At 53.8% G+C, this 141,157-nt stretch overlaps 3 protein-coding genes and 2 long non-coding RNA genes across 10 annotated transcripts; 3 read left to right on the top strand and 2 right to left on the bottom strand.

The window, feature by feature from the left end:
- The first annotated feature begins 26,019 nt into the window (after positions 1-26,019).
- Positions 26,020-38,415, top strand: MED9 (mediator complex subunit 9). The gene is made up of 2 exons (XM_032841236.1): positions 26,020-26,321; positions 37,861-38,415. Exons 1-2 carry the CDS (start codon positions 26,095-26,097, stop codon positions 38,075-38,077), a joined length of 444 nt encoding a protein of 147 aa, XP_032697127.1. The 5' UTR covers positions 26,020-26,094; the 3' UTR covers positions 38,078-38,415.
- A 669-nt stretch (positions 38,416-39,084) lies between these two features.
- On the top strand, positions 39,085-39,854 carry LOC116857282. Its single transcript, XR_004380730.1, has 2 exons — positions 39,085-39,213; positions 39,657-39,854. It is a non-coding gene; the product is annotated as an uncharacterized LOC116857282 (long non-coding RNA).
- A 688-nt stretch (positions 39,855-40,542) lies between these two features.
- On the top strand, positions 40,543-50,232 carry LOC116857281. The gene is made up of 3 exons (XR_004380729.1): positions 40,543-40,872; positions 46,607-46,610; positions 50,221-50,232. It is a non-coding gene; the product is annotated as an uncharacterized LOC116857281 (long non-coding RNA).
- On the bottom strand, positions 41,617-42,903 carry RASD1 (ras related dexamethasone induced 1). The gene is made up of 3 exons (XM_032841235.1): positions 42,881-42,903; positions 42,480-42,846; positions 41,617-42,224 (listed from the first exon to the last, which is right to left on the bottom strand). The coding sequence occupies exons 2-3, from the start codon at positions 42,763-42,765 to the stop codon at positions 41,671-41,673; spliced, it is 840 nt and encodes a 279-aa protein (XP_032697126.1). The 5' UTR covers positions 42,766-42,846; positions 42,881-42,903; the 3' UTR covers positions 41,617-41,670.
- Positions 48,363-133,584, bottom strand: PEMT (phosphatidylethanolamine N-methyltransferase). 6 transcript variants are annotated; one of them, XM_032841230.1, is made up of 8 exons: positions 133,522-133,578; positions 124,742-124,815; positions 111,675-111,782; positions 66,290-66,405; positions 53,986-54,131; positions 51,619-51,730; positions 48,918-48,992; positions 48,363-48,667 (listed from the first exon to the last, which is right to left on the bottom strand). In XM_032841230.1, exons 1-8 carry the CDS (start codon positions 133,574-133,576, stop codon positions 48,610-48,612), a joined length of 744 nt encoding a protein of 247 aa, XP_032697121.1. In that variant the 5' UTR covers positions 133,577-133,578; the 3' UTR covers positions 48,363-48,609. The 6 variants fall into 6 exon arrangements, with proteins under 6 accessions (XP_032697121.1, XP_032697122.1, XP_032697124.1 ...); XM_032841231.1 differs by lacking the exon at positions 124,742-124,815 and having other exon boundaries at positions 133,522-133,584; XM_032841233.1 differs by lacking the exons at positions 124,742-124,815; positions 133,522-133,578 and adding an exon at positions 124,445-124,509.
- Positions 133,585-141,157: the final 7,573 nt, after the last annotated feature.

Raw genomic sequence — 141,157 nt, 5'->3', positions numbered from 1 at the left:
TTCTTCCACTCGCCATCGTGTTGGTGAGAGTCCTTCATGCTGTTGTACGTCGCTGGGGTTTCTTCCTCCTCCTCGCTCTGTGGCATGAGCGGACAGCAACGGGTTTGCCCATCCTACTGGGCGCGGGCGCTTGGTGTCTCTAGTTTGGGACTGTGACGGACAAACGATGCTGCTATATTCCCGTGCCTGTCCTTTGGCACCGAGGCAGACATCACTCTCCTCTTAGGGATTACCATTCCTGCCTGTATTAGCAGAGCTGGTATATGTTGCTTACGGCAAGCGCCTTGGCTGATGCAGTGTGCAGATGCTGTTATTATTACCTCCTTTTTCAGAAGAGGACGCTGAGGCTCAGCGAGGTCACATGACTAACAAGCGGCAGAGTTGGGGTTTGGACCAGAGCCTGACCTCCAAGCCACAGGTACCGGGATGCGTGTGCATCTCCAGTCCTCCTGGTATGTTTTCCTGCCAAGCAGCAATTTAATAGTTAATACCCACTCCTTTGATGAAGCTGGCGGAGCATGGAGGGAGTGGGCAGACAGCTGCTGAGTCCCACTGTCCCAGGCATGGTTGTGATGTCAGCTGGCGCCCCAGCTTCCCAAGGAGAGGATCAGTCTTCTCCTGGACAGATGTGTGGGGGAGGACGGGGCTTGCCCTCAGATGAGAGGTAGGGCACCTCCGCTGAGCAGAGCAGGGCTATGTGGCCTGGGGAGAAAGGGCATCCCAGCCTCGAGACTCACCCTCTACCTCTCACGCGACTCCTCAGTATGGGAAAGACATTTCCGTGCCAGGTGCACATGTCTGGAGCCTGTCCCAGTCCTGCTCACCATCTGGCAGCTCTGGGCCAGGGAGCTGTCCCCACCTACTTGCCACTGCAAATAGCAGGACAACAAATGGTGGCAGAAGAGAGGGCCCAGAAGGTAGTGCTTGCTGCCCAGTGGCCCAAGGGATGAGCCACCCTGTGACTCACTGGAGCGGGGGGTCACTTCCTTACAGGTGGAGGAGTGTGCCAGAGGCCAGGCCCTCTCAGAGCTCCTCCTGGGGACAGGGCATAGGCCCTCCAGGGCAGCCCTCTGTAAACAGCATTTGAATCAGGTTCACCCCTCCAGGAATCGGGGGTCAGAGACCCAGAGACTCAAAAACAGGCACAGAGGTGAGAAGTCACCAGTGGCATGTCTGACAAAATGCTAAGACCTTAGGATGTACAGTCTAGACCTCCCTTATATCCCTTCCTGGGGGGGTGCACAGAATGGGGTGGGGGTGCACATAGCGGGTTGCAATTACAAAGTCTGGTGCCTGGCCAGCAGCAACAGCATCTGAACATATGCTAGAAATGCAAAATTTTGAGTTCCTACTGAATCACAAGCTTTGAAAGTAAGGCACAGCACTGTTTCAATAACCTCCAGGTAATTCTGATGCACGCTCTAATTTGAAGGCCAGTGACATGCAACCATATGAAATAGGGAGACTCAGAAGGTTTGAGCCAACTGTCCCAAGTTACACAGTTAGCAAGAGGGACTATGTTCATTAAGATTCGATCCAGCTCTGAATAACAGAAATAAAACCCCTAAAGTACCAAGGCTAAGCAAAATAGTTTAATTTTCCTTCATGGTCCAAGATAGCTGCTGGAGCTCCAGCCATTGTATCCACCTTCCAGGCAGCATAAAGGAGGGAAGGGAGGAAGGTCATGTCCTGTGCCTTTCAGGATACTTCCTAAAATTTTATACAGGACTTCCACTACTGGCCCCAACTTAGTCAATTGCTTCACCTAGCAGAAAGAAGGCCTGGGATAATAAAATCACTGTCCTGAGTGACCACACAGGCAGGTGAAACGTGGGGCTCTACCGCTATGGAAAAACGTAGACACTGGGGTAAACTAGGTAGTGTCTACCCCAAAGGACAACTGGGAATCAAACCTAGAGCTGATAGTTTCACCACCTGAAGTTATATTACATTTTCGTTTCTGTGTTGTTTTTGTCTCCCCTTTTTAGAAGTCCCACAAAGACCAAGATTTCTTGAAAGTCTTCCTGCTCCCCGCTGCTCCCCACCCCCTAGCGCCTAGAACAGTGCGTGGCATATAGTGGAGGAGATCTATATTGTCATCAAATGTAAATTTTAAATAGATTAAATTAGAAGCCATATGGAAATAAACCCATTAGAGATCTGGCACACAGTGTCCTCAGAATGTGGCTGCTGCCACTTCGGACCGGGCTCAGCTGGCTGGCATCAGGGTTCCTCTCTCAGACTTTAATTCCCCCTGCCATCCCCTGTCTGCTTGAAGCAAGTGCCACTTCCTGACCCGGGCCCATCCTTGGGCTTTCAAGGTCAGCGGGCTTTCAAGGTCATCAGCGCTGTTTGATAGGGTCTGGAGAGTTCTTCCGCCAGCCACAGCCTGGGTGAGCAGCTGGATGGGTAAAGAAAGAAAATTCACATCACCATTCCGTGTCCAACCCTGAAACCCTGAGAACCAAGCCAGTTCCAAGCCCCAGTTGGTGGGATGTGTGTCCCCACCTGGGTCTCCAGCATGCTTCAGCCTCTCCTCTTTCTCCTTCAAGCTTTCTCTTTGTCGGTGCGGGTCCCAGGAACTCTGGCGACCCTGCTTTCCGCACACTGGGCGCCTGTCCTCTGGTCCTATGTTCAGTTTTGCGATACCCTGATTTTGCCTAAGTGGGTCAGACCGGATGCAGAGCGGGAGGGCTGTGTGCTCAGGCTGCTTTCCCCTGCTAAGTGGCGCACACAAACCACTAACGCAGCCTCAAAAATCCAATTTAACATACATCTCGACCTCTGCACCAAAGCAAATGGGCCTTATTCAGATGCGAACAACCTGGTGCTGAGTTTTGCAGCAGACAATAGCCCCTGTTGTGTTGTTTGGATGTAACTGTCCTAATTACCAAAACCCCTAATTTCATGGAATATTTCAGAGTGAAGCAAATCTTTACAAAGAACTGGCCTCATTTTTTTTCTTGCAAAGATAGGGAAGGCGAGGAGGGCTCATTTAATATATTGATAATGCGAACCTTAATTCTTGAATCTCATTTGCCCGACCTACTTGCCTCCCGGAGCTATCGTGAGAAGCCAGTGGAGACGAGGTGTTTGTGGGAACCCTTTGTGAAAGGAAGAGCAACCCGCCAGCACATCGAGTTCCTGGGCATTCCATACTGTGCATCTTGCAGCTGCGCCCATGGGGGGCACCCTGAGAACCCACAGAGCTCCCCCTCCACTCCCCCCCAACCACTACCCCACAGCTCCCCGGCCCCTGTCGACTTCTCAACATTGAGGTGGAAACTCCAACATCACCTCCTTGGGGAAGAGGATCCAATGAATGGGTCCCAGTGCTGACCTCACCATTTTTCTTGGCTCCCACGCCTCGCTGAAAGCGTCCCATGCATTTGTTTGTTTGTTGTTTCTCTTCCCCACAAGGAGAGTCAGCTCCGGGAGAGGATGGGACCTGTCTGTCCTGTTCCCAGGGCGTCCTTTGCATCTAGAACAGTGGCAGAGACAAATGTACGCTAGTTGAGTGACTGCTGGGGAGTTTGGTTCTGGAGCGAGGGGGAAGAAATTGATTGGGTAACAAGCTGGTTAGTGTCTCTGCACCTGGGGCAGGTGTTACGGAAGGACCCAGAGCATCCTAGTACCCGGAGGAGAGTTGTGTGAGTCTTTGGTGCTTACGGACCTTACAGGTTAGTGTGAGGAAGACTAACTTGGCAGCATCAAATTACTGCCTCCGAGAGGTGGGGGGTGGAGACAGCAGTCCTTCTCCTTGCAGGCGAGGCACGGGGTGGACCGTCCCTGTTCAGCAGCCTCCTCGGTCACCTCCGGGTGCCTACAGCCCTGCTCCATCATTCCAGGTGCAACAAGTCCACTCCCAGACCTCTCGGGCGCCTGCATGCCTAGCAACAGCTGTCAGTCACAGCCTGGCGCCTGGCTCCTGAGCTCCTTGGCCCTGGCCTCCAGCCTCCATCCCCAGCCAGCCGCTGCAAGGCCAAGTGCCCGGCCAAGTGCTCGGCCAAGTGCTCGGCAAGGTCTGGCTGGGATGGGAACGCTCAGGGCACTCGCTCTGGAGGTGGCACTTGGCCTGTGCCTTCCTGTTAGGAGTTTTAAAGCCCTCTTGATACATTTTTCTTTGTGTTTTCTCATCTCATTGTCATCAATAGAATCCTCATTGCAGCCCTCCAGGGGACTGGCTCCGGGGATGACAGTCTGGCTAATAAAACCTTGAGCATTCCGCCTTCAAGGGATGCCTTGACCCACACATTCAAAGAAAGCTCCGAACAACACATGGGGAGGATCTGCGAGGTCATGCCCAATGAGGAGCTCATTAAAGTGTATTTAGGGTTGAGACATATTTTTTTTTCAAAGCTCCATTATTAGGGGAAAAAATGGATTTGAAGGATGAGGAAGACTTCTTGCACAGAGAAGGTGTCAAGTGCATTTAGTTTTATAATCATTCTGCCTGGAAAGGCTGCTTATACCCAGCAGGACAGGATTGTACTCAGTCTGAGGAGGGGCTAAACACGAATCAGGATGCTTTGGGGTAGTTCTTTCCTTTTTTTCTTTTAAACTCCATCCAAAAGCAGACACTATGCTCTTCTCATGGAATCAACTTGGCTTAATCCCTGGGCACATCCATCTCTGAGATTCCTGTGTGAGGAACAGACAAGAAAGGAAAAGAACTTTCTAAAAGACGGCAAATAGTAATCACCCCTTAATGAGATGAGGATGTCAGAGCGTAAGGAAGGAACCTCCTGAGAATCGGGGGTCAGAGACTCATGGGTTTGCCTCAGATTTTCACCCCAGAGATGCTCTCCTGATCTCAGCCCTTGGCTGCTCCATCGGCTGAACCCATACCCCTTTCCACAGGGCTGCGCTGGTGGGAACCAGGCCAAGGCATCTGAAGCTAGAAGAACAGCTTCCGGGGGCCTTCCCTTCGCAGCGCCACCGTGATGTACGTGGCCATGAGTGTGGGTGGCTCAGCCCTGCTGTGCCTCTCTTCCGCCTTCAGGGACATGCAGTCATCAACATGGCCAGAAATAAAAAGTGAAGACAGAGCAGTGCTATTCCCATCCCGCTCCCACAACTGGGCTGGCCGAGTGCGGTGCTCCGCAAACGTTAGCCATCATGGGGCTACAGCGGGTCATTGCCGCGCAGGTAATAAAACCATCCCCAGATTTGCAGCATCACCATGACAATCACGGGGATAAAGTTAGAGACTAGTACCAGTGTCAGTATGCGAGTGATTCCAGGGTTTGTTGGTGAGGAGCGAAGAATGAGAAGTTCTGCCATGTGATGGCAAACTTGTAAAATCCACTCACTCCAAGACAGACAGGGTTCAGGCCTTCTGGGACTCAACCTACTAATTCAGCAAGTGCACGTAGGGAGGCAGAGTTTCCTCCACGAAGGTACAGGGAATATCTATTCTTTCTTCTAGAGAGACAGAAGGGTTCATGGGTCACTGTGTCCTAGATCCCTAGCCCAGGAGTGTACGTGGATATGCCAGATTATACAAAGCAACGCAGTTCAGCCACTGCAAGGCTGCACATCATTGTAGAAGTCAGGCCTGGGTTGCTTGTTCTATGGTCTAAGTGAGCCACAAAAGCTAAACTTGGGCTGAAGAGGGGACCCCAGTGCCCTGCTGACATGGGGTCTGGCTGCTAATACCTCTGAGTTGGTTCTATGGAGAATAGAATGTTCCGTAGAAGACCACTAGGAATGGGCCTTAGAGAGTGATTAGTCAACCCCCTCCCTCCAGCCAACAGGCCGACAGGTGTTACTAGTAATCATCACCATGACTGTGGCATGAGTGCCTGAGAAGACCCTGTTTGGATTATAATGTAAATGCCTGACACCAAGCTTTTGATGGCTGAGGCCTCTCTTCCACACACATCCACATCAGAGCAACACATTGCCAGCTGCGTGACGTGGTCACCGGCTACACAATGAGATAAAGAGCCAGGCTGTCCTACCCAGGAAGTTCCTCTTTTAGAAAGCCCTGGGTGACCTAGATCACCGACCACTTGAGTCATTCTGTTTTTCCCTTCTGGCAGCCTAATCCCTGCTCCCTTATTTTAAATCTGTCAATAAACAGTAATCTGAAAACCCCTAGGTTCCCCACCCTCGACCCCCCCCCCCAAAAAAAGCAGAGCTCTAGGTCTGCTCTCAGTCCTCTCTCTCTCTCTCTGACCTTGCTGGGCCTGGGTGTGGGGCGTACCTTCCAGGACGTGTGAGTAATAAACTTTGTGTTTCCAAGTTCCCAGATGATTATTGCTGAGGTGTGTCTTGCAATCATAAGAACCACAAGGGCTGCAATCATAAGAACCACCCACAATGTTGGCTATGGTCAGGAAAATATCTCACCACAAGTAATACAGGCCCAGGTGAATACCCCAGACCATCCTAACTGATAGCACCACTATTGATAGGCTGAGACCAACACAGAACAACCACTATTACCATCACCATTATCAATCACCATCACCCTCATCATCACTAACACCATCATCACCATCATTAAAAAGAGCATCATCACCACCATCACCACTAACGCCATTATCGCCATCACCACCATCATCACGGCCATCATCACCATCATCACTACCATCACCATCACCACTAACTCCATCATCACCATCATCATCACCATCATGATCATTATCACCACCATCATTACCATCAACGTCACCATCACCACTACCATCACCATCACTAACTCCATCATCACTAACTCCATCATTACTTAACACCAATCCCATCACCACCATCATCATCACTATTATCACTATTATCACTAACACCATCACCACCATCGTGATCATTATCACCACCACCATCACCATCAACGTCACCATCACCATCATCACTAACTCCATCATCACCAACCCCATCATCACATCATCACCGTTTATCATTAATACCACCACCACCATCATCATTACCATCACCACTAACACCATTATCACCGTCATGATCATCAACATCATCACCATCAACGTCATTATCATCATCTCCACAATCATCACCAACATCCCCATCCCCAAACGCCATCACTACCCTCATCATCCTCTTCATGACCATCACCACTGCTAACACTTACTGAGCACTCGCTATGCACCAGACACACGGCTAAGCCCTTTCCATGGCTTAATCCAGCTAATCTTCACAAGCCTAGACATGTTTATTATTATTCCAGATTGACTCATGAGGAAATGGAGGTTACATACATTCCAAGGGCACATAGCTAGCAAGTGGTACAGCTGGAATTTGAACACAGTTTGTCCAGCTTCAGGAACTGTGACCACTTGGCCAAGACCTTGCAATAGAGGCAGCTGAAGGATTGAAGGAAATATGTCTTGACTGAGTTTTCAGAATGAGTTTCTGCTGCCCTGCACTTGGTCTCACGTAGCATGGCTTCAAGAAGTCAGGGCAGGGAGGGAGGGAGGCTGCCATCTGGCAGCTGCTGGGTCGGGATGAAAGACTTTGGTAAATCAGACAGGAGCAGACTTTATCATTCAGTTTGGTCCAGTTCTGCAACGGCTCCATGCACACGGCTTCTGTTCTGTCAAAGAGCAGCTTGCTTACGCCCCAGAAACATGATGGAAAAACAACCTGAGCTGGGCCATGGAAGGTCAGCCATGGATGCTTACCCCTCAGTAATCCTCAGACTCAGACTGTTAAATCCAGTTTTCTCAATTCTTCTTTCTGCAGCCAAAACCCAGGATGCTGTATTGTACCTTTTGTCCTGCAAACACAGCCCCCCACACCCTTCTTCATGAAAAAGACCATATGACAACACTAAAGAGCTTTGGAGAATAAAGACTACCTTTAATCCCACACTGAATGATTACTTTGGGGTTTAAATATTTATTACCTTTCAGCTTACTGTCCCTTCTGAAGCCTCAGAGACTCCCAACCATAGGATCTTAGGGCCAGAAATTTAACCTAGCTCTCTCAATTTACTGAGGAAGGGAGTGATGTTCCTGGAGTTTTGTGATAGGATTTTACACGAGGGAATAGGCGTGATTCCCTGATGGGCCGTCTAGCCACTGCTCACATTCTCTAGGCATTCCCCAGTCTCAGGGACAATGTGTTGCCTGGGCAAACCATTCTTTCTTTACCCACTCACCAACAGATAGAGTTTTGGTCATTTTAGTCTTAAAGTCTGTCTGTTGGACTGAAGTCAAACTTAACAAATGAAATTTATTAGGAAAATCATGAACAAGGAAATCACTAGAATTTGAAATGTCTTTCACTGAGCGTTGTTACCTAAAACCTACAGCAAGTATCATATTTAACAGCAAAACACTTGCTATGTTCCCAATGAGTCAAGAACAGGGCAAGAGCTAAGGAATCACCCACCATTGTGCAGGGGGTCCCAGCCAACCCCACAACAAGAAAAGGAAGCAAGCATTAAAAAAATTAGAAAACAAGGGGTGCCTGGGTGGCTCAGTGGGTTAAAGCCTCTGCCTTCTGCTCAGGTCATGATCTCAGGGTCCTAGGATCGAGTCCCACATCGGGCTCTCTGCTCAGCGGGGAGCCTGCTTCCCTCTCTCTCTCTCTGCCTGCCTCTCTGCCTACTTGTGACCTCTGTCTACCAAATAAATAAATAAAGTCTTTAAAAAAAAAAAAGATTAGAAAACAAGAGGCCAAACCATCATCAATTGTTGGTAATAGGGTTGACTATCTAGAAAATTCAAATGAATCAACTAAAGATTCATAGAAAATCAGACTTAAAAGGAAACATTTACAAAGACTACTGGCAATAACCAATTTTAAAAGGGGAAGGGGAAAGATCAGTGATTAAGGGGACGGCATAGACGTCTGAGTACTTGGTTCTTATTGGTGGGTGTGACTGTCCGAGCCTAAGCCTTGCAGGGCTGCAGAAGTGGTGAACATTTGAGCATTTGCTGAATGAATGAGCCTCCTTCCCTCCCAATCCCTACGATGTTTGAGATCTGGCTATCACCTGTGTTACCTCCTTTAGCAGCTACCCCTGGCCTCTCTCCCTCCTGTTCCTGTTCCCTCCAGACAAGGAAATCCAGAAAGCCTCCTCCGTCCTTAGAAGGGCTGAAAGGGAATGCTAAGATCCACCAGACGCACTCAGGGTCACCATAGCACGAACAGGTTATTGTGCTGGTGAGCGCCTCCTGACCTGGAGAACTCTAAATACCTTGGGACAATATCAATGTTGCCAGCGGGAAAAACCTCAGACGGCTGTCTGGACTGGGAGGAACAAAGCTGAGGAACTTGACCCAGGACTTGTCCTCAGAAAGTGACTATAAAGAACCAGAAGGGAATGAGGCTTTAAGGTCTTCCATAACCTACGCGTGCTCCCCTTCAAATTCACTTTCAGAAAACCCTGCAAAGAATTAGGGAAGAACCTCCTAGGAAAAAGGGATTTCTAAGACACCTGTTTCAGCTACTGTTGCTGGAAACAAACCACCACCAAGTTTCATGGCACGGAATAATCCTTTTGTTGTGCTCGTGGATTCTGTGGGTCAGATGCTGAATTAGGGTATGTACAGAGGATTGGCTCATTTCTGCTCCATCATGTTGGGGCCTCAGCTGGGGAGCCCCGATGTCAGGACTGACTTCCTGTTGCCTTGACTCACAGTCTGGTGGTTGACACTGGTCAGTGGCTGGGACCTCAGCAGGAGCCCACATCTGGAGGCCAGCACTAGTCTGGGCTTCTTCACAACAGGACTGCAGGATTTTGAGAGTTAGGGTCCCGAGAGAATGAGGCAGAAGCTGTATCACTTTTTTAAATCGTGGGGCAGGGGAAGCCCCACATAACATAAAATTGCCTATTAACAATTTTTAAGTGTACCATTCACTGGAGTTCAGGATCTTTACATCCATGTGGAACATATCTCCAGAAGTTCTATAACTCACAAATCTGAAACTCTCTGCCCATTGAATAACAGTTTCCCTGTCCCCACCTCCTTGCAGCCCCTAGTGACTGCCATTCTATTTTCTGTTCCTACGAATTTGACTTCTCTGGATACTACTGCATATAAGCGGAACCATATAGTATTGCCTTCAAGTTTATATGTGTTGTAGCATGTGACAGAGTTTTTGGGTTTTTTGGGGGTTTTTGTTTTTGTTTTTGTTTTTTTTTGCACAGAGAGATAGATCACAAGTAGGCAGAGAGGCAGAAAGAGAGAGAGAAGCAGGCTCCCCACTGAGCAGAGAGCCCAATTCAGGGCTCGAGCCCAGGACCCCAAGATCATGACCTGAGCTGAAGGCAGAGGCTTTAACCCACTGAGCCAACCAGGCGCCCCTATTTCTTTTTTTTAATTAAGATTTGGGGGGAGTGATTTTAGGCTCGCAGCAATGTTAAGTGGAAGGTACAGAGATTTCCCAAATACCCCCTACTCTCTCACACATGCACAGCCCCCCCAACAATTAACATCCTCCAGGAGAGTGCTACATTTGTTACAGCTGACCCTCTGCACTGACACACCATGATCTCCCCAAATACAGAGTTGATATTACAACTCACTCTTGGTGTTGTATATTTTTTGTGTTTGGACAAATGTATAGTGACATGCAACTATCATTACGGTATCATACGGAGTATTTTTCCTGCCCTGAAGATCTTCCATAATCCACCGACACATCCCTCACCCTCTCCCCTCCCACCCTCCGCAACCACTGGTCTTAGTACTGTCTCCATAGTGAATGTCCCATAGCTGGAATCATACAGTAGGTAGTGTGTTTTCAGATTGGTTTCTTTCACTTGGTAACATTCATTTGAAGTTCCTCCACGTGATTTCTTTCCTCTTTAAGGCTGAATAATATTCCATTGTTTGTATAGTTTTGTTTAAGTACTCATCCATGAATGGATGGACCTTTGGGCTGCTTCTGCCTCTTGACTATTTTGAATAATGCAGCTATAATAATAATGATAATAATAATAAAGAGAGGTGGGCAAATATTTCTTCAAGACTCTGTTTTCAATTATTTTGGATATATACCCGTAAGTGGAATTGCTACATCATATGGTAGTTCAATTTCTAATTTTTTTTTCAAGTAGCCTTGCATGGTACTGTTTTCCATAGTGGCTGCCCAATTTTACAGTCCCACCCACAGCACACAGGGGTTCCAATTTCTCTACATCCTTGCCAACTCTTACTTTCAAGTTTTTTTTTAAAGACTTTATTTATTCATTTTTAAAAGATTTTATTTATCTATTTGACAGAGAAAGAGAGATCACAAGTAGGCAGAGCAGCAGGCAGAGAGAGAGAGAGGGGAAAGCAGGCTCCCCACTGAGCAGAGAGCCTGATGCAGGGCTCCATCCCAGGACCCCGAGATCATGACCTGAGCCAAAGGCAGAGGCTTAACCCACTGAGCCACCCAGGTGTCACTAAAGACTTTATTTATTCATTTGAGAGAGAGAGACCACAAGTGGCACGGGGTGGGGGTGGACAGAGGCAGAGCGAGAATCAGGCTCCCCACTGAGCAGGGAAACCAACATGGGGCTTGATCCCAGGACCCCAAGATAATCACCTGAGCCAAAGGCAGACGCTTAACTAACTGAGCCGCCCAAATGCCCTCCAAGTTTTTAAAAAAGCAATACTCGTCCTAGTGGGTGTTGTATTTTGCATTCCTCTGATGACTGGCGATGCTGAACATTATTTCATATGCTTGTTGGCCGTTTGCATATCATCTTTGGAGAAATGTGTATTTGAGCCCTTTGTCTATTTGTTAATCGACTTATTTGTTGTTGATTTATACAAGCTTTTTATGTATTCTAGATATTAAACCCAAATCTGATATAAGATATGCAACCATTTTTCCTTTTTTACGGATGTTTCATTCTGTTGATTGGGTCCTTTGCACAAATGCGCAAAAATCAATGCACAAAAATATAAGTTTTGCATAGTCCTATTTGTGTGTTTTTGTGTTTGCTACGTGTGCATCTGGTGTCCTATTCAAGAATTTATGCCAAATCCAAGGTCAGGAGGTTTTCCTATATGTTTTCTTCGAAATTCCTTCCATAGTCATAGGTCTTATGTGTAGGTCTTTACTCCTTTTGGAGGTATTTTTTGTAGATGATGTAAGAAGAGGGTTCAACTTCATTCTTTGCATGTAAATATACCGTTTTCCTAATACCATGTGCTGAAGAAACCCTCTTTTTCCATTTGAATGGTCTTGTCACCCTATCCAAGACCACGTGACAATATACATGAGGGCTGTCTCACATTTACAACAGTCTGAGGGGCTATACAGTGTCATGTAAGCCAGAATCCTGAGCCCACCCAGGCTTATGGGAGGGAGCATAGATCTCATCTCTTGATGGGAGGTGAGTCAAAGTCACAATAACAACTCTGGGACAAAAGAGATTGTGGCAACCGTGTTCGGAAATCACCAACTATCATAACACCCCTCTCTTCTTACCCAATTTGTCTTGTAAAAGGTTGTGGAAGGCTACACAAAATACATACCTCCAAAACGGCTAGCATGAGAAACACAGGCCAACTCTCATACACGGCTGATGTGTTAAGTTGGAATAACCAAACTGGGAAGTTGTTCAGCCATATCTACAAATACTGAGCACGCGCAAACTTGGGGCCCCAGGGACCACATTCCCAGGCCTACAAATGGGCACCCAAAGCCATCTGTAAGAAGGTTCACAGTAGCACTCTCTAGCCCCAAACCTTAAAACTTCCTAAACGTCCATCCTAGTAGAATGACTTTACATCAATGAAAATTATAACCCCTTGTCCCAATAGGGGGTACTTCTCACAAACAAAATGTAGCCAAAGAAGCTAGAAAAAAGTGCCTGCTGTAGGATCCCATTTATTTAAAGTTCAGAAGCAGACAAAACTGATCTAGGATGGTTCCAGAGGTCAGGAGGACGGGGACAAGAGTGACTGGACGGAGACGTGAAAGGCTTCTCAGATGCTCACCAAGTTCTGTTTCTTGATCGAGGTGTCAGGTACCTGGGTGTGTTCGCCAAATGAAAACTGATCGAGCTGTACACCTCAGGTCTTATCACCTTTCCGGGTATATGTGATACTTGAAGACAGAAAAATTAAAAATTTTTGTGGGAGAGCGCGGCTGTCTACGAAGAGACAGTATCATGTGTGAAGATGAAAGGACATCATTTGTTCAGTGAAAGTTACTCAGGCGCCCGGCCCACCCTGTGTGCAAACCTGCACTCGGTACCACGGGACAGAAGAGAGTGTATAGGCTGGACAGAAATCATTGTCAGAGAGAGAAAGGGAGGAATTATGAGACAAGTACACATGGGCCAATACGGGTTAATAGGAAGCTTGCCGCGAACTCTAAAATAATATAAATATATTATTGAGATGATTTCCAAGCGAGTCTTTCCAACTTACACTCACAAAGTTCAAAGATTTACTCTAAACATTCTATGTTCTCTTACTGCATGGAACAACCAAAGAGAAATTTACATAAATTGCTTTGGAATTAGAAATAACTTTTCCTTCTGTGCGGTCTCCTGGCATAAATTAGCTCAAGGAATCTCCTGTCCTCGCATTTAAATCGCATCTGTTTGGGGTTCTATTAAGTTATTTTATCTCAATTTGAGTTAGCATGAACATTTACTAACGAAATCCTTTCCACATATGAACTCACTGCTTTAATGTTTTTGATAATTGAAAAAAAAAAACACTTGCCGCTTTAAAGTTGCCCCCCCACCCCTCACAGCCATTATCCTTCCTTTTTAAGAAATCTTTAAAGATTTTATTTATTTGAGAGAGAGTTAAAGAGAGCTAGAGCACAAGCGGGGGATGGGGGGACAGGGGAGAGGGAGAAGCAGGTTCCCCGACTTGGGGCTCCACCCAAGGCTCCCAGGATCAGGACCTGAGCCGAAGGCAGAGACTTAACCAGCTGAGCCCCCCAGGCGCTCCTCTTTCTTCTTGTTTTAATTATTCATTTATTTTTTTAATTATACAAGTCAAATAACACCTGTGCGGCTTCCCTCAACCTTGTCCTTGGAGAACCCCACTCAAGAGGCCTCCATCACATATCCCGCCATCACCATTCCAGCCTTGTCACTGACTGTAGAATGACATCCTCCTTGCCTGAAAGGGAAGGGCTGCCTCCTGGTCTCTACCCCATGATCCTCATGGATACCCAGAAGCCCAAGTTCACAGCAGCAACTCACCACATCAGTTCAAGCTTAGAGAAGACAGCTGCCATGAGCTTCTCAAAAATGCAGGTGCAAGGGCACCTGGGGGCCTCAGTCGGTTAAGCGTCTGTCTGCCTTTGGCTCAGGTCATGATCCCTGGTTTCTGGGACCCACATCCGGCTTCCTGCTCAGCAGGGAGTCTGCTTCTCCCTCTCCCTCTGCCTACCGATCTGCCTGCCTGTGCTCGAGTGCTCTCTCTCTCTCTCTGTGTGTGTCAAATAAATAAACAAATAAAATCTTTGAAAATTAAAAAAAAATAAACAAGGTGTGGGCACCCCCTCACCCTTTTGCATTAGGGAAGGTGGTATCCCCTGGGTCCTCCTGAGGACCATATTCAGGGGATGGGAGCTCTGTTCTCACCGAATATATCCATGTTCATATACCCATGACCTTGACCTTCAAAGGCCCTTCCTCAATCCTGTGCCAAGGCGGTTCTGGAATCTGGGCTTTATTTCCTGTCGGCTATGACTAGGGACATCCCCACAGGGTAGGAGAACGGGCTCCAAAGGACTTTCTCATAACAGGGATCCCCAGTCACAGATGTGTATCTCTGTGTCGCTCAACCTTTCCTCTCCAGCTGACCCAACCCCACCTCTGTTCCCCAAGTCCCTGCTGGTCACGCTGCTCAGTCCCCGATCCCATCAGTGTGGGGGCTCTTCCCTCCCGGAGCGGGGTCTGCGTCCCCTCACACCGCACTGGCACCTAGCCTCAGTTGTGAGCAGGGACCCAATAAAGGGTGGCAGGACTGAGCGTCGAGGAGGACGTGTCTGTCTTGTGAGACACCTGCCTCAGGCAGAGTCTGCGCAGGGAGTCCAGACTGTGGGAGGCTGGCTGCTCCCTTCCAAAAAGACAGAGGGGGGGCTGCCATGGGGGGGTTCAGAGAGATACGGGAGATTTCCAAGATTCCCAGGCTTGCCCGAGACATCTCCCTCCCAGGATTCAGAGGTGCACCTGTTCCCACCAGAACCCTGCTCCCCACCCCCGCTCCGGGAGGCCACTCTGAGGTTGACATTCTGTCTCCTCTGCAGCTTCTGTCACTCTGCCATCAAGTCCTGGTCCAGACTGTGGGAAACCAGGCCTCCTCACGCCCTGCCCTGGACGCTCAAGGCTTCCAGATGGCACAGCTTCCTTGACGAGTGGCTGACCTGGGCCTGCCATGCTTCTTGAGGGTCTCCAAAGCAGGTAACAGCATCCATCCAAGGTTATAATCATGGCCATTATCACTGCCTCCAGATCATTCCAGCACCACGGTTGCGGCTTCAAGTCTTTTCCTGAACTCTGCTCCTGCCAGCCACAGGTGGGGTCTTCATGACTGTTCTGTCACTGCCCGTGTCACAGCTGTCACCTCTCCGTGGACAGTCAGTCGTGGGGGCCCATCCTGAGGACTCACTTCCCACGGCCATGCTTGGGGTCCTCACTCTTAGCCTGGGTTCCCTAAAAAGGAGAGCCTGAGGACTCATTTGGGCAGGTGAGCCCCTGGAGGAGGGGTGAGGGATGGGGAGGGGGAGGACCAGGAAAGAGAGAGGGGAGGGAGGCACAGCAGGATCCAAGGACATGTGATGAAGTTGGCCATCCTACCGGGGACTAGTGGCTCTTATGGCCTGCACCTCAAGACTCTTTCTCAAGACAAGTGGGTGGCCAGACGCATCCTCACTGATGTTAACTGCGTTGCACCTTGGGCTGCACGCATGAGTGCGTGATGGACGCCGGCACGCCGTGCACTGGCGAGACCTCAGCAGCTGGCACCACGCTGTGCAGGCCCAAGGGGAGGACGAGCCAGTGGACAGGGCGAGCTGGTGACAGCTGGGCACTGCAGTGGGGTGGGGCTGAGAGGAGAGGGGGCATGCCCATGTGGAGCCTGACACAGACACGTAGACGTAGTCATTGCCCTTCCTCCGAAGCTGCTTCCCATCTGGTGGCCAGGATGAGATGTGCGCCTTCAGAGGGCTCTGATGGGCTGGTGCAGGGGGCATCAGCTCCCATGTGCTTGGGTCCCGGAAGGGAGAAGCAGGCCAAGTGAACAACACAGTGCGTGCACTGGGGGCCCGAGATGCGGGCAGCCCTCGCCCCTCTAGACAAGGCACCACTTCCCCTCCCAGTCTGCTGTGGCCACGTGCAATGTGGGGCTTGCGGTGACACCTTGGGATTTTTCAAGAGAAGCTGCAAATATGGAATTTTTTCTGTAAAACCTATTGGTTTTTAAATGGTGACTTTTTTTTTTTAAATTGTGGGAGCCAAATAGAATGGGCCTTCGGCCGAGCACAAACGCTGCATGAGAGCGTGAGAGCGTGGGCTTTGCCCTATTTACTGCTGCGTCCTTGCATGTAGGGGCACTCAGGAGCTGTCTGTCAAACTCACGGAATGGATACACCAGTGAGCATCCTTTGTCTGGGCTAAGTCTCCCAGCCCTCCCCCTCGCCCCCTCCCTCTCCTTCCTTCTCTGCTCCTCTCCCTCCTCTCTTCTTCTCTCCCTCCCTTTCTCCCTCTCTTGCTCTCTCCCTCCCTCTCTCTCTCCCTCCTCTTCCTCTCTCTTCCTCCCACTCTCGCCCTCTCTGTCCCTCTCCCTCCCTCTCCTTCCCTCTCTTCTTCTCTCTTTCTCTCTCCCTCCCTCTCTCTCCCCCCACCTTTTCTTCCCTTCCTCCCTCCTTCCCTCTCTCTCTCTCCTTCCTCCTCCCTTCTTCCCTCCCTCTTGCTCTGCTGGACCTCATTTTCACATTTCAAAACGTGGAGTTTTATCTGGTAACCCTGTACCTGACCTCTTAGAAGCCTATTTGGGAATTCTAATAGCTTGTTTTTTAATTCCAGGAAAACAAAACAAAACATAAATCCTGTCCTTGACTGTAATTTCTAATCTCCCCCTTGTCATCTGTGGGTGTGTGTTTAGATTACAAACTCACCAGGTAGGAGCTGTGTTTACAGTTCTGTCTTGTGAGGTGGATGGAGGTGTGACAAAGACGCCCTTCAAAGTCCCCCTCCCCCCAAGAAAGGCTTGTGTTTTGCTGCTTGCGTGGGGGCACTTGCTGGTGGCAGTGAAGCAAACATATGGGTATTGTAACCAGACAGAGGGAGGAGCCACATCCCTTTCCAACGTCTTTTCAAGGTAAGACTCCGCTGCCCACTGGTTGAACTTGGATGAAGCCACGGTAGAGGAAGGGGTGAAAGCAAGGTCTGGCCAGGTCCATACTCGATGGAAACACCAGTGTCAGAAGGAGGCCATGAGGCCAGGCTGCCAAAGCGTGGTACGCGCTCAGGGCCTGCTCAAGGTCTGTAAGGCAGCCGCGTCTCTGAGAGAGAACTGCGTGCAACACATCGGTTTGCGTGCAGGCACGTGTATATACACATACTTAATTTTGAAGATCTAATACGTTTGCCCTTTGGCAGAAAGAGACAGTAAGGAACCAATAATAAACAATTTCCCTTCTTAAAACTTTTAAGAGACTAAAATGAGATTTCAGGACAACTCAAAAAATAGGACTCTCAGGGGAACTAGAAATGGATTCATTTCAAAAAAAATGGTCCCTAAGGTCACTGGCATCTCTATGATTCCCAAAAACCCTGCAAGTCTGCTCCGGGTACCTGGCCCCATAAACAATTCTGAGTAGTGTTGGCTTTTTGTAGGAATTTGCTGGTTTTTTCTCTTTGGTTTAGTTTTTTGTTTTTTTTTTTCATGAATCCTTTTATTGAAAACCATGTTGTAAATAAATATTAGCTGACAGGGGAAACCATTCATGGCAAATTATTAAGAGGAAAAAAACAGATTATAAAACAATATGATCCCAAATTTATATCAAAAGCACACATACACATTTATGTTGTAGGAAAAGAGAGACAACAAGATATTCATTGTCAGTATCTTCAGGTGTTTGAAGAAATTTTTGCTTTCTTTTGTGTGCATTTTTTGCACTTTTCAAAAGTTCCTCCATTGAATATACTTTTTGTTAATAGATTTTAAAATAATAGATATTTTTATAAGTTAAAAAACTACCTAAGGAAATTATCAGTAAGGATGAATTTAGAGGCTAGTAACAGAATGGCCTCTTTTCACACCTAAGAAGCCTGGACATTGGCCATTGCAACTCCACAATGATGCTGTCAGAGACTCAGACTCTCTCTTTCTATGCTTTCTGCCACTCTCGCATGTTGTGGCCTCATGTTCTCAAAACGGCTACACATCGCCAGGCATTGCATCCACATTCCATCCAGAAAGAAGGGAGAAACTAGCAGCCTCGGTCACATTTCTTTTTCCCTTTTTCACACAAGAATGCAAGTTTTTCTGGAAACCCCACTCAACAGATTTCTGTTGATATACTTATGATCAGAACAATGTCACATGGCTACCTCCAGACCAGTCACTGTCCAAGGGGAATGAGATGACCATTTCCTTAGATTAGTTCAGTTCCGTCACGCTTTATCTCCCAGAGCTGGAGTAGAGGCCCAGTAGAGCATGTGTAGGCAATGGATAATATTTGGCCAAAAAGAGAAAAAAATGTTTTTTGCAAGACATGTTCACCTTGCACTGTAGATTATTTTCAAATCTTTCTTCTCCACCTGCTCATGTCCCCATCCTTACCCTGGGTCCCCTGCCCACTGCCAGATCTCCAGGAGCTGCAAGCCTGTCTCATTCATGAACACTGCACGCAGCAGATTCTTTGGGAATCATAGTGGGGTGCATGAAGGACGGGCGGATGTGTTACCAGCTGGTTGAAAGACAAATACAGTTGCAGACAAATGGCGAGTTTTGAAAAGGGAGAGAGCCCTCGTGTGCCGAGCATCCAGCAAGGATTTGGGGGAGGAAAGGAGTGCCATCCTGAAGGATGTGCTTTTCTCTCTGGTTTTACTAATTTTTCTGAGATTTCTCCACCACTATGATATAACTTCCTTCATTTATAGCCTTTCTCCTTCGATTTGATTTGCTTTTTAGAAGTTTAGCTGTGAGGTGGGAGGAGGGCGGGCTGAACTCACTGGGATTTCAACTTCAGCTTTTGGAAGACTTCCTTTTGTCATCAGTGTGCTTTTAGCGTCTCAAAACGAGCTGTGCCAATCCCCAGATTTGCTTCAGCTGTATCCTGCCATCTGGTGTGGCCTCCCATTTCCTTAGCAAACAATCTGCAGTTGTCTTCCTGTCTATCTTCCCACAAAGGCCATTTTAAGAGTGCTTTCTGGGCGCATTTGTCTTCCCGGGCCCCGGAGCAGGAGGCCGAGCTCCTCGGCAGGGCCTACACCATTCAGACCAGGCTGGGCGGCACCCGCCTGGCAGAGGAGCTGACAGGATGTAAGCAAGCATCTCTTTCCAGAAATGCATTCTTGGCTAAGGCCAGAGGGCCTTGACCCTTGTGCAATATTGCTTCTCCCACGTGATTCAAAGCTTCCCAAGGCCCACTCCGCTTCTTACAGCCCTCACCTCCTCGGAGCTCCTGGCCTTGTTCCGGGCAGGCATCAGTCAATATCGGCAAACACCTAACCTTCCTCATCAGAGCAGAGTTAGACCCATGGCGATGCCGTGAGCCTGCGGGTCATCAAAACAATGGCTGAAATACAAGGTGCGGAGGGAAGAAAGACGTGCAACATGATTTCCATCGGCTCTGATTTCCAATTTTCTTTTCCTGTACTCCTGGCTGATTCGGAGCCGCGTGTGGACAATTCTAGAGATGCGGAAACTCAGACATAAGAGGCAAGAACAGGGAGCTGCCTGAAGAAATGGGGAGGAATCATACTTTGACTCAGTTTCCTGGAGCCCTCTGAGCTCCAGGCACAGTGCCTGGCACCAGCCAAGGGTGTTTTCTCAACCCTGGATGCCCGGGTGGGGAGAGGTTACCATGGAGATGCCCAAGTACAAGGTGAGTGAATTATTCGCCCGCAGTCACGGAGCTAGAACTTGGCAGAGGTGGGTTTTGGCCTCTTCTCCAGATCTGTCCTTGCGAGCAGCCTGACCCTACGAGATGAGGGGCTGCCCGGTTACTAAGGATGGCTTCTTGGCTCCTGGCCTCCTCTCACTGCTCCATAAATTCATTTTGTACCTTTATGCCTTCTGCACTGAATCACACTACAAGAAAACCGAGCTTTGAGCCAGGAAACGAGCGTGGCTCCAGCACACAGTCCTGGGACTGACCTGGAGAATGCTGCTGTCTCCTGGGAGCACTCAGACCGCCCCTGGCTTTTTCACAGGCTTGGCGGCCAAGCTTTCCGAAGCCAGCAGTGAGCTTCACCTACAGAAGGCTCCTTGGCTCCCCAGCTGGGGCTTCCCACACTTGCCTCTTTCCCTTCGGTTGCTGCAATCCCTAGTCAGGCAGTTACATAAGCAGTCCCCCTTGCCAACTGTCACCAAGTCCACCTGGAAAATCAAGACTTACGCAAACCAACAATGGCTTGCCAGAGGCATGACACCCTTGTACGCCTGTTCCCAGCAACTTGGGAGCTATGTTCAAGCTGTCTCCTTACTACCAGCCCTGGATTTTTCCAAAGCTCGAACAACAACAACGTGTATTTTCTGCAGACTTAAAGCCTGTTAAGGTGCTGGGGAGTTTCTAGCATAAATAGGCTGGAAATTCCAACGTTACATCTGTCCTCGGCTTTCTGGTTTCTTCCTAATGTCAGCATAACATACTTATTCCCGTGTCTGTGTCCTGGTTCCTCTACCAATGGGCCTCATGGCCTGAAGTGAGCCATCCTGTCTCCCCAGGGCCCTGCTTCCTCATCTGCAAAACGGGGGGATCACAGGAGACAAACACCAGGACCCTTCTAACTCTGAACCGACAAGTCCATTCTCCTGAGGTTTAGCCTGGAGCCTTCTCTTTCCTCCTGCCTGTCTCATGCATCCTGGCACAGTCCTCAGCACAAGCTGGTGCCCAAAACATAATACATGAACAGGCCACGGCTGTTTCCTAACGGCTACTAGGATCGCACGGTTTGTTCGAGCCAAAGACCTGGCAGGAATGTTCACAGCTCATAGAGCCACATTTCAAAGGCATGTTGTAAGGAGAGGATGAAGGACAGGGGACAAATGCTGCTCCCTCTCCATGCTTCTTCCATTTTCCAGCTTGGAACTTGTTAGACTCTTTAGTTTGAGGATGTTCCAAATGTCTGTAGTTACAGACTATCTCCACCCATGCCAGGAGGTCTGGAAGCCCAGCCAGGAGCAAACTATGAACACCAGCCACACATGCTATCCAGTTACAGAATAATTTCTTTTAAGATTTTATTTATTTATTTGAGAGAGAGAGAGAGTGAGAGAGAGCATGAGAGGGGAGAAGGTCAGAGAGAAGCAGACTCCCCATGGAGCTGGGAGCCCGATGCGGGACTCGATCCCAGGACTCTGGGATCATGACCTGAGACGAAGGCAGCGGCTCAACCAACTGAGCCACCCAGGCGCCCCACAGAGTAATTTTTAACTATACTTTTGTAACTGGGGTTAGTAACCAAGGGGCAAAAGACTTACAGAAAATCCAATGAAATAAACAAAGTAACTTCCGGGGTGGGGGGGAAAGAAGAGTGAGAAAAACTGGAAAGGCCATCATGAGAAAAAGGACATTTTTTTTAAAAAAGGATTAACAGAAGGTGTTAAAGTTGAGGCTATGCGGAAGCAGCTGGCAGGGAAAAAACAAACAAACAAACAAGCAAAAACCTTGGCTAACAAATAATTAGAGAATGACTTAGTAAAGACATTGGAAAGAATATGGAATCAGAATGGTAGTGACCATTTTAAACAAAAACAGTTTCTGGGAATGGATTGCCTCTCATTTTTATTCTATCGAAAGCTGGCAGGGGCACCTGGGTGGCTCAGTGGGTTAAAGCCTCTGCCTTTGGCTCAGGTCATGATCCCAGGCTCCTGGGATCGAGCCCCGCATCGGGCTCTCTGCTCAGCGGAGAGGCTGCCTCCTCCTCTCTCTCTCTCTGCCTGTCTCTCTGCCTGCTTGTGATCTCTGTCAAATAAATAAATAAAATCTTAAAAAAAAAAAAGAAAAAAGAAAGAAAGCTGGCGGAAGTCTGACGAAAAACAAGAAGAAGGAATAAGGACTAAAAGAAAAGTCTTACAGAGAAAATTCGGAGTCTGAATGAAACACAGTCAGGTTTGCGTGCTGAAATGTCCCCAAATGAGTGCTTCCGAGAAATGAAACCTAATATAAGTGATTTGAGAAACCAGGCATCACAGAGTGTCTCTGAGTAAGGAGAGGATGGGTTTAAAGGAATACAAAGAAGAGAATCAAATCCCGTTCAGAGAGAGGAAAGACCATCTGCAGGACGGATGCACGCGAGGAAAAGGCTTTTGTCCTTCCAGTGAAGCAGGGAACTGTGGCTAAAGGGACCCTCTTCCCGCTAGAGGCTGAACTACATTTGGCCTGAGCAATGATCGCTGCCCGGTTTTTGTTGTGTTTTTGTTTTGTTTTGTTTTGTTTTTTTAGCTTACAAAACCAAAGTATCATGTAGCTTTTCCAACCTGCCCGAGGCTCCAAGCAATGAGAGAAAAGGATGAATCATATGTAAGAATATAGCTTTGATGAAAAAGCCCCCAATCATTCAATGGCATGATGGGTTTAACAATCCCCATTTTGTCTGTCTGACAGAGGAATGACTATTTTTGGACTTCACGTAGAAGGAATGTATCACAAGCATATTCACAGGTATTTGTGGCGTAGATCCACTTAGAGCAGCTCAAAGTGCCCTTCTTGGATGCAGCCTGGTTTTATTTCTTCTTGTAGTAACAGTTTGTGGAGATTATTATAAGAAATAATGATAAGGCTTTTTTGGGAAAAATTTACAAAGCAGCAGTTCTAGCTAAAACTTCATAGTTCTTACTAGGGGCCACTTCAAATAGCTCTTTCCACACATTCATTCCTGTAACCCTTACATTAGCCCCATTAAGTAGGTGCTGTTGTGATTCCATTTTGCAGATAAGGAAACTGAGGCACAGGAGGTGAAATGACTTGTCCAAATTCCCACAACCGGAAAGAAACAGAAGCTGGGATTCTAATGTACCAAACTCCCATGTTTGCCTGCTCCTACATTTGGCAATTGTTCATACTTCTATTTGCTTTAAGTCCTCTTATAAAAGAAATCTAACACTACACAGAAAGTTGCTGTTGGGGCGCCTGGGTGGCTCAGTGGGTTAAAGCCTCTGCCTTCAGCTCAGGTCATGGTCTCGGGATCCCGGGATTGTGCCCCGCATCGGGCTCTCTGCTCAGCAGTGAGCCTGCTTCCTCCTCTCTCTCTGCCTGCCTCTCTGCCTACTTGTGATCTCTGTCAAATAAATAACTAAAATTTAAAAAAAAAAAAAAAAAGAAAAAGAAAAGAAAGTTGCTGTTACATGCTAATCCCCTGTCCCGTGCATGTGAGGTATAGCCTTTAGCTCCTTTTAAAACACTTATAAGGGTGCCTGGGTGGCTCAGTAGGTTAAGCAACTGCCTTCAGCTCAGATCATGATTCCAGGGCCCTGGGATGGAGCCCCAGGTCAAGCAAGGAGCCTGCTTCTCCCTCTGCTTCTGCATCTCCCCCTACTTGTGCTCTCTCTCTCTCAAGTAAATAAATAAAATCTTTTTTAAAAAATAAAAAGAAACACTTTTATATAAGCTTCTTGAATCTATGAACAATACATAGTGTTCATTTTCACATTTCAGACATTTATAAAGAATAATGCTCTCTGTTTCCTTTGGGAAACTTGCTGTTTTCCTTTCACCGTTATGGTTACGAGCCTTCTGTTTTGATACACATTGATCTGTTGGTCTGTATCATTCAGCTATGCCGCCGCTAGCCACACATGGCGATGAGCTCTTGAACGGTGGCCATTCTCAGAGTAAAATGCACAGTGGATTTCACAGACAGGATGAAAACCAGTCAACTACCTCTTTAATAGTTGCTAAAATTGATCACACGTTGAAATGATCATATTCAGGAGATACCAAAAGAAATAAAATATATTACTGAAATTCATTTCCCCTGCTTCTTTTTTTTTTTTTTTTTTAATGTGGCTCGTAGAAAATTGAAAATAGCATAACCATTCAGTCCTTCTAGGAAGTTGCATGGCTGCACAAGGTGAGGTCAAGCTGGGCCTGGAGGCAGGCCGGCTGGCTGAACTTGTAAACTACCAACTTGACTAGAAAGATTCTTCGAGAAACAGGATAAATCTGCCCAAGAAACAATGACTTGGTGGCTTAGCTTGGTGAGGTCTACCACTTCAGCTTTCATGAAGCCAGCACGGGCAGATTCCTCTGATATCTGCCTGCAATGTTATGAAGTCAGCTTTACTCTGTGCCACTAAGCGTATTAACTATTTTTGGGGCCAACTGTCAATGCACCTCCTTGTTCACACTTCCTCTGCTTTCGATTTGTTTTCTTAAGCCACAGCTATTTATACCTGGAGTGCTTTTTCATTTTCCAAAAAGAGATGTCCTCTTTATTCTGCCAGTGATAAAGCTGAGACTTGTAATTAGGTTATAAAACACACCGGAGGGGGGTGGGGGGAACGATGGGCAATTGCCATGGGGGATATTATTGATGAGTATCAGATTGCTTTTCGAATTCTGAATAAAAACCTCACTTTAAGATTTTTTTTTTTTTTAATTTGACAGACAGAGATCACAAGTAGGCAGAGAGGCAGGCAGAAAGAGAGAGGGGGAAGCAGGCTCCCTGCTGAGCAGAGAGCCTGATGCGGGACTCGATCCCAGGATGCGGGGATCATGACCTGAGCCGAAGGCAGAGGCTTTAACCCACTGAGCCACCCAGGTGCCCCATCACTTTAAGATTTTGAATCATAAAGTTACAGAACCAGCAGAGACCTGAGGTGTTGGTCAAGACCGTAGATCTGGTGTCAGGCAAGCTGTGTGGCCCTGGGCCAATACCTCAACCATCATAAGCCTCAGTTTCCTCGACCAAGAAATAAGATGCTAGCATCTGCCTTCTAGAGCTCTTTTGTGGATTAAGTGTGATAATGATTGTGACTCTTCCTTGTATCTACTTTTATTCCACGGCAGTTGTGGTAATTACTATTAATTCTTGCACCATCAGTATTTCCCCAGACGGCTGCAAGGGGATAGCCTCTTCAAGCACACCTGGTCTGAAGTTAGAAAGCAGTTTAGGATCTACTGTGAATCTGAACGAAAGATTTTATGGTTAAGGAAACTGAGATCTAGGGGTTGAAGAAACTGGCCCGCAGCTTTGGAGAGTACCTACCTGACAGTTGCCTTTTCTGTAGGATACATTTATTCTTCCCACCAGTCAATCCCCTTTTGCCTCCTACTGAAGTCTGGAGAGCCCTCCCACCCCCTACCCCCACATTTAACTCTGCATCTGCCATCCAGATGATGCATATTACAGGTCGAATTATTAGTTCCTCCCCATCTAGCCATGCGGGGCTTCTAATTTCTTTGTCTCTGCACCGTTTGGGCTAGCAGAGTGTCACACTAAGGCTGGGTCGGGGTTTGCCTCCTGTCCTCCTGGAGGCCTCTGCACGGTGGGGGAGCTGTGGGTCCTCCCTCTCTGGGTTCTTGATGCCCGTGGAGCCCGGTGCTTTGCATGTAACAGGCACTGGGTGGGGGTTGTTTACTCTGCCTGTGGGTCAAGGTGGTTCTTTGGGAAGCCTTCTCCGAAGGCAAGGGTGGACTATGCGGAGGCTTATGTATCTCAGCATTCCTGTGTTAGTTACTTTTGGACCCTCTTCGTCGTGTTAATAAGAATAAAATGGTTCTGAAATAAATCTATTGCTGACTAATAAACTAGCTGCCTCGATTTACAATCAAATACGTCAATAGCCCGTTGCCTAGTAACAGAAACCACGCCCCCGACCGTTGCCCCGCCCCATTTCCCCGCCCATATCCTAGTACGCACGCGCACAACCTTTCTCCAGAGCCCGCCCCCGCGGGCGCACGGTGGTGACGTCTGGGGTCCGCGACGCTTTTGAGAAGCTGATCGCTGGGGTCCTGGTGACTGACCGGCGGGTCCCGGGCGCCATGGCGTCCGCCGGGGTGGCCGCCGGGCGACAGGCCGAGGATGCATTACCGCCGCCGGCCGAGCCGCCGCTGCCCGAGACGAAGCCGCTGCCGCCTTCGCAGCCGCCGCCTCCGGTCGCCGCGCCTCAGCCGCAGCAGTCGCCGGCGCCGAGGCCTCAGTCACCCGCCGGCGTGAAGGAAGAGGAGAATTACTCCTTTTTACCTTTGGTTCACAACATCATCAAATGGTAAGAGCCCAAGAGAGGACCAGCCACGACACGCCCTCCCGCTTCTCGTCTCCTGTTTCCGAGCTGCAAAGGCCTAGGTGCTGTCGGCTACACCCCCATTTTACCGTTGGGGAAACAGACCCCGGGGGAGGAGGCATTTCCAAGACCACACCTAGTCTCACATGAGTTCAGCAGACGTTTGAGCCCTGAGAGAGTTGCCAGACCTCATAAGGGCCAGGCGGTATTCTTGAAAATGAAGGCAGATTAGAGACCGAACGCACAGGCTCTGCAGTCAGAACTGCTCAAGTTTGCACCTTAGTGATCTGGAGCAAGTCAAGCATCTCTGATCCCCAGTTTTCTCACCTGTAATAGAGGAGTAACCCTTGGATTCTGTGTATTCAACATATCCCACATATATGGAGCATCTTCCCTGTGTGGCACACTGCTAAGTGCTGTGGGACATACACAGTGAAAAGGGCCAACTTCTCACCCCCACATTGCACACCAGTTTGAAGGGGAAAAGGCAGGTTTGGGAATTACCCATAATTCAAAGAGTTTGGAGGGTTGATGATAGAAAACATTAAAAGAAACAAAGATACAAGTTGCCCTGTGGTAGCATGTTCTTGGACAGTGCCAAATAGGGTGATTTGTCATTCTTTTTAAAAGATTTATTTATTCATTTGAGAGAGCACCTGGAAGCAGAAGAGGGGCAGAGGGAGAGAGAATCTCAGGCAGACTCCCTGCTGAGCACATAGCCCATGGCCGCTGGATCCCACGACTCTGAGATCGACTGAGGTCGACTGGAAGTCAAGAGTCCCACGCACGCAACACACTGAGCCACCCAGGCTCCCGGGTTTGTCATTATTTTGGGCAATCTTCTGATTAGCCTGAGTTTTCAGCTGACCCTATTAAAAAAAAAAACAAAAAAACACAGTACTACCTAAAGTCTCTTTGATCCCCATGTTTGCTTCAATTATTTTTATTGTTATTTATATCCACATTAACGGGGTAGACTAGGCTCATAACTATTAAACCATTAAAAACCAAAACAAAGTAAATTAAACTCACTCTTACAGTAACATTCAAGTGGGCATTAATGCACTCTTGGGTGTTTTGCTGGAATGAACTTGCTACCCACAACGTGAAAGTCTTGTTGGTTAATGGCCTGGCTTCTTTTGAGTTCAGCCAGGCTGGATTAACTTGCTGTGGGATGACCTCATGCTTCCACCACTTTTTAAACAACTGTGAAGCCTTTGTTCTCACATTAGACCCTCCATCATTTGGCTTCACTTGGTGTGAACATACTGTTTATAGGGTAAGGCAGACTCTGTTCTATTCTCATTAGCCTGTGAAGTTTAAGTAGAACTAGAAGTAGAAGTAGAAGTTCAAGTAGAACTTCTAGGCGGCAGTGAGATAGCAAACAAACACAAGTGCAGACCCCTAAATTCCAGGGCAGTGCTGGATTATAAATGGATTATCCAAATTAACCCAAATACACTGGTTTTAAGAAAAATACAGAAAAATGAAAACATAAAATGTTCAGTCTCAGGGACAGTGCCTGAACCCCTGAGAGTATATTGCACCCCAGTAGAGCATTTGGGTTGGACTGGCCTTAAACATGGAGCGGTAAGTTACGCTAGAAAGAAAATGGGCTTTGAAGTCAGGTAGTCCTGGATTCAAATCCACATACTGATAGTCGCTTGCCTTGTAATCTTAGTAAATTATGTAGTCTTTCTAGGCCTTAATTTCTTATCTCTAATACGTGAATAATAACAGTGGACTTCAAAGAGTGGGTTCAAATTACAGCTTTCTAGTATATGGGCTAAGAGATCTTGGTCAAATGACTTAGCTTCTCTGAGTCTCCTTTCTCTTGTGAAATGGAATAACAGTACTTTAAATCCTAAGATTGCTGTAAAGTGTACTCAAGAGCAGCCTTCTGTGAAAGTTGGAGGGTTGATCACATGTGTTTATTTCTGTACCCTCTGAGAGGACAGTGAAGAGTTTTTTTTTAAGCATAAAACCAGAAAGAACAGGAGAGGAGGTAATTGTCACAAAGCAGATGGCCAAAGGCTAATCCACCTCTCAGCGGCAAGAAGCATCCAGAAGCAGCTGCCTTAGACCATGGCTTCTCCCTACATCTTGGGAATTGACAGTGCCAGGGACTTCTGGATATAGAGGTGAAGTGGGACTAAAAGTCTGTTTAAGAATCAGAGCTCATAGTCGGCTTCCTCACTCCAAGCAGATGGGCGACTATCCTTCTTCCATCTTGGCAGAAAATTAAAGGATTACTCTCTCCCAAGATTTATTTTTAAAGATAAGCCAGAGAGTCTCTGGACTGGGGAACACCAGGCACATGGCAGGAGTTGGAGAAAGGGAGCCATACTGAAAAGAAGGATTAAGAGAAACTTCACAAACTGAAGTGCTTCACAACCCTAGCCTTCTTTCCCAATCTGGCTTCTAGACGGGCAGCCAGAGAGACAGAGATCCTTCTCTGGGGTGTCTGGTGAGCCCAAAAGGAAGACATTGGGGGCTTCCCAAGAAAGAACTTAGTTCATTCTAAGAAAATAAAGAAGCATCATTAAGAGTTTCCACTAAGTGGGGCGGGGGCACCTGGGTAACTCAGTCAGTGAAGCATGCAACTCTTGGTTTCAGCTCAGGTCATGATCTCAGGGTCATGAGGTCGAGCTCTGCGCTGAGAGCAGGGTCTGCTTGGGGTTCTCTCCCTCTGCCCCTCCTCCTGCGCTCTCTCTCTCAAATAATAAAATCTTCCCCCAAAAAGAGAGTTTCCACTAAGCCTTTTAGTGTTTTACACTTTTTTCCCCAATATCCTCCATTATTTACTAATACCCTGCTTTTTAGTAACAGAATATAGAGTATTTACATTTTCTATTGGAATTCGGCTTCTTCCTCCACATCTGATGGAAGTCAAAATAACATCCTCTTTATCATAGGATCACATCTTTTTCTTCCTTCATCTAGAATGCCGGACGCAGTAAATTATGCACATCAATCGAATAGTATTTTACCCTTAACTGAATGACTGGCAGCCAGGGTCACTAAGCATGTGAAGAAAAACCGTAGCAAAAGATAGAACAAAACTGAAGAGCAAAACTCCACTTGGAGGAAACTCAGTGAGAGAAAGATCCTGTCACCATGGAAAGGTGATAGGATGCGATTTTCAAATATGTGTGTAGGTATGTATTTGCGTTAATAGGCTAATGAGGGAAGGAGACAGACTGTGGTAGGAATGGCGACAAGAGAGGGGCCCTGGGGCAGTCTGGAGGAGTCAGAAGGTTTGTTAAGGGCTGGTTCCAGTGTGGAGTCTTAAATTATGGCAGGTAGGAGGAGTGGTGTAGGAAGAACACGGATAAGGACGTGATGCCCAGAAACAGCATCGAACTCATGCAGCCAGCTCGCAGTGTGATGGGGCTGGGGCGTAAATGTAAGGTAGTACGGGAGAACTGGCAAGAGGGAGAGAGTCAGCATACAGAGGACAGCACATCCCCCACAGGGAGGGAGATTTTGTCCTCTGAGGAGTGGGGAGCCGGTGAGAACTTCCAACCACTGGGCCTCAGTCAGATTCGTGCTCGAGATAGAGGTGGCATCCCTGCCCCCAGGCGGGGAAGCCAGTGAGGACGCTGTCCCGGCAGGCCGGCCTGGCCAGATGGAATGAGGGCCAAGACCTGCTGGCTCCTGCAGGCCCTTGATCTCTCCCTCTCCTATAGCTTCTGCACGCACCCCTTTATTATCTGTTTACTCCTTCCCCAGGGGATGAGTGAGAAAGAAGCTGAAGTGAGTTTAGCCTTTCTTGTTCTCATAAAGAATGCGGATTCCTGCATCATTAGGTTTCTAGAAAATTTTTATTTAAAAATAAGTAACAGTTGCAAATTCAGAATCCTGTAAAGTGAAGTTCCCTCACCAATCCTAATTGCTGTTAATATTTTAAGTATCCTTCCTTCCAAGACCTATATATGCATGTCTTTTAAAAAAATGTATAGAATTTGAGATCATATTGTACTTTGTTGTTGTTGTTGTTTTTCCCCTTATGAGTCTGTTTTGGACCCCTTTTCATTCTCACCCACGAAGGCCTTCCTCAGTAAGGTGGCAGCACCATCACTTACGTAACCAGTCTTGTTTGTGGACGTTTACGTGTTCTAATTTTTGCTGTTGCCAGCGGTGCTGGGGGGAACATCCTTGTAGGAGAGTACGTTTATGATGAGGTAAATCCCCAGCAGTGGAATTGCTGGAGGGGAGGGTACAGGCATTTCTCATCTTCATAGCTGTTGCTGAATGTAGAGTGCTACATCGTTTTAGCTTTCTCCGGAACACAGTCCTTGGCCTGGGCTGCTTTGATTAACCCATCGTGGGCCAGAAATCTGCCATCCTGAAAGTATTTTTTTTTAATTGTAGGGGCACCTGGGTGGCTCGGTTAGGCATCTGCCTTCGGCTCAGATCATCATCCCAGGGTCCTAGGATCGAGCCCCACGTCTTGGGGCACCCTGCTCAGCGGGGAGCCTGCTTCTCCCCCTCTGTCTGCCCCTCCCCCTGGTTGTACTTTCTCAGATAAATAAAAATCTTAAAAATAAAAGTTGCAGTTGTAAAAAAAAAAAAATGAAATGAAAAATTTCAATTGTAGATGTATTCAGAGAACCCCCAAAGGTACAAAATGGCAAGTGAGCCTCTCCCTCCACTCCTCCCAGCTCCCTCCCTTGTCCCCAAATTGCGTCATACTCCCTTTCATGATTATGCCACCATTTCTTTCAACACTTCCCAGCTCAAGGACACTTCCAGTGTTTCTGGTGTTTTGCCACCGCAGTCAGTGCTGCAGCCAGTGCTGCAGCGACCCTGTTTGTAAATGGCCTGTTTGTAAACTCTGAGTAAATTTCTAGCAAACGGATATGTGAATTTAACATTTCGATCACTGTTAGCAAATAAGTAAGAATGCACCAGTGTATGCTTTACCAGCAGTGTATTTGTGTCTTTTTTTTTTTTTTAAGATTTTACTTATTTGTTTGACAGAGATCACAAGTAGGCAGAGACGCAGGTGGAGAGAGAGGAAGGGAAGCAGGCTCCCTGCTGAGCAGAGAGCCCGATGCGGGGCTCGATCCCAGGACCCTGAGATCATGACCTGAGCAGAAGACAGAGGCTTAACCCACTGAGCCACCCAGGTGCCCCGTGTATTTGTGTCTTTTTCCCCATACCCCTGCCATCACCTTTAAACTTTTTAACTCAGGCTAATCTGATAGGTCAGAAATGATGTGTTGTATTGGTCTGTGTCTCATTTGATCAGATAAAGCATCTTTTCATATGCATCTTCTTATGTCATTTATATTTTTCCCCTGTAAACTGCCCATTTTCTATAAGGTCATTCCTCTTTTAATGAACTCCTTGTATGTAGGGAAAATATGCCTTTGCCGGGCTAGCGTATTATAAATATTTCCCCCGAGCTGTGACTTCTTTTGACTTTGTTCTTGGGTTCTTTTGTTTGTTTTTGTCATCTGGAAGCATATCGTTTTATGCAGGCAGATTTGTTACGCTTTTCCTTAATGGCTTCTGGATTTTGGTCCTAGTTAGCAAGGCCTTCCCACTCTAATGAAGTGACAAATATCAATCTTTTTCCTCTAGGACTTTTATGGTTTCATTTTTCACTTCCAATTTTTTTTTTTTTTTTTTAGATTTATGTATTTATTTGAGAGCAAGTGAAGGGGGAGGGACAGAGGGAGAGACAGAATCCTAAGCAGGCTCCACGCTGAGTGTGGAGCCTGACTCAGGGTTAGATCGCAGGCCCCTGAGATATAACCTGAGCCCAAATCAGGAGACCGATGCTTAACTGACTGAGCCACCTAGGTGCTCCTTTCACTTTCAGTTCTGTGGTGCTTCTGGAATGTATTTTAATGGAAGAAGGAAGGGGACACCCCCACTTTCCCTCCATGAGCTGTATCATCCCACTGCTCTTACCAAATATTCATTGTTTTCTCTGCTGGAGCCATCGCCTTCACCATATACATAGAGTCGCCATATGTTTGCTCATCTGCTTCTGGACATTCTGTTCTTCTCCAGCACTGTGAAATCTTCCTGGCACAATTCATGATGTGTCCAGGATGGCCTTCCCTCTCCCCTCTCTGTTGGCAGCATTTACCCTTAGTACCTTGACCTCTCCCAGCCTGGTTTCTGTAGCCTGGCTGAGATGCTAGGAGGTACGGAGATGCTGAGATTAGGTTAGTGGAACATTCAGGCTTTAATCTTTTACTTCCAAGCCTGTTGGTAACACTCATGGTCCAGGTCTTCTAACCTCCTTTTGGGATCTTACAGTCATTTCTTAAATAGTTTCTTTGCCTTTATCCTCTCGTCTCTCCAATTCATCCTGTGCATTTTAGCAGTTGAATTTTTCTCTGCTGAAAAATCTCGAGGGCTCCCTATTCTTCCCATTCCGTCCTTCCCCACTGGTAGCCCTCCATTCAGGAGTCCGTGCAGACCATCTTCAAAGGCCTGCCTGGACCACAGAAAACCCAGAGCGAGTCATTCTGATGCCAGTGCCCTTTGGGTGCATGGAGTCCTCCAGGGCGCATGCGTCATCTTTGCCCAGGGAAATGCCACCTACGCTTGTAGACCTGCTCAGAGGCCACCTCCCACACCAGGAGAGTGCCCAGTTCTTGTCGTCGTGGCTGGGATGCACCCTGCCTGGCGCTGGAGAGAAGCTCCACCGCTCTTCCCTCCTGCTGTCCGTCCCTTAGTTGAAGGAATGATCCAAACGACGTATTTGTGTTAACTTAGAGAATGAGGAAAAAGAGAAAGGAAAATGTCATTTTCATGTGTGTAAGAAATGTTAGGGTTCCCAGCTCTTTGAGGCCTCTCTCATGTGTAGAAATCACATTAGAGACGTATGTGTAGAACAAAGGAGGAAAGAAATGAGGACCAAAAAGAATTCAGTGTTTTCCCTCCTCAAAGTTGCCAAATCTACACAGTCTGGAACTAAGTGTCCCAGCCTAGGAATTCTGAGCTGCGGTTGTCAGTGCCTTGCCTGCTGGTTGTGGCTTGCTCAGTAAAAGTATTCTTTCAACATGGGTACTTAAATTTTTTTTGGTTTGGTTTGGTAATTTTTTTAGTTCCTTAAAAGGTTCTATGTTGCTGGGTAGGAAAAGGGGAGCCATCTGGGACACTGCAGAGCTAGTTTAAGTGAGGAGTACACGGTGGCGTCCTTCACCTCTCAGGTCGGGGCCATGTCACTGACAGCAAGTCTCTTTATTGTCCAGGCAGGTCAGCAAGACCTGAGAGCCCAGGCAACAGCACTTTCGTGGAAACGGTATTACTGACCTGCTTCTTCCTACACAAGATCTATTTTAATCTGACCAGCCCTCCATGCCAGCTGAGGCCTGTCCTCAGACGGAGAAGGCCGCGGCCCCCACATCAGTGGAGAAGTCTGAGAGAGAAGCCCCCTGGCTCCGTGGGGCTTGTCTGCCCTCATCTGACTGTAGTCCTCTCTGCCCTTGGCTTCTCCTTCAACCGAATCCCAGTGAAAAGGATGAGCGCCCAGATAGGGAATATTTATAGCCTGTTCGGAAGCATTATTTCTGGGCCAGCTTACAAGCCTGTTCCCTCCTCTGCCACTTCATCTCTGTGCATTTGGCCTAACTTACCAAGCATCCACTGGAACCCAGACTCCACGAAACAGGCACACGGGGCCACAGTCACTTAGTGCAGCGGGAGAAGTGCCACGGAGCCGCGTTTAGGCGGAGTCCAGGGCAAAGTGGGAAAGTGCGCCTGGAAGGGGCACAGGCTGCTGGTGGCTGGCCCTAAGGGGCTCCCTGCAAGTGCGAACTGGCTTGGCAGGTGTCTGGGAGCTTGGGAGCTCAGACTTGGGTTTTGTAAAGGTAGGTAGGGCAGAGGGGGTCAGAAGGAGGAGAGGACCCGGCTCTGGAAATTGGGCCGGTGGGAGGAGGAGGCAGGGGCAGGGAGGGGGAGCGGGCAGGACCGGCAACTGGGTGCACATCAGGCACCAGGAAGCGCGGCACAGGGACGCATCTGTAGGGGCGCAGCATTCCAGCTCCACTCAGTCCTGTAGATGGGAGCGCCCTGCCTCTGAGCTGTGGCATGCTACAGGGGCAGTCAGTGCACTTGGGATGTCAGCAGGATTCCCCAGAATCCAGGGAACTGGGAACAGTGGCAACTGTTGGCACAAGGGTCCTGAAATTCAGGAAGGAGGACAGGCTAGGGGTTGTTGGCCTCTGAAGAGAGAGAAGTGGATAAACCCATTCTGGGCTCTCCTGTAGAGCAGTATTTTTTTTTTTTTTCGAACTTCTTTTAGCAGAACCTTTTGTGGCCCCTCCGTAAAAGGAATCTTTTTCACTTGTAACCCTGTGAGCAGATGAAAGCAAGGGTCTGAGGCCCAAAGCCCCTCTCAGAGGACATCTCAGGTGCTGGCAGAAGTGGAACAGAGAAATGTACACAGCCACTGGCTCTCTAACAGCCGGCGGGCTGGCTAGTGCTGTCGAGGCCGTAAGGGACAAGCGCGTCTGCGGCCCCTATACAGGTTTCTTGAAGGGCATTTTGTCAGCCCGTCAAAAATTTGAATGTACCTAACCTTTAACCTAGAAACTCACTTCTGAGAAATCATCTTACCAAGATAACTTGCACAGGTACTTGGGGATGTAGGTACAAAACCTTCATTGCCATTGCAATTACAAATGGTAAGTTGCGAACATCCAAATGGCCAACAGTAGCCAAAGAATTTTAGCTGATTCACCATATGTGGGTTCACATGGAAAGACATCCGAGGTGCAACTTCAGTGAAAAAAGCAAGAATGGTCACATTGTTGTCAAAGCGAATAACAAAGAAGTACATGTGTGTTTGTAACTGTGTATTTCGAAGCGGTCTGAAATGTATATACCACATGTTAACGGGTTTCTCTGGGATGTGTCTTAGAGGGATCTTCCTTTTCTAAGCCTCGGTGTCTGCTGCTTTTAAGTTTTTCCCTCAAGCACCTATTACGGTCACAGGAAAAGCAACAACCCCCTCCCCCCCCCACTGTTTTAGAAAGATGCCGGTCACTGAAGTTAGCGTGGAAAGAGGGAGGGAAGGAGGGAGGGCAGGACTGGTCCCAGCGTGGGTCAGCCAGGACAGTGGGGACGCAGGACTGAGGGTCACAGAAACTCTGAGAAGGAAGAAATGGGGAACAGAGGCCTGCATGGTCTCAAGTTTGGGAGGAGGTTGGCTTCAGGAACCTGGTGGGTTCCTTTTGCTTCTAAGTTCCTGGTGGACACTTGCCCAGTTGAGGCGAGCTGGCATCTTCAAGTCCCAAGGCGCCCGTAGTAAAAATTGGAGCTGCGGCCGTATTTAGCACCCGAACAAGGCATCGTCTTAAACCTGCCCACCTAATAACCCTGTGAAGTTTGCCCTGGTCTGGTGCCAGGAGCACTGAATGTGTGTGCCCACGGGATGCTTAGTGTCACCTAGTATGTGCACAGGAGTCGGAGAAGAAGTGGCCGGTCAAGCAAGCCAGAACAGCAGTATTTTTGTCCATCTTTCAGAAACTCTTATAAGCAGGACCAAAGTGCCCTAACCTGGCCCTTGTTTGTATGATTTTCGTGCCTGTCGACCTTGGCCTAGTCTCATGTTTTTTTTTTCTTCTAAAGTTGGCTGATGACTAACATTGAACACAAAGCAGGCCCGTTTGGAGCTTTCTGCTTTTATTCACACACTATTTGGGCCTGGCTCATTTCTTTTGGCTTGAGCATTTCACAGTCATCCCGGTCTAGCAGGTTCCCGCTTGGTTCGAGCCGGTTCCTGAATAGAGAGTTCTCCTCGCTCCAGGAGTTCCACGTTATTTACCTTCACCAACTAGGGCAGGCGGAGAAGCTTGCCGAGAGGGCCTTGCTGGGGGCCACATGGCCCCCTTTCCCTGTAGCTTCCCTCCAGGCAAGCCTTTATGTGGCTCCTTTGCTGAGAGTTCATGGAGCGAAGAATGGACAACCTTGAGATGCGGGGGATTTTCAAAAGCGAACACCCTAAGCATGGCCCACTTTTTCCTTCAGAACTCAGTCTTCTTCGGGGCCGGGTCATGCTTGCTCCCATAACTGGATGTTCGTAACTTCCTTCCAATTTCTTATTTTATGTATTTTCGTTTGCTTGCTTTTACTGTGTCCTTTCAGGTTGGTGTGAATCAGTGTTCTTAAAACTATAGTTCAATTTCAGAGCTCCCTTGGGACTTGTGTTCGTATGATGTGTTAACGCATATGCCATGCAAGTATAACGATTTCAGAAACCCAGATGGTTTCCCTCCAAAGTTGTAGATTCGAGCCGACATCTCAAATCGTTAAAATAAAAGATGCCCCCTGTCTGCTCCCTTCTAAAGAATTCGCAGTTCTCATAAATACCAATTACTCCTCTCTAGAAACCGGGGCAAGGGATTGCATTCATTGGATATTTAAAGTGAGGGCATCAAATGACAACAAGAAATGTTTGGCTGGTTAACATTCCCTAGAATGAGTGATTCTCCAGCTCTTGCCTCTGAGTTAGCGCAGGGAGCAGGGCCCGTCTCATTTGCCAAGTGATTGCCGGGGAAGATGGATGTTCTGTCTGCGTAAGCAGAGAAATGATGAAGAAAGAACATGAATTAGCACCATCTGGGTTGATACTCCCCATCAGGAATGGACGTTTATTTCAAAAAATAAGTGATCGTTGACAGTTCTCCCCTCCCCACCCCACGCCTCAATGGATGACTTTTAGAAAAGCCTACTGAATTGGCTCTTCGTTTTAGTCCCAGCTGTTTGTTTGCAAAAGCTCCCCCACTTGCTAACTTGTAAAAAATGTATAGGAGCAACTGACAAGCTGTTTCTTTGATCTTCGGTGAAGGTTTTGTTCTTGTTTTTATTTTAGCAGTGCCTGGGAGTACGAATCTCTGGGCAGCTAGTGATAGCGAGCCATGGGATGGAGGGAATGATCCTGCCTGACCTGAAGGCAAGGAATTTACAGGACTGGTAGGGGAGACTTCGTGCCTGCTGGAAAAATTTCCAATAGCTTGTAACTAATGTAAAATTTATGACCAGCCCTGTGGAAATTAGTGCTTACGTTAACAGGCTCAGGCAGCAAAACATCAGCTAAACTTAGCTCTGGCTAGCTGATAAAGTTTCTTGATTGGCCTGGAAATGTCTCCAGTTTGAAGAAATGTAGGATTTCGGCCCGTTTTGCCGGCCATTCGTCACCTCACAATGGTAGTGGTATGTTCATTCATTCAACAAACATTACGAACTTACTTGCCAAGCATTCATTCTGGCAACAAAGGTGAATTTGGGCCCAGGGGTACGTGCCCAACAAGGCAGACAGTCCCTGTCCTCTGAGCTAATGGGGTTTTGGCCTCGAATGGTGCCAGTAGGCTGAGGGGGGCTGCAGTGGCAGTGCTGGGCGCGGGTGCTTCTACTGGGCAGCTGTCCCCTGGGGGTGCACGGCCTCGGAAAAGGGCATGCAAACAAGGCAGGCTGAAAGGTAAGGTCGGAAGAGAGCAGGTTCTGTGGGGATGAGTCTGAGCCGTGAACACTAACGACTGCCCTCTGCCCCCTGTAGCATGGACAAGGACAGCCCGGACATCCACCAGGACCTGAACGCCCTCAAAACCAAGTTCCAGGAGATGCGGAAAGTCATCAGCGCCATGCCTGGCATCCACCTGAGCCCTGAGCAGCAGCAGCAGCAGCTGCACAGCCTCCGGGAGCAGGTCAGGACCAAGAATGAGCTTCTGCAGAAGTATAAGAGCCTCTGCATGTTTGAGATCCCCAAGGAGTAGACGAGGCCGGCTTCCAGGAAGGCCCGGGACAGAAGCGGGAGAGCACACGGCCTCCCTGACTCCCCCGACCAGCGCCTCGGAGTCCAGCTGCGAACTCTGTGACCCGGGGCTGCTGTAGGTGCTTCCGGAGCCGAACTTGGCATCGACTGTGTGGGGAGCCAGCGCTTGGGCTTGGCATTGTTGGGGCCTCCTTGTAGAGGGTGCGTCCATATGTCTAGATGCATAATAACCGGAGTGCCTGCTGGTGGAAGACTGTTCCTGGAGGCTGGGGAGGGGGCCGGGGATGCCGCCCCTCTTCTGGGGAGGGGGCCATCTGCTGTGCATTCAGGCTCCGCGGGCAGAGCTCTGAGCGCAGGAGGAAAGGAGGCGGCTCCTCTTTGCTTCCTGCCCTCCCCCCACCCTCTGCTCCCACCCCTGAGTATGCTGCACCCCGGGTGCTCACTGTTCTGCGACAGCAGTGTCATGAGACATAGGCATGGGAGTCCCTGGACCAGCTGGGTCTGCACCCCCATCGCACGCATTTCAAATGCTGAAAGAAACCCGGCAGAGGAAGAATATTGTTTTGCAAGCTGGCAGGGTGGCTTCCTTCCTCCTCAACCCCCCTGCCCCCCCAAATACTTTGTCTCTTTTTTATGTTTGAGCCAGTGAATGAATGGAACTGTGCCGTGGGGGGTGTCAACCCAGGGGAGTGTCAACCCAGAGCCGGGCAGGCGGCCCCTGTCTCCAGCTTCTTTGCCGCCTACATGTTCTTGCTACTTTTAGCTCCTCCTCCCATTGTCTCCTGCCCCCTTCCATCCGCTCATCCAGCCACTTCATGCTGGAGGCTGACCAGACCCCTTTGGACCCACGCTGCGTCCCATGGGCGGGAGGGCTCCATCGTGTCTACACAGGCTTACTCCTGTTCCCAGGGGACCGGACCTTGCCTCTTAGCGGTTCAGATTCCTGTTGTCCTGGTTTAAATAACGAGTCTCCCCTCTGGCCTTCTCACTTAAGAGCCAGCCGCGCACCCTCGGGCTGCACCCCAGATAGAGGTGATCCTGACGTGCCCTCGGTGACGGCTCCGCTCACCCATCACCCGGGTGCGACAGTGCCGTTTGGGGTCCGTTCTGACACCGTGTGACAAACCACGCCTGCAGGTTCAACGGCCCAGTTCTGCTTCATGACGCCCCTCTCTTGTCCTCCCGATTTGTGGGCCCCTCCCTGGCCTGTCAGACCGAGCCCTTCCCCTCGCCCGTTCCTGTCGAGGCGAGAAGTAACTGCGTATTGTTTAGGTCTCGAGACGGGCACGTAACCTGCCCAGACCAAGTCAGGGGCTTAACAGATGCCCGCCGATTGACCTCATTGGCAGCAAGACCGGGTCGGAGGTGTTGTTCGCAGGGGTTCCATGTGTGCTGACCCGCAGCCACCTGTCAGAGCGGGGCTGGCGCAGGGGGAGCGCGGGACGTGTGGGGGGGGGGACCTGGCTTCAGTGGCTTCGGACAGAAGAGCGCGCTCTGAACTGAAGCGGGCGGCCGCGCGGTAGGCCAGCCCACCCTGGGACTGTTACTTAACTGAATCAGCTATGTCCTTGACATTTCAGAGTCGCGTGGGGGCCGGTTTTAAGGCTCTGACCAAACGGGAACCACGAAGTACATAGAGATACAAGACCACCGGCCCTTCTGCAAGGCTGAAGACCTCTTCCCGGGGCCGAGGGAGACAGAGCCTTCCCTGTACTCCACGCTTTGGACTGGTGACATTCTTTGAGAGTATAATTAAAAGAACTTGTGCTCTGCTCTCAGGACATCTTGGGTTTTGTATGGAGAAATCCATCATAAGATGTCCCTCTTGCACAGTTGAAAGGAAGATGTTCGTTTTGCTCAGGGGAGAAAGAACAAATTGTGGGAAGCCCCGCTGTGCACCTCCTTCCCTCAGCCCACACAGCAAAGCCAGCATGGGAAACAGGGTAACTGTCCTCGGGAGTGACCTCTGTCCCCAAGGACCCAGTGGGCCTGGTGGGTCATCCTGCCCGCCTGTGACTGGCCCCCCAGGCCCAGGGGTGAGTTCAGCACCCAGGGAGCAGCCCTCATAGCACAGGATGGAAATCCCTCCCTGAGACAACACGAAACTCCTCCCGGGGCCGAGCACCCTTCGAAGCCACCTGTTAGGGGGTTACTGGGTGGAAAGCACTCGTGCTAAGTGCTTTGCAAACACCTCGCTTACTCCTCACAGCACCCCCACGCAGAGGGCTATTCCGTGGGTGAAGGATTGGAGGCTTGGCAGGTGTCACTTGGCCCCAGCTTGCACTTACAAGTGGCAGAGAGCTGGTTCCCGAGTCAGGAATGGGTGCCCTCGACTGCCGAAGAGAAGGAGACACTGAGGCAGAGAAGGTGCTGGACCTACTTCCAGGGCGGCAAGTGCTTCCTGTGGCTGGGGGGGCGGGGGTTGAGCTGTCTGCTGACAGCCACGTGGCAGACCCTGCGCAGGAGTCAGGCGACGAGGGTCCTGCACGGGCCTGACCGGATTCTTCTCAAGGCTCTGTTTCCCTTGTGAGAGCAGGACCCTAGTGACCCCTCAAGCGGACTGCGAGTCGCAGGTTTGGGGCCTCGTGTCACCCGCCTGGAGTGAGTCTGGGCACAGCCTGGAAGCCCTTGGTGGCTGGAGAGATGCAGCTCTAGGAAAAAATCTGGATCCCTTTCTTGTCCTGGCTTTCTGAGGAGCCGTTCCAAATTGGAGAGGGCTTTAGTCCAATCATCTGCAGGTTTTTTGGAGCATTTTCTCCCAGGCCATGGGGGGCTGAGGCCATTTTCAGAATGCCAGTCTGGGGAGGGTGAGTCGAATGCCCCAGAAGTAAACCCCCGCCCCTCCCTCCTCACCCTTTGGCCTTCCAGCCATTTCTAAAAGCAAAGCAAGCGTATGGCTTTCTGTTTTAAATTATTTTATTTGGTATTATAAAAAAAAACAATAGCAATAACTTTAAAGACTGTCACACACACAGTACAAACAGCTGAGTAAGAGTTTGTTCATGTCCATGATGACCTCAGAACTATTAAAGTGCAAGTTGTGTTTTGTTTTCCTTTGTGCAATTTCACACACACATGTAAACAAGTCACTTGGCTATGATCTGACCCACACCCTCTTACTATTCTCAGGAGGGCAGAAGCTTTCCTAAGCTGTCATGGTAACCCAGAATTACAGACAAGTTAATGCCCCATTTGTCCCGCCTAGACCGTCCAGGGGTCAGGACAGGTTTCCCAAAGCCTAACAGAGGCTGATTAGCTTACACCCCCTCTTCCCCCCATTCTTGTCTTTGTCACAAACAAGACAACGTCCCCCTCTGCCGGGCCTGTGCCCCCAACCCGTGGGGGTGGCCGGCGCCCATGGGGGACGGGGGGGGGGGGGGGGGCAGTCCCGGTCTGAGCCAGTTCTCTTCCCTTCCAGAGCAAAGGACCATCCCTTAATCGCTTGCGCCCCCCTAGTGGGCGCGGGGATGGAAGATGTCGGTCCACGCGCGCGAAGCCCAGGGCTGGCCCGGACGTCAGACGTGACTTTTCCAACAACAACGTCCTCTTTAGGTTCTGCCGCCGGCGCGGGGGGCTGGGGGTGGGGGTAGGCTCCTAGCTGATGACGCAGCGCTCCTTGTCCTTGGCCTGGCTGCCGCCGCTGGCCTTCTCGCGGATGTACATGAGGTCGCTGTGCACGCTGGGCCGGCGTGCGAAGGGCGCCACGATGCCGAAGGCGTCGCCGGGGTCCCCGCCGCCGCTGCCGGCTCGCAGCAGCTTCTTGTTCCGCAGCGCCTTCTTGTGCAGCACGTCGCAGTACTGCACGGACACCTTGCGGTGCAGGTCCGGGCTCATCTCGCTGGGCAGCTTGGCCATGGCGAAGAGCGCCCGGAACATCTGGTCCAGGCTGCTGTTCTTCTTGGCCGAGATCTCGAAGTAGGCGCAGCGCTGGGGGTCGTCGCCCACCAGCTGCTCGATCTCGCGCTGCTCCACCTCGCGGTAGAAGTCCCGGTCCCCCTTGTTGCCACAGATGACCAACGGCACGTCCACGTTCTCCTTGGTTTTGTTCTTGAGGCAAGACTTGGTGTCGAGGATCTGCTGCTTGAGCCTCTGCACCTCCTCGAAGGAGTCCCGGTTGTCCAGGCTGAACACCAGGATGAAAACGTCTCCTACGAAGGAAAAGAAGGGGCGTTAAAGGAGCCGGGGAGGACGGCGGCCAAGGGGACAGCTGAAGTGGGACCGACCGGGGAGCGCACGCCCCGCCGCCAGGCGTCGGGGCTCCAGCCGCCGCGCGCGGGGCGCCCCAACTTCTCTCCGCGCGCCGTGGCGCACGGGGGCGGGACGTGGGGTCGCCGGGCGCCCTCGGACCGGGGGTCCCCATCCCCCGCCCCAGTGGCGCAGCTCGGGCCCGGCCTCCCGCTCACCAGTGAGGATGGAGAGGCGCCGCATGGCGGGGAACGGGTGGTTGCCGGACGTGTCGAGGATGTCGAGCTGGTAGACCTCGCCGCGGATGGAGTAGAACTTGCGGTGGAAGTCCTCGATGGTGGGCGTGTAGGCGTCCTCGAAGCGGCCCGTGAGGAAGCGCGACACGATGGCCGTCTTGCCCACCTTGGACGAACCGAGGATGACCATGCGGTAGCAGTTCTTGGCCGGGATACTCAGCTCCGAGTCGCTCGGGCACATCTTCTTGATCATCGCGGCCAGTTTCATTTGGCGGAGGGCCGCAGGGGCGGGAGCGGGGCCGAGAGAAGCGCGGAGAGCGGCCGGGGGCGCGGAGCTGGCGCGGGGCTGCGCGGCTTGGGGGCGCGGAGCGGGCGCGGGGCTGCGCGGCTCGGCGGCTGTGCTCGAGGCTGGGGCTGCGGCTGAGTTCCGGGTCGAGCTCCTCTCCGCTCCGGTACTCTCGGACCAAGTCGCTCGCTCTGGTTCTGTGCGCCCGGAGGCCGCCCTTATAAGCAGCCAGAACGGCCGCCCCGCCCCGCGCCCTCCCAGCCTCCGTGCGTCACGCCCCGCGGGCCCCCGCGCCTCCTCCCGCGACCTCCGCTGGCCGCCGCTGCTTCTGCCCGCCGCGCGCGAGTAGCAACTGAGTTGGGGTCCCGCTGGGGCAGAGGGCGCGCGGACCCCGTTCTCCACGGCACGCGGCTCGGCGGCCGCAGGGGCGTCAGGGTTGTAGTTCCTCCAGTGGCTCTGACTCTCCGCGCCTTGGCAAGGACCTCACCCGCAACACTCACACACTCATACACGCACTTTCACGCTCACGCTCCTTTTCTTGGGGCCTAGGTTTACCCAGAGAGTAACAACTGTAATCTCGGCACAGCAGGAGCGTAATCGCGGGTGTTTACCAGGGCTCGGCACCGTGCACGGGGCCTTGCATACCTCCCTTCTCTCCTCGGTCCCGAGAGCGAGCCCGCGCGGCAGCGCCCTACCGGTCCGCAGGCGCGTGCCTGCTCCCCGGCGACGGTGTTAGCGCCGAGGTCGGCGCCGCGCGCTCCGGCCACCAGAGGGCAGCAGAGGCCCCGCCGGCGGCGCCAGGAGGCCGCAGGCACCGCTCTCCGGGGCTGGAGTGCGGGAAGAGCCTCCAGATTGGGGTCTGGTGAGGTCCGGCCTTGGGCTCAAGGCCGAGACCCAGCAGGAGCCGTCCCCCGCCCCGCGCTCTACGGCAGGCCTCGGCATCTCCCTTCGCCCAGCCAGAGATGCTCTGAAGCTTGCCAAGGCTTTCAGTCAGGGGCTGGCCCCATCCTTTTCCTGGGCGGCACCCCAAGGACCAGAGACTTGCCCTTGCTTGCTTGCTCAAGGCTGGACCAACGTGCCGTCCTCCCTGCCCCATAGCATTTTGTCCCTCAGGAGTCTCTTGGGCCAACAGTCCCATTTTGCAACTGGCGGGGGCTGGGTCTCAAAGCCGGTGTGAGTGAGGAAGCCTGTGGCTTGGGGTGCCTGGGTGGCTCAGTCCTTAAGCCTTCATGATCTCGGGATCCTAGGATCAATCCCCGAGTTGAGTCCCCGCTCAGCGGGAAGCCTGCTTCTCCCTCTCCCCCTCTCTGTTAAATAAATAAATAAAATTTTAAGAAGGAAAGAAAAGAAAACAAACCAAACCACGGACTCAACGACCCATGGGCTTGCAGCACCGTGGGTGGGGGTGCAGGGCGTCAGGAGCCAAGACCCGAGGCAGCAGGTTGATCAGTAGTCTGGCTGGGGTTGGTGGGCTCAAAGGCCTGGAGCACAGTGAGAAGCCACAGATCCTCACAGCAAAAAGCGAGGCTGTGCTCGATTTGGGAGAAAGCCGGGGAGCCATGAGCTGGTACCAGCCACCCATCCGCACAGGCCTTGGTGTTCCAGCCAGTGTCAGGGCCCCCAGCCTGCCGCCCCCGCTTTGGCACAGGACCTGTGGCTCCCAGACTCCATCTTAGCCAGACCCTCTAGGACAGGCCCTCCCGCAGAATGTCACACCCGCTGAAAGTGATGCTGGGGGAGGGTTTATTTGGGCCACGCACTGTCCTAAGTCCTTCTTTCCAGCAACCTTGAGGAGTTGGAATTATTACTGTCTGTATTTTACAGGTGGAGAAACTGAGGCAGGGGGCATGACTGGCCAGGGCCCACAGGAGGTAGCAGCAGGGCTGGGGCCTGAACCCAGGGGGCTTGTGGTCCTGGCTCTTACCCACCCATAGTGCCCCTCGTATAGCTCTGTTCCGCACTGTGGGATATCCATGCCCCCTTTCTCAGAGCACACCCCTCAGATCTCCCTGCCCCTCCATACCTGTCCCCAAGCATCATGTCTACTGTTGATGAGGTGTTTCAGAGGCACACCTCACATGATGAGCCCCCAAGAGCTTACCATTAGGCTCTAATTCTTGGTGTCACTTATGCAGGAGTTGTGTGACAGGCCAGCTGGGCTGGGTCTTCCCCACCCCTCTTGACCCTGCTGTGGCTGCTCTCCCTGCATTCCCCATCTGAGATGAGAAGGAACTGAGCCGATGCCAGCACCCAGGGCCGCTGTGGACGGTGGTGCAGGGCGTTCACTGCAAAAAGGAACCAGACAAGGACGCAAGCAGGGTCTGATCATGGCCTGAGCCTGCCTCACCCCCAGACGAGGGGCCCTCCTTCTGCCTCTTGTGAAGGCACAGTATGGGCAGCTGGGCTCTCTGAAATACAATGGCTTCTGGCTCCTTCCTGATGGCCTATGCCAGAGGGCCAGAGTGAATGTGGCCTCCAGTCCTGAGAGGATTTGAACCAGCTCTCCCTGGGGAGACCCAGTGGGCTGGGCCCCAGCCTGGATTCAGAGCCTCCCTCAAGGTCAGGGTCAGCACTGACATCATGGCCCCCGGCCCAAAGCGCCCGTGGCAGGAACTGAGCCCAGCTTGGGTTCTCAACCGCAATTACCAGTCCCTTCTGGGAGTGTCACCCCACCTCACAGATGCCAGGTTGTAAGATGTGTCCTCCCAGGTCCGCCGAGTTAATCCCTGAGTGCGTGTGTCATTCATTCCCCAAACAGATGTCCCCACAAAACAGCCTGTACACCTGCCCAGCCCTGTGGGCGGCCTGGGGGGCCTCACTGCCAGGGGAAGCCAGCTCCGGTGATGTGTGCTAGCTTGGGATGTCCCGTCTGGCTTTCTCTGAAGGCATCATTCCATTACAAACGAAACCCACGGTCATGCTTGTGTAGCATCCAAACTTAAGAAAGGAACAGAGCGGAAGAAACCAGGTGCAGGACCCCCCCCCTTTCTGCCCACTCCCCAGGACAGTGAGGCCCACTCTGAGGGAGGCATCCACACACACACCCCCCCGCCACACACAGGCACACACACAGGCACACACTCCTTCCCTGCATTCCCACCACCCACGCCCCAGCAGCCGGGAGCATTGTTTTCATGTTGTCCAGGTTAACAATAGTTACAAACGATTCTGTTTTCTGGGTGTTTGGGCACAAAGCAACAAACAGCATCTGTGGGGCTGAGCCTCCTCCTACATGTTATTTACTTGCAGCGCTTAGAGGGGAAAGGGAACTTTAAAAATATTTACCAAGTGTTGAGGGCCCCTTAGAGGGTGGACAGCTGGCCCCCAAGGCAGGATCTGGCTGCAGCAGCCGGATCTGGATCTGGTGGTGAAAAGCAGTTTAGGCGTTTCCTGAAAGCCCCCTGGGGAGAGCACCGGGCGGTGGAGGTGAGTGGACACTTCCCGCAAGAATGCACATGTCCAGGTGCCGTGGCACCAGCCAGAGCCCCGTCCCCACCACAGCCAACACCTGAACGGGAACACGGTGACGAAGAGCTCGTATTCCCGACAGGCTCCCCTCATCACGCCCAGGTCACAGCCATCTTTCAGTTTCCTCTTCAGTGCTGAGCTCTGCTCCCATCATAACAGATCCTCACAGGGGAGCCCACTCAGCCCACGGCTCCGGCCCCGCCCTGGGCCCCTCCTCCCACCGCCATGTGGACCCATGGGGCAAGCTGCTTGGAGCTCCTCGGTTCTGCCCTGACAAAGCCTTCAGGAGGCCAGCGTATCCTCAAAGGCAATGTGCGCAGAGGTCCTTGTGGAGGAGTGAGCTCCCTGTTCCAAGGGGTGTGCAAGTAGACACAGAGAGTGAAGCACTGGGTAAGATCAGACTAGATGCCTCTTGGGGCCTATCAAGGCCTGAGATAGACTCTGCATTCCAGAAATCAAAGAAAAGAGCTCAAGGAGTTCCATGGGTAATGAAGGAGCCATCCAGCCTGCAAAGCCTAGACACCTGCTGCATACACAGACAGGCATGAATATCACGGCCCTGTTATAGGGTCGGGGGGTGGGCACTCTGAGAGCTGCATGGACAGGTGGGGAGTCTTCGTGGTGAGGGGAAGGCCTGGCCTGTGTCCTCAGAGGGCTAGGGGCCTGCAGATAAGGCGGGGGCCCGGAGGAGGGGCAGGCCCCTGCAGTCAGGCTTGACCCACAGGCCCCAGATGATCACATGGCCTGTTCCTCGTGGCGATGAGGCTCACAAGGAATTAGGAGAGAAATGTCAGCGTTAACCAGAGATGCTGAGTTCAGCCCAGGAGTGTGGGGGGAGACTTGGGTGCTGGGCCCAGGTCCTCCGGTCCCACCCAGGAAGCCCCATCCCAGGGCCCGGGGAGCCCGCAGCTCTCTTCAACTCCTCCCCTCTTAGCGACAGAGAGAGGGACCGTGAGCTTGGGGTAGCACAGACCTATGCCTCCTGGACAAGTCACCTAGCCTCAACCACCAAACGGAGGTGATACCCGCCTGGGTGGTCGTCTGGAGACACCAGCGCAGGGCAGGGACCCAGAGCAGCTGCTTGCCAAATGTCTGTGGTCCAGCCCAGCCCGGCCCTTCCCCTCCCTCCACAGGCTCGGGCACTGCTAGCAAGTCCAGGGCAGCACGTGAGGCCTCACTCCTTCCTCAACCACAGCGCCTTCCCACAGCCCGCCCCCACCGCATGGCCACCTTCAGGGGCATGCAAGGTCCCATCCAGACACAGACCCCCTCATAGGCCCAGGGGTTTTGCAATGTGACTGCATCTGGACTTTTCCGATAACCCTCAGATCACTCCACAGAGATGGTCTGTCTCCAAGGCCAGCTCATCTAGCGTGGACCTGGTGGCCTGGGGTTCAGAGAGCATGAGGTCACAGCCCAGCTTTCTGTGAATGTGGTCATGCCCCAAGGGGCACCAACTGGGCAGACGCACTGGTCTGACCCCCAGGGGCCAGACACCTCATGGCTGCTGCTCCTCCCTCACTCCATCCTTCAGAGCCTGCTGCTTTGGACCCCCATGCTTGTTCTGACCACAGGGCCTTTGCATTTCCATTCCAACTGCCTGGAATCCTCCAGTTTGCTCCCTCTGCTCATTTGGGTCTCAGCTCAAATGTTACCTTGTCAAGAGGGCCCTCCACCACCATGGCTAACAGGGGCTCCCACTCCCACCACGTACTTCTACATTGGTTTTAAATTTTTGCCATATTTTTTGCTCTCTGATCATTTACCTGGATGGCAGCTTTCAGAGGCTGGGAGCTCCATGGCACGTGCAGGTGTTGGGCTGCTGTGTGTATGATGCTACCCCTACCCTGAGGCTGGGCTGGCTCCCCAAAGAAAAGGGACAGAAGACGGGATACTGGGGCAGGGGTGAGGTGGGCCATACAGGAAGCCCAAACATCTAGGCAAGTCCCTTCCCTGCCTAGTGTGGATGGTGGCGCCCACCTCGGAGCTGAGAGGCTTCAGTGAGGAGAGCCGGATCAGCCTGGCCTGGAGCCCTCAGGGAATGCCCCACTCCCCACAGCCCTAAACTCCCTCCGCGCGCCCCCTCCCCCACCAAACAGAGAGCTGGAGGGGACGCTGGCATCAGGTGCCTTTATTGGTGAGTTAGGACGTACTGGGAGCAGCAGGGCGGGGGCGGGGACTCAGTGGCCAGACAACAGCATGTCCAGGGCCCCCAAGGCAGAGGTTTCCAAGGCACTGGAGTGGCCCTCGCCAGGCGAGAACACCGAGCAGCAGCCGGGGCCCCTCTCCCCACTGCAGGGCTTGGCACTCGGGGCAGGCCGGAGGCAGCAGATGCTCAGCGACGTGGCGCAGGCCCGGTCAGCTCCTCTTGTGGGACGGGGAGGCTTTCTGCTGGTAGATCTGAGCAGTGAAAGGCCTGTGGGCAGGGAAAGAAGCTCCGGTCAGGTCTCGGGGGTGATGCCACCAACCCAGGTCATGCACCCCGCTGGAGCGTGGATGGAGGGGGGTGTCTGCGTGGGGCAGGAGGCTTAGGCTCCCTCGGCACCTCCCGTCCAATACCCCCAGGCTCCACTGAGCCGGCTTGAAGCTTGCTGCTTCAAGCAGTGACGGGGAGCCCGGCCCAGCTTGGGGGTCGTGCTCCTCGTGTGTGACAGGTGTCTACTCACTCCTCGTACAGGATGGCAACCATGTAGACGAGGGCCACAACTGCGGTCAGCAGCAGGCCGGTGGGGCTTGCGTGTCTGCGGAGAAGACAGTGTCAGATGCCGAGGCCAGCCTTCTCTCTCAGAGTCCTGACCCACTGGCTGCTCGCTGACCATGTCTGGGCTGGCTCCATCCTCAAACGGGGGCCCACACCCCTCTTCTCACGCCCCTGGTCCCCCAGCTCAGGACACAGCAGGGATGAATCAGGAAGGAAAGAATGGCCTCTCAGAGTCGCCCGGTGGCCAAGCGGGTCCTTTTCTGCATAGGGGGCTGTCCCAGGGGACCTGCCCTTCACTGACAGCGTCTTCGGGCTGTCTTCTAGAAATGGGTCTGGTGTCCCCAAGGGCATGTGGAGTGTCCAGTGGTCCCTCTGTGGGCTCCCTGCTGGAAAGGCCTGGGGGCACCTGCTGTCCAGCTGTGGGCCCACCTTCTAGCTCCCTCAGATCCCTGAGGCTCCACAGGGGCTGGGCTGCAGCATCTGGATGGCCGGGAGGAGAGAGGGAAACGGGTTCATGGGCCCCTCCCAATTCTGTGGACTCTGTTCGAATCATCCCCCAGGGCCGCGTGGGCTGTCTGCCCCTCGCCACAGCCAGGGGAGATGACAACACCTAACAGAGACCCCTCTGGGGCTGAAATGAAATCTGCTCTCCCGGAGCTTTACTCACTAGCCCTGGTTTGGTTTTCTAAAGCGAGCAGAGCCTCAGCACTCAGAAGTCAGGCACCCCAGGAGCTGGGGAGGAGGTGGGGAGGAGGTGGGCAGCAGGCAGGCTCCCACCTGGGTGGACCTGCCAGCAGCCAGCTCAGGAAGACAGGGCCGGGGATCTATAGCCAGTGTCGCTCAGACCAACCCCTGCACCCCCACACCTGGCCCTGGCCCATGCACCGAGCGGGCACCCCCTCTCCATCCCACGCATGTGAAACTCCACCCCTTTCCAAGTGCTGCCCCGCTCTTGACCTTGACACGCTAACAACCCGGTGTGGAGAGGATCATCTCCTTCTGCAGATGGGGAGACTGAGGTCCAGATGGAGCCACATGCCTGACCCTGAGCCCGAGGCGGTGGCAGGTCTGGTCCTACGGAACCGGCGGCACACCCTGGGGACGGGGTGTCCCACTCAGGCGAGGGAGCTGAGAAGGTGAGACCTGGACGGAGCAGGAGGCCCCGGTGCCTCGTGGCCCCGGGAATCCTGATGCCCAGGCCCACTGGGGGCCCAGCACACCAAGCAGCTCCGGGAAGCCCCATCCATGGGGCCCCTGGTGGAGGACAGCATCTGGCAGCCCAGGTAATGGCCCTTCTCTAACGTCTCTCAGATGCCGGGCCACGTCCTGAGCCACAGAGGAGGCCCTCTCTCATCACCGTGTGGTTGATGTCCTCCTGAGGGGGCCTCTGGGAGCCCAGGCCTCTCTAGGGCCTCATGTTCCTGAGAGCCATGGCCCAACAGCCCTGAGGTGGAGGTGACATCGCACTCAGGCATCAGGCACCCCACTGGGGCACAGAGGGGACCCACATGTGAGCTCGGCCTTTGGAGGGCCCATCTGAGCACAGAGGAGGCAGCTGGGGGTGGGGGGCTGGGCGGGAGCAAAGGGTTAGGGAGGGCTTCCTGGAGGAGGGGACACACAAGTTGGGTTTGGAAAGACTAAATGAGGGTGGAAATAGGAGAGAACAGCCAGTATGCTGGCAGTGGGTAGAGAAAGGAGGTCAGCGGGAAGAATCAAGAAGCTGTAGGGTAGGCTTCGGGGAGATGCTCAGTGGGGGCGGGGGCAGTGAATCTAGGGGTACGGACCCTTCTCCCTGGGATCCCGCTGCCCGAGTCCAGGCAAGGGGACTGTCTGGCCTGCAAGTGGGACTAGGGCAGGGGAAGACGTCCCGGCCAGACCCATAGATCCTCCTCCAGCTCTTGGCACTCAAAGCCCAGTGCTCCGATCTGGGCTGCCTTGAAAGGTGGGGGTTTCGAGGAAGGATCACGCTCCTGACATCCCACCATTTGAGATTCATTCCTTTGTGTCCTGTAACTTCCTGGTGTCTGGGAGCGCCTGTAACACTCCAGGCACGCAGTTTCACAAGTATTCAGTAAAAGCAGAACACTGTCTACAGGAAAACATCCCACGGAAGGAGCCCTAACATCCAAAATGGGCAAACAGAAAGCGTGCTGGAGGGGCGCACAGTTGGAACCCCAGAGCCCGCGGCACTCCCACTGCCAGCTTCTCACCCGAGGTCTCTGCACAGCCTGAGCCCTAGAGGCGCTGAGGGCCCACCAGCCCTCACATTCTAGTGCACAGCTGGCAGCTTCTGGTCTGTAGGCCAGAAATGGTTTTTACATTTTTTAAGTGGTTAAAAAAAAAAAAAAAAAAAAGGAACGGAGTATGACATGACCCACGGAAAGTACATGAAATTGAAATTTCCATGTCCATAAATGAAGGGGTGCTGGCTCCGGCCATAGTCCCTCCTTTACCCACTGTCTCCCGGCTGCTTGGGAGCTGCAGATGTGGGCCTGGGGGCCTCGCCTCTCCAGCCCTTCTGGAGGAAGTTCGCTAATCCCCCTGTTCTAGGATGTAGCTTGTTTCTGCGGAGAAGAAAGTCCCGGGGATCACCTCAGCCCCGCAAATGACAGAAGGCCGTCCCCGCCTCCCCAGGCGGCAGCCCACGGGGCAGGCCCGGTACTCACATGACGGCCCAGCCCAGGTAATTGGCCGTGCTGCCCCAGTACATGGGGTTGTCCAGGACGTTGAATGGGAATGTGGTCACTCTTGCCTCCTTGAGGATCCCGAAGTAATCGCCTGTGGACGAGGCAGGGCAGGACCGGAGGCTCACAGGCTGGCCACACCATTCCTGAGGGAGACCCCAGGGTGGGCACCTTGGGATCTGCCCTCCAGGAGGGTCCAGGCCAGCTGGGGGGCAGGTTTAACCCCGTCCAGGGACACCCTGGGTGCTGGGCCCACTCAGGCCACAGGCATGCAGACGCCTTCAAGGACCTTCCCACCCACCATCTGCTCCTCTCCCCTGCCTTTGCACATGCTGTTCCCTCTGCTGGGGATGCCCTTCCCTGCTCTCTGTCCAGCCAGTGGCTTTCTTCCTTCGGCATTTCTCCCTTAGCTCACGTCACCTCCTGAAAGAGACCCTTCCACTCTCAAAAGCAGGCCTGCCTGCTGCCCACAATTTCTGCCTGGGTGAGCGCCTCCCATGCGGGGGGAAATGAGGGGGTCCATTCCACTCCCCCACCCTGGACCACCCACCACCCAGGAGGTCAGCTCTGGAATTGTGGCCGCCAAGGAGCCCAGAGCAGCTGGTCACAGCGGAGAGTCAGACGGCCGACCCCAGCCTGGCCCAGCATCCGGCAACTCCAAAACGTGGCCACATGGCCTCCCCCCAAGTCCGCTCTAAGGGGCACAGAGGCACAGACGCCATGTCCGGCGCAGGCCCATGGGCAGCCTGCACGGCCGCGGGCACCGTGCTGCTCACGAAAGGGCACCGGCGCATCCTCCCCGCCTCCGCGCCCCAGAAATGCCTCTGAGCTTCATTGGAGACAGAAGTAGGGCAGCCGCAGGCGGGAGGAGTCCGCTATCTGGAGACAAAGGGCTCCAGGGGCACAGGAGGCACCCGGGAGGCTGCGGAAGGCTTTCTTCCCAGGAGGCAGGAAAGGGGCTGTGGGCCCAGAGGTGGATGGCACAGAAACCCGCTTTGGGGCTGACTCATGGGAGGGACCCAGCCACCGTGCCCTACATCCTGGGCTGCTAGGCTAGTCACCGGCTGCTCATCCTGACTGGCTCCCCCAGGCGATTCTCCCCCCAACAACCCTAACCTCCCACAGTGGCCCCTTCCCAGTTCTCTGCCCACATCTGCGCCACGCCTGTGTGCTGCTGGGCTACTCACCCTGGTCTTCAGAGGACCCGAGGCAGACAGGACAGGACCCCTCTTTTCTCCGTGGCCCTTCCTCCCCCACGACCCCAGCAGTGCAACCTCCTTGTCGCTGGGAGAGCTTTCCAGGTCCTCCTACCCAGCAGTGAAGCCTCAGGCCCCTGCCTGGCCTTCAGCGACACCTGTGACGTGGCCCCCACCTGACCTCCACCCCTGATCAGACCAGACCTCCACACACAGGCCCACCTGCCCGCCATCCTGGCCTGGAGCTTGTGGTTTGCTCCTGGGCCTCCCTACTGCCCGCCCCAGTGCATTGGTCCCTCCAGGCAGACCCAGGAGCTCCCAACGCCTCTTCCCACCTTCCCGCCTACTGCCCCTCTCTGGGACCTAGGTACCTAAAGCTCCAGCCAGACATGAGGCGTAACCTGCCTAGGGTCCCGCTGCTGCAGGTGGGCGACCGGCGCAGCTCCCACCCCCTGCACGTGCTGCTCCCTTGAGTCTCCTCTGCCTGCGAGCACAGCACCCTCAGAGCTCCCAGCTCTCCCCTGCAGCCTGAGTACCCCAGGCCCCAAGTGACTGTGGACGGAGAGGCCCCAGGCGGACCAGGAGGGCGCTGGGGACTGCCCCTGGCGCTGGAGGAAATTGAGGCCAGTTCGGTGAAGTTGGCCAGGGGCTGAGAGCAGGGAGGACCCAGGAAACCCTGACCTAGCCCATCGGAGGGGTGGGCACCTCCCACGTGCCCCCTCTCTGGGCTCCCTCCTCCTTTCTGTCCCTGTCCCCAAGATGGCCTTGCTCTGGAAGCCTCCCCCAGCTGTACTCCTTCTTGGGCAAGTTGCTGATGTCATAAGGACTAGAGCCCAAAAGCCCCTGAGCCATAGGCAGTGGGGAACGCAGAGCAGGGACAGTGGCGTGCCCCCAACCCCTACCCGTTCCAGACCTGCACCAGCCCTGGTTTGTGGCCTAAGGGCAGCAAATGGCAATGCCACCTGGCCTGGCAGCCAACCGGCCGGACGAGACAGGCCAGCCTCCCCAGCTAACCATGGACAGGCAGGGGCCTGCAGAAGCAAAGTGCCCAGAGCCTCAGACTTAGGGGCAAAGCAACACACCAGCCGGGCACCACCCCACCCCGGGACCCAGAGGGCATCTGCTCATGGCCCCCCAGCCCTCGGGGTCTTACCTAGGAAGGTCCCAGTGAAGCCCAGGGCGAAGAAACTGGAGAGCACAAAAGTGCTCCCCACTCCCAGGAGCGCGAGGCCCACACAGTAGGCTGTGGGGTTATCCAGACTTTCCATCTTGGGCTGGCTCAGCATGGCCTGTGTGAAGCTGTGCAGCAGGGGGAGTCAGGAGGTCACTGCCATGGACAGGGGTTGCCCTGCCCTTCCCCTCCCCCACCGCATCCCCCGGGTGACCCCCAGAACAGCCGATCCAGCGATCTTAGACTCAGAGTCCACTGAGGCTGGGCAGGTGACACCAAGCGAAGTCGGCTGCGGGTGGGGTGCAGAGGACGTGGACGGCACAGCCCTGCCCGATAGGGGCTCCCTCCAGCCCCAGCCCCCTGCTGCCAGCAGGGTAGTGACCACAATGAGGAACCTGGGACCCGCTAACATTTTTGGTTTTCAAGAAGCCAGAAGTCGTGACTTGTATTTAAAATCCCCTAATTATTAGAAACAGGTGAGAATGACAACCATGTTAGACTCTGCAAGGCCGTGGGCCAGGTCCAGCCCACCAGTTTGCAAACTCTGGTTCCTGTCTAGTTAGCAACCGGGACTTCAAAGGTCAGTGTGGCTCCAAAAGGAACGGCTGCGTGCCCCTGGCCGCACCTGTGTCCCCCTGCACTTGGCATATGCTGCACGGGCGGGTGGCATCCCAGGCCCCTGGTGGACCCAGTGCCCCTGGGAAGCCTGGGGCACGCTCACCCCTTCTGTGGCCCCCATGTTTCCTGTGCCGGGCTGGCCACATCACAGGTGGCCCCTCAGAGGCTCCCTATGTCTACCCCCCACGTCCAAACGGCCCTAGCAAGCTCCTGTCGGGGCCAAGCCATCGAAGGCCTTGTTGACCAGCAAGTGACAAAGGCAGGTGACCACGCTCGTGGGTTTGGAGGTTCAGGTTCCCTGCGTGGCTGCTGCAGGCGGGACTCATGCTGACGCACAGGAGCGCGCTGGGCCTCTGCCTCGCTAGCGGAGAACTGGTGCTCGCGGGAGGGCACACTCAAAGGAAAGGGTATTTGTGGGAGCAAGGGCACACGTGTACTGCTAACATTCACTTCCCATTCCCCCATGATCGTAACCCTCAGAGCACGGAGGTCTCCTGCCTCTCGCAGGACAACTGCTTGTACCCACTGTGTACCAGGGACCTCTTAGCAGGGCCACTCACTGTCTGCTACCCACCCGCACAGCCAACCACCTGGCTAGCCTCTACCCATCCACTCTCCCATCCGTCCACATGCCCATCCACGAGTCTATCCTCTACCATCTGTCACCCATCCATCAGTCTATCCTCTATCCATCCATCCATCCACCGATCCCTCTACCATCTCCCCATCCATGAGTCTATCCTCTGTCCATCCATCCATCCGCCCCTCCTTCCAACCATCCACCCCCCATCCACCCAACCATCCATGCACCTACCCATTAATCTATCCCCTATGTATCCATCCTTCCACCTGTCAGCCATCCATGAACCTATCCATCTGTCTGTGCATCCATCCACCCGTGCGTGCATCTGTCCATCAGCTATCCTGTATCTATCCATCCATCCGTCACAAAGCAACTCTATTCACAAGGCTCTTTCAAGCAGAACAAGTTCACCATCTTCACTCATTCATTCCATTGGCAAATTCCAATTGTTGTAAAACTATCCCGATACTGAGCTAAAAACCCCCTCTCCAGAACATTCTCCTCCAACTACTTCCAGCTCTGGGAGAACAGAGGCTGCTTCTCCTTCCCTCAAGTATCACCCCGGCATCTGGCACATACCAGGCAGGATGGCTTATGATACATTTTCACCAACTGGAGGAAAAGCGGCCCCCAAGTCCACGGTCTTACTCTCCGCCTACGGCAGAGGCCAGCAGGGCAACCCGTCCAGCAGCAGCATGTACATCAAGGAGCACCCGGCCACCGGTCACGCTGCCCACACCCCCAGCTCTCCGCCCACCACTGCCCTCCCTCCGCCTCCCTGCTGCCCCGGCTCAGGGCCACTGTGCAGATCCGGGCAGAGCTGCTGGGATGACTCAGGGTCACGCACACTCCCATGCCCCACCCCTGAAGGCCCTCACCTGACTTTCTGGTAAACCACTGGTCCTCACACACCGGGCAGCCCTGTGACCCAGGCGCCCCTTCAACCCCGCAGACCCAGCAGCTCCTTCAACCCCGCAGACCCAGCAGATCCGGTCCCGGAGCAGGCAGCTTCAGCACTCGGCCTCGGCACCCTCCCATCCCTGCTGTCTGTAGGAGGGTGCGGGCCCTGCCAGGGGCTCACCTGCAGGCCCCTGGCTCCTTGGCAACCAGGGCACGAAGGACCCCCCCCGGCCCCTCCCCGCAGAGAGTGAATGTGTATATATGCGCGTGGGGGTGGTGGGTGGTGGGGGCTGGACTGGGGTACCCGCCCCCTGCCTGGCTCTTGGGCTCCACCTCCCTCAACATAGCTCAGGCACCTGCTCCTCCCTGCCTGGGCTGACCGTGGCCCCCAAATCTAGGGACATGAGGCACGGCGGGCACCCTCTGACCAGCCCAGCACACCCATCTACCTCAAGTGCTCTGGGGGGCCCCCCATGGCAGCCCACCGAAAGAGCTCCTGGCAGAAGAACAGCATTCATGCTCAGACAGACTTGGGTACCCGGAGCTTTGGCGTCTGCCTCTGTGTGACAGCGACAGTAACGCCCTGTCGCCCCGTTTGGAGCCGCGGCCAGTGGCTGTGCCCACTCTGGTAAGCACGAAACCTGTCAGGCTCTGCCTGTGGGGCTTGTGCACAGCGGGAGGGACAGGTGTGCAGGCAGGGTGACACCATGTGATGAAACACCACGTGCCACACGATGGCCACAGGGGACAAGGGGCCCAGAAGGCCACAGCTAGGCTAAAGCTGGGATCAGATGAAGACATTCCCCAGGAGAAGGGGATGATGGGTGGGGAGAGCATTCCAGAAAGAGGAACAGCCCCAGCAGAGGCTGGGAACAGAGCCTGGCCCAGGAGCTTGGGGCGCACGCAGCCTCCTGCAGAGACCTCAGCCTGGGGTCGTCCAGCCCGGGCGGTGCCCTCGAGTGGGCAGTACGGCTGCGGGCGCACAGAGTGGAGAGCAGCCGCCATGGCCGCGGGGGCGGGGGCAGTCCCGGGGCTGGGCCACCAAGCCCAGTCACAGCCCGGATGGGACCAGATACGGGGTTCCAGAGAAGCCGGCCTCGGTGTCATGCTCCTCTGCCAGAATCCCTCGCATCCTCCAAGAAGCACGCAAGTCCCCTGACCCTGAGTGCGCCTAGCACGGCGGCAGATGAAAGTGGAAAGTTCTCACTCTGACCTCTGGCTTGCGGGGCAGGAGCAGCTTCCCAGGGGGACGGCCTTGCTGTTAAAGCCATCTGGTTGGAAGCAGATGGAGATTCCTAAGAAAAGGCAGATCTCGGGCCGGTGATGGGAAGGAGAAGGCCCTGAAGTGTGGGTGACGGCCCCGGATTCGCCCCAGGGGCCCACCCGTGGCCCCTCTCGTAGTCCTTCACCAGTGGGAAGGGAGGAAGAGAGGGGCCCACAGAGAAGCACTTTCCCACTCCCTGCAAAGCACGAGGGGGCTGCTGTCTGGGGTTAGCACAGACGGCAGGCGATGCCCTTCCCAGGAGCTCTGTTCAGACGCCCCGTGCGCCGCCGGGCCCCACAGGCGTCAGGGTTCCTGGAATGGCAGGGCCCGGCCCCGATCAGGTGACCTGTGGTGTTCCAGCTCCTCCATTAAGCCAGAAGGCACAGTCCATTCCCCACGGAAAATTAATGGAGGGATGAGTGGCTCTGTGAGCCACGCTCTCCGTAATAGAGTGAAGTAGTAGGAGGCAATTTCCTTCGGAAAGATTCCGCACTGGGGGTGGGAGTGGAGAGACTCATCCATTTGTCTCGGGTTCTATTTTTATAAAACTGGATTGAGCTTTCGGTCACCCGTGTGACTTGAGGATGTCTGCGCTCTGCTCCCCTGAAAGCCGGGAATCCAGGGTGGAGGCAAACAGAGGGTGTGTCAGCCCGTTGTGTCCCCGCCGCACACGCGGCGCCCACAGCCCCGCGACAGGCCTGTCCCCGTGTCTGCCTGCAACGGACCGCCACTGACAGACTCCGGTCCTTCAAGGGCGTCCCCACCGGGTCGTCCAGGCAAACCTGAGCGGCAGCGGCCTTCAGACTCTACCTCCCAGGCTTAGGGTAGCTGGCGTCTGGCTGTTCAGCCAAGTTACGCAAAACTATCCATGAACATGGGCCTCTGGTGGGCGGACTTATTTTTCCCTAATCCACATTAAAATGGACCTATACGTACTAAAACAGAACAAAACAAAAACGCTCACCCACGTCACCCACTACGAAATCGTCACACAGCGAGAATTTAAGGCCAGGATGCTGTACCTTGAATGAACACAGCACCTTTTCAAAGCATTTCCCAAACCCATCACGGCCAAGAGAGGGTCTGTCTTATCTTACCAATAAGGAAACAGATGGAGTGGAGGTGGGGCACTGGGGAGGTGAGTGGGCAGGGGCAGGGTCCTGTATTTGCCTTCCCAGCTGTAAGTCCTTGGCCCCCACTGCCCTGGAGGGAAGAGCGCCCTCTACCTGGGCCCCGACCCCAACATCTGGGCCCACCCTGTTGAAATAGGTTGTGTGTCCCGCCAGCCCACAACCTACTCAAAATCCCACAGCCAGGCCCCTTTTGCCTCAGGGTAGCCTAACCCAGCCTGCCTGGCCACACTCCTGGTCAGGCAGCCAGCTCTCCGGCTGCTCCCACCTCTCCTGCCTGCGCTGATGGGGTAGGGGGGGCAGAGCACACAGGCCCTGGCCACAGCTCACAGGCCGGGCAGGATATGACAGAACTCTGGGCACCAGTTGATAAAAGGTGTCTGAGGGAAACCCCTCATTCCCACATCCATCGGTTGCCCCATCTCCAGATTCTAAGTCTGCATGGACCTCTGGGGCTCCCAGCTCTGGCCTTGGTCTTCACCTGCCTCCTTCTGGAGCCCCTCCACTCTGACCAGACCTCTACCTGAGGCCCTGCCCCACGGCAAACCTCAGTGACCGCACCACCTGCACAGCCAAGGCTGACCCCAGCCATGCCTCCTGCTCCCTGCGCCCAGAACTCCCTTCCACCATGGGGCAGGCAGATCTCCACGGGACTTCAGCATGCAGGCCTGCAGAATCCCTCCCCCTGGCTGTGGGATGCCCTGCGAACACAGGTGAGGGGCATTTCCAGATGTAATTGCAGTTCATCGAAAAGGAGACTTATGCTGGCCAGGTGGGGATGGAATGGAGGAGCCTTTCAAAGAGGCTCTGGAAGTAAGAAAGAAGTCAGACTTTCTCCCGCCAGCCTAGCAGCCGAGCCCCACGCTGTGGGGAGGACCACGTGCCCCCAAGCAGTGAAGATACTAGCCCTGGAGGGCCTCCAGCAACCAGGATCACATTCCTTGAGCCTGGGGAGCCCCCACATTTTCACTGGCCCTTCTGACAGCCCCCCTCGACAGTGAACTTGGGGCAGCCTTGGTGTGCTCCTCGGTGCGGCCACCCGGCCACTGGGCCTGTCCCGACCTCATCCTGTGAGCAGTCCCTGAAGAGCCCTGGATGCAGCAATGACCAGCACACGGATGCCACCGGGACAGAGAGCCACCCATGCGGGGACGCCCCAGCGATGTGGCCAGCCCATGCACAGGCAGGGGGGCGGGGCCTGCACCCAGGCAACTACTACCCGGAGGAGCAGGTGGTTTGCTCCCCTGGCTGCGGCCCAACCCCGTTTCTGCCGAACGTGTACCCTAGCCTGTGCGAGGAGGCCGCCTGCTCCTGCTTGCCAGCCCCCATGCTGGCACACCCCCCACCCCGTTTCCACAGGACCCCAGGCAGTGCTGCAGCGTGCTGGAACATGGGCACCACTGAGCAGCTGGTCCATACAGCAGAGGCTCCCTGGTGCCCTGAGGCTGCTCCCCCCGGAGGAGGTGGCGGGGTGGGACTGGGGCCACGCTGTGTCATGCTGGCTCCAGGCTGTCAGGCTCTGCAGGGGATGCAGCCAGCAGGGCAGGGGCTTCAACAGATGCCCCCCAGGGGCTCCCCAGGCCTCCGTCTCCCTCACGCTCCACAGCCAGAGTGAACAGGTCTGCACCGATGGCTTCCCAATAAGGAGCCCACGTATCCTGTTGGCGGCCCCCAGACCACCTCTGGTCGCCTGGCTGGGGCAGACCAGCTGACACGGATGCCTGGCCCTGCCCCTCTGGACCGGCCACCACCACGGGGCCCTGGTTTCATGCCTGAAAGACCCGCAGCCTAGCGCTTTCCTGACACCCCTGCCCAGGGCTTTACCAGGCACATGCTCTGTGCTCCATTCAACAGTCCCCCCACCCACCCACCGACATGTGTGCGTTCGCCGCCCACCACCCCACCACGGAAGTTCTGGCTTAAGGAGAGAAGGACAGACACACTGGAAATGGCCAGAACAGGCAAACCCACAGGTCAGGAAAGCCAATTCGGATTTTCCAGTGCCCGGGGATGGGGGTGGGGGGACATGTGCTTAATGGGTACAGGGTTTTCATCTGGGGTGACAAAGTTCTGGAATTAGACAAAAGGGGTTGCCCAACATCGCAAGTGTTCTAAACATCGCTGTTACAAGACCTGTACACTCTGAAATGGCTAAATGGTGAATTACCTGTTATATGTATTATTTACCACAAAAGAAAAAGAAAACACACAGGAATCAAAGGCACATATGAGAAAGGGCGCTCAGGAAAATAAGGGGGCGGGGAATGGCAGAAGGCTACAGGCAGGAGGGGGTCTTGCCAGGATTCTCACAAGCGTCTTCTGGAAGCTCCACGCCCCGACATCACTCCATGCGGCAGAGGGAAGGACAAGTGGCAGAGGGCCCGGGAGGAGGGAAAGTGCCTGCTGCTGGGGAAGGTGAGCGGAGAAAGCAGTCCTGCCTGTGAGCACATTCCCTGTCGTCCCAGAAACTTCCTGGTATGGCAGGTCCAACTGGGAGAAAAGTCATGGGCCGGAAGTCAGACACGGGGCCAGGCCAAAGCCAAGAACAAGAAGCCGGGAAGGAGGCCGAGCAGAGGAGCTATCAGCTACAAGAAGCGGGGCATGGGGAGGACTTCTTCCCAGCTCTCCCCAGGCCCCGGATGCAAGAATGAGGCAGGGAGCTCTTTGCGGGTGTCTACATGTCTGGAGCTGGGTTGCTGGGGGCCTGTCCTCTTGGTCTCCTAGGAACCCACAGTGCTGGGCTGGGGGCCTGCAGGAAGGAGGCGCCCCCATCAGGGAACCAGAGACCCGGGGCCCCCGAGTGTCCTGCCTCCTGCTGGCATCCAGGCAGAGCGGTCCCTCCTTTACCCACTTCCTACTGGCTCCCGAGTAGAGCATGGATTTCTGCCCACATCACCACCCCATCCATGTTACTACAAAATGGCGCCCGGGGCAGGATGGCATCGGCTCAACCCAGGATTCCCCTGCATGGCCAGACACTCCAAGAGGAGCTGGTCAGTGAGGACGGGTGACTCCAGACTCCCACTCCACTTCACACAGGAGACCAAGAGAGCCTAAGTGACCTGCTCCAGGCCCGCCCATCGGGAGCAGAGCTGAGGCAGCCCAGGGCACCTGCCCCTTCCCCAGGCTGCTCTGACTCACACTCCCTCCCGGGGTCCGGGATGGCATCCACCAGGTGGATATGGATACACAAAAGCAGCAATGGGACTTTCCTTTCATGGAACGCAGGAGCGGGCAAACCACAGCCTATGGCCAAATTTGGCCCTGCCGATGGTTCTCGTAAATTCCGTTCTATTGAAACCCAGCCACACGCATATCTTCACGCACTGACGTGCCATCTCCGGGAGTCACAACAGAGATTCTATGGCCCTTGAGTCAAAAACACTTACAATCCGGCCCTTACAGAAAAAGTCTGCTGACACCTGATATGGAAAATCATAAAATTATGCCTCTGAATGAGCTAGAAGGAACCTCAGTCAGCAACTAGCCCAGGGGTGGACAAACTATTTCTCAAAAGGCCAGAGAATAAAGATTTTCAGTTTTGAAGGCTGAGAGGCAAAACCTGGGATATCCTGTAGAGGCTCAGAGAACCACTTAAAATGTAAGCATTTGTATAACTCAGTGGTGACAAACAACCTGATTAAAAAATGAGCAAAGGACTTGAATAGACACTTCTCAAAGGAATATAGACAGATAGCCAATAAGCACATGAAAAAAAAATGCTCAAGGGAATGCAAATCAAAACAGTTCATACTCTTAAGGATGGCTGTTTTGAAAAAATTATAACATGAGCCTGGGGGGCTCCACTGGTTGAGGGTCTGACTCTTGACTTTGGCTCAGGTCATGAATTCAGGGCTGTGGGATCGAGCCACGCGTTGGGCTCCGTGCTGACTGTAGAGCCTGCTTGGGATTCTCTCTCTCCTTCTCCCTCTGCCCCTGCCCTACCCTCAAAAAAAGAGGGGGGCACCTGGGTGGCTCAGAGGGTTAAAGCCTCTGTCTTCAGCTCAGGTCATGATCCCAGGGTCCTGGGATCGAGACCCACATCAGGCTCTCTGCTCAGCAGGGAGACTGCTTCCTTCCCCCCACCCCCCTGCCTACTTATGATCTATGTCTGTCAAATAAATAAATAAAATCTTTAAAAAAAAAAGAAGAAGAAGAAATAAAAAAGAAAGAAAAAATAGTAACTGCAAACACTGGCAAGGATGTGGAGAAATGGGAGCCCTTGTGCACCGCGGATGGGCAGGGAAATTGGTACAGCGGCTGTAGGAAACGGTACAGTTCCCCAAACAGTTACATGCAAAACTATAGAAGGACACTCTTTTAAAAAAAAAAAATTAAAAGTGCCTTGATTTTGTCCCCGTTTTATTGAGATATAACTGACACCTAACTTTGGGTGAGTGTCAGGCATATGGCATGATGACTTGATGTATGCATACATTATAAAACAATGACCACAATAAGGTTGGTTAGCGAGTATGACCTCACACAGTCAATGTGCGTGCGTGTGCATGTGTCTGTGGTGGGAATTTCTAAGATCTCCTCTCTCTCAGCAACTTTCAAGTATACAAGACGGTATTAACTATAGTTTGAACGCTGTGCATTCGATTTGCCAGAACCTAGTCATTTTCTAACTAGAAGTTCGTGCCCTCCGGCCAACAACTCCCTGTTCCCCGCCCCCCAACCCAGGCCCTGGCAACTACAAACCGACTCTCTGTTCTATATATTGGGGTTTTTTCAGACCCCACATGTAAGCAGAATCACACAGGATGAGTCCTTGTGTCTGGCTTATTTGGCTGGGCATTATGAAGCCACTTCTGACCTGTGCTCCAACAGGGAGGAGCCCTGACGACATTCTGCTGAGGAAATCAGCCAGACGCAGAAGAACAAATACCGTGTAATTCCACTGGTATGAGGTTCTAGCGTAGCTCATGGGACATAAAAAGGCGGGTGGCTAGCAGGGTGGGCCTTGGGAGCACAGTTTGCCAATGCTGGACGAGTTCAACACCAGCGGGGAGAAAGAACAGAGAGGGTAAGGGATTCATTCATTCATTCATTCCAGAGGCGGCGAGTGTCTGCAGGCCCTGTGGGCAAATGTTCCCGAGGGAAGAAAGCAAAGGGAAATCTGCTGAGCTGGGAAGGAGCTAACAGGGCTGGGCTACAGGCCTGGGTGGGGGCTGGGGAAGAAGGAAGGAGGTCGGCGGGGTCTGAGAGTCACTGAGGGAGGGACCCCATGGGCAGGGGGGAAGGCTAGCACACAGCACAGGGCGCCCAAAGGTCCCCTGCAGCCAAGGCGGGATGTGGGCCTCTTGCCCAGAGCAGACACGAAGGGGCTGGTGGCCACCCACGCAGCTTCTCTGCTGGAAGGGCACCTTCCTCCACGCCCCTGTCCCTCCCAGTGCCCTCCCTCGGCTGCTGCAGGGACCCGAAGTGATGGTTTCCCTAAGTTGCGCGGTGAGGGAGGTTAGCTAGGAGAGCAGAGTAGCCCCTGTGAATCGAAAACCTGATCCATGATGTCACTGCCCTGGCTCTGGGAACCTTGGGGTGCCTTCTTTCCCACCTCATCCTGGCTGTGGCCTGACCCCACAGGCCACCCCCGCCCAGCCCGTGCCCCTCCAGGCCAGGGACACCGCAGGATCACTGGGGGTGCACAGGCACATGCAGGTGGCAGTCCCCCCCGCCATCCACTTCACAGGAGCCCTCTGGTCAGGGCCAAGCGTGGCAGGGTCCAGAAACAAAAGGTTACGAGCGTGGTGACACACACATGAGTCTGCACAATGACAAGATCGGGACCGGACCCAGGCCTGCTGCTCCAAGACAGCCACCACCCGGTTCTGCTAAGCAAGCCCCATCCCGGGCCCTGCTCAGAAAAGGGATGGAAGCAGCCTCCCAGAAGACACCAAGAACAGGTAACTGACGTCCCAGGGAGGACGGGCGGTGACAAGGGCCCCTGTGCCACCATGCTAGGAGAGACTTCTCCTGCCCAGGGAGCTGAGGACCCTGAGGCTGGGAGGCCACGGTGGGCAGCACAGGCACAGGCCTGGGTGGGCCAGTCCCCCCCCCCCCGCCCCCAGCATCCTGGGCAGCCACAGACCCGCGGGAGAGTGCAGCAAAAGAGAAGGCCAGGTCTCCCGGAGTCCTGGCACCGCGAGCACAGTTCGAAGGAGGCCCAGGGGACAGAGGGACAGGGCCAAGAAGTGAGCCTCTTGTTTCCACATCTAGAGCACTCTTCCACTTTCAGATGGCGCTGGCGCCTCTGAGCCACCCTGTGACCTCTCTCCCCAGGGTCAGGGGTCAGCCAGGCTCCCAGTGCAGGCTCGATCCTCTGTACTGAGCCCGAGTGCTCACTGATCACCTCTGAGCAAGGCGCAGCATTTGGCCCTGGCCATCGACTGGCTCACAGGACAGGCACAGGCCTGACACTCCTGGGGCTCACTGTCACGTGGTCTTACATTGTACCAACGAACGGCCTCGGGGCTCTGCAGGAGCTGGGCTGGAGCGGGGGGTCACCTGGGGCTCTGGCAGGTGCCGCGGATGTCAAGGGCTAATGCACAAGAAGAGGCCAGACCTAACCAGAGGTGAGGCAAGAGAATGGGGTGCAGTCCCTGCCAGGGGCCTGGGAAGAGGTGACCCAGAGCCCACTGACACGGCTGGGGCTGTCACTGTAATGTGACAATGAGCAGGGAGCCCAAAAGGCCAAGAAGCAACTGTCCATGGGGAAGGCTGGCCTTGGCGGGGCCTCTCCTAGCCACACTCCCTCTCCCCACGCCCGGAAGGCCAAGCCCACCATGGCAGGAAGGCAGCAGGGGTGTACAGCAAAGGAGTCCTGGACACAGAGAGGCAAGGCCGGGGCCCTGGCTCCCTCGGGGTGGGAGTGGGAAGGGCCCAGTCAACAAGCACCCCCTCGTCCTTGGCATCTACTGAGGCTGCACCCGCACACCCCACCCCCTCTCACCCCAGGACCCACAGGGGAACCTGGGGACCAGCTGCCCCTTGGCTCCCCGATGGCCACTGCCAGGTGGGGGCTGGCACCCACAGAGCTTATCTGTCACGACAAGTCAGGGACGGGGGTTCTCCAGTGTCTTGTCAAAGCACCGCATGGGCCACAGTTCAGTCGAGAAGCTAGCGTGCCGCCCACCACGGTTCTCACAGAACCGAGGAGGGAGAACCCAAGGCTCAGGGACAGCCAGGCCAGGCTGGGCCACCTCTGAAGGAGCTCTCACCGCCCTCCTGCTGCCCGCAGGGTGCCGTGTCTCCCATCTGAGCATGAGTGCTCGCCACCGGCTGGGGACGGCGCTTCATCATCTAGAAGGAGCTCGCCTGCTCCGTCCTCTTCCTTGGGTAGCAGGAAAGTAATATATCAAGTCCACCGATGAGAAGAGCAGCTCGCTGGCACAGACCGAGCCTGGATGAGGCCCCGTCCCCGAGTGTCACCTGCCTCTGTCCCGGACGTTCCCGGAGGGGACTCCCGCAGCAGCTCTCTCTACACACTGGAGACAGGGGATGTGAGCCTGGGGACCACCTGGCCTTGTCCAACCCACTCCTCCACGCCCGGATCCCAGGCACATGCCACTGTCCCCTTCCCGGGGCCACAAGGACTTCTCTGCCCACAGGAGTCTGATGGCCCAGCGAGGGAAGGGTGACTTGCCATGGCAGGAAGGCTTGGAGAGAATTCCCCGGGTGCAGACACAGTGCTCCCCGCATCTCGGTGGACAGCCTCATACCACCGGCAGTGGCTGCCCCTTTGCACGCCATGGATGCCAGGCTTTGGCCAGGCGGTCTGGGGGAGCTTACCAGTGTGAGCGCAGGACGTTCAGGAGCAAAATGGCAGCGCCCAGGGAGTAGCAGGCCAGGTAGGGGGATCGGAAGGCCCTGCTCAGCTGGCGGGTTTTCTGTTCCCATCTCGCAACCTAAACAGTGCAGAAGAGAGGAGGCAACGTAAGACGTTTGCTGCAGAGAATCCGGGACCCACGTGGATGCGGGGGGCAGATCCCCATGTCAAGCAGGGAGAGTTACAAGAAGCAGTTGCCTGTGGAACTCGGGCCAGCCCCGCAGGGGTTTCCTCTAGTCCTGCCAGGTGGACCGCGTGGTCCTTCTGGAAACACACAACACACACGGAGCAACGGAAGGAGAGCCGAACCCAGAAGAGACACCCGGGTTGGAGCAGGGCTCGGACCAGCTTCTGGGCCTTGCTGCAAAGCCAGTGTCCCGCCCAACACTGTTCCCAACGGCCACGCCAGGCCGCGAGGGTACAGACAGGAGCTGCCAAGGGGAGAGCACAGCCCCGGGGCCAACATCCCACCTGCAGGATGCTCTCATCGCCCGGGGGGGAGAGGGAGGCCAAGAAGGGGCAACCCACACCCTCACCCCTGCTACCCCAGCACCCCGCCAGGCACAGATTTCCAAGTTTTTAATTTTAGCCACGGAATCCTTGTTGCAGGTTTTCGCACTAATCGTATCTAGCCTTGCAACCTTCAACAGCGCACACAGAGCACGGTGATCAGCCGGCTCTGCTCGTCTGCACCAGCCCACCTTCCTCAGGTGCACAAGCCGCCACGCTGGGCTTCCCCTGCACCTGTGGGCAGAGAGTGGGGAGGGGCGCTCCCCCTGCCCCTGCGGGTGGAGGCCGGGTTAGGCGGGGCGCACAGAGGCAAATCCACAGTCAGGGATGCTGGGGAGTCGAGGTGGTCGCTCTGTGGTTATGTGAGCAGGTCACCCACCTGGGCCCTGAACTTGAACATATGTGTACGTGTGTCATACACGGAGGGTCTCGAGGGCCCCCACTGGCCCACTATGGTCCCAGAAGGACTGCAGGAGGATGAGGTCCCCGGGGCTCCTGGGGCCAGTATCTCCACTACGGCCTCAGCCGCTCTTCTTCTGCCGCCCAGTGCCACTTCCCACCTCGCACCAGCCCTTCCCGGCACTGGGTCCCAGAGAGTGACTGGCGGTTCCAGGCACACCTGTGATTTGGCCCAAGGCCACCAACTCTGACTCTGTCCCTGGAGAAGGTGGCTCCCCGGGCCTGTCCTCAGAGCCTGAGTGGTGGGGGGCGAGGGTGGGGGACGGCTGGGGTTATGGGAAGTTTACTCCTGGGCCTTCCCCGCAATTGTAGATCAGCTGTTGACACCCCCCCCATTTTCCCAGAAGGTAAACAAACCCTTTGTCTGGCTCCAGACAGGCGGCCCCTGCTGACCCCATGGGAAGCTCAGGCTTCACTTGGGAAGCGGAAGCGAGGGCTGAGCATTCCAGAGGCTCTGAAGGCTGCACCCAGGGCCCGCAGGGGGCCTGGTGGGAGGAAGGCAGGGCCGGGCACAGGGTGCGCTTCTTGTGGGCAACTTGAGGTTTTCAAAAAAACATTTCAGGATAAAATTCGAAGTCTTTTTCCACTGTGCAGCCATCACCAGGGTCTAATTCCAGACCCCACACGGGAACCTCATACTTGTTAGCTGTCACTCTGCCTCCCCGTCTCCAGCCCCCGGCAACCTCTCGCTCCATGTCTACTCTCCATGTCTGTGGGTTTCCCTCTTCCAAAAGGGGGATAAACAGAACCTTGGGGCCTTCTGCAGCTGGCTTTCACTCAGCGTAATGTTCCTGAGGTTAATGCACGCTGTCGCATGCGACTTTATGACCGAAAAACATACCGTTGTGTGCGGAGACCATTCTGTTTACCCGTGTGGCAGGTGATGGACATTCAGGTCACTTCTGTCCTTTGGCTACTAGGGACCAGGCTGCTGTGAACACCCACATCTAAGTTTGTGTGGACACAGGTTTTCGCTTCTTCTGGGGGTATACCCAGCAGCGGAATTATGGGGTCATAAGGTAAATCTATTTTTAACTTACTGAGGAACTTCCAGACCGTTCTCCACAGTGGCTGCACCATTTTTCCATGCCAGCCAGGAGTGTAAGGGTTCCGATTTCTCCCCATGCTCGCCAACACTTGGTATTTCCCATTTACAAACAACAACAACAACAACAACAAAAGCTGTAGCCACTCTAGTGGGTGAGAAGTGGCAAGCCGCCTCATTTGGGATCCCCACACACTAATGGATGACACGAAACATCTTTCCATGCACCTACTGGCCATTTGTATGTTTTCTTTGGAGAAGAGTCTGTTGGAGTCCTTTGCCATTCTTTCCATTGGGTTGATTATCTTTGTTAATGAGCTGTAAGTGTTCTTTATATATTCTGGGTAGTAGATCTTTATCAGATATCTGATTCGCAAGTATCTTCTCCCATTCTGTCCATAGTCTTCACTCTCTTTCTAATCTCCTTTCATTCACAAAAGCTTTTTATGTAGCTGAATCACGTTGCTTGCTGGTAGGATTCAACCCAACTCAACCGCAGTGAGTGGGGGGCTCAGAAGTAGGTAAACCAGCAGGCCTGCCCTCAGGGAGCTCATGGAGTAGATTTGCCATCTATGTGCCTGGTCCTAAATCTGGAGGGCGTCTGGGGTGGTCAGACATTAAGACAGATTGTGTGGCCTGCACAGGGTTCCTCCTGAAGGTCCCGGGGAAGACACCCTCTGAAGCAGCCAACCAAGGGGTACAGACGAAGGGGTGAAGAGAAGTCCTTTCAGAGAGACTGGTGAGGTTACACAGCCAGAAAGAAGAGCAGCAGAATGACCTTTGGGCTCCTGATCCAGTACTCCTTCCACCCAGGGAAGGCCCCTCTCTCCACCCTTCCAGTGAGCTACTTGTTTTTCGAACAAGCTCTCTTTTGCACACCTTGTTCCTTGTGACTGATTTTAAGATACAGTTAGAAAGACTATTGATTTTTTTTCCCCCTCCCAGCTGACGGGATAATGCTTTCAAAAGGACACTGAAATCAGTTACAAATGACATAAGGCGTCACCGACTTCCACCCAAGGGGCTTGGGACTGTTCCTGCAGGCCCAGTCTGGAAAGCGTAGGAGGGGGAACCACTGGGCCCACTAGATGCTGGCCCCAGACCTGCCGGTGTACCCTCCATGTTCCAGACCAGTTTCTTTCTCTCTCTGTCTCTCTATCTCTCTCGCTCTCTGGAGCTGTTTGTCCAGCTGTGGAAGGAGACGGCCGTGGGAGCAGGTAACATTCGACACTCCTGAGGCTGGCGCTGGTTCTCAGAAACCTGCCCCCATACCATCCGGAACGCAGAGACAAAACGTGTCCTGTTGTGCAAAGGGTCAATTGTCATCAACGATATGCTGAGCAGAAGGAGCCAGATATAAGACTGCCTTCTGCCTCCTTCCATTGACGTGGAGTTCTAGCCATGGCAGAACCCGCTGGAGGGCAGAACCTGCTGGAGCACAGAGTGGGTGGGGCCGGGGAGGGGAGGGAGCCACATGGGAGGGTACAGGGGAGGATGCTGTGGGCAAGGAAATGCTCTGTGCCTCCATGGGAGCGGGCGTCACACGGGCAGACACCTTGGCCAGGACTCAAACTATGCCCCTGAAATGTGTGCCCTGTAGCATATGTATACTACACCTCAGTGAAGCTGATTTTTAAGTCCAATCCTTGTCGCACCTGAGCTCTAGAGACAGAGAACAGCTCCCAATGTCATATACCCTGGTAGACTCTTCTGCACACGGCACCCCAGATTCCTGAGTCCATCCTCCAAAGGAGGAGCTTTCACTGGCTTCCGTGGGGCTGACTGATGTGTCCAAGGAGATACACCAGACCTCAGCCCAGAGGCCACACTCCTCCACTTCCGTAGCCACAGTGCAGTCCTGGGGGGCCAGGAAAGGGACCCATGCCCCAGCCCTTTGGGGACCACTCTGCCACCCAGGACATCCCAGCTAGGCCCCCACGTCCCTGGGCCTTCATCTGGGCAATGGGGCGGGAGCGGGCGTGATAAATGTACTTTCTGAGTAATCTAATAACAGAAGGTGGCAGAGCCCGAGACGGGCCGTGTGGGAAAGAGGAAACAAGAAATCCTATGAATAACAACTATCTATCTGACTTTCGGTCAGCCAGTATTAGATTGGGCTGTTATTTCAAGGCAATCAATAAATCAGCAGCCAGTGGCCTCGCTGAGTCCAAGGTTAATTTTCCTCCCTGCCTGGCAGCCGCACCTTCCCTTCCTCAGGCGCTCAGCTGCACACTTCATCCAATTAAGGGGCCTGAAGCGGGCGGTGCAGCTCCCCCGCGGGGGACTGGACGCCCAGGGCCGGGCTGTGGGATGACGCAGGTCGCTGTCCTGCGGGCCGCACGGGCACAGGCGCGGGAGGCGGAATGACCCAACGCTCCACTGTCACAGCTCCTGGCTTTCCTTGTCTTGTAGATTCCCAGAATCCCCGAGATGTCCATGGGCATTCCCAACCCTCCCCCCACCGCCCACCTCATTCCCTACTTCCCTCTCCGAGGCCCCCCCAACAAATCCAAGGCCCCCCAGGTAAATCTGAATTTCACATCAACAACAAATCCATGCAACATCCAATGTTGCATTTGTTGTTTACCTAAAACCCACAATGAACCAGGGCTCCCTGTCTGTGTTTGCTACATTTGGCAACCCTGCCTCTCCCGAACCCGACACCTGGCTCAGCTCTGTAACGGGGAGACCTCTTCTTCCCTAAAGTTGATTCATTTTCTTTTCTTTCTTTCTTTGTTTGCAAATCTCTCCCACAGGCTCTGTGCGGGGATAGAAGAGACAGGCTAGTGGAGCGGCAGGGACGACAACGTGTCGGCCCTACAGGCTTGTCTGGGGGGATGAGAACGTCTCTTCCTTGGGTCCCTGGCGCCTGGAGTAGGCTCTGGTTCTTCCTTCCTTCTGGGTCGCACTGGATCATGTTGCTGGGGCTGGGTCTGCCCATGTCTGTCCCCAGAGGTAAGCACCCACAGCTCCCGATAGGTATACCTTCTTTCTGGCACCTTCCAGAGCTCTGTTCCTGGTATGCCCTGGGACTGTATCCTTCCGCTCAGACAGAAGTCATCACCGGGAGCCCCAGCAGTGCCTCGATCAAACTCCTGGCACTTGAAAAACGTTTGAGCCAACAATCCAACATTGAAAGTCTTTACATTAAAACCCTGGCATCCAGTATGAGGGGGAAAGTCTGCACAACGAGGCCACAGAGGGCCTGCCGCCCTGCGTGGCAACCCACGGCGACAGAGGCCACCTCCTGGCAGATGGGGCAGCGGTGGGAGTCGCCATCGCAGCAGGCTGTATGCGTGTGAGCCGCGGGCTCCTGACAGCCGGCAGGGTGTGAGTGAGCAGAATTAAACAAGGGGCATGCCTGCCCACGCAGCCTCCAGCAGGCACAACACAGTGACTTCAGACTCCAGGCCGCCAGTGTGTGAGCCCCGCACACTGTGGGCCCCTGAGCTTGGCAGCCCCACTAGTTGCAAGAGAAGCCTCATCGGCCTCCACAAGGAAGGGGAAATGCACCTTCAGCAAGTCCCCAAAGCAGGGAGTCACAGCATCCCACAGCAGCATGTCCCTGCCACTCAGACCCACGGCCTGCTGTGTTTAAGACCCAGGCACCAGAGGCACGAGTGTGTAACTAGGAACGTCGGTGACTCTGGATCGGGAACGCCTGTGCGGAAACCACAAAGATCACTGCCAGGCTCAGCAGGCCTGAGTTGAATCCTGACCCCCAGTCTTTGCAGACTATGTGCCCTTGAGCCATTTCCTCTGGCAGAAATACAAGTAACACCTAGCACAGAGAGCTGTGAGATTATATGAGACCTACGTGATGCGCTCAGCCCAGGGCCGGAGACCCTGACTCAGGGAGGCTGGCAGCTGGGGGCACCTGTCAGAACCAAGGAGAGTCAGGAGCTCTGACATCCCAGAACCAGGGACAGCCAAGCATCCTGTGGCTGTCTGAGCAGCTCACTGGGAACACAGTGAACATAGGTGACAACAACTGAGAATACGGGAGGGATGTGGCTGTGGCCACAAGTGATAAAGAGTGCTATCCGGGATGCCTTTTCAGATAGACCAGGGAAAGTCTTCAGCTCTAGAAGGCTAAGAGAAATACCCTTCCACTCAATCTACCCACCTATCCACACATCCAACCACCTACACACCCATCCAACCATCCATCCACCCACCCACACACCCACCGCTCACCCATCCATCCATCATCCACCCACCATCCACCATCCATCCACCTATCCATCCACGTATTCATACACCCATTCATCCCACATCCACGCATCCATCCATCCACCCACTATCCACCCACCCACCACTCCCACACACCCATCCACCCACCCACCACTCACCCATACATCCATCCACCCATCCACCCACCACCCACCCATCCATCCACTCACCCACAACCTACGCACAACCCACCCACCATCCACCCAACCACCTACGCACCCACCCACCCATCCATCCACCCACCCACCCACGACTCACCCATCCATCCACCCACCACTCACCCATCCAACCATCCATCCATCCACCCATCCACCAATTCACCCAACCATCTACCTATTCATCCAACATTTCCTGGGGCATCTACTATAGACCAGATACTGCTTTAGACAGTAGAATGTTTTGGAAAGAAAATGGGAAGAAAACCATACAAAAATCATTCATAACAACAGTGCTTGTTTTCATGTAAAATGTGTAAATTAATAACAATAATTAAGGCCAAGGACGCCTCAGTCACTAAAAGCACCAGCCCCTTCCTCGGGGCATCCACAAGACAAAAGCAAGGGCCATGGTTGGAGACTATCAAGAGTCCATGTAGGGGCCTCCAGAGCCATCTCTCCAACTTGATGAAGACCTTTTCAGGACACCTACTCCTCTTTGCCTCTCACATTTCCCACATGTCCTCAGAAAGAGGGTCACCGAGGGTGGATTTTTGAAATACCCCATCTGCAATGAGACAGAGGCTTTGTCACACTCACTAAATGACTGTCGGCCATCTACCCTGGTGGCCAGCAGGACGGTAGGCTGGTGAAGAGCATTAGGTTCTGGGTTCAAGGTCGAGTTAGATGCAGATGGAGAAAGTTTGCTGTGGACCAGCGTCCCTGGGAGAGGACACGAAGACCCTGTGTCACAGCGGGCACCAGGCCCGCTCACGGGGCAGTCCCTCTCCGCCCCGGCAAGCCATCAGTGTTCACCGAGGCTCCTCCTCTCACTCTCGGCAGGCTTCACCGGCGAAACCCAGCAGACCCTGACTGCAGCCATCAGCATCCCGGAGAGCCAGAGTCAGGCCCCCAGCATCTAGTCTAGGCCCACCCACCGGGGGACCTGGGGCACACTGCAGGGCTCAGGGAACATCCCACAGCTGAAGCAAATGGTGCAGCAAATGCCTTTATAACTTTTGCTGAGGAGCCAGAGTTTCCAAGAGCTTTTCCAAGGGGTTCACAGCCCCAGCGTGAGAACCACCAGTACAGCCCCTCTTCTCCTTCCAATTAGATTACGTCGTCCACTTCCCCGCCCAGACCCATGCAGGGGATTCTGCTACCTTTCTGCCTTCTTGCTCATACCTCAAGCTCCTCTTGCCTGCAACTGGGCCCCACCAGCATCTCCCCCCTCAATTCTACCCACTACTCACCCCGCCCCATGTCCTAGATCATCCCAGCAACAACCAAAACCTTCTCATTCCTCTGAACTCCAGTCACACACTTACTGACGGATTCTGGACATGGCTTCACCCTTCATGTGGCGTCCCACCTCTACCTGTACTTAGCATTGTAACCAGCGCAGAAAGAGGATCTTGGAGAACACTGGGCCTTGTGAATGAATGCTCCAAGGAACACAGGAAAGCACAGAGGCCTCCAACTCAACACAACCATCAGAAGCTTCTCTGACCTTCTCTCCTCTGCTCCTGCCACCCTATAGGGAGACTCAGTGCCCCCCCCTCCAGGAGGTTCCATCCCAAGGGCTTGGAGGGACTAGGAGGAGGAGGAGGGAGCCACCAACCATGGGTTGGGGAGCTCCATGAAGAGGGGAGGGGTCCAAAGGCCCCAGAGGAAGGCAAGGTGTATGTCTCCATCAGCTAGCCAGCTAGCTCCGTCCCTCCCCCAGGGAGCCCTGGGCCACTGAGCCAGCGGTGTAGGCTGGCTCACACCTGCCCTTCCCGGACACCCAGCCCCGCCCTGTCCTTTGGGTGCACACCCCACACGGTGCTTGGAAGCCTTCTGTGATCTGCCCAGAGGGCTCTCTCAGTCCTCGGCACCCTGAGCCCGGGCCATCCACCCTTCCATGATATACAACCAGGTGCACCAGGCCATGCCTGATGGCTTCCATAGTTCCATGCCCCTTCAGTGAGGCCCACAACCTCATTCTGTCATGACCTGCTCACTGGACACTTCCTACCAGCTTATCCAGTGAATAAATCAATTTCAAGGTACACCTAAGACGTCACCCTTGTAGTGAATTAACCCGTGGACTTGACTGCCTAGGAGGGGCTCCCCAAGTCATACTTTGGAAGCTGGGCCACAAAGACTTTTGTTAACCTGACAGCAGCCACCCACCTCCAGGCAACCTGCAAGATTCCAGCCCAGCAGCATGAGCTCACGTCACACCTGAGGGGGCCACGATGCACAGAGAGTCTCCTGCTTGCGCTTGGCATTCCTGCTTCTTCGGCTGCCTGGAGCCCAACAACCCCCCCTCTCATTTGCGATGGCCATAGCACAGGAAGAGGGGACGGGCAGCCTGCCCCGCTCTTGCTGTTTCCAGATACAGGGCAGAGAAAGAGTCACAGGGAACAGACATCAGGAGCAGAGGCTCTGGGTTCACATCGTGGCTTCAGCATCGCCTATGATATTCTTTAAACCCAAGACCACCACCGCAGCCCCCATTGGCAGGGCACAGGGGGAAACACCGTGGTAGAGCCTCAGCCTGCAGAATGGCCCAGAGGGAAAGGAAGGAAGATTTCTACCTGCTTCTATGGTGTGAGCTCCAGAATATGCCATTAGGTGGAAAAAAGGCAGGTGCAGGAGAACGTGCGCCCTACCTGCTGTGTAAAAAATGGGGGTATGAACCCTTGCTTATGTTTTCAAAAACGAAAGAAATAACAGAAGAAACAAAAGAAAATAACTAACAAAAACTAGTATCTATAGGTAACTAGACATTTAAGAATGTCTTTTGTTTGATAATTTGACCATGAGACCATTTAATGTTTTACGAAAGCATTAAAAAAAATCACTAAAAATCCAAAAACCAAATAAAGGAACTTAACTATATATGAAATTATTTTCAAGTAATTTTGAACACAGTATTTTCACCGATCCTCCCTCACGCATAATATAGCCTAAGGACAAAAAAACAACAAACAACAAACCTAGAAAGAAATTCTAAACTGCATCCATTAAGGATATCATTAGTAATAATGCAGTATTGTTATTCTGACTCTATATAAACTACATCGATGTATTTAGGAGCCACACTTCCCATATAAGAGAAGAGATACAAAAATAAATTCTTTAAAGTTAAGCAAAAACCGGAGTGCCTCGGTCAAGTGTCCCCAGCTGGCTAAAAAGGGTTGTTGAGCAACAAAAACAATGACAGCAAATTGAAATAGGTCAAATATATGCACATACACACAAATACACAAATATGCACACACAAATCGCCAATCTCTTTGGAAGTTGCTAGGATACTGACACAGTATTCTGAAAACTGGTTTTTAAATGGGGAAAAAATTAAGCATTCATCCTGCCATTACTAACTGAACTATATCTCAGAGTAACCACATCACTAATGAGGAAAAGTTTCTATTTACAGAAGACTCACAGCTAATAAATGCAAGAAGAGGGAAAGAATTAAAACATCACCATTCTACAACTCCTAAATGAGATAAGGATCTAGGCTACATGCATCAGTGACCAAAATTATCAGGGAACATGTGGGGAACTTGCCAATGGAGGGCCAGGCTGACCTCCAGAATTCACGAGCCAATTTCTGTCACTCAAAGTGGGGCTTCCTGACATGATGCAACAGGAAGCATGAGATTTGATAGCAGGGAACTGCCACTTAGGGCAAATACTCAAATACTGGCAATTTCATGTGTTACAACTGAACATGCACCAGAGTCTATGAATATTCTCTATATCTATCAGTTTACAGGAAATATAGAAGAACAGAAGAATATGTTAAAAAGTGTCACAAAGACATAATCACCCAAACCCAGAAAATTCCACTGGACAAATGACTCAGTTTCTTGACTAAATAAATGACATGGAAAGGCGGCATGGGACATTGCTCTGAATAAAAGGGACTTAAGAATGCAACCAAATGCAACGTCTCTCTTATTTAGATCCCGAGTCAAACACACCAATAGTAAATAGATACTTTTGAGACGATGAGGGACAAATGAATATGGACTGAGTGTTAAACATGGGCTGTCCTTTCCACTTCCAGCCAAGATGGATAGAGTTTAGCCTCTCACCTCAAACAACCAAAACCAGACAAATATACAATAGTTTTCCAGACACCGGATATAAAGGAAGAGAAGGACATGGATTTAAACTTAACCACATCAGTAATTACACTAAATGTTAATGGCCTAAACATCACAACTAAAAGACAGATTGTTGGATTGGGTTTACAAAAAAAAAATAAATAAAATAAAAAAGGCAAGATCTAACTGTATGCTGGCTACGAAGAAATACACTTTACTTATAAAGATACAGATACATTAAAAGTAAAAGGACAGTACAAGAGACAACAGGCTAACAGGAGTCAAAACAAAGCTGGAGTGTTGTATTAGTTTCAAGTGTGCAATACAGAGGTTCAGCAATTCTGTACATCACTCAGTGCCCATCACAATGTGTTAATTATACTGCAATTTTAAGAAATAAGTAAATAAATTTTTTTTTAAAAAAGGAAGCTGGCATGTTATATTAATATCAGACTAAGTAAGTTTCAGAGGACGTAACAATCCTAAACATCCACGCCCCCAGAATCAGAGCTCACATGAAGTAAAAACTGATAAAAGTGCAAGAAGAAAGAGATAAACCTTCAATTACATTCAGGTATTTCAATACCTCTCTCTTAATGCTGACAGAACAAGTAAAGATAGAGATTTGAATATTATCAACCAAATCAGACTATTTTATAAAATACTTCACCCAACAGCAGCAGAGAACAAAAACTGGGGACATAAAACAGACCACATTCTGGAAAATAAAACAAGTCACAAAAAGTTCAAGAGAATTCAAATTACACAAAGTATGTTCTATGACCACAATGGAATTAATTATAAAGTAATGACAGAAAGAGCTCCAAAAAGAACCATATGGGAAAAGTAAAAATCAAAAGGGAAATTAGAAAAATTTTTAATTGAATGAAAATGAAAACCCAACATGCCAAAACATGTGGGACACCGCTAAAGCCACACATGGGGCATATTTATAGCACTGAACACTTCTATTAGAAGAGAGAGGAGGGCCGCCTGGGTGGCCCAGTCAATTAAGCGCCTGACTCTTGATTTCTGCTCAGGTTATGATCTCAGCATTGTGAGATTGAGCTCCATGTCGGGCTCCCTGCTCAGAGCAGAGTCTGCTTGAGAATTCTCTCCCTCTCCCTCTGCTCCTCCCACTCCCTCTCTTTCTCTTGAAAATAAATAAATAAATCTTTTCAAAAAATAGAAAGGTCTGAAATCACTGGTCTCAACAACTTTAAGAAACTAGATACAGGAGAGAAAAATGGAGCCCATGTCAGTAGAAGTTTGCAGTGGAAATCAATGAATTCGAAATTAGAAAACGCTGGAGACAAGTCAATGAAACCAAGCACTGGTTCCCTGAAAAGAGGAATCAAATGTCACTCCAGACTCACCAAGAAAAGTAAAGACAGATTCTCAATATCAACAGTGACAGAAATGGTATCACTACAGAGGATGCAGAAGATGGTAAAAGGGAAATAAGGGAACATGTGAACAGCTTTACACTGGTAAGTCTGACAGCTTCGAAAAATACATATATATATCTTTGAAAGACACAAATTACCAATGCTCATTCAAGGGAAAAAGTATATAACCTGACTAGCCCCATATCCATCTAAATACCTTAAATTATAGCTGGAAACTTCCACACAAAGAAAACTTCAGGTCCAGATGGCTTCCCTGGAGACCTCTACCAAACATTTAAGTAAGAAATAATACCAATTATATACAGACTCTTCCCCAAAATTGAAAAGGAGAGAACCCTTCTCAATGCCTTCGATGCGGCCAGCCTTACCTGATACCAAAATCAAAGACATTGTGAGAAAACGAGGGACGAGTATCCCTTCTGAATGGAGATGCAAATATTCTAGACGAAATGTTAGTAAATTAGCAAATGGGGTCTTGTGATAGATTGAAGGAATATAAACCATGACCAAGTGGAGTTTAATCCCAGGAATGAAAAGTTGATTTAACAGCTGAAACTCAATCAATGGGGGTCGCCTGGTGGTGCAGTGGGTTAAAGCAGCTGCCTTTGGTTAAAGTCATGATCCTGAGGTCCTGGGATCAAGCCCCACATTGGGTTCCCTGCTCAGCGGGGAGCCTGCTTCTCCCTCTCCCTCTAACCCTCGTCCCTGCTTGTGTGCTCTCTCTCTCTTTCAAATACATAAATTTTTAAAAATCATAAAAAGAAAGAAAACCAATCAATGGAATTCACCATATAAACAAAATACGTAAGAAAAACGTGATGACCACCTTAACAGAGACGAAAAAGCACCTGACAAAATCCAACATACACATTCCTGACAAAAACTCAGCACACCAGGGAGGCCAGAACTTCCTCGTCCTGACAAAAACCATCGATGAAAAGCCACAGCTAGCACCACCCGGAAAGCCTTCCCCTCCAATCAGGCGCAAGACGGCGGTCTGCTTTAAAAGCTGGGCTGACGGTTCTAGCCTATTCAATCAGATCAGGAAAGGACACTTTAAAATCAGAAAGGAAAGAGTAAAACATCCTTCCCCGAGGACCCATGATCACCCATGTGGAAACGTGAGGGGATGTACAAATCGCCGTAAGGCCGGCAGACTGAATGTGGGAAGGCGTTGCTGTGAGAATTTAGGGCATAAAGAAATGAAGAGAGATACTGTGGCCACAGGTTCAGAGGCTCCGTATTATTACGAAGTCAAATCTCTCGACTCGTCTACAGTCATACTACTCACCCCCAGGTTCAAAATAGCAACCACCCTCTTGTTGCAAACTGACAGCCTGATTCTAAATCCTATAGAAATGCAAGCGCCTAGAATAGCCGGGAGACAACTCTAAAAAAAGGATAAAGTTGGACCACTAACACGATCAGATTTCCAGTTGTATTCTCAGGCAACAGTAACCAAGACAGCCCGGTGCGAACGGTAAGGACAGACAAATAGATCTCTGGAACAGAACGCGAGTCCAAAAATAAACCCACGCAGAGAAGACCAATTGATTTGTGACCAAGTGCAAAGGCGGGTCGGTGGAAAAAGGAAAAGTTTTCCAAGTGGCACTGAAGATCACCACTTGACAGTGAACTTCAAGCCCTAACTCAGACCATATACAAAAATGACCTCAAAAGGGATTATAAATCTAAACATAAAACCCAGAGCTATAACGTTATTTATAGGGAAACACACGAGATAAGCTTTATGACCCTGAGTTATGCACTCATTTCTTAGGTACAACATGAAAAGTGTCATTCATAAAAGAAAAAAAGTTGCTGCAGGGAACCCCGAGGGCGAGGCTCCTGGGGTGAGGGCCACCCCACCCTTCCCTGGAACTCCGGTCCTGGGACCTCGGTATGGGTCTGGCCCAGTGAGTGGCTGTGGTTCCTGGAAGCCTCTCTCCCCACGTGACCGTGGCCTCTAGGACACAGTCTCCCCTCCGTGGGGAGAGCTCACGAAGATGGCTGACGCTTGCTTCCTATCTCCTGCCACTGTCTTCACATAGCAGTCCTATGAGGGGTGTACAGATGGATGCCTATTCCTGGGCTGGGGTTGGGGGAAGAGGCGATGGGGCGGGTGGAGGGCATGGCTCAGAGCCACCTTCCCTTCCTGAGGGCCTGTAGCACCTGGGGGCCCTCTGCCCAGGTGAGGCTTGGCAGCTCAGCCCCGGTACCGGCTGCACGTGGCAGGATCAGCTCCGCTTCAGAGCTGCTCTCATTCGAGGGGTTAACGGTCTCTCCGCGCCTGAGGGGGAAGCATAAGGCCTGCACCCCCAAACCCGTAGGCAATCCACCCTTCACAGTGCTAAAACCAAGCCCTTACAGGCCAGGGGGTGGGTCCTCTGACTCCTCAGGGAGACCCACCTCTAAGGCCCTCCGTAGCCGGCGATGCCCACAGAGAGACTTTGGGGCGGCTCGGGGCTGGACAGTGACAGTCCCTCTGGCTACCTTTCTTGGATCTGCCCAAGTTCCAAACCAAGGCCTCCAAGCGCCTGTTTACAATGATGGCCACATCCTGAATGTTGGGCCAATGCTGCCCCTGAAAGAAGCAAAGAGCGACAACAAACCACTTCATTCCGTAATGGGCAGAGGACTCCAAGAGATGCTTCTCCAGGGAATGGCCCCAAAGCACCTGGAAGGATGATCAACGTCCCTCATCATTAGGAAATCCAAACACCAAACAAATCCCTGCTCACCCACTAGGAAGGCGGCCATCAAGAGTCCGAAAAAAAAAAAAAAAAAAAAGAGTCCAAAAGAGACCACCATCGGCGAGGATGTGGATGGACCCTTGCGTACCTTTGGCTGGAGTGTAAACTGGAGCAGCTGCCGTGGAAAACTCCCGCGTGTTTCCTTTACAAATTAAAAACAGAATTCCCGTATGATCCAGCAACTTCAGTTCTAGGGATACACTCAACGGAATTTTTTTTTTTAAAGATTTATTTATTTATTTGACACAAAGAGATCACAAGAAGGCAGAGAGGCAGGCAGAGAGAGAGAGGGAGAAGCAGGCTCCCCACGGAGCAGAGAGTCCGATGCGGGGCTCGATCCCAGGACCCTGAGATCATGACCTGAGCCGAAGGCAGAAGCTTTAACCCACTGTGCCACCCAGGCGCCCCTCACACAACGGAATTCTAAAGCAGGGTCTCGAAGAGCCCTCTGGTCACCCACGTTCGCAATAACCTTGCTCCCGACAGCTCACACGGCAAAGCGACTGAAGGTCCGGTGACCGATGCGCGGGTGAGCAGAGTGTGATATGTCCGTTCACGGGACCAGGCCTCATCCTCACGGAAGGAAATGCTGACCCACGCCACCACGTGGCTGAACATGCTCGTGGACCTTCTGCTACGTGACTACGCCAGACACCTAAGGACAAATACCACATGATCCCACTTATCTCAGATTCCTGCAGTCATCAAATGCAGAGACAGAGAGCAGAAGGGTGGCTGCCAAGGGCCGGGGGTCATGAGATCGAGCCCCAGATCAGGCTCTACTCTGGGCATGGAGCCTGCTTGAGATTCTCTCTCCCTCTCCTTCTGCCCTACCACCCCCCAAAAAAGGGTGAAAAAAGATAGGTAGGAAAAATATTTTTAAGAAAAGGGAAGGACAGAGGGAATCCCTGTGGCCCAGCTCTGCAGGGAGCCCCGTGGCTGCCTGCCCAGTTCCCATGACAAGGCCCCCATTCTGTTCCTGGGCCCCAGATCCTCTGCTTCCCCCAGCCCTGCTGCTGACACCCCCAAGAGGGCAGACCCCATCCCAGCAGGTCCCCAGACCCCATGCCCACAGGGTGACCATGGCCAGACGCAGAAGTCACCTGGCCAGAGAGGGACATAGCCCACCTGACACAACTGCTCTCACCCACCCTCAACCCCACATGGGAGCCACAGGCCACCGCAGGTGCCAGCAGCTGCAGAGCCCTCTCCCTGCACTGGCCCCCAACATGATCACGGTTTGTACATCTCCTCACCCTCTGCCTCGCGGCCACCTCTCCTGTCCCTGATACTCGTCTTGGGGGAAAGGGAGAAGTGGGAGGGAGGGAAGAAAAGCCTGGACCACTGTTGGCTCCAGGACCCAGAGGCTCTGTCCCTGCGGGAGTGGGACCTCATCCTGGTGTCCAACCTGCAGCTGGAGGGGGTCCAGACAGAGGCCAGCGAGTGCGCAGTTGTCCCCTACCTTCCGGAGGGGACAGCTTGGCTGTAGAGACCCAGAACGTAAGCCCATCCTGTCTCATCTGCTCTCCCTGTCCCTGATGAAGGATGCTAAGGGATGCCACCTGTCCTTGCCTGGACAGGAAGCAGGGAGGACGCCCAGTTCCCCAGGAGACAGCCCCCCGGGAACTCCTGTCACTCGCTCGACACACCACGTGGCTCCTCGTAAGAAGAGGGTCGCCACGTGGCCTAGAGAGCCCCCCCCAGGCCAGGGAAAGGCGGTACAACGTATCTCAATAACACCGTCCTCGCTTAAGCAGACCAATATCTATTTTTTTTAAAACTGTACTTAATACATACACTTAAAGGGGCAGGGAGAGGTAACTGCCATGAGATTCATGTAAATATGCGGGCTTTCTGACCACGCTCGTTTACACAGAGCTTTACATGATCTTTTTAAAACTTTCAATAAAACAAGGCACACCTGTACAAAGCCACTGGAAAAACAGCCCAGGAGTGAGTGGGTCTTCAACTATTAACCAAATATAGCGCAAAGTCTAGTCTGCCTTCTTTGGTCAATATTTACATGGACTTCAGCCTGACTCAGAAAGGAAATTCGAAAGTATTTGGTTCGTGGCCAGAGTGGTTGTCTGGATACACAGGGTTTCAATAAGCATCTGGGGCCTTTCCCAGACCTCTTGGGGTGGGGGGAGGGAGAAGCCAGGTACGAGACACAATGTCACCGTCACTGTCCCCATCGCTGTAATATTAGCAGCTACGGTCAGCCATCTTATTTCTTTTTTTTCTGAAATACTACTAGTTTATTTTAGAAGAGAGGTGTTTCTGAGATCCGACCTACAGAGGGAAACATAAAATTCACATCTGATAGAAATGTACCCTTTCAAAGGCAGAGTTCTGAGTTCGGACCAACATACGCAGTCAGGCAGCCACAGCCAAATGAGGACAGAGGACACTTCAGTCACCCTGGAAAGTTCCCGGTGGCCTTCGCAGCCAGGCTCCTCCCTGACCCCCACCCCAGCAACACTTGACCTGTTTTCTGCCCCCTGTCCTACACATGGCATCCTGCTGTCCGTGGCACCCACCGCCTTCAGAGAGAGCCTTTTCAACCGGCCCCTGGGGTGGAGGGGAGTCCGTGCACATCAGTGGGGGGCTCCTCTCCAGGGCTGCCACAGAGGGAGTCTGTGGTACGGGGGTATGGACCACAGTTGGTTTATCCTCCCCCCACCCCCAGCTGAGGCCACTTGGAAGTCACAGGACTCTGCTACTGTAAATTAAGCAGCCACCGACAGGTGTTTCCAGGGCTTGGCGGGTACGTGACTGTGGTCATTGCTCCTGTGATCTGCTGGCCTGCAGGGTAAGTTCAGCAGTAAGAACCCGTGGAACTGAGACGCCTGGGGCACCCAGCCTGTGGGCACTGCAGCACAAGCCCCCAGGAGGGCGGGCAGGAGAAACGGACCAGGCACGGGATGACAGGAACACAGACACACAGACACTCAGGAGAGCGCTTCCCACACTCCACAGCCCAAGGCTTGGGAGCAGGTACGAGGACAAGCCCGTAAACATGGGGGGCAATAGCCAGGATGCAGAACGGGGCTTAAGAGAGCGAGGAGCCAAGGCCTGGGGGGCTGAGGGGACGGAGACCCCCCTCGTGGAAACGAGTCTGAGCTGACTTGAGAGCAACCAGCAGGGCCACAGCAGCAGCAGGGTGTGGGCAGGCCTGCATCCCCAGGGGCCTGGTCCCCGGCTCCAGTGAGCAGGACACAGGCGGACTCTGGCAGGAAGCCACTCACTGGTCTGGAAAAGTCAGCCCCACCTTAGGAAGCAGCACCCAGCACACGTTTGTCAAAGGCTCCAGACGTAACTACAGACACGTCCATTTTCCAGGTGAGGACTCCGGTTCCCAGAGGGGCAGTGACCTGCCCAAAAGCACACAGTGACAGGGCGAGGAGGGTGCCCAAGGCCACCAGTTTGGTCTGCAACCACAGAAGGACATCTTTGGAGCCCGTTGCCCAGAGAGGAATGGGCAGCCAGCCCCGGCTCTAAGACCACCCAAACAGGTGCTGGCCACGTGGGCCCAGCACCCAGGAAGTCCCCGCCCCACGCTGCCTTCAAAGGAGGAGTTCAGGGCCAGAGGAACCGTTAGTGAATATTGGAATGAGGGCGTCTGGGCCAGAAGGGAGCTGCTGATTTTGTTATTCTTTAAAGCCAGCGCTGAACCTAGGGAAGTGATTTGCCTCCCTGGGCTCCCTTGAAGTTGATCCAGAACAGGGGCCCTGTCTCCGTGGACTGGCGTGACACAGCTCGAAGAGCCTGCTCAGGTGACCCCAGAGGAGGGCGCTCGCCTCACCCGGGTCCCAGATCACCCCTCGGGGCCTCACCGCCGCACACCTCCGGTGACCTACCTTGGCTAATGCCGGCCGCCTCTCAGGGTGCCCAGAGCTGGAAAGAGCCTATCTTGAGGCAACCGTCAGCCTTCTGGAGAATGGGCTGAACTCGAGTAAGGACACAAACAGGTCGAGGGGGCTGGGGCTTTGTGTTCTGGTGGGACTGTCTTTGATGGAAGGAAGGCAAGGGCACCTTCTGGACCTTTCGCCAAGGCACACGCCAGTCCTGGCATTCGTGGGCACCCCTTGGGCTTCTGAGGCTGGTCCACAGCTGTCTGTCTGACCCTCAGCAGGCCCATGAGCGGGGACCGTGAGTGGGAACCAAGACTGAGTGGAGGCCCGGCCCGTGGGCAGCCATCTGGGGAAGGGGACAGGGCCCGAGGCCACCGGCACCACACTGTAGGGAAATGGGGGGAGGCGGGGGGCAGAGCGCTGCCTCCATTCCTTGGAGATGCAGCCCTGTCTGGAGCATCCTGAAGCCAGAGGGGGTTTGGACACGCACTTCTGCTCCTCTCCAGCTGCCTTCCCTCCGAGGATGGCCTTGCCACCTCCAATCCAGTCCCTTAAACCCAGACCAGGAGCACGCACAACACTTGGGGGCCTGTTAGAAATGCAGACTCTCGGGGCGCCTGGGTGGCTCGGTCGGTTAAGTGTCTGCCTTCGACTCAGGTCATGAACCCGGGGTCCTGGGATTGAGCCCCACATCGGGCTCCCCGCTCAGCGAGGAGTCTGCTTCTCCCTCTGCCTCTCACCCTGTTTGTGCTCACTCTCTCTCGCTCACTTTCTCTCAACTAATTAAATGAAATCGTATCCTCAGGCACTGCCAAGAAGGGCTACGCTATTCCACAACATTCTGAGGGCCCTCACACAGCCACTCGGTTACTGACTCAATCCTAAAACCGTTTCGCTGCCAGAAAGCTCTCCCATAACCACCCCGGGCAGCTCCTGTTTTTCTACAAGTGTCATTAACTCCACGAGTCATAACCCCTCCTCGACTTCCTTGGAATCCCACGTCACTGGGTGAGCGTTACTTCCCGCATCTGAACTCGGCGCGGTGGCCCTCCACCAGGCCCCTGGCACCGGGAAGCCCTCCCTCGACAAGCGGCTGTCCTCTGAAATAGTCACTGAGGACGGCGCCCGCCACCCCCCAGCCAGCCCCAGAGCTCGGAGCACAGCTGCGGTAGCTCTGAACCTCCGGCACAGCTCGCCAGGCAGAGGGCAAAGGCAAGCTCATGCCTTCTTTTAACCTCTGAGCCTGACTACGCACACGTTTCACTCTAGGTGAGCCCAGGGACTGTCGGGTCCTTGTAACAACAGTGAGGCTTTGCCACCACAGCGCTGGGGAGAGCTCCGCACTTGAAGGACCTCGGCAACTCAGCCTTGCTAGGAGAAAAAGTCTTCACGCGTCTTCTGGGAACTGGCTGGAGGCTGGTGAGGCTGGGGAGTGGACTGGGTAGGGTTCAGGAGAAGCAGAACACCTACGGTGTGCAGCACCTGGCCCACGGATTGTCTTAGAGCGCCCTCAACACCATTCATGAGAAAAGCACTTCATCTGACCCATACAGGAACAGAGTGGCTTAGTGACCCACTCAAAGCCACGCAGCAGACAAGTAGGAAAGCTCAGCCTTGAACCTGTGTTTCTCACCACTAAGTTCCCAGGCCTGCTCTCCTTCTGGCTGGCTCCCCCTGATTTGCTGGGACATATCACGACCTCAGTCTGGTCACGTGTAAAGGGCAGTGGGTTAGCCTCTAACATCCCCACCTGCTGCGACACCCCACAGATCCGTGAACGCCGGCAGTGTGGGGTTGCTTCCTCCCCTCTGGCCAGGGCGCATGTGCACCAGACTAGGAACTCCCTCCCCGCACAAAACTGGGGCACCAACAGGCCTGCTCGCTGCAGCCACCAAGGAGCTAGGGGACCCCTCCCGTGCCGTTCCTTCCCGAGCCAGCCCACCTTGGCCCCGGGGCCTCAGGAACCTCTCAGGGTGTTTCCCACTCCAAAGAGCCACTCTGTGTCCTCCGCTTGCACAGTGGGGCTATCTGGCCTGCACGTGCACCCGTCCCATACCTCTGGAAAACCTGATCTCTCCTGGGCACATTAGGTGAGTTGGACAGGACCTCAGCCATGTATGAGGGCCGTGAGGCTATGGCTCAGTCCACGTTTTGAGAGACCTCACCCACCCACACAGGTGACCCACAAAAGGTCAGATGCAACCAGGCCACTAGGAAAGCCCTGCACAGTCCTGGTGTCCCTGCTCACCCCAAGAGGCCATGCACCTGCACGTGTCCCTAGCACATGCATTCCACCTGGATTCTGGGAATTTCTCCTAAAATTCCGGCCACCCAGAAGTGCTGTCCCTGCCCTTGGCCTGCTAACATCACAGCTGTGCTGTCCGCCAAGCTGAAGACTCTCCTCTTGTGACCTCGTCCCTGGTGGGTCCAGCCCCCAGGAGCCATTCCCACCGGCCTGGGGAGTAGCCCCGTTTGTCCTGCATCGTGGGTCTTGGTCTCAGCTCATCCACCAGACTGTCAGCAGCAGTCCCCAGGGGCTAGGCACATCCAGTGGGTCTTTCATTTACTCCATTCCCGAGCAAACCCCACTCCTGCTCTCTTCCCAACTTCTGTGCAAAGTGTTCTCTCTTGTGATGATGAAGCTGTGCTAAGGTAGGAAATGTCCTTCGTCTCAGAGACACTACACCAGAGGCTTGAGGGGGCATGTGTCACCGCATCCAGGACTCCAGCAAAGACAGCGAGATGTTCTAGAATGTAGGGTGACAGTGTTGGAAGGTTCGTCCTCTTTGCTGCTGTATGCACTTAAATTTTGCCAGTTAAAAAAAAAAAAAAAAAAAAAAAAGGCCCTCTCTGCCTGAGAAGCCTCTCCCTCTCCTGCCTGTCTCTTCCTGCTAAAACCTCCCTTCCTTCAGGGGGTCGATGCCTTTGGCTGCTCTGCTCTGTCCGTTCTCGAAGGCCTGTGCCTTACTCACAGCGTAGCATCTTCTGGGCCCTGAACTCTCTACCCGCCTTACGCCCTCCAGCACCCTCTAACACGAGCAGAGGGGGCTATGCCTTGCTCTGCTCCACACCTCCCAGAGGCCCTGTGCGTGGACACTAGCTGAATCCCCCACATGCTAAGTGCCCAGGCCTAGTGCCACTTCTGCCTTGGCCGTGGCCCAGTCATGGGGGAAGAAAGGAAATGACCGCGCAGGCGGGGGGTGAGGGGGGGAGTGTGTGCCACAGACAAGGTGGGGGCAAGGATGCACCAGACACCACCACCACCCCCCACCTTGGTCTGGCCAGCTCGCACTCGCCCTCAGGCCCCCAGTGCCGGCTAAGCAGTCCTGAATCCAGCCGGTGCACATGCAGACAGCCTGGACTCCCTCCCAGGTGCAGCCAAACCTTCCCTGAGACATTCACAGAAGCAGGCTTCAGGCTGGTGGCAGCCTCACTTGGCCAGGCCAGGGGGTGCTGGGCGTGATAGGATTTCAACAGGTCAGAGCCCTTGTCATGTTTGCTAAATTTGCTAAAGGTGCAGAGAGAAAAAGACAGCCCTGGCATCTGCAGGGCTGAGAACGACAGCACAGAGCAGCCTTGCCCTCCCCCCCCCTCTCTCTCTCACACACACACACACACACACAAACACACACACCCATCCAGCCCCCGGGGCCCCTCGCTCATGCACGCAGCACAAAGGGGCTCCAGAGCCCACTGTGTCCAGTCCCGGGGGGACGTCACCCTTCCTCCTGGTGGGGGGAGGGGTCAGCAGCTACAACTGTACCACTGGTGGGGGGGGGGTCTGGGCATAGGAGGGAGGAGTGGCTTCTGTTCACAGAGGGAGGGCTCAAAGGGGCAGGGTGGCCCTTGGTGGTCCGATAGTGCGCACAATCTGGAGGCTGGCCACGAAATCCCAATTAGCTGCCGCTAACTGCCCAGCTTCTATGGGGTGAAGGCCATCCCATTATCCTCACAGCCGGCATCAAAGCTAAGTTAGGATTACTTCATTGGCTGCATGCTGACCGGGGCCTCTGCCCACCAGTCTGATTTTCTTCTCTCTCCTTTTAAAGGGCAAAAATGAGGGGGTGAGAGGTCTGGGCCCACACGAGCCTCAGCGGCCCATGAGATGAGGTCGGGAGATGCGCAGAGGCTCCTGCCTCTCCTGGGGGCCCGAGCTGAATGCGGCTCTGGCTGCAAGCCAGCTTCACAGCCAAGCACAGCCCCTCCTTGGGCAGCACCTAATGTTCCCTATTAGCCCCGCTCTTAAAACAGCAGCGTCTGCAAACACTCGGGATAATGAATGCAACAGAAAACACAGGCAGGGAGCACCGCTATGCTATCTCACACCCAACAATGCCAAGTGTTCACGGAGCTGCCCAGGCTTGCCCGCAAGCAAAGGTCAGCCTTAGCCTTCACGCCTGCGGGTGTCTGCTCTTGGGCCAGCCCCAGGGCATCTCCCGGGCACTGAGGCTAACAGCCCTAGGAGGTCCCCCCGGTGGGGCGGATGTGCCAGAGATGTGATCGGCAGAGAACGGGGGCTGGCAGAATGAATACCTTTTGGGGCGGGGGGGGTTGTCGAGGAAGCCTCCCTGACAGGCCAACCTCCATGCCAAGGCCTGAAACACAAAACCGAGACCCACACAAACACAGGGAAGGTTCTGCCAAGCAGGGAAACGTGGCATGGTGCTCTCTGTCCTCGCAATCGAAGCCGGAGGTACTAGGTAGGGACAGGGCAGACCTAAATCATGCTTGTCGGTGACGGGGCTCGGAGGGGAAGAATTCCAAACTCCGCGGCAGGGACGGGGGTGGGGGGGAGTGGAGAAGACAGAACCAAGAGACTCAGAGAAAGATGGGCACCTGATGCTCCCGACTGTTATGGGATCAGAAGCAGCAGCACGTGAGCCCAACCAATGACACCCAAAGGGAGACAGGCACAGAGAGCGCCACCAACCTCCCCCATCCTCATGAGGTCCCTCTGACGTAGATCAGAACCCACAGTCCACAATCAGAAGACTCCGGAGTCAGCCCAGCTGCATACACAGGCCAGGCCTTCTGCAGGGCTCGCCGGCGTCTGGGATGGGGGAGCCCTGGGGGCTGGGGTCGACGGGGCAGGAGGGGGAGCCCAAGAGGCACTGAGCGTGACTGAGGATCATCTCACCCCTGCCCTCCGGGGACCCAGAGGCTCTGCAATCCGTGTCCAGATGTGTCCCAGAGTCCATATCAGGCAGTTTAATGCAGAGGTGGCACAGGCCACACACAGGCCCAGACTCAGTGACATTTGTCCCCAAGGCTTACTGAATGGCAACGGGACTGACCCTCAGTAGTGACAACCAGCCATGGCATTTTTTAAAAAGCATTTTCTTTTTCAACCCTTTCAGATTCCTAGATAAATTACAAAGTCAGCACAGGGAGGCCCTAAGTGCCTCCGGCCAGCCCCTCGGAGGTGGCCACCTCCTGGACCCCTGGTCTGTTTGTCACAAACACAGCTGAGACGATTCTATTGGCGGAAGCTGCTTTAGTCTGCTGGGTGTGAGCACTGGTCAGCTCTCCATCCCAGCACCTGGGAGGCGGGGAGGGAGGTCTTTGTCCCTGCCACCCAGCGACACCAGAGCCTGCACGCACCCAAGCCATGCCCACTCACCCTCCCAGGGGCTGTGAACAGGATGGTGGGGGCGGGGGGGCAGTGGGAGCTCAGAGGAGGGAGCTCACCCCACCCTACAGCAGGCAGGAACAGAAAAAAGCAGCGTCCAGAGGAAACCCAATCCCCTTCGCAGAGTGGTGTGATTGTCCCCGAAACGGTCTCTTGACAGCCGAGGGGACAGAGCACTAAGCGTGAGGACTCGCTCTTCTCACAGGGTACAGCCTGGGTTCAAAATACTGTGTTCTGTGCAAATCACCCACCCCGCCAGAACATTTCCCGTGACCTCTGAGGACGGGGACATGTGTGGCTCTCTGTCCCCCAAAGGGAGGGCGAGCCAGAACGGCACGATCTCTGTGCACAGCGCGGTCTCTCTGGGGATGATCTCGTACAGCTTCCCGCTGCCGCTGATCACACTGAGCAACGACAGGAGTCCCTGAGGGTCTGCCGATGCTTGGCTGAGACAGGGCAGGGGATCTCCCGTGGCCAGCCACCCAGGGAGGAGGAGCATCTGCTTTCGGACGCGGGGTCTCGGGTGGATCTCCAGCGTGGTCACGGCCACACTGGTTCTCTGACCCAGGGATTCCAGATCCAGAAGCAGATCCGACACCTAACTTCCCTCGAGTGAAATGAGCAGGAAAAGAACGTTTCCGGGAGCACCATTTAGGGCGGTAAAAGTCTGCAACAAACTCAGTGTCTCGTGGTGGGTGAGATCAGTAAACACAACAGGATACTATGTAGCCACTAAAAAGAAAGGAGCTCTGTGGACGGGAAAGGGAATGTCTCCAAAGCCCACAAAGAGCTCCCCGGAGGGTTAGTTAGAACAAGGTCTAGTCTGAGCAAACGCTCGTGAAGGTTAGTTCCCATTGCTATTCCAAGATCAGCACGCTGAGCTTTCAGAAAGGAAAAGGAGTAGGACATTCAGGGGTGGCCATCTGCGTAGGAGAGACCCCCACCCCCCAATGCAGAGAACACCTCAGGAAGGGGTGCAGGGGAAAGGGGCCCAAGGGAGACATTTTTACCTGATCCCTTTGGGCACTGTTGGAATTGTTCTCCCTTGTGTGTCTCGCCTACACTTAAAACTGCAAACATCGTAACGCCCCAGGTAGGGACCCCAGATGGCTGATCTTCAAGGCCAAACAAGGTGATGAAGATTACACTTTTTCACAGGTGTCCGCTCCAAGGGCCATCACCCACCAAACCAAGGACTGGGGGGTGCCCCGGGGTGGGGGTCACCCTCTGTGTGCCTCCCATCTGGGGTGCTGCCATGCAGCCACCCATGCCCGCACAGGTGAAGGGTCTGGGGGCCACCGAGCCCCCCGGGCAGGAGGAATGCACAGCGGCTGGCCAAGGGCTCTAGCCCTGGTGGAAATGCACTTGTTTCCTAATTAACAAGAGGTCAAAGCGGGCTGGTCACTGTTCTTTTTTTTTTTTTTTTTTTTAATTATCTTGCTCCTGTTTTGACACAGAGACCCAAGGTCTAAAATTAGGCCACTGGATCTCACACCTGACTTTCCAAGCTCCCCGGGGTGGGGTGGGGGGGCCCATCTCAGTGCTGACCCTGGAAGGTGTCAAATCCACGCTCTGGGAACAGTGTCTTCTGAACACACTGCTCCAGCCAGGTCCAGCCTGGAGGACTCCCGGTCCCGCTGCGCGCCTGGGGCAACGCCGAGGGTCCCTCACCTGGGAGGCTCCAGGGTCCCGCCTCTCCACTTACCACTTTCAGAAACCTCCATCTCAACCCATTCTTCAAAGCAGCCAGGGTGCAGGGTTCCATTGAGGTGTGAGGGCGCATGAGGGGCTGGAGATTAGAAAGTCTGGGAGGTCCCCTCACCAGGGCCCCCAGACCAGGCTCGCAGGGACCCAGCAGCCGTCCCCCACACAGGCCCCAGACCCTGCCTTTTTTTACTGTCAGCCCCCCAGGGGGGCCCCCCAGGTCTCCAGCTGTGCTGACAGCGCTCAGCTTCCGGAATACAGAAGGTGCCTGCACTTTCCATTTTCTTGCCCATAATTATCCCTGTAATTATCCCTGGAGGTCGCAAGGATCAGAGGGAGAGCAAGAGAGAAGGTTGATGTGCACAGGTGACCGCCATTCCCAGCTGCGATCTGGGCTTCGTGTCAGCGGGACGCCTCAGATGAAATCATGCCCCCTCCGGAGGCCCCCTAGTAATGCCCATGGATGCTTATATAATGCAGGGAAGTGCCCCGCCCCTGCTCAGCTCATCTTGTGTGGCCTCTTCCTGGGCCCTCCACAGCATCCCGTGGGCCACTCAGCAAAGTGAGGCCCTGTGAATCCCTCCCACTCTGTGCATCTATTTGGAAAGTCTAGCAAAACCTAGATACTTCTGTGCATCACCATCGGTCCCCCTTTACTTCTTCTGCCTGTCTTGAAAGATGTCATATGCTAACCGCAGCTGGGGATGGGCTGCCATTCGGGAGAATTGGTTTTTCCTCCCTCTGTCCCTCCCACGCTGCATGCACCCTGCCAGGGGGTGGGGGTGCCTCCAGGAGGGATGGTGGGGGAGGGAGCATTAACCTCCTGGGGGAGGGAGCATTAACCCTTTGAGCTGAGAGGCCAAGCCAAGGGGCCTCCTAGCAGGATCCTGCCAGCCACAGCAAGCCCAGAGGCATTCAGCATCTCCCCCTTCTCTCCTGTCTGTTTCTCTCCAGGCATGACCTGGGTTCGGCTTTCCGTGTAAGGAGACGGCATTAGGAGACCCGGACCGCTCCACCTCTGCCACCAGCTGGTGGAAGGGGCGGTGGGCGAGATCAGGCCTCCATCCTCCAGAAAACAGGGGAAGCATGTGATGGTCGATGTGGGCCCCAACAGATGTCAACATCCCAGATATTTACCTTCCTCCCGCATCCTACTTTTGAGCTGACTGTTATACGGCACCCTGAGGATGGCTAACGGCGCAGATGCACGTCCTGGCAGGTGGGGTGCTCTGCCGGCAGGGGTGGGGGGAGCTAGCCTCCAGCCAGGCCCTAGCAAATGGAGCTCTTGCACTGCACGACTGTACCACTGTCGACCGGTGCGGCATCAGCAGGTATTTTAAAAGAACCCACAGTGAAAAGGCGGCATGTATCTATGCATTTATTCAACCAACATTTATGGACCGTGCATGGCCTTTTTTTTTTTTAAAGATTTTATTTATTTATTTGACACAGAGAGAGAGATCACAAGGAGGCAGAGAGGCAGGCAGAGAGAGAAGGGGAAGCAGGCTCCCTGCCGAGCAGAGAGCCCAATGAGGGGCTCGATCCCAGGACCCTGAGATCACGACCCGAGCTGAATGAAGGCAGAGGCCTAACCCCTTGAGCCACCCAGGCGCCCCCCGTGCATGGCCTTTAACGGCCTCTGGGGATGGGACTTACCAGTGGCCACAGCACACGTTTGCATGAGTACTAAGGGACACCATTCCAAACCGTGCCTGGGGACCAAGTCACTGACTTCTCACAGGGCCCCTATAGGTGTTATGCCCATTTCACGGAGGGGGAAACTGAGGCCAGCTGGGAAGTGGCAGAGCTAGGATCCCTACTGAGCGCCACCCCCACCAGTCCCCCAAGATGTGTCTAGAAAGAGAAAGCAGAACAGGGAAGTGCAGAAGTAGACAGACCAGGTGTGTGCCGGAAATCTGAGCTGTTGCACTCGCTCCCGCCCCCAGAGGAAGCCCATTCAGCGGCTCGGCAAGGGCCCATGTCCTCCAGCTCCAGGACAGCCCAGCTCTGAGCAAGGCCCCAGCACCCTTTTATCAATGGGCAGTGGCACACCCTTGGACAAGTACCCTCCACCCAGGACAGTTTCTTTCTCTGACAAGTGAGGAAGAACTTTCCAGAACCACCAATCTGAAGGCACGCATCACAAAAGAGGGTGGGGACTCAGTCTCCCTGTTCACATGGAGGAGATTTATTTAGAGCTGAGTGTCTGAGTCTCCCCTTTTTCTGGCTCCCGCAGGACCTGTACTTGGGTTCCATTCAGAGCTCGTTCCCAGCTTCTCTGAGGGCTAATTTGGTCACATAGGACCTGAGGGTGGCCTGCCCCACCCGTGCTGACCGCCCGCGCCCATCAGGACGACCCCGGGACCCTGAGCTGCCCTCCAGAAAGGCTTGTTCTCCATGAGAGAAGCAGGGCATTCTGCTCCCTCCAGCCCTCTGAAAACATGCCCTGGGTGGTGTCCGTAAGCGACCGCAGAGACATAGAATCCAGCCCCGCCTGGCGGCAAAGCTGGCAGCCAGGTGCTTTCCTCCTCTTAGTGCCAGACACCTCAGCAGGGGAACCGGGGCTCAGCAGCGAGCAAACACTCTCCTTCTAGGAGAGAAAAGAGGGCACGGGGCATCCCATCACACAGCCTGCCCAGATGGGGGGCAGGGAGATGACAAGGGGAGTGAGAGGTGGGTAAGGAGGCTCCCCGAGACCACGATCCCTGACAACGGGGCCGGGAGTGTTTCAAGTCAACAACACCGTCACCTGGCCCTCGGGAGGGCCGTCCAGCCGCGGGAGCCCCATTGGCCAGATGGGAAAGTTCTGAGAACGGGGACTGGCCAGGGCACCAGCCACAGCGGGAACCATTCCGGGTCAATTCCAGGGGATTCCCGCGGGCTGGCCAAAGCCGCCTCCTTCCTTCCAGAAGCTTCAAGAGCACTCAAAGAACAAGAGTGAGACTGAGAATGAGAATACACCCTTCGTTTGCAGGGAAGCCCCTGGGGATGTTAACAGGGGCAGCCGGGGGGTAGCAGGGCTCTGCAGACCACCGTGGTCCCCAGGGGCCATGGGCTGTGCCTCACACAGGGCAAAGGAAAGCAAGGCTGTGTGTCTGCAGCAGGAAGCAGGGCGCTGTAAAGATGCCGAGAAGCCCTCTGGCAGGCCCCAGAACCCCACCGGAGTTACAACTTGCCTCTATGCCTTGAATCTCTCTTGCATCGCTGAGCTGCCACTGGGCGCCGCAGAGGATTTGATCCTTGTCAGATGGCTGCCCCGTGTCCCCTCCCCCACCTCGCTGGACCCCTGGTTTCCCCCAGAGCCTTTGGCACTCACTACTCTGATCCCCGGCCTCAGTGCAGCCTGTCCACCTGCCCAGCCTACCCTAAAACGGGACACACCCCTGCCTCCCGTGACGGCCCCTCCCAGGAGCCCACACCTCCAGCACCAAGCCCAGATGCCCTGCACTGGGCTCCACTGGTCTTTGTCTCTACCCTGTGATTCATTGTGAAAAAGACATGGAGTGCTTGAGAAAACGTGCACAGCAGACAGAGAGGAGGTGCCTGGGCCAGGCTGCAGGTGCACAGAGAGCCGGGAGCTGGCCTGGAGCCCTGAAGGCCGTGGCCACAGGAAAGGCATTTCCAAGAGTCGCGGGTGGCTCATGGCCCATTCTGGTCCTGTGACACATGTTCTAGCAGAACAACAGACCACAGGTTCACTACCAGGCCCTAGGGCTGGCTTCCTGTTCATCTCTAACACCTCCCAGTGTGGGGCAAGGGCCCTGGGAGAGTCTGCAGGACGAGGAGAGGTCCGAGGTAAAGCTCGGCAGGGCTGGGGTGGGAGGGCCCGGTGGGCGGAGTGGCATAGTGTGGTGTTTCAAGAGCTGGGCATCATGAAGGGTCACGCTCCCCGATCTAGGCAGAGGCAGAGGCCCGGGATTGGCAGGTTACTTGCCAGAAGAGGATCCCAAGGTTCAGAGAGGCTCCGTGCTTTGTTCAGGGCAGGTGGGACCAGGACTGGAGCTCAGGCAGCCTACCTAAGGCCGTGCTTGCCCCTCGGTGGCACTCCACGGCCAGAAGTGGCTGGGGCAGGCCAGGAGCCTGGAGTGAGCGAGGGATGGAGACCACTGAGCTAGAAGCAGGTCAGGGTTGGACCTGCAGTGGGCCTCTGAGCCTTCACACTACAGTCCCACAGACTCACAGGTGTGAAGGCGGGGTGGGGTAGTGTATTTGGAGCTCTGGACGGGAGTGAACACTTGGGGCTGTCGGCAAGTCACGGCTGGGATTCTCAGGAAACCCAGGGCACAGGGTGTGGCCTCAGAAAAGCCTCAAATACCTAGAAACAGAAAAGACCACCGTGGACTCCACTTCCCCCGGTTTCTGCATAGGGAAACTGAGGCTCAGAGCAGTTGACATGGCTGGCCCCAGCTGGTCAGTGTGTGGCTGGGCTAGAGCCACGGCAAGGCTCCATCACCCACAATCTCCTGGGGCTCAAGGGGCCCTCCTGGGTGATCAGAGCCTCTGAGCCCTACTGGCCATTCTGACCCACCCGAGGTCTCACCGGGCCTGCAAACCTGGCCTCTTGACCAACGACGGCAAAGACACAGCTGGACCGGGCCAGAGGCTCGCAGGTGGCCAGGGCTGGGACAGCATCCACGTGGTCTCTGGCACAAAGCCACACACAGCCAGGAAACAACATAGGGGCTGGTCCAGGCCATCTGATGGGCCCACGGGTCCAGTCACAGCCACGCTTCCCTTCCTCCACTGGCTCCCTGCCACCCCCGCAGCAGGTACAAACTCCCCAGAAAGCCCTTGAAACCACCCGCCCAGCCTCAATTCCCACAACCACCCCCAACCTTCCCTGCACTTCTGATGAGGTATAGCCCACTCTCCTCCTACCTCTCCCCCACTGAAATTGTCCTTGTGCTCCCTCCCCCTGCTCAGGAACTGCTCTGTCACCAGCCATCTCCCTGGGCCCTGACACCTGGGCACCCGCTGGGCACAACCCAGCGGCCACACCCCGTGGGAGGCCGTGCGGACCGGTGTGCAACCTGTCCCGTCTCCTCCCTCTCTCCACAACCTTCCCTGCCCCTTCCTGTAGACCCTGTGGTCCCATCCCATGACTGGCAGGACCGGCAGGCAGCCCAGTCACCAAATTCTTCCCGGGCTCCAGTCAGATGGGACCTGGACAGCGACAGCTCACACTTACCAAGCCTGGCCCCATGGCTTACCTCACCAACCCCTCCACAGCCCCGGGACACAACCTACAGCGACTTTGTCTCACAGATGGAGTGAGGCACAGAACTTAGGTGGAAGACCTCGCCAGAGGTCACGGGGTCAGCAGCTGGCCCCATGAAGGACCAAGGCCACAGGACAGTTCCACAACAGACGCCCCGGGGCAGCCAGGCCATGAGGACCCACCAGGGACAAAGGGGACCACGAGAATAACTGAGCTGCTGAGGGGGCTCCAGGGCTGGTCCCACCGACCTTCCTGTCCAACCCCTGAGGCCCTGACTGCTGTGGCCCTTTTACAGATGACCAAACTGAGGCTCAGAGAAGCCAAAAATCCTGCCCGGGTCTGTCGGCTGAGGGGTACCATCCATGAGACAGGTTTGCGTGAGAAGCCTGGGCACCCAGCGAGACAGGCCAGCAAGACTTGCGGGCTCAGGGGAATGTAATTGCACCCGGCCCCCGAGGCCGAGCAGGCCGAGGATGGCCCATGAGGACATCTGTGCCTGCCGTACACCGGCAGAGGCATCCTTTCCAGGTCACTGGCCTTCGCGTCCACCTACCTGCAGCCCGGCTCCCAGCAAGCCCACCTGCAGGCATAATGTTGACACAGGGACGATACACACCAGCCAGGAACCCCAGCTGCTCAGCGGTCAGGGTGGGACACCCTTGTGCACCCCAGGCTCCAGGGGGAGGGGGCTGCAGGGCAAGAGCCCCAGCAGGCGTCCCGAGAGCCTCTTCCCACCAGCCAGCCCCCAGCATTCTGCCTCATCCGGGCCGCGCCGGCGCTTAGGGCTGTGCCCACACCCCCCCAGGCCCTCCGGGGGATGGGATGGATGGGGAAGCAGGGCAATGCCCAGGAGAAGCCCCGGCCACCAGACCCAGCTCTGCTCCCTCAGCTGTGTGACCAGGGGCAGGTCAAACAACCTCTCTGGTCCTCGGTAGCCACCTCGGAAGATTCTGGGGTGGTGCCCTCCATGGACGGCACTGTTCCCACCTGGGACTGTTCTGCCCCTCACTGCGGGCCACCATCCCTTGGTCCCCACCCTTATGGACTGGTGGGGAGATAGGGAACCATGCCACCACATCTAGCCAGCTGGTGACCGGGGCAGGCCGCCCCCAACCAGCCACCTCATCTGTGACCGCGTCCCAGATTCCCAGCTACATAACGAGAGAGAGCATCCACAGAACAGGCAACAGAGGAGTCTGGGCAAGACGGCGCCACCTCACCCCTTTCCTGAGCACCCTTTCCCCAATGTTCTTCACTGAACAAGGCCTCTGACGCCTTGTGAAAGGACAGCTGGGTGGTGGTTCTCGCAGTAACGGGGGAAAGCCCGAGAGCAGGACCGGGGGGGCGGACTCAGCCTCCCACCCTGCCAGGAGATGGGGGTGCACAGCTCCCAGGGGCTTGTCAAGGTCATGACCGTCCCCTGCTGGGGCACAAGTGGTGGTGGGGAGTGCTCTGTACTCCCCTCCCCAAGGCAGCTCAGAGGGTCCCCCCCCCCCCCCGAGCCAGGGGGAACATAACTCAGGCTCAGACGCATGCCCTTCCTAGGCTGTGAGCCCCTGCCCCCCCACCCCACCGCACAGCCCAAGCTGCCTTTCTGAGGGCAGCACTCCCCAGGAGGGTTCCCGGGACCCTCAGCACAAATCAGACCTTGGAACTGCACCTCCCAACACACCCAGCCACTCCCCCAGCCTGTGGCAGACACACTGAACTCTGAAGGGGCCCTTGGGAATCGGCGGCAGGTCCGCCCTGGCTGGGAGGTTGGGGGAAGGATGGGAGGGGCTTTATAGAGGCGGCGGTACACAGGCACTAAATGCAGTCTGCAGCCCCTCCTCCCCAACCCCGGGAGGTCATTAGCCGACCTAGAAGTCTCCCGAAAGTCACCTCATTAGCATAACAAAAGTCTTCCGGCTTCCACCACTTAGAGATGAGCTTTAGGAAGCCTGTGCCAGGAACAGATTGAGGACAAAATACATGCACAGAAAATGCATGTTTATTATAAATCACATAGCTCCTTCCGCCCGTGCTTGGCCTTACTGCTTACAAACCCGCTTCATGCCTGCTATTCTTGTAATGTCCTGACCGGCCCTCCACACCCTATGCCCACCTAAGCTGCAGGAGAACCCTGAAGATGGATAAGCCCATCCAGCCATGAGGCCAAAGAGCCAGCATCCGTGCTGTCCTCACCGCAGGCCCCTCTGCCGGTGAGCACAGCCCTGGAAGACTGGAGAACGTGGCACCTGCTGTGGGCGCCAGCCCGTGACCAGTTGGGGTCAATTCAGATGTCCTGCTGCTGCCGCAGGGAGGGCAGGCTGGGCTCCTTGGGAGCAGAGGTATCTAAGCACACCCTCCCCCACTGCTCTGCCACCAGCCAGCACGAGCCAGCTCAGCTAGGAGCATTTTCAGCAGGACCATCGAGACAAAAGTGGAGAGCAGCAAAGGCAGGGGAGCAGAACCTTATACCCGAGTATGGGGGCTGGCCCCTTGCGACTGGGCTGGGGCCTCGGACAGTGAGCACTTGACTTTGGACGCTACCCTTGGGAAATCTACATAGGCTCCACCTCCCACCCTCGGCTCCAAGACCCACCCCTAATTCCTCATTTTCTGTCAGTGACCTGAACCCCCACTGCCCTCACCCAGGGCCTCCGGGCAGCGGCTCATCTTTGGTTCCAGACTCTCTCTGTGATCTCTGGCCCCTGCAAATGCATGCCTCTCCGTCCCTCGGCCGGTCCAGACTCCCTGACCACCACCACCTCAGGAGCCCGGCACCCCAGGCCCACGCTGTCCCCTCTTTGAAGACCCCTCCGCCATTGTTATCCCACATGCAGCGGACACACAAGCCTGGATGCCTTCCCTGAAATGCAGTGGGGCATCTCCCCGGGGCCTCGGACCCAAGCCCCACACTGATCAGACGGGCACTTGACCGGCACCCCCCTTAGCCCTCCTGAGTCTGACTTCGCCAAGGCAGGGAACGAGGAGGGAAGGAATCAGAGACAAAGGTGGCCAAGAAGGGGCTGCCTCTTGGGCCACTGGTGGACCGGAACTCTACAGCCTGGCATGGTGCCTGGCGATGCTGGAGAGCCTGACAATACCACTTGGTGATGCGTGGCCCCGCGCACGGCACTGTCCAACCCCGCGCACGCCCATCACCTCCGGAGTCGAAGTCTCTCCCCGGCTCATTCCTGACTCCTGGGGACAAGTGAGGGGTCGCCAGCTACAGCAATTACTCTCAAGTTGTATTCAGAAGCCACGGTTAAATTTCAGGGGCAGCAGACTCTGGAACAAGTGAAAGCACTTGGCCTAAAGCCTGGGTGGGGGGGTGGGGGGGCAGTGGCAGGGAGGATAAAGGCTCTGGGTGTTTCTACTGATGCAAGCGCTCGTCTAGAGGCGCCTACAACCAGACGCCTCCCGCAGCGGCTCCTCCCTTGAGCCAAACACGACATTGGGCACTTTATGCTTCCAAACCCTTTTGCACCCATTCCCTCCCCAACAGCCTCCTTGCCACATGGTGAGGAAATCGGGCAAAGGCTGCCCCAGCAGACCTCGGATGAGGCAAGTGAGATCTAGGGAAGGGAGGGGACTGACTTAGGTCACAGAGCAAGTGGGAGGTTAAAAGTGGACAAAACCTCAAACCCTGGAAATTGTCCATGGAATCTCGGCCGGCCTCCGAAGCAGACCCAGGAATGGGGCAAAGCCAATAGCACATCCAGGCTGCCCCCCAGGCAGCTAAACACTCCAGGCTGCCTCTCATTTGCCCCTGACAGAGCTCTCATGGCAGCACCGGCGGGGTCCGCGGAAGGACCTGGCACCCTTCTCTCACACGGAGAAAGGAGGGCACCACCTTGCCTGGCCCACCGCTCCCCAGCCACTCAGGGCTCCCCCCCAATGAAGGAAGGGCACCTTTCCATCCACCCCTTCTAACACCAGGCGAGGCCCCTTCCTTGGCCCCAAGACACTGTCCTTAGCTTCCGGGAGCACTCAGTCTGAGGGAGGAGGCGACACGTGAGCGCACAATGAACAGAGTCCACGGAGTGGTGGGTCAGCCCTGCCGAGAGTCGGGAGCCACGCAGGGTACGCTCGGCCATGTCCGCTTGGGCTTAGGGCTCAGGGCAGGCTGGCTAAAGGGCCAGCAAAGGCTTGTGGAGGAGACAGGAGCCAGCTGAGTGCAGAGGAAGGCAGGCCCCTCCAGAAGAGGGAACACAGCGCCAAGATAACAAGGAGGGGAGAGATCAAGTCTGCAGAACAGCGGAGGGGGGACAGCCAGCACTCTGGGAGGGGGTCACAAGGAGGCCAGCGGATGAGTCCAGGTGGTGAATGACCCCCAAACCACACATCTAGCCTGAAGGCCAGCAGGGTCTAAAGGCTGACGTAGGAGGACAGGATAGGCTCAGACCCCGCTGGGGTAATAGAACTCCAAGAGGTCACCTTCACCAAACCACTCAGCCAGCAGCCCCTTCCAATGTGTGCATCTCAATCCCACACATGCTGACCGTGCCTGATGTCCTCACGAGGCTCCAGAGGCCAGAACCCAAAACACATCATAGCAGGAAGAAGCACTTGGACATCCCCCCTCAGCCCCACACCTCACCCCTATCCAGCTCAGACTCTCTAAGAAAACTCAGATCACATCTCCAGAAAGTCAGGAGGCTGAGGGGGAGGAGGAGGTCAGGGTTTGGCCTGGGCTTCGGGGGGCAACAGCCTCCTCTGCTCCCCTCCCTTTTATTCTTAACTGTGTCGCTCCAAGGGATTCCAGCAAAGGCTGTGAGCTGACCCAGTTCCAGGCGCTGTGGACACTCGATCACCATGGTGCCCAGACACGGAGAGTCTAAAGTTAGCCCGGGCTGATGGCAAGATGCGGCCCCCGCCAGCCCAGGGCCACAGCCCCACGGAGTGACGCGCCAGCCCATACTGCTCTCCATCCAGACAGGAATGGGGCTGCACACAGGGCGGCCAGAACTACCTCCAGCTAAAAATGTGTGACTCCTCCCGGGCTCAGAAAAGAACACACACACACACATACACACACACACACACACACACACGGAGCCTCTTGCCCTTAAGCCCACATGGAGATGCTAGAGGAGCCACCGAGGGTCCCTGGTGACGAGGGTCCCTGGTGACGAGGAGCCAACTGTCCCCAGCTGGGAAGCCGACACCAGACTTGCCATTAGTTCTGTCAACTCCAGCTCTGAGCACAGCTTGGAGAGGGGCAGGGCGGGGGAGGGGGGCGAGGAGGGGATCCAGGGCCAGGTGAGGGCTACGGTGTCCCAGGTGACCTCAGTAGATAAAGAAAAGGAAGTGGCTAGCTAGCCAGAGTTCTGGGCTCTCTTGGCTCTAGCAGCCAAGGTCTCAGTCATGCCCAGCCCGCCAGCCAGCTCGGCTCAGTGGAAAACCCTGCTTCCTGCTTGCAACCAGGGCAGCACCAGCAAGCCCAGCTCGGCAAGATGCACCCCTGGCACAGGGTGACGTTTCTCACCCAGAAACACTGCCTCGGAGCCCAGTGGGTCCATGGCCATGCCCTGGGAGCCAGAGTCCTGAGCCAGATGGGACCCAGGGTCTCAGATGGTTTGGGTTCATGCCCCGTCCCAATTCCCCAGCCTGTCTGAACGAGACACACACACACACACACACACACACACACTCACACTCACACTCAGCACCAGCCCTGGAGCAGACAATCGAGGACTGCAAGCCAATGTTCAGGGTCCTCCCTAGGGGGCCCCGGGCCCACCAGTCCACCTTCTCTCCACACACCTCCCCTTTTCTTTGGTCTCCTCGACTCTTGCCCCCTCCCCATCCTCCCCCCTGCTGCTCTTCAGAAAGCCCGGCCATGCCTCAGCAGGCCCTGTGCAGCCAGCAAGCCTAGGACACTCAAAACCCCTCTCTTGTCTCCTGTCTTCCGGATGTGTCCTCTACCTGCAAGCTTTATTAGCAGTCGGTCCCTGACTTTCAGATGGCACTCATGAAACCCAACCTTACCTTGGTGGCCCAAGCACCAGTGCCAGGAGGGCAAGGGGTGTTCTCTTCCCCTGTGCGCAGCAAAGGGCCATCCCAGGGCAGCGCTTGGCAGAGTGGGTGGGTCCCTGTGTTTCAGAGCTCTATAGGACCTCAGCTGGGGGTCCTCACCTCACAGATGGAGACACCAAGCCCCAGAGCGGGTGGGAACACAGGGAATGGGACCTGGGTCTCCCTCCCAGGTGCCAGGCTGGTTTCCTTGCTTCAGCCCAATGACAGCTGCAGGTCAGCCTCCTGGCACCTGGGGGAGGGGGCCTCTGGGGCACCTGAAATTAGCCAACAGGTTGCTGGCTGGGGATCTGAAACCAGAAAATGAGGCCTCAAAGCAAATGCACACTAAAGGTGTCAGCCCACCTGCCCTGGGCTTTGCTGGCCTTACCCACAGCGCCATCTACTGTCCAGTCTTCGCGGCCGCCAGCCCAGGGGCCTCGGGCACTCAGCCAGCCAGACATCCCTCTGCTGAGGGACCCCTGCCCCAGGCTGGGCGGGGAGTGCCCCTACTTTCTGGAGGGAAGAGCTGCCTCATCCCCAATGCACCCTCTTGGGGGGCTGTGTCTCCCCACAGAGAGGGTGACCAGCCCAGGGGATGCAGGAAGATAAGGACGATCCCCAGAAGCCCCGGCCAATAAGCGTGGGCTGCCCGGACACCGGCTATGTATCCACCCCCAGAGAGAGGAGTCTGAGACCAGGACACAGCCTGGGGCAGGGGGTTGTGGAGGGCTGGGGGCGGTGGGGGACACTACACACACACCCAGATCGGTCTCAGGCAGAAGACGCCCGGCAAGCAGGTGAGGGTGTGAGAGAGCAGACACCCGGGGCGGTGGGGTACAGAGAGCTGGGGCAGGCAGGCAAGAACGCACAACTCAGAGGCACGCTTCATGCTGAAGAAACCCGCTGGCCGGGACAGTCCCCACAGACACCTGCTATCCCAGCCGGATCATGAGAAGCACACCCTCATTGCTCTCTGTCCGTAAACGCATCCCGTTTAGCGGGGCATCTGGACGTACGATAGTCTCAATCAGCTTTGACGTCCTAACAAGCAATTTGCCTTCGATAATAGCTAAGGCACCAAAGCATGCCAATTTTGTTCTGTAAACAACGGGCGAGCTCAAGGCTACAGCATCACAGCCCAGCGCGGGCTCGCTGTGCTCTGACACTGGAGGGCGTGCCCAGAGCTAGAACAGCGCAGGGCTGCGTCTATCTTATCTTTCCTGGGATGCCAGAATAGCGGGCCCGCTTCTCCCCGACACGCGCAGTCCCCCTTCCTCTGCAGAGTCAGAGTATGCAATGGTACAGATGGAGATGGGCCCCCTCCATGGACGCCACCCTGGAAAACTGGGCAAGAGGCCAACTGCTGAGAACCCAGTAGACACTGGCTGCAGGGCACGAGCGCGGAGAGGTGAGGCAGGGGCTCTGCCCTTCGTAATAGCACACAGCTCCCAGCACGGGCCAGGGTGGGGGGTACCGGGCCGCAAGGCAGGGGCTGCTCCAGCTCTCTTGGAACACCCAGGCTAAGGGGAAGGCCAAGGGGAAGGTCAAGGGGCAAGCAGTGATACCAAAGGGAACGTGGGACACATGCAGCGGGCACAGAGGGCCACCTCACTCACACCAACCAGGGCAACACTGTGCCCCTCAGGGATCCTGGCAACATCTGGAGACCTTTGAGACTGTCGGGACACCCAGTGGTTAGAGGCAGGGGACATCATCAAATGCCACACAGTAAGGGTATCTGGGTGGCTCAGTCGTTAAGCATCCGCCTTCGGCTCAGGTCATGATCCCAGGGTCCTGGGATCAAGCCCCGTGTCAGGCTCCCTGCTCGGGACAAGCCTAAGAGCCTGCTTCTCCCTCTCCCTCTGCCTGCTGCTACCCCTGCTGTGCTCTCTCTCCCTCTGTCAAACAAATAAATAAAATCTTGGGAAAAAAAAATCGTGCAGTGGACAGTTTGGCCCAAAATGTCAACAATGCCAAGGTGAGCGACCTGGGCCTGGAGGGTGGGCTGAGAAGGGGGTTTGTGAGAAGCAGGGACGACTGCCTGGAAGAGGTGGCACAGGTATGTAAGATGCCCTCAGCAAGGGGAGGAGTCACAGGGAAACGCAGGAACCAGAACGACAGAGCTAGCAGGCAACAAGCAGCCCGGCAGAGGGGCCTCAGGGGCCAGGGAAGGGGCTCCCATCTCATGCTGGAAGGTGTGAGGAGCCTTTAAGCAACTGAGAGTGTGCTAGGGCCCTGGGCGGTCTGGCCTTGGCCTGTGTTCCCGTGTGAAGGAATGAGTACGCAGTGCGGATGTGTGGAGAGGCGCAGGGAGTGCTGGGGACCCTGGCTAGATCTCTGCCCAGGGTCCCTGGAAGTGGAGCACACAGCCCACATCCCCATCTTGGCCAGGGTTCAAACAGCAAGCTCCGTTTGGGGCCTGGACATACCCAGGTGGGGCCATGGAACCTGGACCCGAGGTGTTGGTACTGAGAAGATTCTGGGCCAGGGACAGAGACAAGATGACAAAGGGAGAAGCCCCAATTAGCCCCTCTGTAGCACCTGACCTTTTCACCATTTCAATTACAAACCTATTTGCGATCTCTAACAATGGAGGCCAAACAGCTTTATTCCCTGGCTCCTGTGCCTGGCACACAGAAGGCTCTGGAGGAATGAATATTCGTTACTTTGTTTCTATTGTTTCTGGAAAGTGTGAACACTGCGGGGGTGGGGGAGAGGGAGAAGGAGAGAGAATCTTAAGCAGGCTCCAAGCTCAGCACACGGGGCATGATCTCAGGACCCCATGACTGAGCTGGAATCAAGAGTAGGACGCTTAGGGGCGCCGGGGTGGCACAGTCGGTTGGTTAAGCAGCTGCCTTTGGCTCGGTCACGATCCAAGGGTCCTGGGATCAAGGCCTGTATCGGGCTCTCTGCCAAGCAGGGGAGCCTGCTTCTCCCTCTCCCTCTGGCTCTGCAATGTGCGCGCTCTCTCTCACTTACTCTGTCTCTCAAATAACATCTCTTTTCTTAAAAAAGAGTCAGACGCTTAACTGACAGCACCACCCAGGCACCCTCAACGAACACTGGTTGCATGAATGAATGGGTGAATGAATAATGAATGAATGAATGAATGAGAAGCTGTTCACGAGCAGAAGACTGAGCCAGAAGAGCAGTATGAGGCCCAGGGAGAACAGAGTTATAAGAAAATGTGATGGTCACCAGTGGTTTCCCCAAAGATCCATCAAGAGGACAGCAGAAGGCAAGAAAGTTCTTTGAAGCTCTAGAAGCAGAATTCTAACAGAATAGAGGAGATGAAAACCGACTTTGGGGACAGAGGGACAGGGAAGAAGAGAGAGATGGGGGCTGGGTTCTGGTGGGGAGGGGGCACCCCTCATCCACATGCTGGCCCTGACAGGCGGGCAGGCCCCTCCAGCCAGTGTAGCTCCTTCAAAGAGCTACAGCCCTGGGGAGGCAGATAGCGGGCCCTGGAACAACCAGAAGGCACTGGTCCAAGGCTGCACTCAGCCTGGGCCACTGTCCATGGCCTCCTCACACATCATCACCAACCTCAGCCATCCTGCTCCCCTCAATTCCAGACTCACAGGGTCTCCCCTCGGAATCTCCCAAATACCTTCAGATTGGAGCTCTCTTGCCTCAGCCCCTACCTTGGCCACGGCCTCTACAATTCTGCACCCAGTTTTTTGTTTTTATAAACAGGTTTTGTTGTTTTTGTTTTTGTTTTTTTAAGATTTTATTTATTTATTTGACAGATCACAAGTAGGCAGAGAGGCAGGCAGGGGTTGGGGGGGGGAAGCAGGCTCCCTGCTGAGCAAAGAGCCCGATGTGGGACTTGATTCCAGAACGCTGGGATCATGACCTGAGCCAAAGGCAGCGGCTTAACCCACTGAGCCATCCAGGCGCCCCTCTGCACCCAGTTTTGATGTGTGGGTTTCGTCCCCACACACCCAGCCAATTTTCTGACACCAGCTGGTTGTCCCACAATTCAACTCACTTCTGACCCTATCTGCCCAACTCACGGAACTCAGAGAAGAGCTTATTTGCTTGATTACGAGCTTATTACAAAGGATATTAAAGGCCAGGAATCATCACCCAATTGAAAAGATGAATAGGGCGAGGAAGGGGTAAGGGGTGCAGAGCGCCTACACTCTCTGGGCATGCCACCCTCGCCGAATCTCCATGTGTCCACCAACCCAGAAGCTCTCCGAACCCCACTCTTTTTTTATTTTTAAAGATTTTATTTATTTATTTATTTATTTAAGAGCGCGGAAGGGGAGGGGAAGGGGCAGAGGGAGAGGGAGAAGCACACTCCCCGCCAAGCAGGGTACCCAACGCGGGGCTCCATCCCAGGACCTTGGGATCATGACCCAAGCGGAAGGCAGGCGCCCAACCTACCGAGCCACCCAAGGCGCCCCATCTCCCAACCCCATCCCTGCGATGTCTCACAAAGGTTGCATGACAGAGGTGACTGATTAAATCATTGGCCCTTGGCTACTAAACCCCACCTCCAGCTCTGCCCCCTCCTCCATCACGTGGTTGGTTCCTCTGGCAACATGTCCCGCCCCCCGCCCTCAGGTGGGGGAGGGGCCTAACGTCACCTAGTTAACCTAACAAAAGACACCTTGCGGGCCTTCAAGGACTAGGAGATTTCAAGGGTTTGGGGAACTGTGTGCCAGACTGACCAAATCCTCATTTCTGAGAAGTCACTCAGGTCCCAGATGCACCTGGCAGTGCCTCCTCTCTGTGGCACTTCCCCACCAAAATAGGGAAATCCTGCTGACTCTTCTGGCTTTCAAACCGTGCCCAGAATCTGATGACCACTTAGAATCTGACCACTTCTACTTCCGCTGGTGCCACTCTGGTCCAAGCCACCATTGGGCCTCAGGCCCCGCCACAGCCTCCAGCCCCGCCCTCTCCCCCCGCATCTGCTCTCATAAGCCTACAGCTGCCTGGAAAACCCAAGTCAGATCAGGCCCACGCATTCCACGGCTCCGGCTCAGAACGCCCCGCCCCACCCCACGTGCTCCCCACGGCCTACAAGGCCTGTGCTGTTAGGCCGGCCCCCTCTCTGACCTGCTGCTCTCCATTCTCGCTCGGTCGCATTCCAGCCAACGGCCCTTCCTTGAAAGCACCCAGGACTTTTGCACTTGTAGCTTCCTCCTCCCGGGACACCTAGGGAGCTCCCTCCCATGTTGGGGGGGGCAGGTTTCGGCTCAGGGGCCACCTGCTTCCCCAGCTTCACTACCCCCCAACCCCAACCCCCCTAGATGGCGGTTGTGAGTTTATTCAGGGTCCCCCTCCTACGACGTCAGCTCCTTTGGAACCTGAGCACTGTGCCTGGCACGTGTGCAATGGGCCATCAATAAGCAGCTGAAGAAATGAGCGAACCTCTTCCCGGCAGTTTCGAAAGGGGTTAGTAACAGCCTTCGCCCTGCCGAGCAACTAAAACGCTGCGTGGAACACTCGGCACAGTGTCCCTGCCGCAAGTCCCGCGGAGTATCAGCTCTCGTCACCACTGAGTCAATGCTCAGTATGCTCTTCTACAGGTGCCCCCTCGCTTACTGCTCACGCAGAGCTGGGGGAGGGGGAGGCAGGCCACTCAGACCGGTTCCGCCTGTTTTGCCACTGTCTGGCCCGAGGCAGCCCACTAAACCACAGTGCCTTCCCCTAACGGCTCCCATTCTGAGCCTCTCTCCCACTGATGACCACAGACTGTTCCGGTGAAATAACTTTTTTAAAAGCAAGGCCAATCAAACACTACAACCAAAGAAAAAAGCCTATGACAAGTGCACAGATTCTGAGCGGCCCGAATCTTAAGCACCTTGACCACGTGGCTGTGGGCCACGGCTCAACTTCAGCATGGACTTGAAAGGGTGCCCGGGGGACTCTGTCGGTTAAGCATCTGTTTTTGGGCTCAGGTCATGATCCCAGGGCCCTGGGATTGAAGCCCCCCCTCGGGCTTCCTGCTGGGGGAGGAGCCTGCTTCTCCCTCTCCCTCTGCCCCTGGCCACCCTGCTCGTGTGTACATGAGCGCTCTTTCTCTTTCTCTCGAATACATAAATAAAACCTTAAAAAAAAAAATGAACTTCAATACACCATTGGAAGAGCCTACAAGAAATAAAGGAAGGGGCTTGTATGTGAGTAAGTGTCCCCAGGACCCGCCGCGCACTCAGTAAATTGAGCCCTCAGCACTGGGGACCAGCCAGACCCGCAGGGCATGGACAGTGAACCAGGGAGAGCACTGCACACTCCCAACACAAGCCAGCCCTCCTAGCACGGATTAACAGCCTCTCTGAGACCCTATACCCGCTTCCTGTGGCTGCTGTAGCCCATTTCCACAGACTAGGTGGTTTAGAACAACGGAATTTATGCTCTCCCAGTTCTAGGCTGGAAGTCCAAAATCAGTGTCTCTAGGCCAGGTCAAGGTGCCAGCAGAGCTGCGCTTCCACCCCTCCCCCCACCCCCAGGCTCCAGGGGAGGATCCATCCCTCATTGCCTCTTCCAGCTCCCGGTGGCCGCAGCCTTCCTTGGCTGGTGGCCACATCAGCTCCGTCTTCAAAGCCAGTGTCTTCTCATCTCCCTCTGCCTCCCTCTTATATGGACACAGGGGGCTGTGCTGAGGGCCCACCCCAATAATCCAGGACAATCTCCCCATCCTGAGATCCCTGACACCTGCAAGCTCCCCTTTTTGCCATATAAGGTAACAGTCACAAGTTCCAAGGACAAGACATGGACATACATCTTTGAGGGCCATTTTCCAGCTGTTTTACCCACCGTGATCTTGTGTGGCAGGAGGAAGCCTGGGGGGTGGGGAGCAGGGCTGGGGGAGAAAGAATGATGAGCAGAAGAGCACAGGGAGACGCAGGCCCTCCGGGAGCCCAGCCCTTGCTGGGAGGCCCCTGTCAGGTCAGGGTCAGCTCAGACATGGTGGGGTGTGGTAGTAGTTGGGGTTCCTCTATGGACTGAAGCAGGAGTCCCAGGAGGCCTCAAGAATGGTTTTACATGGGGCGCCTGGGTGGCTCACTGGGTTAAAGCCTCTGCCTTCGGCTCCGGTCATGATCCCAGGGTCCTGGGATCGAGCCCCGCATTGGGCTCTCTGCTCAGCCTGCCTGCCTCTCTGCCTACTTGTGATCTCTGTCTGTCAAATAAATAAATAAAATCTTTAAAAAAAAAAAAAAAGAATGGTTTTACAAAAAGAAGCGAACCCAAACCTCGCCGGGGGGCCTGCACCAGCCATCTCAGGGTGGGTCCCGCGCGCTCAGGACAGAAGGGACAGCACATTCCGAATATGGCCTCTGTGAAGTGAGCAGTCCCGCCCCACCCCCACTCCCACCCACCCCCCATCTCCCCAGATAGAGAAAAGACTCTAACTCAGCAACCAGGTGACAAAGGTGTCATATTCCACCCCGGGACCAAGTGGTCACCCGAAATGAAAACAGTCTGGAACAGTGTGTTGCTAGCCGGGAAGCTGGCCTTACTCCTCAGGCTACCCTCAAGGGTGATCACAGGACGTCCGTGGCTTTGCATCAGCAAACCCAGGCACGGGCACAGGGCAGCAGCCTCGGGAAGGGGCCCTGGGGCACCACCGCCACCCCCTTCCATCCCTGCAGAAACCCCAAGAGCTTCCCAGCAGGGAGGAGGCATCGCAGAGAAACACGGTAGCAGGAGGGCCTGTCCGCCATTCCCACACCTTCCTCAGAGCGCTCGGGGGCCCCCTTCCCACACAGCCTGCCCCCTCACAGTTCTGGGTTCTGAGCATCCCCGTACCCACAGACGAGCTGGGTGCTGCTCTGTCTCCTTCTGTGTTCACTTCTTGCTCACTCGTTCTTGCTCCCCAGCACACACACTCCAGTGCTATGCAAACCCATTTCGCCAGGAGCCTCACTCGGGAAAAACAAATCAAGTTTCTCGAGCACATCAGAGAGGGTGAGGGTTCCCAAGAAAGCCACCTGACTGTGCAGTGCGGCAGCGAAGGGAGGGAGCCCCTAAGCCAAGGCCATCTCCAGCAGCCTCTAGAAGACCGAGAGCGTCGGGCGCATGTGGGCAGCCTCATCACGGGACAGCCCGCTGGCCCAGACCAGCAGCAACCCGGGACTCTCACTGCCCGCATGTTGTGGGATCCTGGCCTGGCCAGCATCCCCTAACTGGGCTCTGACCTCACTGGGGAAACAGAAAGGACGGTTCTGCCCTGGCCAGAGACCGATGCAGAGAGAGAAGAGCCGTCCGTCTATCCGTGCACACAGCCAGCCCACACAGGGCCGGGCTAGGGCACTTACCACATTCCAGAAGAGCGGATTGAAAGTGATGGTGAGGATGGCAGCCACGAAGCAGGGATCCGAGGGGTCCACGTAGCCCAACAGCCAGGTCATAACGTAGAGGTCTGCCTGCAGGGACAGAGCAGCGTCAGCGGGAGACCTGCCCAGTCCCCCAACGGCCCCTGCACGCCGGACACAAAGCGCAAAGCCCCCAGAACTCAGAAACATAGTTACCCTCTGGGAACACACTGGGAGGCTCGGGCACAAGCACGTCCAGCAAAGGTTACTACAGTGTAATCATAAAACTGAGATAAAAAGCCAAAACCCAATCAGCCGTATCGTGCCCTGTCAGAGGGTGGCCTGGCAAGTGGCGGAGGAGCGGTGTGCGGGGACGCTCGGCCAGGAAATCATGAGCAGCCAACACCCTGATGGGGAAGGGACCCCACCGGTACCAAGGTCTGGATCACCACCTGCTGTGACTGGGGCCACACCTGCAGAGGGCTTTGGAGGCCCCAGAGCAAACCCCAGGGGCTGTCGTTCGTGGGAAGACACGCTCAACCTCCCTAGTAATCAGGTAAATGCGAACTAGGACAGCAGCCCTGTCCCTCCTCCAGGGCAACCTGAACGAGGGCCAGGCTTGAGTGCTGGGGAAGGGGTGAAGCAAAAGGCGCGCTCCCCGTTGTCAGCAAGGTCACTCCCAAGTGCCTGTTCCAGAGGAATTCACGTCGAGTGTGCAAAGTGCGTGCGCTTGCAGTGAAAAAGACAAGCGTTGTAGCCGTCCACCTATGGAAGGACAGCCACACAGAATGGGCCCATTCCTAAAGCAGCAAAGCTACTGAATTCAAACAAACTAGCCGTTATGTGTCAAGTTGTGATATTCTTTTAAAAATGTCCAATGAAGAACAAGCTGCAGACTTCCCACAGCATATACACATATATACATTTTTTAGAAAATAACACATAACCACATTGTACTAAATGTTCTTTCTGGGTATGTCTTTTAAAAAAGGCCCTGGAGGGGCACCTGGGTGGCTCAGAGGGTTAAGCCTTTGCCTTCAGCTTGGGTCATGATCTCAGGGTCCTGGGATTGAGCCCCACGTTGGGTTCTCTGCTCAGCGGGGAGCCTGCTTCCCCATTTCTATCTGCCTACCTCTCTGCCTACTTGTGATCTCTCTGTCAAATAAATAAAAAATCTTTAAAAAAAGAAAAAAATAAAAAATAAAAAAGGCCCTGGAGAGTGATGCACCAGATTCATGCTACTAGCTGCATCAACAGCTAGAGTTTCCCGCCCTCCATCATCCACACTTAGGGATGGAGCGCTCCCTGTGGCGGGACTGTCCCCCCGCACCCTTGGCCGCCACCCCCTCGGGGCCAGTGGCACCAAAAATGTCTCCATACATGGCCCCAATGTCCCCCAGGGGCAGCACTGAGACACCCTGCCTGGTAGAGACGGTGGGAAGACTCTGGAAAGTCACTGAGCACAGAAGATGTGGCCAGGTGTGTCCTTGGCACATGTGGGCCTCCTGTCCCAGTCAAAGGCAATCTTCATCTCCGAGGGGCCAAGGGCAGAGCTGAGAATGAATAAGCCAACAAAGGCACTGCTAAGGGAACATGGGGATGAAATGGCTGAGGGACGGAGTGGCCACAAGTGCCCAAGCACATTATTAATAAGCAAATGTCAAAGGGGGAACCACTCAGCAAACAGGGAAGGGTGACAATGGAAGCACAGTCTTGCCCCACGCTGACCGCAGTGTCTGGCACCCTGTGGATGGTGCCGACACCCAGCAGGCAGGCAACCCCACACCCTGCCCTCCAGCCTCCTTCTCTTCTAGTCCCAGGTCAGACGCCCCCTGGAGGCCCCCAGCTTGTCAGGCAGAACAGTGGAGGCACAGCGGCTCTCGGGGCCGTAAAGGGAAACTCCAAGTTGCCCTGGAGAACACACCAGAAGAGGCAAAGCCGCTGGTGAAGGACCAAACAACTCGAACAGGCCTCGGAGCAGGCTGTCATCCCCTGGCGTTGAGACTGGCACACCTCAGCCCCAAAGCCCCTAAAGCCTGGGACTGAACCAAAGGATGTTCCATCTTCTGTTTGAAAGGAAATGTTTGTTAAGCACCCGATTGCAAGGCCCACTGAGAGGCTGCGATGGGGCTGACTGGTGGAACAGGAGCCCCAGGAGGCATGGAAGAAGAGCTGGCCTGCGGAGCCACCAGGCTGCTGCTCTGGTCCTGCTTGGCCACTTTCAGAGCAGTGCCTGCCTCACTGCCTCCGCTCCCCGGTCCCCATATCAACCCTCAACACCCAGCTTACCTGCCACTGACCCTTCCCCGTTCTCATCGAGGAGTCCAATCTGTGCCTTGACCCCATTGTTCCCACTACCCTCAGGATGGGGCACCCTCGCCCCAGCCAGCCTCCCACGCCTCATTTCCTGCCACACTCTGGACCCCGGGCCTCCTCACCTGCACTGGGCTGGCTCACCCATTCCAGGACTCACTGATAGGTGATGAATTCACCTGCACCCACCTTACCTGCGATCCTTCTTGCCCCAACCCATCGTTCACACCAAACATCACGCTCTAGACCCTTTTACGGTGGGTCCGCATGTGTCTGAAATACTCTATCCCTCTGACACTTCCAGACAAACTCCTATTCACCCCTCAAGACCCAGCAGGAGCATCTCCTCTACCTTCACCCATGGCACTCTCTTCTGTGTCCTTAGTGCGCACAGTATTGTGATTATTTGGTCATCTGTCCCTATCTCATACTCATCCCTCCGGGTGAGGGGCCATGTTTTCCTCCAACTTTGTGTCTTCCACCCGGCACAAAGAGTAAATGTTTGCTGAGTGAACGGTGGCCCTTGTTGCATCATCAGTAAAAAGCAGAGGCTAAAGGTACGAAGGGCCCTCCAGCTCAGCTGCCCAGGCTCCTAGGACTCTGATCCCCTCCTTTCTGGCTTCAAACTGGAGGCAGGAAATTGCCCAAGCAGCCGCCGTGGAGATTCTGCAGGTGGGCGGCCAACAGCGGCCAGCAGATCCCTCCGTTTCTGAGGCGACAGATTCACCAGCTGCCCAGGCGCTGTGCTTCATCAATATTTTTATGGCACCTTTTAGGCTGAGAAATCAAGTAGTGTTCACAAGTGTTGGCGGGAGGCGGGATGGCCAGACCCGGCACGGGATAGGGCTTTCTAAGGTTCTTAGAAACCCCAGGGCTGGGGTCTCTTCAAGGCAGGTCACTCCCTAGGGTGTACAGCTGGGTGGAAAGAGTGCGGGTAGAGCACCAGGGGGGTTATCAGCAGTCCTGAAGCCCTGCCGCCTCCCCCGAATTCTACTACCCATCATCCCCTCCAGATCCTACTTGCAGCCTTCAGCTACGCCATAAGCCGGGCACCCACACCACCCGTCCACCAGAAGCTGCACACAGAAGGCCCTCTAAGACCCAGGCTTGCCCTCTGAATCATCACATAACGGAGCATAGGGCCAGCACACCTGGAACGTGAAATATCCCCCCACTCCCCCACCAAGAGCCTCCCACTGACTTTACCCTCCCAAGGTCATCAGCGGGCTCGTTTTACCAATAGGCAGAGTTATCTGCAGGCCTGATTCTCCAGGCCCCCCTCCGTGCCCACATCCCTTGCTCGGGATCCCCAGCGACCAAGACGGAGGAAAGACGGTGAAGTGTGAGGTCTAGAGAAGGGACCCATCCAGAGAGAGGGTGCAGGTGATGGCCAGAGGGTCACGGCTAGAAACCTGGGGATGCCAGCAGGAGAGAACCAGACCAGTGTTTCAGGGCAGGCCCACGAAGGCGCAGACACGTGGATGGTGGCTGCCTGGGAAACAAGGTGGGGCACCGGCCAAGAGCCGCACAGGGCATTTTCGGGGGTGATGGAAGTATTTGCCATCTCAGCGGGGGCCTGGCCAGCCAGGACCTTGCCCATTAGACCTTCCAACTGGACACAAAGGTCTATGCATTTCACTATGTGTAAATGACACCTCCCCAGAGAGGAAAGTTTGCAAGGGCCTCCTCGCTGGGAACCATGAACTGTGTCCCCTATCTCCCCACTGGCCGTTGGGGGAAACCGTAGCCTCTGGAAATGCCGAAGGCTTTTCTAAGGTTTCAACTCAATGTCATTCTGAGCAAGCCACCAGGGAGGTGACACTCTGGGGGGAGTCTGAGGACTACGACCCGCCGGCAAGAAACTTTACAGTGCAGATAACAAGATCAAAGAGGCTTTATTTAAGGCTCGCGTACCTCATCTTGGCAAGCACTGTTGCTATTCCTACTTTGCAGATAAGAAAGCCAAAGGCTCAAAGAAGCCCCCAGATCACAGGCTAGAGGGGGCAGAGCCAGGCCTCAGCCAGACCCGCCCTTCCAGATTCCAGACCGAAACTGAGGCTTTCTGTCAGGACTTAGACTACAGCCCCACTACAGCCGATGGGGCAAGGAAAACCCTCAAATACTCCCAAAGAGACGGGGCAAATGAGCAGGTCAAATCTGCTGCTTTTGCCTTCGGTGGGAGCTGAGGGGAAGGGAAACTGAGGCACTTACAGGTTAGCAAGCTAACAACAGCAGCCAAAGCTGGCAGCCAAGGGATATCCAGCAGAGTCTCCCTATTAGGACTGAACTTGTTAAAACTGGAACCTCAGCCCCCACCAGGTCCCAGTGCCCTCAGGTCAACCTGTCTTGGTGGGAGGAAAGCATCCAGTTACCCGGGTCACCTTGAGTGCGCGGGATCTGCGTTGCCTGGAGAAGGGCCTGCTTGGCAGGAAAGAATGACTAATGTCCACTGGGGTATTCCTCCAGAGGCCTGAACGTCCTTTCCTGATTGCTGTCACCTCCCAGAACTCACCTGAAAGGGCGGACCTCCCTCCCGAAAGCGGCTCAGCCAAAAGAACAAAAAATGCCCAATCCCAGGTCCCTCAGTCACCCCTGCACACCAGTGGGCTGCCTTGACCTAAGGGGAGGGTTCTCCCCCGTCCTCTCCCCCAACCGTATTAAAGCAGCAAAAGCCCTGGCTTTCTCTCCCGGGTCATTCTAAGAATGGAATCCCGCTCCAAGGTCACAGATGGCAGAGCTCTGTATTTGAAAAGAGGACAGGCGCTACCTACCGAAACCGGGAATAATTTCACTCGGGCCACCGATGAATGGGCTCGGCTACTGACACCCTACGGGTGGTTGAGGAAGCGGCTCATAGCAACTTCACTTTACTGCGGGCTTGGAGGACACTTTAGGGGGACGATCTGCCGCAGGTCAACAGCACCCAGGGTAACATTGTGACATCCAAACAAACAGTAGGGGCCCAGAGAGTCAAAGTCACATCGATCGTAAGTGGGAGCCACACAGCACATACGGCAAAGGGCAAGAGGAACGGGGTGAGCGAGGGAGCCAGAGGGGCTGGGGTCCTCCAGCCCGGCTCTCCACCACTGCCAAGTATGTCTTCAGGACCACAGCCTCTTCTGCCTTTCCCAGGGGACTCCCAAATCGCCCCCGGCATTCTCTACGGAGTGGGTAACTTTTGGTTAGAGCTCTGTGTCTGACACAAGACACAGACACAAGAGCGATCATGCCAGAGTCCCAGAGTTTTACTAAGGCGGGCTCCCAACCTCGTCTGGTGGGGGACCATGTGGTTCAGAAGAAGGTCTCCAGGCAGCTCACAGTGTGAGCTGGGGTCAGATCACTCCCACCTTCCGAGAGGGACCACAGGTAGGCTTTCTGTGACCAGTCGCAGCCTAGGGTTTCCCCTGGATGACATGGGGGTGATAAGACTGCAGCCCTCCAGCCCCCCCCCCCCCAGGTGACATTCTGGACGGAGGGCAGACCGGGCATGAAAGTACACAGTGCCGAGGGTGCCCCAGGGCTGAAGCTATTCTGTGCTCCCTCTGTTTGCTAAATAGCGCAGACGGACACCTCACCTCTTTCTGGAGGGGCCCTCTGGGGATACACGCATTCTACGGAAAAGGTGGAGAGAGGACACTGATCCAAGGACTGTAGGCTCCACGCTGGAATCCGAGGGCATGCGAGCTTTGGAAACCATCTCAAGACAGGAGGTTTGTTGGAATGTCATAACACCATGGTTGTCAGCCACAGCCGATTTCCGGAAAAAACGTTGCTTTGAGGCGTTCCTACATCCCACGGTAAGAAGAAACAGCCAGCAGCTGCTCTAATTCCCCAAATCCATAACTCCTTCCAGGAAAGGCAAAGACGTTCATTCACCCATCAATCAACTGCACCAGATGCAAAAAAGGCTCTGGCAGCTCGTGTGCAACCTGGTCAGCGGGGCCAAAGCGAGCCCCTTTCCTGGGAGTGGCACCCATGGGCAGGTCCTGTGCTTTTTTCATCAAGGCCCTCATCTCCTCATCTCCACCTTGGGGTCCCCCCCCCACTTCATGATCATGAGCTGCAGATCCCTTTTCTTTCTACACTCGCCCTCGAGGGCTCAGGACACACCCCACTAGGGTGATGTTAGAGTACTTTTATCGAATACATGTCATATATTAAAAGCAGTAACAATAAGCCAGCTGACCTCCCCTGGGAAGTTACTGGACACCAAGCCCCGGCTTTAATGAGGAAGGACAGAGCACAGCCCCGAGCCACGGCACACCCCAGCCTAGTGCAGCTTGACGTACCCTGTGTTTGCTTGGGCAAGTCACATGCACTCCGAAGGCTTTGAATGAGAGTGGCATATTGAGATCGGCAAGGAAAGCGTTTAGCACAGTGAGAGGCACCTAGCAAGGCTGGATAAATGTTAGCATTATTCAGGCCATGCAACAACACCATGGGGCATGCCCATCTTCCAGATTAAAAAACTGAAGCTATCACATGAAGAAAAACCCGACAGAACTAAAAGATGAAACAGACAAATCTACGACAGCAGCTGGGGGCCTCCACCCTCCTCTCTTAGAAGTAACAGAGTAGGTCTGCGGAAAATCAGTAAGGACGGGGATGACCCGAACATCACCACCAACCACTTGGCCTGACTGACGTTTATAGAACATTCCACAATAACAGAAAATGACACATTCTTCTCAGGCACACATAACACCCATGGAGACAGACCACAGCCCGGACCACAAAACAAATCAATCAATCTTTCTTTCTTTCTTTCTCTCTTTCTTTCTTTTTCTTTCTTTCTTAAGTAGCCTCCACACCCAGTGTGGAGCCCAGTGGGGACCTGAACTCAGAACCCTGAGACCAAGACCTGAGCTGAGATCAAGAGACAGATGTTCAACCAACTGAGCCACCCAGGCACCCCAAACTAATCTTATATTTAAAAGAAGCAGAAAGCATAAAAGTATGTTCTCAAATCATAACAGAATTAAACTACACATGAACAGAAAGATACTTGTTAAAGTACATACTTCCAAATGATCCATGCGTCAAAGGGGAAGTCGGAAGGGAAATTTTAACATATCTTGAACAGAATGAAAATGAAAATACAACGTATCAGAAATTGTGGGACACAAGGCGAAGAGGTAAGAGTTACATTAATGAAGAAGAAAAGGCTCAAAACAGTAATATATGCTTCACCCTTAAAAAGAGGGGCACCTGAATGGCTCAGTGGGTTAAAGCCTCTGTCTTCGGCTCGGGTCACGATCCCGGGGTCCTGGGATCGAGCCCCTCGTCGGGTTCTCTGCTCAGCAGGGAGCCTGCTTCCCTGCCGCCCCCATCCCCACCTGTCTCTCTGCCTACATATGATCTCTCTCTATCAAATAAAAAAAATCTTTTTTTTAAAAGATTTTATTTATTCATTTGACAGACAGAGATCACAAGTAGGCAGAGAGGCAGGCAGAGAGAGAGGAAGGGAAGCAGGCTACCGGCTGAGCAGAGAACCCGATGTGGGGCTCGATCCCAGGATCCCGGGATCGTGACCCGAGCCGAAGGCAGAGGCTTTAACCCACTGAGCCGCCCAGGTGCCCCATACATAAAATCTTAAAAAAAATAAAAAGAAAGAAAGAAATTAGGGAAAGAAAAGTAAAATAAACCCAAAGCAAGCAGAAGGAAAAAATAAAAGCAAAAATCAATCAACCAAAAACAGAAAAACAGAGAGGGGAGAAAAATCAAATCCAAAACATGTTCTTTGGGAAAAACATAAAATAGATAAACCTGTAGTCACACCAACCAAGGGAATAAGAAGACACAAACTGCCAATACTGAGAATGAAACGGGGGCCTCACCACTGACCTCACAAGCATTACAGGGGTAATAAAAGAGCTTATGGACCACAAGCCAGCAACTCAGATCAGATGGTCCAATCATGGAAAGACACAAGCTAACAAAATTCATTCAACATATAGTCCTATATCTATTTTTAAAAAAATGAATTCACAGTTAAAACTCTTCCAAAACAGAAAGCCCCAGGCCCTAAAGATTTCACTAGATGAATTCTACCAACTTTTAAGGAAGAAATGACACCAATTCCACACAATCTCTCCCAGAATACAGAACAGGAGAGACCACTTCATAATTCACACGAAGAGGCCAGCATTGCTTTAACACCAAAACCAAACAGAGACACGACAAGAAAACTACAAACCCTATCCATGAGCTGAGCCGTCCAAATCCTTAACAACAACAAAACCAAAGCAAATCTAGCAATACAGACGAAGGATAACACCTCAGGACCCTGCATGGCCCCAGGAATGCAAGGCTGGTTTGATCATCAAAGCATTGATGTAATTCATCACATTAACAGCCAAATAAGGAAAAGCCACGTGATCATCTCAACGGGAGCAGAAGAAACTGAGTTTTAGGAGGTTCACTGACTTGCCCAAGGTTATAAGGAGGGCCTGAGGAAAGCCCTTGCCCTGCTGTCTTGACTCTGACCCAAAACACTGATGACAAAAATTAGGTCCTTGAGAACTTTACAAAATCAGTCATCCAATCAAACGGACTGATAATTATTCTAATAAAGTAACAGCATCCAAAGATTCTTCTAAACAAGCTGTATAGCAGGCAAACATCTTCCCCCGAAAGGCATTCAAGATCTCCCATGTCTGTCCCTGGGATTTTACCTCCCATGGTTTATCAGGCTCTCGCAGCACAAATGGAAACTGCACAGCTCAACAGGCCTGTCCGCCATCGTGGCCTCGAAGCTTCCCGAACACAAGGGCTTTACCTTCTGAACACCACCTTTGACAATTTGTAAGGTTCCTCTACACCCTTAGCTCATTCTGGGCTTCCTCATAAGCCCCATTTACTATCCCTGATTTACAGATCAAGAAACTGAAAGGCACCTCTTGACACCTACACTAAGTGAAATCAGCCATCTGCTCGTGACAACAGGTAAGTCCATACAGAAAAGGGCATGACAGGGGCCCACGTGACTATGCCTGGCCAGACTGGGTTCTCCAAGGAGCCAGGACCCCTGGGCCCCCCTGGAGCCATCTTCTGAGTCCTGGAGGCATCCCTGCCCGTGGACAGCAAACTGGAAGTCCCTGCTGCCATCCTTTACAAGCCAACTTGCTTCAGGCCGCTGGCAGGCCAAGCAGCAAGGCTCTGGAATCCCATGGCAGGGAGGGCAAAGGGCTACGAAGGACCACTGCCAGCAAGGCCACAGTAGATACACTCCTCATCCCAAAGGGTGATTTTTTTTTTTTTTTTTTTTTTTAGTTAAAAACAAAACCAAAATTCCATATCAGCTGGAACAGGTGCAGCAAATAGCTGGTTAAGGGCATTGTACCCAAGGGCTATACTGTTCAGAATATACTCTTGAAAGGAACGCTGGGGCACCGGTGGTAATTGTTTGAGCTTCAACTCTTGACTTCAGCTCAGGTCATGGTCTCAGGGTCATGGCATCAAGCCCCACGTGGGGCTCTGCACTCAGCGGGGAGTCTGCTGGGGATTCTCTCTCCCTCTACCCCCAACCTGCCCCCACCCCGCTCCTATGCTCTCTCTCTGTAATAAATAAATAAATCTTAAAAAAAAAAAAGTAATGCCACCAATTTTTCTTCACTTTTAAAAATGTGGCTACTAGAGATGTTTACATGATAAATGGGACACATTGCATTCCTATCGATGGTGCTAGACAAGCAGGCTGACATCCTGCCACTCAGATAGATGCCTGTGGAGGAAAAGAAACCTTGATGCTCACTTGGGCCAACGACTGACTGGCATCTTTTAAAGATCTTTTAAAAGTAGAGACTGTGGGGGCGCCTGGGTGGCTCAGCGGGTTAAAGCCTCTGCCTTCGGCTCAGGTCATGATCCCAGGGTCCTGGGATCGAGCCCCGCATCGGCTCTCTGCTTGGCAGGGAGCCTGCTTCCTCCTCTCTCTGCCTGCCTCTCTGCCTACTCATTACCTCTGTCTATCAAATAAATAAATAAAATCTAAAAAAAAAAAAAACAAAACTAGAGACTGTGATTGAAGGAGGAGGAGAACGACCACAGACAAATACATAATAATAATGTTGTGTTGTTGTTGTTGTTAAGAAAAAAATCCTTTGGAAACAGGAAGCTTAACTGTCCCAACTAACGCAGCAGTGGGAAAAAAATTTTAGGGGCGCCTGGGTGGCTCAGTGGGTTAAAGCCTCTGCCTTCGGCTCAGGTCATGATCCCAGGGTCCTGGGATCGAGCCCCGCATTGGGCTCTCTGCTCCGCAGGGAGCCTGCTTCCTCCTCTCTCTCTCTCTGCCTGCCTCTCTGCCTACTTGTGATCTCTGTCTGTCAAGTAAATAAATAAAATCTTTAAAAAAAACAAAAACAAATTTTAGTCAGCTAGGGTCACCCTGACCTAGTCCCAGAAGCACTCCCAGTTCTCTCCAACCCCACAGCCCCATCACACTCTGGAATAAGGGAGAGAGCAGAAAAGCCTGTCCCACGCAAACCCAGTTAACCTTCCCCTCTCCATGGCTGATTCTCACTCCTGCTGCTAGGTCTAGAACATGGCCCTTGCTCCGTCGACCCTGCAGCACCCTAACACTCCACTGGGCCTGTGCTGGGCCCACTGCCCCCTCACACTGTGGCCTCTGGCTCAAGGATGTCCCACCTCAAGTTAATGGTGACCTACCCTTCCCCAGAGTCATTCATCCAGGAAGCATCCACCCCCTAAGCCAGGCAATGCCGAGGGTCCCCCTGGCATTCCAAGTGCTCTTTTCATCCAAGATTTGCTCTGGCAGAAAACACCCAAAGTCCCACCACTGACCATGTGGGCCCAGAGATTCTCTAATGGCCATTTGTGGTTTAAGATTCTAAGGATTCCATGAGATATCATCATCCTCCTGGGGGCGCTATTCTTCCTCTCTCCTGCTTCCCACTTACCAATGTCAACTCACCCTGCACTCTCTCAGGGTCAGACGCTTGCCTTGTCTTTGTTCCTTGGACAAACACCCCTGCCTTTAAGGCCTTTGCCCTGCTGTCCCTGCTGACCAGAGCTTATCACCAGGTCTCAGACCGCAGGTCACCTCCTCACACAGGGATTTCCGTCCCACCTTTCCACCAGCTACTCTCTGAAACACTGACCAGTTTTACTCCCTTCGGAGACTGTTCCATGCTCCCAGGCTGGTCTCAAAGACTGGCTGTCACCAGTGAATGAATAAAGGGGAGAAACGCTCTAGATTAAAGAAAGGCTGCTCCAGGCAGCGACGGAGCTCCCAGGCTCCACGAAGAGCGGCTGACTGATGACGAAGGTGGAAAGGTGCGAAAAAGGAAGCTCTGATAGAAGGCAGAATGCAGGAAAGGAAGAGCTATTGGAAAGGGGAGCCTGGGCCTGGGGAGAGACACCAGGAAAAAGACAAATCCTCTGGCCTATGAGTCTGCCAAACGTCCGCCGCCCAGGGCAGCGGGGCTCTCCGGCCGGCAGGGTCCGTCCCACCCCATCCCGGCGCAAGGCTTCGAGGTGGTCCACTCTTCCCACCCATCCACTCCGGAAGGAGGTGATATTCTGCCGCCAACTCTGGCCAGGGGGCGGGCGCAAACCTTTCTCTGGCCTCCTCCGCAGACCTGGCCTCAAGCCCGGGTAGGGGGACGGAACTGCGGCCGGGGCCCCCCAGTTCCCACGCACCCACATGCTGCCACCACGCACACTCCCACCTGCTCGGCCTCCTTCACAGGCCTCCACGCCCAGTTCCAGCCCCACACCCTGTTCCAGCCCCACACCCTCCCACTCAGACAAAACACACACAACTCTGACCACACAATCCCAGAGGCGCGCGCGCACACGCACACTCAGGAACTCTTTCTCTGACACACATAATCCCTCTGTTACACGCTCACACACACGCGCACACACACGCGCCACGCCCTCCAACACGCAGCCCCGCCCTCGCCCCGCCCCACCCCCGTTGCCTGGCAACAGGAGCCCCGCCCACTGGGCGTCGGCGGCCGCGGCAGCTGCCTGCGGTAAGACCCACCCAGCCGCGCGAGCCCTCCCTGCTTCCCCCGGCCGCGCGGCCCGGTCGGTACCTGCCTAAAGTCGACATTGCCGAGGCCTCCGCAGCAGTCGGGCCCCGCCACAGAGCTGCTCATCGGCTCTGCCTCCGGCCGCCACGTCCCCCCAGCCCGGCCACCTCTAGGGTGCCTCCGCCGGGGCCTCGCGGCCGCCGACTCACCCCCCAAACCTGCCCTGGCGTACCGGGAAGCTGTGCCGCCCGGGGCGCTTTCCCTGTGACCCCAGTTTCTCTCGGCCTTCTGGGAAACGTAGTTCCCCGTCCCCGCGAGGCGCCACTGTCCTGGAGCTCGCGACGGCATCTCGAGGAGCCGAGAGCTACTAGCCCCAGGGTCGTACGCCGCGGTGACCGCCAGTTCCGAGGGGGCTCTCCCCTAAACCCTTCGGTCCCCGGCTCCCGGACCGGCCCGCCAACTGACCTGGCCTCCCTGTCCTTGGCTGGCGACGGGGCTCGGAGCTGGCTGCTGCGGGTCCTAGGTCTAAGCTTCCTGCGCAGCCCCCTGCGGACTTGGACTTTGGCCCAGGCTCGGGGTCCCCCGCCCCCCTCTGAGATTTGCTTTTGGCCAGAGGCGGTGCAGGCGGATCACACCCTGTAGCCTCCTGCAGAGGCTACTCCTCGGGACCCTGGGCCCCCGCCCCCACGGCCTCCCTATTCTTTGGCTTGGGCAGAGACACCTCCTCCACTCCTTTGTTCATTCATTCTCTGGTTCACTCACCGGGTACTTGCTGAACTCGAGTGTGTGCTGCGGGTACAGTAGGGAACAATACAGGTCCCTGCCCTCACTGTCTCCTAACAGAAGAGACAAAACATGAATAAAGGATTATAACCTGGAGCAGTACTGTGATGGAAAGAAACTGGGGGTCAGGTCAGATGATGGTAAGGCAAAGCACCTTAGGATCCCCTTTCGGAAGGCACGATTGGAGAGAAGGTGCAAGACCTGGGAAGTGTAGGGCCAGTGCAGATTTGGAAGAGAGACCAGCGGTGCAAAGGCCAGGAGACAGGGCAGAATTAGGCGTCCTTACGGAATCCAGAAACAGCTGATCATCTGTGGAGTAGCAGTGGAGGAAGAAGAGTGGGAGAGAAGGAGTTTAGGAAAGCAGGTGGGATTTTAGATGGTCAGGTCCAAGAGAGACCCTCTTGCAGCTAGGTGTTAATTTAAATGGGAAAACAGACTCAGAGTCCCAGATTTGCGCAGTCTCTCACCCAGCCCAGGCTGGACTTTTGCAAGGCCGGCGGCTTCCTCATTCAGGTGCCCTGCTTCTCGCTTCTCTCAAGCTTAGCCCTGAGCACCTACATCCTCCAGCATTTGCTGAGCAGCCGCCATGTGCTTGTCCCTTTTCTGACCCCTTTACAGATAGCCCAACCTTTACAACATCCTTAGGGTGGAGCAGCCCACCAACGAGACAGGGAGGACAGGAAGGATTCTGGCTTTGGAGCATGCCCTAGGTCTCTGGCTAGGGGCAAATTTCAGTCTCCTCAAAAGTGAAAGGGAAGAGGCGCCTGGGTGACTCAGTTGGTCAAGCATCTGCCTTCAGCTCAGGCCCTGATCCCAGGGTCCTGGGATCGAGCCCCGCATGGATCCCCCTGTTCAGCAAGGAGTCTGCTTCTCCCTCTCCCTCTGCCTGCTGCTCCCCCTGCGTGTGCTCTCTCTCTCTCTGACAAATAAATAAATCTTTAAAAACAAACCAAAAAAAGTAAAAGGGAAATACACATCGGTAAAACTCAGTACACATCTGACCCATGTGAAGTAATGACCATTGGGCACAACAGGGTTGAGTGCACAGTAGGGGCTAAAAAGCTGGTTTGCCTACAGACTACTGTCGCTAGATTCAGGAGTGCTCCCCCTCTCAGGGTGTCCAGGCAAGGCCTGCCGGACCCAGAGTCAATTCTGGGGAGCCTGTCAAGGCAGAGTGCTCCGAAGGGCATTCCCCACGACCCCCACCCCATGTCTACCTTCCCCAAGCCCCAGTTTTCTCCTGACCTTCCTGGCCACTCGTATTGTTTTTTTAAGCCAGAAAAATGAGTTTGTGCATGTGTTTGGTGTATCTGGGAACAAAGAAAGGTAAACGTCAGAGGTCACACCAGAGCTGATTCAACTAGAGGAATCCACTTCTCCACCCGGAATCCGCCCCCTGCCCCTTTCTGTGAAAACACCCAGACCTGGAGAAGGCAGACTGAAGCTTCAAATGTGATGGGAGTGATTCAGATCAAAAGCCTCCTACCCAAGATAATTTGAGGCAGAAGTCTCTGCCGGGCCGTTTGAAGACTCCCAGGTCTGAGAGCTTTTAGGATCGTCGAGGCCAACCTCTCCCACTGGAATATTTTTCAGCATCCCTAGCAAGTAGCAAAGTCACTTCTGTTTACATACCTCAAGTGATAGGAGGCTCACCACTTCTTGAGGTAGCCTGCTCCAGTCTTCGACACAGTGTTTCATTCATGAAACAGACCCAAAGCCACCCTTCCTAAGTTTTAACAAATACAGCTCCTTTCTTAACCTCCGAGTTATCTCTCCTTTCCCCTTGATTATTCTTCAGATAATGGGAAGCCATTATCACAGACTATCTCCCAGGTAGCTCCAGGGCAAACATTTCCCGCTGCCATCTCTGGCCAGGAATTTGACACTTGCTCTGAGGGGATCAAAACTAAAAGCCATTTCTTCATTGCCTTCCCCTCCCTCTCCCCCAGCCTCCACTGGCATTGGATTTGGCTGCCTGGCCCCCAAGAATTACTAAAGTGGGCTTTTATGACAAAAATTAGCATCTGCTTATCAGGTGGCTTTGGGTAAAACCTAAACCTTTCCCTACTCTGAATCCATTTACTGTTCATAAAATAGGTTTAACGATATCTCTTGAGCAAGGCTGAAATAAGGATTAGAGTTAGCAATATGTGCAAACATGCCCAGCACACAGTAGGTTTTCAATAAATGTTTGTCTCCCTCTCTTGTATGTAATTGAGACTCAGCAGCTGCGGTCACACTCATAACATTCATGGGCAAGCTGGCGTCTAAGGCCAGCCCAGCGTCTAAGGTCCACTGAGTTCCCAGGAAGAGATGGGATGAGAATCCAGCATGAGCAGACAGCTTGCGGGGGGGGGGGGGGGGGCAGGTGGTGCACAAGGAGCATGTTATCAGTAGTTTTTTAAAACCAGGTGTTAATGACGGGTTTGCAGCCATAATGCCGCACACGTCCCTCCTATATTCAGGCCCCACTGCCCCCACTTGGCCCAAGGAGGGTCCAGGAACAGGAGAGAGGCAAGTTCAGCAGGAGGCCGGGAGGAAGCTGAGGCAGGACAGGGCTGTGGATAATGAGTAAACCCTCCCTTCCTCCCCAGAGTCTGGAAGGAGCCCGGCACCCCCACAACCTCCTATGGCTGGGAAGAGGGCTCAGCGGTAGACTCACCTGAATCCAGCCATTTAAAGCCCCGGCAATTCCAGCAAGAAGTGGGGACTGGCCGAGACTCCCCAACCCCTCCGTGGTGCACAGAGCAGCTAACCCCTGCCTTCTCGCTGGCCTCTTTGCTGCTCCAGGAACACCCCAGGCACACCCTCACCTCAGGGCCTTTGTACAGACAACGAGCATTCTACCTTGGAATGCTCTTCCCTCCAAAGTCCTCCCAATTCCCTCCCTCCCTCCCCTCCTTCCGGTCCAGTATCACCTTTCTGGCCTGTGGAAAACATCAACTGCCCCCCTACACTCTGCATCCCCTCCCCAACTTCTTCATGCCCTGTAGGTCAGTCTCCCTGGGGTAGAATGTGAGCTTGAAGATGGAACTTTTTCATGCCTTTATACACACCGCTCTCTCTGTGGCACCTGGATCATGCCTGGCATGAAGCAGGCCCTCACTAAGTAATGAAAGAATGAGTGAGTGAATGAATTGTTCTACCACTCCTAACTTTTGGGGTAACCATGGGCAAACCACTTCTCTGGGCCTCAGTGACCCTGCCTATGGAAAGGGGAGGGTGACAGGATCAGTGAGTAGGAAATCAAAGCAACCCGTGAGTTATGAAGTCCCCACCCCACCACTCTCTAGCTGTGGGTCTGGGGCAAGTGACTTACCCTCTGTGTCTCTCAGCAGAAGAGAAAATTCTACCCAGAGAAACAAACCGCTAAGCTTTTTGAGCTCTTGCAAAGCTGTCAGATCAGCTCTCAGCACCATTTCCCCAAACCCCCAAACTGGCCTGTGGGGTGGACGGTGTTATTCTGGCTTTCCTGGTAAGGGAACGGACTTCTGTGGAAGGGACTGGCCCATGGTCAGACTGCTGAGTAAGTGATGTGTTTCAGACCCGCCAGCCCAAAGCCACACACAGCCTTTTCCCACTATGCAATCCTGCTTCCCTGGGATGGAGGAAATAACTCAAAAACTCAGCACGCAGGGGCGCCTGGGTGGCTCAGTGGGTTAAGGCCTCTGCCTTCAGCTCAGGTCATGGTCCCAGGGTCCTGGGATTAAGCCCCGCATTTGGCTCTCTGCTCGGTGGGGAGCCTGCTTCCTCCTCTCTCTCTCCCTGCCTGCCTCTCTGCCTGCTTGTGATCTCTGTCAGATAAATAAATAAAATCTTAAAAAAAAAAAACAGCACGCAGCCCAGGGCAGGCTCAGCAGTTTTTCAAATATTCAGTGTTCAAAACACATCATGCTTCTGCTCTGTTCTCTGCTTCTTTTCATCACATCCATCATTCAAGATCCAGATAAGCTTCATCTTTTCTAAGAAGTCTGCCTACTCCTCTAAGGACTAAGGCAAAGCACTCTTCCTCACCATGCCCCCCTGCCCCGAGGTCCTGTATGGCCCAGGTATAGCCCACCATTCCAGCTCTTGTTCTCTGTACTCCCGCCACGCTGACCTCTTGTCAGTTGCTTCCAGCCACAGGGCCTTTGCACCTCCTGTTCCCTGTCAGACATACTCTTCCCTTCTCTTCTTGGAGAGCAAGGACATTTCCTGCTTTGGCCACCATTGCAGCTCTGGCACCTGGCACACACTCAGCACCTGTATCAGTCACTCATCGAATTTACCAAAGGAATCGATGAGTGAAGGAAGGCAAGACTGAATTTTAGCCCTGGGAAGTTATTCCTCAACAATGGAAACAAAGTAACAATATTTTCAGACCAAAAAAGGCTGAGAGAATTTATCACCAGCAGGTAAGAGGAAAATGAGCCCAGTCAGAAGCCCAGGAACACAGGAAGGAATGAAGGGCATTAGATGAGTATTAGATGTTCATAAGAATAAAAATATCTCATGGGTTAGAATGTTTATCTTGGGAACTGAGGGAAAAGGTAGGAAAAACCCTGTAGGGCCACAGATTTGAACAACATGATGAACCAACTTTCTACCATGTTCTTCTCGGAACTGTCCTCCTAGCAGGTACAGAACATACATTCTTTTCAAGGTCATAGACAACATTTACAAAAATCGACCATATGCTGGGGCATAAAGCAAATCTCAAAACATTTCAAGGGATTGAGATCCCATAGTTTATCCTCCCAAACACTGGGATTAAGCTAGCAAACAAGAAGACGACTACAACATCTCCCCATGTTTAGAAAGGAGAGAATACATTTGTTTTTGAAACCTCAGAGATGAGGTGTGATGTAGAGATTGTTTACAGATAAGATCTTAAAAGGTAATAACAAATAAACCCCAGAGATGAAATCCCGTGGGCTCCACATGGACCAGTAAGGGCAGCAGATGGTATGAGCACTACACCTGGGTAGACTAGGTCAGGTGACCAATCCCGGTCAAGCCACAGTGCTCGGGGAGTGGCGAGTGTCCGGACTCCAGGAGAAGATGGCATTTCCCATTGACATGGGGTGGGGGTTGGTGGGGAGGCAGAGCCTTGAGCCCACTGAGCGTTACAGACCCTAATGGGGCGGGGCGGCCAGCAGAGCAGGACCAAGCAGTCCCTGCCCCAGACTCTCAAAGGGGACCAGAGCATCAGCAGCTCTCTACCTTCCCGTGAAAACTGCACAGCAGGGCTATGCCCAGGAAGGAGGCAGGAAAGCAAGGGCCAGAAGCAATCAGAACTAAGGACTAGGGCGCCTGGGTGGCTCAGTTTGTTCATCATCTGCCTTGGGCTCCGGTCATGATCCTGGGGTCCTGGGATCGAGCCCTGAGTCATGGGGCTCCCTGCTCCGCAGGGTGTCTGCTTCTCCCTCTGCCTCTCCCCCGTCCCCCCGCTTGTGTAGCTCTCTCTCTCATACACACCAATAAATAAATAAATCTTAAAAAAAAAAAACCCTTCCTAAAGGTTTGTCCCTCTGCACGACACGCAACGACACCGAGGGACCTAGAAAGCATTGTGCTAAGTGAACGGAGTCAAAGGCAAGTGCCATAGGATTTCCCTCCTATGGGGAATCTAAAAGGCAAAACAAATGAACAAACCAACAAAAAGGAAAACAGCACAGATCCATAAGGACAGAGAACAAACTGACGGTTGTCAGAGGGGAGGGGGAGGGGGAGGGGTGATGAGTCAAAAGGGGTCGGGGGAGAGGGATGACCAAGCTTCCAGCTCCGGAATGAGAAAGTCACAGGGATGAAAGGAACAGCACGAGGCATACAGTCAACGTTGTTGTCGTAGTGCTGTGGGGCGACTGACCGTAACTACACTTGGGGTGAGCAAGGCGTCATGTACACGCTTGTCTCATCGGAGTGTTGTACCCCCCAAAACTAATGTAACACTGTGTCTCAGCTATGTGTCAGCAAAAACATAAATCCGTAAAGGTTCGTGACTCCGCGAATAAAGGTGGAATTTCCACTTCCTTGACTCGCCAGCCTAGAGTATGATTACTCCAAACAGTTAACATTAATAGTTGAATAATTATGCTTTATTTAATTTGGCTTCCTCCCCACCCCCCATTATTTGTGATGTTGAACATTTTCCCGTGTGCTTTCCTTTCTGACTGGAAGAGTGTTTTATTTGCCCTATTTTCCAATGCACTTCCTGTGCCTTCTTTCAAAGACTCGTGAGCCTGACTCAGCCATCTCTTGAAATTACTTAATGAAATGAATCAGGCTGCTGTCAATTTTATGGGTTTTAAAAACGTTTTTGACCTGCAAAATTTTCCAACCCATCCAAAACGCGCAAGAACGGTACTGTAAACCCACATATCCTCTATTTAGGTTTGCCGATGACCGTCTCCCAGTGTTGGCTTTATCTGTTTATATGTAATGATTTTTTTAAGATTTTACTTATCTATTTGAGAGAGACCAAGAGGGCAAGAGAGCAGGAGCTGGGAGAGGAGCAGGGAGCCCAACGCGGGGCTCGATCCCAGGACCCCAGGATCATAATCTGAGCCTAAGGCAGGCAAGCGCTTAACTGACTAAGCCATCCAGGTGTCCTGTAGTTGTTTTTTTTTTTTTAAATCTACCTTTTGAAAGTACATTGCAGGGGCGCCTGGGTGGCTCGGTGGGTTAAGGCCTCTGCCTTCGGCTCAGGTCATGATCCCGGGGTCCTGGGATCGAGCCCCACATCGGGCTCTCTGCTCAGCGGAGAGCCTGCTTCCTCTCTCTCTCTCTCTCTCTCTGCCTGCCTGTCTGCCTACTTGTGATCTCTGTCAAATAAATAAATGAGATCTTTAAAAAAAAAAAAAAAAGAAAGACAAGAAAGAAAGTACATTGCAGACTCTTTGCCCCTAAATACTTTGGGGGATATTTCCTAAGAACTATGACATTTTCCTCCAAAACCTCGAACAATGACCTAAAGCAGGAAGTTTCTTGTTGCTACAGGAGCGTGTCTAACATATACGGCACATGCGAATCTTACCGATTACCCTGAGACCACCCTTCATGCTGTGTTTTGCATGAGGTCCAGGCTCCGGGGTCCATCACTCACCTCCTACAGCTGACTTCGATGCAGAAAGTCCCTTACTCTGACTCTGTCTTTCACAGCACTAACATTTGGGGAGAGCCCCGAGGATTGTGCAGACGGCCCCTCGGGTAGGTTTTGTCGCCCACGACTCCCCACAGTCTGTGCCTCGAGGGGCCAGAGCATCACCATAGTGCTGCGGTGACCTCCGACCTCCAGTGTGAGCTTTGATCACCGAGAGCATCAGATCTCTCCTCGGAGGGGTGTGCGGGGTCTGTGTCCTGGCTTCTGAGTTATGGGTTTGTCATTGGCCGCTGGTGTGTTGCTCCTGCTTTCATAAATCCTGGCCTTTTATAGCCCAGCTCGGGGCAGGCAGCGGGGGCAGCTCAGGCACAGCCAGCTTCAGCAGGGCCCAGGGACACAGTCATCCCAGCCTGTCACCAGGGGGACCTGCTGCCTGGTCCTTGCGTCCTTGAGTCCTGGCATCCAAGCTGTGTTTACAGAGGACCCCAGGGCCACCTCTGGTCTAGCCTCCACCCCTTCTTGGGCCTCCCATCATGGGTAGAGCAGACTTCTCTGTGCCATTGACTTTGGGCCTGTGTAACCTGCTTTGGTTGATGGGATGAGAACAGGCATAACCTAAACAGAGGCCTCAAATGAGCTCGTGTGGTTTTCTTTGACTTCTCGTGCTCTCGTGACCTCCTGCAAAAAGCACATCTCCTCAGTGACAGCCGCCCCTTTAGCCTGGGCCCCAGAACCAACACACATGGGGGAGACCTGAACTCAGTTTGGCCCAGCTGACCCCAGACTGTAGCAGAGCCCACAGCCAAGTTCAAACTAGACAAACCAACCCACCCTCACCCCTGCACGTACCACCCTCACCCTCAGACCCGTACACGAATATAAACACTTGCTGTGAACCCTGGAGTCTGGGGCCGTTTGTTACGCAGCAATACTAGAGTGAGAGCTGACTGATACACTCTGGGTTCGAGGACCAGCCTGGGCAGGTCCTAAAAGCATCTGCAGGCCTTTGCTTCCTCATCAGTATAATGGTATCATACCCTACTGATCTTATAAGCTTGTTGTGAGGCTCAAAGGTGATAATGCTCTCAGAACAGTGCCCAGGACACAGAAAATATTTAGTCCCATGTTGGTTATATTACACTGTCCACCACTGCGGCTAGTGTTACCATAAGCATTGACCCTCCGGATCCAGTAAGGACCCCAACTACCTCACCCTCAAGGACTAGACAGTTGGAGGTTAATGAACAGAAAGGAGAGTCAGCCCTAGGTGAAGGGGAGTGGCCCCCAGGACCACTCTGCCCTGGTCCCTGAGTTGCCCCCTCCCTGACCTGGACTCCCCCAGGTGAGCCCTTGAACAAGCTGCTTGGGGACCAGACGGCTAAGTGCCTGCTGGTGAGGGCCAGCCAGGTCAAAGTGACCCACAGGCCGTGGAAAACTCAGAGCCAGCCTATTTCCCCCGCTTCAGTCCAGGCCTTCGATAACCAGCACTTTTAAATGACAGGCCAGCTACAGAGCCCAGGCCCTCATGGGAGCGTGGGTGTTAGTGTCTGGGTCTGCATTTCCAGGCCATGGGTGAGCTGTTCCCAAACTCAGAGGTTTGCCTGGGACCTGACCTCACAGCGACACCCCTCTCCTGGGCCGGACCCTTCTGAGGTCCCATCCCAGCTCTGCCACTTACCCACAAATTCATCCTGGGCAAATGTCCCGACCTCCTCGAGCCCCCAGTTCCTCATGGGCTTGTTATGGGGTCAAAGGCAATAGGCCCTTTGACCAGCCCTCTGTGGGCAGCCTCTGCAGACCTACGGGAAACTCCGTCACTCAGAAAGAGGAAGAGATGAACACAGAGGGGCCGGGGAGGTGCAGGCTGGTGGCCATGACAGTGAAGACACGGGGAGGGTTCCCAACGCCTAGCAGCTTGGCAGGTGGCACCATGGGACACAGGGGTACAGATTTCGTCTCCTCCTGGCCGCTTCATGTTTTCATGTTTTGTTTTGTTAATCAGTACACTTTAGAGTACTTTCTTGGCAAAGTGAGCACAGAGTACAGAGAGTTCCCACATACTTAAAAAAAAAATTGGGGGGTAGGGGGTGCCTAGCTGGCTCAGCCGGTAGAGCTTGCAAATCTTGATCTCAGGGTCACGAGCTTGAGCCCCAGGTCAGGCATGGAGGCTACTTAAAAAAAAAAAAAAAAACTGTATTGAGATAAATGTCATTATTTTAACCACCTTATCTTCTTTTACTTTTTAACAATAGGTAATCACTTGAACCATCTGTGATGGTGACTTCAACCTTGATCGCTGGCTTACTATCAAGGGTTGGGGTGGGGCATCTGCTGGGCAGCACAGAAGGACGGTGCTAATCCATGAGTCGTTCGTGGGTCCTCATCTAGCAAAGATCCCAAATCTTAGAACCTTCAGCACTGGGAGATTTTTCTTGGAGTGATTCTCACAGTCTTGGTAGGCTGGTCCCTTCACACTGGGGTTCTTTGCCTTGGAGCCTCTGACCAAGTCAGCTCGTATCTTCTCCAAAGACTTTCCCCATCGCTGCTGCTTAGAGTCATTCAGATTCGGTGAACCGCCACCTCGGGTCCCACGGATGTCTTCCAGGTATCTTAAGAAGCGACGACCGGGAGGGCGGCAGGAACAGGTGACCCACCTTCCCTACAGCAGCCACCGCGTCTTCCCCAAAGAACTATTTTAACCCTTTTAAAGTGTACAGTTCAGTGGTTTGAGTCACATTCACGATGCTGTGTGACCGTCATCATGATCTAATTCCAGGACTTCTCCATCACCCCAGAGAAAAGCCCTATACCCGTCAGCTGTTGCTCTGCACCCTGCCCACCCAGCCCCTGGCAACTCGTAACCAACTTTCCATCCGTATGGATTTGCATCTTCTAGAAGACTTGTGCAGTTAGTGTGACCTTTTGTGCCCAGGCTCTTTCATTTAGCATGTTTTCGAGTCCATCCACGTTGTAGCATGTATCCGTACCTCGTGCCTTCCTATACCTGAGTAATACACCATCGTATGGTCATACCCATTTTGTCCATCCGTTTGTCTGCTGATGGATACTTGGGCTGTTTCCATATTTTAGCTGTCGTGAATAATGCTGTGTGTACATTTTGCGTACAGTTTGGGTTTTTTAACTTTTTTTTTTTTTAAAGTAGGTGCCACACCCAGTGTAGGGCTTGAACTCACTACCTTAAAATCAAGAGTCGCACCTTCTACTGACGGAGCCAGCCAGGCGCCCGCCAGGTTGTTGTTGTTGTTGTCTTTTAATGGATTCACTTTTCATTTCTCTTGGGCTCTCTCTAACAGTGAAATTGGTGAGTCATAGGATAACTCTATACTTAGCCTTTTGAGAAATTTCCAGACCGTTTTGCACAGTGGCTGTCATTTTACACTCCCACCAGCAGCTCATGAGCGCTCCAACTTCTCCACGGCCTCAATAACACTTGTTCTTTCTTGTCTTTTTGATACTAGCCATCCTCGTAGGTTGGGAAATGGTGTCTCGTTGTAGGTTTGTTGTTTTTTTTTTTTTTAGATTTTATTTGTTTATTTGACAGACAGAGATCACAAGTAGGCAGAGAGGCAGTCAGAGAGAGAGGGGGAAGCAGGCTCCCTGCTGAGCGGAGAGCCCTATGCGGGGCTCGATCCCAGGACCCTGAGATCATGACTTGAGCCGAAGACAGAGGCTCAACCCACTGAGCCACCCAGGCTCCCCTCTCGTTGTGGTTTTGATTTGCATTTCCCTCTTCATGAATGAAGTTAAGTATCTTTCCTTGTGCTGTTGGCTATCTGTCTATCTCCTTTGAAGAAAGGTCTGTTCCTATCCTTTGCCTGTTTTTATTTGGGTTATTTGCCTTTCTATTGTTGAGTTCTAAGAGGAAGGGTCATTACATGCTCATTTAAAACGGAATGTTGGCCATCTCTGCTTCTCAAGGGTATCAGGCTTGGCCCCCAAGGAAACCCCTGTCCCTGCCCTAAGGTCCTGCTCCATCGCCCTACAGAGTTTTCACACACCCCCATTCCCCATCTTTGGGGGGGGAATGGAGCACTCCTTCCCCTGCGAGCTTGCGTCTAGGCAAGCCCAAGACTTTTCACCCAATCAAGAGTCCTTTAGAATGTTTTTCCAGACAAAAGCTGCTCTTTCTCTAAACACCACTGCGGCTGCTGCCTTGTACGTATGCATAAATACAACCAGCTTCTGAAAAACAGAATTACCTGATTTCTCTTCCAGGCACTACACATGAATGACTTCTAATTTTCTATTTCTCAGTTAAACTTCCCTTTCAGGCTCCAGACTCCTTCCACCTTCTGAACTCCTACCCCCCCACCCCACCCCTAGACCCCTCCATATCTTGTCCAAGACCGAGGCTAGCCCTCTCTGCGCCACCCAGACTCCTCCCTGCGCCACCCAGACTCCTCCCTGCACTCTCCCTCCCTGCCGCAACGAATCAGTCATCAACAACCATATTAATTGTTCCTCTGAAAGAGCACTGCTCTCTGGGCACACAACGAGACTCCATCTCCCAGCCCCCCTTGCTGTTAGGTATGACCACATGACCGAGTTCCAGCCAATGGAATGTGAGAAGAAGTGATGTCATTGCTCCCAGGCCTGAAGGGAAGACCCTCCCATGTGCCACCCTCATATCTCTTTCCCCATCTCCCTGCTGAATAAGAGTACCCAGAAGCCCTGGAGGAAGACCTAGAGGAAGGCAGAGCCACAAGATAAAAGGGTCTAGGTCCTTGAATGTCTCTGGGAAGCAGACCCAGTGCGCTCGCCGCCTTCCACCAGCCCACATCCAACTAAAATGAACAATCCGTACATCTTCATTATGCTGTCTCCTGAGACCTGGGGATTACTTGTCATAGCCGCTCGTCTTTTTAAACTAACATCAGACTGGGTCAGCCGAAATGTGAAAGCTGGAAGACAAAAGTCCCCTTCAATAATTTTAGGGCTGACTGAGGCTTAAGATCCCTGGTGACTCTGAGTAATTCCTTCTGCCTCCATCATGCTCTTTTGTCGTTTTTGCCGAGCTTGGCACGTGGACGTTCAGGTGGGGTTTAAACTGACTTTGGAAAGGAAGGAACACATTCACCTGCAAAAAACAAAATGCAACCAAGAGAGGGTTAAGCAGATGGATAGAGGGTTCTTTTCACATAACTAGAGGCAGGTAGTGGCTGGCATCAGGGACCATGACTCCACCTTCCCTAACATAATTCATTTCCATCCTGAGGTTTTAGCCTCTGAGTCACAAGATGACTGCTATCGCTCTAGTCCTCACACTTGGGTGCAGTACAAGTCTAAGGTGAGGGAAAAGTCAAGGGCCACACGAGGTACTCCTGTCTCTTTTCATCAGGAGAGCAAAAGCTTTCCCAGAAATGCCCCCAGCAGACTTTCCACTTTAGGATTGACTGGCCAGATCTGGGTCATATGATCAGCACGAGACGCTGGGAAATTTGATAACAAAATGGCCATGACTGGCTCAGACCATTGACTTAAAAAACCAATCAATGTTTTCTTAGAACAAAGACAATAGGTCTTGGCAATTTGGCTGACGCTGTCCACCTCCATTTTTGTCAGAAAGTCCCCTTCTCTTAAGACCAAGAGAGGGCTACCATGCCTGGCCTCTTCCAGGCCTGAGCCTCTGTGAAGATAAAATAGCAGGAGGGTTCATGGCTCCTTTGCCTAATTGCCCAGATCTGCCTGTGGCTCCATCCTGGTGTTTCTTCCCAGGAAGCCTTCAGCAGAAATGCCACACCCTGTCCAGACAGCCTCTCCCAGCAGCGACCATCTCCGTCACTCTGGCAAAGCTCGACTCTGTCCCCAGGGTCACTCACCCAGAAAAGGCAGCTGTGTCAGTGCTTTCCAGCAGAATAAACACAGAATTCCCAGTTACTCCCATCTGGGAAGCTGTCTCATTTCCCCAAAGCCCCTGGTCTCTCCATGCGAGCTGCGAAGAACCACTGAGGCTCACGTATTGAATCTAGAGTTCCAAGGAAATAGAAATAAAAATAGCCAGAGGAGGGAATGAAACTATAAGCGGCCAGGCAGACAGTGTTTAGCCAAATATGGGAATCCAGGGAAGGAGTCCAGGAAACAGGGAAGTATCAGCCAACATGCGCCCAGCATCTACTACACACCAGGTACTAAATGGAGCACATAATGACATCGGTCTTTTGTTGGGTCTTCAGGTCAGCCCAAGGAAGTAGTTATCACCCCCATTTTATTCTGCATGTAGTGAAACAGAGGCTCACAGAGTTGCCTGCAGTACCGTCCAGAATGTGAGTTCTGGTCAGATCATCTCTCTTTCCCAGCTGGGTCATTCCCTAGCTACACTTAAACGCCTTGTGCCTCAGTTCCTGCATCTATACAATGGGAATGATAGTAGTTCCTACCTCACAGGCTTACTGGGAAGGGTCGGTATGTTAGTGTGTGCGGAGTATTCAGAAGGGCTGGGATGGAGTAAATCCTGGATGCATGCGTGCAACCATCGTGATGCCCATTTGACAGGTAAGGGAATGGAAAATTCCCGAACAATTATGCATTTGCCGGTGGTCACGCAATCAGTAAAAGGGGGAGCCAAGGGTCAAAGCCAGGTCTCTCCGACACTGCCACCCATGCTCTAAACCACCAGCCAGTCAACCTGACGCCAAAGAGCCACTGGCATAATTAACAAAACGGCACATTCTACACACAGCAGGTCCCCTAGGAGACCATAGGCACAGCCAAGGGTGAGCGGTGAGAATGTAAAACTTCCCTCAGCAGCACGTGGCCCAGATGTGCCTCTCTGCGCCTGTGTCCCCCAGCAAAGCAGTCCAGAAGGGAGTGGGTGACTGACTTTCCAAGCCTCGAGTGACTCCTGTCAGTGGGCCTGGAATACAAGCATCACTGGAGAGACTGGAAGGCATGGAAATATGGCTCCTCTGGGGAGGAGGCGAGGTGGAAGGGGGCCTATAACATAATCTTCCTCCTCCTCACTATGGAGCCTTTGCACAGCAATGTGGCCCAATTAAAGGACTGCACTTCCCAGCCTCCTTCGTAGTTGGAATGGCCAATGATGTGGAAGCTTTTGAGTGGGACTAAGAAAGACCCTCTTTAAAGATTATTTATTTATTTGATGGATAGAAATTACAAGTAGGCAGAAGTAGGCAGAGAGGCAGGCAGAGAAAGAGGAGGAAGCAGGCTCCCTGCTGAGCAGAGAGCCTGATGCGGGACTCGATCCCAGGACCCTGGGATCATGACCTGGACGGAAGGCAGAGGCTTAACCCACTGAGCCACCCAGGCGCCCCAAGAAAGACCCTCTTTAAAGAGCCAGTTAAACTAGGAGTTAGGTCTTTCTGCCTCTTCTTTCTTCTTCTCGCCTATAAAACAGATGAGATGCCTGGAGCTCCAGCAGCCATCTTGGACCATGAGGTGACTTTGGAGATGGAAGCTATAAACTGAAGATGGTGGAGCCTGGTCTCTGGTAATTTTGTGGAGCTGCCAAGCCAGCCCTCAACCCTACCTCCAGTCATCTTATTGTGAAAATTAATCCCTATTCTGTTTAAGGGACTACAGTCAGTTATCTCTTTCTAACTGCCAATTACAGTTTCTATCTTATGAGCATCCCCTTTAGAATCACACAGAACTGGGTATGAATTACGCCTCTACCACTTAGTGACTAGAGTAAATCACCGATTATCCTAAGCCTCAGTTTGCTTATCTGTTAAATGTCAATTACACTTCCTTCCTCATAGAGTTCTTATCATAAGATAACCAATGTAAAATGCTTAGCATAACACCCAGCAGCTCCCCGGCTTGCTAGTTCCCACCCACCTCTGTGGGTGTCACTGACTCCCACAGTGGCTTTCTCTTCCCTTGAACCCTTCCAATCCACTCCCGCTCTAGGCTGACCGCCTTGGGGAGACAAAAGTGTTTAAACACGCCTCTGTTGGGGGCCCCCATTCCATGGACCACGTGTCCAAAGACAGTGCTGGAAGATGTCGGCCAAACATCTCTCTCTCTCCCTCTCACTCTGTAGCCTCCCTCGCACCGCACTCCCACTGTCTCTCTCTCTCAAAAAAAAAAAAAAGAAAAGAAAAGAAAAGAAAAAAAAGAAAAAGACACAGAAGTGTCTACTGATTACAATGCTGGGCCTTATTTGGACCCCAATCTGAACAAACCAAGCAACAGCAGCAACTGTGTATGCAGTTATTTTGATAAAAACAGAGTCTTTATCTTTTAAATTTTTTCTTTTCTTTTCTTTTTTTTTAAAGTAAGTCTACATCCAACATGGGACTCAAACTCACAACCCCAAGATCAAGAGTCTCGTGGTCTACGGACTGAAGCAGCCAGGTGCCCCCAGCCTCTGCCTTTCAGAAGTAAATGTTGAAATAATTACAAATGAAATAATATGATGTCTGCGATTCGCTTCAAAGTAACCAAGGAGAGGGATGGGTAGGTTCACCGGAAACAAGATGGACCAAGATTGATAAATGTACAGCCCTGTGATAGGTTCCAGGAGCAGGAAGCTGGGATCTGGGCAGTGGGCAAGGCAGTAGAGCCCCAGCGGGCACTGCGCACTGGAGGAGCCGGTGGGTGGCGGCCTGGCTGTTCTCTGACCATTTCTGAGCATCATGCCAGCAATTCAGACAAGGAAGTGACGGACTAGGAAATCCTCCACTCCCTTCACAGATGGATTGAGGTGGTGCTGCCCCAGGATCCAGGCTGTGGGGGCACTGAGTCCCTGCTTTCATGGGACTCGCATGTCCCAGAGAGATGAATGGCTAAAACGTGGGGGCATCAGATGGTGAGGAGGGCTCTGGAAACAAAACAAAACAACAACAACAACAAAAACCAAAAAACAAAAAAGCGAGGCACCAGGGGGATGTGGGGTGCAATGCTAAGTAAAGAGGTCCCCTCACTGAGAAGGTAACTTTTGGGTCCAGTCCAAAAGTCCAGACTTTTGGGCATATAGAGGCAGCCATACCAGCTGACACGGTACAGACATTCTTATTTTTTTTTAAGATTTTATTTATTTATTTGACAGAGAGAGATCACAAGTAGATGGAGAGGCAGGCAGAGGGGGCGGGGGGAAGCAGGCTGCCTGCCGAGCAGAGAGCCGGATGCGGAACTCGATCCCAGGACTCTGAGATCATGACCCAAGCCAAAGGCAGCGGCTTAACCCACTGAGCCACCCAGGCGCCCCCAGACATTCTTGGCCTTAGGAACCATCCTGGGTACGCAGGCAGGGACATCTCAGAACAAGTCCCAGGGCTGCCCCTCCCACTGCCCCTCCCACCCCATGCCCTCCACAATCAGCTGTGGTCATT

This window comes from Lontra canadensis, unplaced genomic scaffold, assembly GCF_010015895.1.
Source record: "Lontra canadensis isolate GAN:19392208 unplaced genomic scaffold, GSC_riverotter_1.0 scaffold122, whole genome shotgun sequence".
NCBI lineage: Eukaryota > Metazoa > Chordata > Mammalia > Carnivora > Mustelidae > Lontra > Lontra canadensis.
This window is presented reverse-complemented; position numbering and strand designations above follow the sequence as displayed.

Excerpts from the sequence above, each read along its gene's own strand:
- RASD1 (XM_032841235.1), bottom strand. The coding sequence starts at position 42,765 with ATGAAACTGGCCGCGATGATCAAGAAGATGTGCCCGAGCGACTCGGAG. Across the intron at positions 42,225-42,479 it reads GCGCCTCTCCATCCTCACTG|GAGACGTTTTCATCCTGGTG; the intron begins GTGAGCGGGAGG and ends TTTCCTTCGTAG.
- MED9 (XM_032841236.1), top strand. The coding sequence starts at position 26,095 with ATGGCGTCCGCCGGGGTGGCCGCCGGGCGACAGGCCGAGGATGCATTA. Across the intron at positions 26,322-37,860 it reads GTTCACAACATCATCAAATG|CATGGACAAGGACAGCCCGG; the intron begins GTAAGAGCCCAA and ends TGCCCCCTGTAG.
- PEMT (XM_032841230.1), bottom strand. The coding sequence starts at position 133,576 with ATGAGGAACTGGGGGCTCGAGGAGGTCGGGACATTTGCCCAGGATGAA. Across the intron at positions 111,783-124,741 it reads TCGAGTTCAGCAAGTACCCG|GCAGACCTCTACGTTATGAC; the intron begins GTGAGTGAACCA and ends CTGTCCCTGCAG. Across the intron at positions 51,731-53,985 it reads CTTCACTGGGACCTTCCTAG|GCGATTACTTCGGGATCCTC; the intron begins GTAAGACCCCGA and ends CCTCGTCCACAG.